The following is a 144,179-nucleotide window of genomic DNA, read 5'->3' on the forward strand; positions in this document are numbered from 1 at the left end:
AGCATCCCCTAAAACCGGCAGACCCCCTAAAACGTCTCAAAGAGAAGATAGGATTATGGTAAGGCAGGCTCTTAGTGACCGATTCAAATCCGCAACATCAATTTCTCGTGATTTTAATGAACAGACTGGGAAAAATATATTGAGAAAAATTGTTTCTCGACGGTTAGCAGCTGCCGGATTGCATGCCAGGGTGCCAGTATCTAAACCCTTGATCTCCAAGAAGAACAAAAATAGCCGTTTGAAGTTTCCCCATGAGCATGTCGTCTGGACTGATGAACAATGGGCTAAGGTTCACTTCAGGGATGAATCCAAGTTCAATTTGTTTGGATCTGATGGAAAGAAGCATGTACGGCGTAAAGCAGGTGAACGATTATCCTCCAAATGTGTTAAAAAAACACTTAAATTCGGAGGGGGAAGTGTAATGGTGTGGGGTATGATATCCTCGGAAGGAGTTGGCCCTCTAGTTCGAATCTATGGTAGGGTTAATGCGGAGACTTATAAGCAGCTCCTTCAACAACATGTCATTGAGAGCTTACGCCTTTCACCTAATCAGCCAAGCATTTTTATGCAAGATAACGCCCCTTGCCATAAAGCTAAAAAAGTGATAAGTTACCTCAAGGAAGAAGAAATAAGAGTAATGGACTGGCCAGCGCAGAGTCCGGATCTGAATCTGATAGAAAATGTTTGGAAAATGATTGGAGAAAGAGCACAGACGAGGAATCCCCAAAATCAAAATCATTTGTGGGATTTATTGAAGGAAGAGTGGGAAAAGATAAATCCTGAATTTTGCAAGAAACTAATCCATTCTTGTGGTCAAAGATGCTGTGAGGTCATAAAGAATAAGGGGATGTTCACTAAATATTGAATGAATTTATTTTTTAAAACATTTGCATTAAAAAAACAAAGTTTCTATTTTGTTCCTTAACTTTTGGCCAGGATAAATCCACAGATATAATTTTAAACTAAAATATTTCTTAATATTGAATCGTAATTTTATTTATTTATTTTTTTTTTTTTTTGGTACTAGTTTATACACATTGGTTCTATTTGTTTATTCTGAGTATTTCAGAAAAATCCATGCTCTAATTTTTGAAATATACATGAATAATTGTAATTTTTTTTCCGTTTCTTATATTATGACCGATACTGTATATTTAATTTACATATTCACCATTATTATTATTATTATTATTATTATTATTATTATTATTATTATAATAGAATAAACCCAACCTTACGCTTTTATAGTCCATAAATCTTCTAACCACCCCAACTCAATTATAAAATCTATAGTACCATCCATCTCTAGAGAATTTTGGCTCTTTCTGTTGATAAAAAAAAGTTTTAATCAAAATGCTACTTTCTTCAAATTTCTTATTGGCGAACAAGGAGCTTTCACACAGGTTATCAAGGATCTCTTCTTGAAAACAGCCTGTGGTGTTCCCTGGGGGCTGAGTGACAACAAGTCTCTCCAGATTTCCATTAGTCCCCACCTCTTTCAGTAGTATTTGCAAATAAATTTGCATTATTGCAACAGCTGCTTGCGATTGATTTCTCGTTGGCAGCGGCTATTAGTCTTCACAGGAATTTGAATGGCAATAAGCCACCCCAAGGTCCCAGTTCTCTTTACACTTATCCAGCAGAGATCTGGTCAGTGCTCTCTCCTCAGTCTTTCCTTCCTCCTTGACTCTATTTGGCTGTTTGGTCTCACTTTTTTTTTTTAGGTGAGGGGGGTAATAGGGGGGGGGGTTAGAGAACTTAAAGATATGTAGCTTCAATATACTTGGTTCCATGTGATGTTTCATGTTTTTGCCTCTGCAGCAGTTTGTCTGGTCCACGCTTGTTGCTCATGTATGTTAATCTCCACATTCTAGGGCTTTCCTAAATATTTCAGCTGTTTTCATTATTGTTGTCCGTTGCAGTTTTTTAATTATAATTATTATTATTATTATTATTATTATTATTATGATAATTATAATTGTTATAATAATTATAATTATTATAATCATAATTATTATAATTATAATTGTTATTATAATTATTATTATGATAATTATTATAAACTGTAAATTGTTTTTCTCTTTAGATTAAAACAAATCAATCTACTATATTACTGTTAAATTGAGAGTTCCAATCCAGAATGCTCCTTATTCAGGATCCTTGTGTCTAACTTTGCTTTCGTGGAGAAGCAAGTAAATAAAAAGATAAACATTTTTTGATGGCAGGAACGTACAGAACAGTTAACAATGCATTTATGCTCTGTTCTTCTCATGTTAAGAATGTTTTTTACACACTCATTCTTAACGTGGGGTGGGTGCTTTGTTAAGAATGTTTTTTACACACTCATTCTTAACGTGGGGTGGGTGCTTTGTTAAGTATTCTCTTTCTGAATCGTTTTATTTTGCATACCAATCATCAACTATTTGCAATTGTTTACTAAAACGTTCAAATAGCATTTTGTCAATTAATGAGAAACTAATGCAAATCGGCTTTTAAAAGAGAAATAAATCTTTAGTTGATTCTCTATTTTTAATAAATTACAAGGACAACATCTGACGAAAACATATTCAGAAAGATCCACTCATGTAATATACAGCCTACTCTAAGTGTATTCTTTGTTTGTGAGAATATATACAAATATTACAGCAATTCAAAAATAAAAACAAACAGCAAATAGCTAATTAAATAATCAGAAAGTTAAAAATAATTGGAATCGGTAATTGTATCGGAAGCCGGAATTAAAAACAGAATCAGTAATTGTATCAGAATCGAGCAAAATTTGTTTTTTTCTGGCAATGTAGATTACCAATTTAACTGCCCATTAGGAGAGTGTATCTCTAATACTACTAACTAATTAGGCTATACTACAAACACGTTATCGCAAAAACTAACTCTCCACCTCTCCGACTCTAGTTCAATATCGCAGCATTTGGGAAAACATGGCTGCCATCATTCTGAATTCCGCAGAATCATGGTTGAGATCAATAAGGTTTTGCAAAGCGAAAATAATATTAATAGATTAAAAATACTTGAAGAATTATATATGAAGACAAAAAAGCCTCAGATACATAGTGTAAAATCCCGAGTACAGTCGAAATATTTTGAAATGCCTAGGGTAGTAGATTTAAATTTTAAATATGTATATATGTATATGAAAAAAAATTTGTCCACCCACCTTACTCGTAATAAGCCACGATGTAACCATAACAAAAATATGTATATATATATATATATATATATATATATATATATATATATATATATATATATATATATATGTATATATATATATATAATTCAAAACATAATTTTTACAACACAGTATGCCTGAGGATGATGAAAGTAGTCCTATCCAAAGCGCTTGTGAAAGACACTTATGGATCCAACCTGAACAATTTTGGGAAAGACGCAAAAATAATTATTTGGAGATTGGAGATGAAAAAAAAAATAGTGAAACAAAAATTACGTGCTTTTCAATAACACTTGTCTCAATAAGAATATGCTGTCTAAATATACCCAATATATATATATGTATATATATATATATATATATATATATATATATATATATATATATATATATATATTTACTACAACAGCCAGGCCAAGAGAGTACAATAAAACAATTAAAAAATTACACAACTTCTTTAATAACTTTGGCCTTTCTATAATTATCGAACCAAACAAACAAACTTCAAATTTTATAGATGTTACACTTAATCTTAAAACCGAAACTCATAGCCCCTATCATAAACCCAACCTTACGCTTTTATAGTTCATAAATCTTCTAACCACCCCAACTCAATTATAAAATCTATAGTACCATCCGTCTCTAGAGAATTTCTGCTCTTTCTGTTGATAAAAAAATGTTTAATGAAAATGCTACTTTCTTCAATAATGCCTTAAGGAACACAGAACACAAGGGAAAGATTAAATACAACCATTATGCTCCTCTTGCTGGCCGCCTTAAATCTGTAATCACACACAATATGACTCGCAAGAAACCATATCAAATAACAAGATCTGCCGTTATCAATAACAATGAACCAGTCTATATATATAATCCAAACCAAAATACTAATCGTAATACTTCTAACCCACCCAGTCGCATCAGGAGAAAGAAAAATATTTGGCTTAATCCTCCATTTAGCGTAAATGTCAAAACTAACATACCTAAGTAATTCTTCAACATTGTACAAAACTCTTTCAAATACCCACACAGATATAGTTCTATTTTCAATAAAAACTCAATCAGGATTTCTTATTCAACAATGCCTAATTTAGCACAAAGAATCTTAACATCTGATAACAAAATAATTAAATCAACCCAAAAAATCCCTTTCCCAATTAAACCCAAAACTAATTGTAATTGTAATAACAAACATTTTGCCCACTCAATAATGATTGCATCCATAAAGATGTTATATATTCATGCACAATTACTGAGCTCCCACGCAATCCTCCCATAACAGACACTAATATTTCGTCTTCAAGTTATCCTTCTTCCCATCCTCCATCTGATATAGTTACTAATCCAGTATACCATTCGAGCAGCCCCTCCATCTACAATCATACAACTAGCAATAATGATAATAATAATAATAATAATATTAATAAGAATAAGAATATTTCTCCTAATAGCCATCCTACCACTAACAACACTCATTATCTCCTCCCAAACAGTTCTCGTATTATCATTGTCCCACCCTTTGTTGAACACAATGAACAAAATTCAAACTATTTAACTAATACAAATCAGCAAATTAATATTAATATCAGACCTCGAGCTTTTAATAAAGTACATACATATATCGGCGCTACTTCAACATTAATTAAGAAAAGAATATCAAACCATATTTCTTCTTTTAACAACCATAATTCTAATAAAAACCAAGGAACTTCTCTAACAACTTTAATTAAAAAACTTAACTTTAATAATACCCCTTCTCAATGAAATAGACTATCATAAAAAAGTTAAGTCTTATACTCCAGCCTGTAAGTCATGTCGCCTCTGCACAACCAAAGCTATAACTATAATTACTTCCCCTCAAAGTAACAATATAATAAATTCTAAAAACGAACTGATCTCTTTCTGTAAACATAAGTCCAAATTTAGTTATGGTAATTTTGAAATTACATAGCTATTACTTTAACCTTTCAGATATATATAAATTTTCTTTAACATTATCGTTTTTTTAGATACTTTCTTAATACTTTATAACTTAATAATCCTTTATTTTAATTCTTTATTTCCTCTTTGCTTGGCCGGTTTTTTAATCTGCAATTTTCGTTTTTGTCTTTAAATATTCCTATCTATCAAATATATCAATCTACCTACATATCCTGCATGTATATTTACTTATATTTTACTATATGCGTTTACTTACATACTTACTTGCTTTATCCGGAATTTGCAGATACCGGCCATTCACTCCCCTTAAAAAAATATTTTATTCTTTTATTTTATATTTTAATTTTTATTTTTTTATTATTTATTTAATTAATTATTAATTTATTCATTTATTTATTTTTTCCATTTAGTGTCTTTTAATAACTCTTGCTGACAATTTCTTAAGTAATAGGCTGTACATTTCAGCTGACCTCTTTTTTTGCCCTATATTTTTCGCGCTTTTTAACGTCATCTTGTCTGGGTCATTTTGACATTTGCTTTTCTATTTTATATTTAATTCTATCACCATTTAATCCTTTTTTCTCTTCTTCTTCACTGATTTTTTGTAATTACACTTCGTCTTGGCAGCCGTGTTAAAGACATATCTTATTTTTCTTTTATTAATATTATTGGAATTTTTTCCCCTTTTCCTTGTACATATTTGTGAATTATTCCACGGATTTCGGCCTTTTGGATTATTACGATGGTAGAGGCAAAATAAATCATGTAGATGACTACACTCTTTTAAATATACATCATTTATATGTATATTTAAAAGAGTGTAGTCATCAACAATTGTAGGTTTTTCAGACTTTCATCATTTTTTAATATTCTTTAATTTTTTTAAACATGCTTTGTTCAGCTCTCTTTAATTGGTGCTGGTAGATATAAAATGCTTTCCAAAAAGAAAATCCGTAAACTTTTAACTAAAAAAACTTTTACATAAAAATATCTGAAGAGAGCTGAACAAGGCTTGAAACACATTATAAAATATTTAAAAATATTAAAAAGTGATAAAAGTATGAACAACCTACAATTATTGATGGCTACACTCTTATATATATATATATATATATATATATATATATATATATATATGTATATATGTATATATATATATATATATATATATATATATGTAAAAGAGATTTAGAAGGCTGTCACAATGTGAGGAATGAGTTATAGTCGCTGTTGGTAAGAGGAGACGAGAATAAGTGGCGATTTACAAATCAATAAGTACATATATATATATGTTTTATTATTATTATTATTTTTTTTTTATTAATATATATATTATTTCGTTGTATGGTAAAATGTCTTACTTGTTTTCATGCGACGTGTTCCATAATAATTTCGGAAAAATTTTCCCTTTTCAAATGGTGTGCGTAACAGGTCGATTCAAAGCATGTTACGCACACCATTTGAAAAGGGAAAATTTTTCCGAAATTATTATGGAACACATCGCATGAAAACAAGTAAGACATTTTACCATACAACGAAATAATATATATATTAATAAAAAAAATAATAATAATAATAAAACATATATATATATATGTACTTATTGATTTGTAAATCGCCACTTATTCTCGTCTCCTCTTACCAACAGCGACTATAATTCATTCCTCGCATTGTGACAGCCTTCTAAATCTCTTTTACATACCTATCCCACACAATGCTTCAAGCAAACTACATATCAACCATATATATATATATATATATATATATATATATATATATATATATATATATATATATACGTTTTATTTTTTATTACCGTATCTTTCTGTTAAGTTACATTATTGTTTCGGCTACATGGCCGGTTTTTTTGGCCGTCTGTAGCGTCCTCAGACTTTTATAGAAAAAAAAACTATATATATATATATATATATATATATATATATATATATATACAGAAAAATATACATATATATATACATACATGATGAGTATTGCAGCTTTCCAGATGATCGCCGTCACAGTGAGTTCTCCCCATCTCATATACATACATACATACATACATACATACATACATACATACATACATACATAAAACACAAAGAAAATATGATACAATACAAACATTAAAAGAAAATAGTAAAAAACAAAATATGTTGAATTAAAAATATATGTTGGTGTAACACCAAAGAGGGTGCCACATCAGATCAGTAGGGTCGATGTGACGTTTTTTTGTGTTGAATGTAATATTCAATCCCGGGCGAACACCGATTACAGAAAAAAAAAAAAAATTTTTTTTTTAGTTAATATTTTTATGTGTCAAAATCTTGTTGTTGAGATACCATACGGTCGGGGGATAAAAATAGAAATCGCATGCTAAACTTCAAAGCGAAAGATTACTTAAAACATTTTTAACCAAAATACGCTCGCGTTTGAACTAAATGAGCCAACACAAAATATTCCGAAACAGAGATTGGAAATGTCGGTCGGCTTGAAATGTGTTGTTTGACAGGTGAAATGTCGGATCGTTTTTGATCTGAGAAACACACACACACACACGAAACAGATCAGGCCTGATAAAAGAATTAATGACGTCAGCTCAAGGTTCGACATGAATTGTTTTTCAATATGAATTATCTAAAAATGTCTTTTGGCAAATTGTTTTGGGCGCTAAGGGGAATTCTGACATGTAAAGAATATTTCTTTTAAAAATCACACGGATGTTTTTACAAAACAAATAATTCAAAGGGGAAAGAAGATCAAACGGATATTTTTAAATAGATGAAAGCTGGTGATCTATTACAAGCTAAAAAATAATATTTCCTCTGATTATCAGTTGATAATATGGAAAAAAACATTATCGAGAAGGCGGGGTCAGGCAAGTTGGGGAGGAGTCAATTTGATTTTGGAAATTGGGGGCGGAAAAATAATACCTGCCACAGGCCAAATTGACCAATGATAAGGAATCAGGTGGATTGCTATCAATCAATTTGATTGGTCGAAGATGAACGTAGGCATCGTCATTATTCAAGGGTTTTACTATATAAGATCTGTAAAACTCGATTTAATCAGATAGAAGGAGATAGAAGGAGATAGAAGAAGAGAGAAGACAGAGATAAAGGTCTCGGCAGAGGAACCCAGCCACCCAACTTCTCTCTCCCCCTCGCTGGTCGCCAGAGAGCTCAATTTGCAACTTAATAGAATTCAAAGGACCTAGGAAGAGACCAGCCAGAACGCCTTAATGATAATTACAACAGTCCGCGACTCCGACCGAGTATTTCAACAACAAGAAGCTCATTCACAAATCTAATTGCTTGCTTCCATTTAATCTTCAATTGTACATACGTCTGTAGATAATCATTTATGAATTTCCTAAATACATTATATATCTACCAACCTCCGGAGTTTGTTTGCTGATGTGCTGTTGTTCCATGTAACTTTATTTCCTTTACTTGCCACTTGTGACCCCGTTCCCGTCAACAAACACCCAGTCGACAGGACGACCAACTAGACGATCAAGAAGAACAGGCCTTGAGGACCGTGCAACCGAGAAGAGTCCTCCAACGCCTTGACGAGGACTCACTGGGTGACGTGACGTACCAACGGTTGGCAGACCTGGTTGCCCAGTCGACATAATTAATTACCCAGTGACTAGGATAGTCATAATTGGGCATTGACCCAGGGTTAAGATTATAACTGGGCCGCGATCAGAGGTTTAAGGTCGTGTAAGGTCACGTACAAGGTCACAAATAATTGTTCCCCCATCTCCATAAACTCATTTTAATTTTAAAAGTCTGATATAAAAACCATATTTTGTTAATACAAAACTGATTGAGGACAATCACTTTGCATTGTTCTTATTTTGTCAATTTATTTATGCTTGTAGTTTGAACACAAATAGAAATAAACTCACATAATAAAACAGCTGTATTTCAGAAAATATTGTTTATAAACATATCAATCATTATTAATAATTGAATATCTAGATCAGTGCTTTTCAACCTTTCCTGTCCTTTGCACCCTGACTCTTCAGAATGTCAATCCCTCACCCATACTATTTCAACGATTGTCTCATTCTAAAGGTAAACTACAAATTATTCAAATATGTAGTGGAATTGATCAACAACATTGGGGAAATTGATTATGTGTTGAAAGTAATGAAGAAAGTGACTTATACAAACGGGTATGCCGCTCTCTTTCCTGCTGGGTGACAGAATAAAGGAAGGAAAGAGAAAGAAAAGATCTCTGTTTGTAGAAGGCTCATTAAGCCATTAAAAAAGCAAATAAGTTATTGTGGTGAAACTGTCTACTTTAAGAGTAGATTATAAACCAGTATGACTCTTGCTACCCCTCTCCACAAATTTGCTATTAAATATCTGTGGTAATGGTGTAGAGAGGTATAGCCATAATTGCTCATGGTTGGCATCTGCCTGCTCTAGGGAAGCAGTGGTCTGTAAATTTGGAACTATTTCGCTGCAAGAATAATTCAATTATGCAAATGTAGGTGCTGTTGGAAATCTTAAGTGGCAACATAAAAAGACAAATTTTTTTGCTTGTGACAGGGGTTGTTTTGTGTTTTAGACACTGCCTCATTAATAGTGTGATTTCATTGTTTATTAAAGAGAAAAATAACAGGACAGCTGCTTAAATAAAAAAGCGAAGGTCTTCATTGTGGAGAAAAACAAAGAACACATAATAATCCAACTCAAGTGGGTGTTTTGTTTTCAACTCCAAAAAATTTACATGACCGAAATAGGAATTAATTTCCTAAACACATCTTTTGATCATGTAAATTATAGATAATCATTCCAGATCTTTCTAACAAATAAATATAATCAAAGCAAATGTGTTTTGTTTACATTTCTGAGAGTCTTTTTTTCTGTCTATCAGTCTGTTATGCTAAGGTCTAGTGCTACAAGCTGTGAAGCCTAAAGAGAAAGTCGCGAACGGTGCCTTCTATTATAAAAAAGCTTAAGATTAATGTAATAGTTATAAGAAATTATCACCCTTTATTAGAACTCTTCAATGACGTTACTCCCGAAATAAGAACTAGACTTCAACCTTTCTACATCACAAAAGGCATTCAGTTCAGACATATAAAAACAATCTAATTAAAACCATGAAATGAACATGGTGTGTTTTATCTAGATTCACAATTTCACTCATGTGCCAATATATTACACTCATTGCCTTGTGCAATACACAAGTCCCAGTCAAAAAGCGTTTGCGGCATGAAAGGGCAGTGTTAGTCACAATCAATTGAAATGAATGGCTCTCGTCTTGGGGAAACTTTTGTTTTGACAAGCATCGAGATCTGACCTTTACTCCTGACCTGAAATGGAACACATACATCAAATCTGTTGCCAAGGTCGCTGGAAAAATGTGGGATCATTCTACCACTCCAGTAGACATCTCACTGCCGATGCAATTCTCTACCTGTATAAGAGCAAAGTCCATCCTAGGATGGAGTACTGTTGCCACATCTGGGCAGAAGCTGCTAGAAGCATCTTATCCTGCCTTGACAGAGTTCAAAATAGACTTCATAACCTAGTGGGGGATGCACTTTTTTCTTTTCTGCAAACTCTTTCTCACAGAAGAGACGTTGTGAGCCTGTCTTTGCTTTATAGTATTTTCATGGCAAGTGCTTGTCTGGCCGTTAATCTATGGTCCCGTCTTGCCAAAATTTCACAAAAAACACTAGTCTAGCTGAAACCACTATCAACAATATCCCCCACTCTTTATCTTTGCCTAAACCTAAACGTAGATTCCATAAACAAAGCTTCTTGTTCTTTGTTCCATTCCCCTGCTTTCCAGCTGACTACAATGTGGTCGTCTTCTAGTCCAACGTGAACAAGTTCTTAAGTAATCCAATTTACCAAATTTCCACTACTAATAATTACTATGATATTGTCCCATTTGTCTCATACACTCAATAACCTTTATCGTCGAGTGGCCTTTGGGCCTTAATAAATGGTGACAATTTAAAACCATACAAAGGTTACATAAGATAAAGTACTGTTGCCACATTAGAGGAGCTGCCGCTCAGAGTATTCTTTCTTACGTTGGCAGAGTACAAAATCGACTTCACAATCTAATGAGAGGGTGATTTCTTCATTTCTCACAGAAGAGGCATTTCTAGTCTTTCTCAGCTCTATTGATATTTTCATTGAAGGCATTTGACTGAGCTTCAATTACTGATTCCTCCATGTAAGACATTCATAGTAAGAACTCGTCTTACCTTTACTGCAGCAAAGTTACTTTCATTTCTTCTTGAAGTCAAACAGAATTTCCATGAACAAAGTTTCTTTTAAAAATTTTTCCACCTGCGGAACACATTACCACAAGACTACTTCCCTGCAGATTACAACATGGTCGTCTTCAAACCCAGTATCAATAACTACTTATCTTAAATTGTTCACATAAATAACCAAATTTGTTTATTCCATGAATTATTTTCAATCCTCTCATAATATTCTTCATCATTCAATTATCAATCTATCAATATCAGTACTCATTGTCCATGAGTGGCTTTTAGCCTTGATCATTAATATAGAAAAATGATATTGTTTTTCTTTTATTTAGGGACACATATTGTTTGGCCATGCCTGTAATAATGTATGAAAGTGAAAACTGGTCGGTGATAGTTGAGGACATGTGTTAGACGGAGTAGATGTAGAACAGTTGAGATAGTAGGGTCAGTTGGTAAAGAAAAGATCAAAGGAAAGATCGGGGAAGTTATGAGGATGGATTTGAGAGTTTACACTGTTTACACTGATTGTACCTAGACAAGTGCTTGTTGTAAATGTTTTATAGGGAGTATAGATTGAAGCTCAGTCGCGCACCTGGTATGAAAATAACGATAGAACAGAGATAGATTCGCAACGTCTCTTCTGTGAGAAAGAGATTGTAAGAAGAAGAAAAAAACACTGCCAGTTATGAATCCTGTCAGGACGAAAAATGGTGTTGTATTGTCTGTATCTCTGTAACGATTTACCTGTATATCGCTCACGCATGTATAATCATGTTTGTTTAGCTGTAAATCACTTACGTATGTATAATCATATTTGTTATACTTCTACAAAGATGCGTGCTGCTAAATATATTTGTATATATATATATATATATATATATATATATATATATATATATATGTATATATATATATATATATATATATATATATATATATATATATATATATATATATATATATATATATATACACACACACTCTAGCTTGTTCCAGTCGGTGATAATCAAACACAGAGACAGTTTCATAACAAAACTGTTTTTTATTTAATTATTATTTTGCCTGCAGTGTTTATCGAACGTATCGAACAAAGGTGAGGTTGTGTTTGACGAGCTAATGACGTAATGATCATGCGTGTCTCACTCTCTGTCTTATTGTTCGTCAAACTCCAATCTCTGGTCCCCCCTCGCCAATCTTTAACGAAAAACACCGTCTAGCTGAATCCACTGTGAAAAATTTCCCCACTCTATATCTGTGCCTAAATCAAAACGCGGATTCCATGAACAAAGCTTCTTTCTTAGAACTGCACGCCTGTGGAACTCTGTTCCGTCTGCCTGCTTCCCACCGGACTACAACTTGGATGTCTTCAAGTTCAACGTTAACAAATTCCTAATGAACCACCCCCTTAAGTAAACACTTCATCAAATCTCCATACTAACGTAATGTACTTGTAATAACCCTTATCCCTGAGTGGCTTCCGGGCCTTGATAAGTGGTGATCACTGTGTAAAAAAAAAAAAAAAAAACTTTTGCTTTTATTAAAAAATTCTTTCTTTGTTCCATCAGAGGTCAATATGTGTATCAAAGTTTGACATGGTATTTTCTTTGTTCTTTGCTAACCTGGAATTTGTGTGTGTGTGTGTGTGTGTGTGTGTGTGTGTGTGTGTGTGTGTGTGTGTGTGTGTATGTGCACGCAATCACCAGGTTCCTTTATCCAAAGATCTGGCTGGAAACAGGCTAGTTTGGAAGTCGTTTTCTAAAAGCTGTCCAACACATGCCATGTATAAAATAGATGTTAAAGTGAATATGATGCTTCTGCTGCTTTTTTTATTAATAGATCCATTAATTCATTACAATGTTTCCCACTCAAGCACACATGCAGAACCCCCTCCTCCTTCAAGGTGTGCAGTCCAATTTGAATAAATCTAATTGGTTTAAAACTTAAATAAGGAGACTCGATTCGTTTGTGTTTTTTGCTTTTGCTTTTTCTTATATATATATATATATATATATATATATATATATATATATATATATATATATATATATATATATAAAACAAGAACTTACAACATCTGACAGGACTTTCTAGCTTAACCAAGCGATTACTAAATTGCTTTGTTCATGTCGTCTACTTTATTTCGTAAACCTTCTTTTCTATCCTTAATATTTATAGGAGTATTTATCTAATGTCAGACAGTAAGGAAATATGAACAATAATGTCATATAATCTATATATAAAGGGAATAGTGTTGTCTGTTTTTCCTGTAAAAAAAGACTAATGAGATCTCACATGATTTGTGAGCTCAACCAAGCGATTGCTAAATTACTTTGTTCACGTTGTAATTTTTTGTTTATTAAACCTTCTTTTCTATCTTTAATGCCTGTTGAACTTGATTATTTTCTTCTTAAACCACGTTGGAAATTTAATCTCTCTCTCTCTATCTCTCTCTCTCTCTCTCTCTCTCTCTCTCTCTATATATATATATATATATATATATAGAGAGAGAGAGAGAGAGAGAGAGATTAAATAATATATATATGTATATATTATTTTTTAAAACAACAATCTACAGACATGCATGTTTCAGGGTTCTAACCCTCTTCAGCGTAGATTGTTACTAGGAATCGAACCCTAGACCTTATATAGTACAGTCCGGCGTCCAATCCATTACGCTATGAAGCTATAGACAGTTTTTATCGCTTATATATTTTACATATGTTGATTTCTCTTAAAACGATAATAAAGTTAACCGTATTATTATCGTTTGAATGGAATCAACAACAAATCTAGGTAATATATATATGTGGAGAAAGAAGTCGCTTACCGTTAAAGCGGCTGTGCGTTTGTGCATGCAAAGCACAAATTGAGAATCAAGATGGCGCCCGCATACGTTTATGTGGAAAAAAATCTCGTGGAATCTTGGGGAATCTCGGAGAATCTCGTACCCTGACTCCATAAATAACGAGGAAAGGAAAGCAGGACAGACGATTTTTAGTCACTAAAGCAAACGGAGTGTATAAAAGAAGAGGTAGAAGAAAAGAATGTGGTGAACAAAACAAACAACGACTTGATTGAAAGTAGAGTTGTAACGAACACAAGCTATTTCGGCATGACGTCAGGATTTGACTCCAAGCTAATTCCCCTGTTTGATGGCAGTAGCACTGGTCACTCAGTGCAGGAATGGGTGGAAAAAGCAGAATTAATATGTCAGCTCAGTGGGGTGAAGCGTACGGAATGCGTGGTCCCAATGCGCCTCACTGGGGGAGCATATGCAGTATACCAGCACTTGGCTGATGAGAAGAAAACAGATTTTGCCTGCATCAAGCGCGCCCTTTTTACAGCATTTGCGTTAGATCCAGTTACTGCATGGAAGGAATTCATGGCCCGAAAATTACATCCCAGGGAAACCGTGGATGTGTATCTGGCTGAGCTAAAAAAGCTATCAGTCCTTTTTGGAGCGATGTCAGACAAAGGTTTGGTGTGCGCCTTTGTTGCAGGATTACCTAAGAGTGTGGAAGATCTGCTCCGTGCCTCATCCCAAGTGGACGAGATGGACATATCGGAAGTATTGGTGCAGGCACGAGCAATACTAAAGAAAAGCCCTAACACTATAGACCAAGCGGCAGCTGTACAACCATCACAGGTTGGATTGCAGGACCTGGGCGCAGCTACAACCATTTGGCCATTGATTGTCTTTTGTTACGTCAATCAACTCGGAAACTTGACGGGCCGCAGTGCTACAAGTGCAAAAAATGCGGACACCTGGCCCGCACCTGTCCGGGAAATGGGCAAGGGGAAGAAGCTACAGTGCCAGTCTTCTCCCCAGATCGTCATTGAGCAGGGCGCTACCCACTGTAAGCATACACATTAATGGAAGCGAGCGCCTCGCGCTTGTGGACACTAGGGGCACCCAGACTCTCGTAAGCAAGATATGCTGTGCCACTTGGAAAGCAGAGAGAATTTCGGTACTAACTGTAGGCGGAGGTTCACTAGCCTCTTGTGGGATGAGCATTATCCACGCAAGCATCAACGACAGGCCTGCAGTAGCCGTGCGAGCCTTGGTTGTGGAGGGAGAGCTTCTCGGGTATGACCTACTCCTAGGCATAGACTTGATTACACAACTGGGTGGAATTACCGTGGACAGAACCGGCAAGGTACAGTTCTCCCGATGTGAGGAACATGTTTGTGCTGCCATAACTCTCGACGAGCCTGACTTTCATGCAGCGTATGATAGAAACACCAATGCATGGACGGCGTCTTGGAAGTGGTCAAACGATCAGCCACCAATATCCTTGCGGAACCGGTTATCGGAATATCCCCCACCTATGTGGCTAAGGGAACAGTATGAAGAAGAACTGCAAACGTGGATCGACAATGGCTGGCTTCTTCCATACCCAGAGGATGAGCTTGGCCCCCCGCGAGGGCTGATTCCCTTGATGGCTGTCGAACAAGAGACCAAACAAAAGGTCCGCCCTGTCCTAGACTACTGTGAGCTCAATGAGCATGTCGACCCATATGCGGCAAGGGCTGATGTGTGTGCACTCAAATTAAGGGAGTGGCGACAGCAGGGATCGAACGCGGAAACTCTGGACCTACGCAGGGCTTATCTGCAAATACGCATTGAGAAGAAATTGTGGCCATTTCAGACTGTGGAAATTGGAGGAACCCGATATTGTCTAACCAGGCTAGGGTTCGGTCTAAATGTGGCACCAGGCATTATGACAGCAATCATGCATGCTATCCAGCAGCAAGATGAGGCAGTGCAACAGGCAACATCCTCATACATCGATGATATATTCGTCAATGAGAGCCTCATGTCAGCGCAATCGGTTAGAATGCACTTTGAGAGCTTTGGACTGACATGTAAGGAACCAGAGCGTCTGTGCGATGGAGCAAAAGTTCTCGGCCTGCACATGCGCAATAGCAAGGAGGGACTTTGCTGGAGAAGAGACAGTCGCGTCCCCAAGGTCCCATCAAACATCACTCGACGAACAGTGTTTTCGCTTTGTGGAAAGATGGTAGGCCATTTCCCTATGTGCGGTTGGCTCAGGGTGGCCGTGGCGGCCATAAAAAGACGTGCAACAGCCGTGTCGTCGGGATGGGATGATGCAGTACTAAGGAGTATGCTGACAGAGACTGTGTCCAGGGTGACCAGTGATGAACCCGTTCAGGGAAAGTGGTGCGTCAGCGGGAATGAGTTCACGGTCTGGGTGGATGCTAGTTCACTGGCCCTTGGAATTGCGTTGGCAGTTAATGATTCCATTATTGAAGATGCCTGTTGGCTTCGCCCAGAGAATGATCCGAGGCACATAAACCTGGCCGAACTTGATGCCACATTGAAGGGCGTTAACTTGGCGCTTCAATGGCAAGCCAAGGTTCTACATATCATGGCTGACTCGGCATGCACTCATAGGTGGATAACCGATGCATTAAGTGGAAGAGCACGGCTGACGACACGAGCATCGAGTGAGATGTTAATTCGAAGATGGCTTGCCACCTTGGTCGACACTATCACAGAGTACGACCTGACTGTGAACGTAGTGTTGATCAGGTCTGCGCTCAACAGAGCAGATGCTTTGACAACGATGGCTTCTGGCTGGTGCTCGGAGAGATTCTGATAATCTGCAAAACACATGTGCAGCAGTTGTGTGTAATGTGGATACAGCGTGCATCATGGACATTCATCGACAGTGTGGACATCCTGGCATCAAGCGGACACTGTACTTTGTCAAGATGATTGATCCAGGAGTAGAAAAAAAAGATATCCGAAGAGTGGTGGAAAGTTGCGAGGCCTGCCAATCCAGCTCCAGCATGATGGAAGAAAGGGGAGTTGGGAGTGAGTGGTAAGTGGCAGAGAGTGGGCATGGACATCACACACTACGGTGGCAACCACTTCCTTACCCTCATCGATTGTGGGCCTACACGTTTCACAGTCTGGAGACTCCTCGGGCACCAGGACTCTTGCAACATTATTCGCCAGCTGTCATCCGTGTTCTGTGAAAGAGGTGCGCCCGATGAAGTGCTGACTGACAACGACCCAGCCTTTTGCAGCCATCAGATGAGGCAGTTCTTACAAGAATGGGGTGTGCGGCTGCGGCTTAGATGTGCTTATGTGCCTTCTGGCAATGATATAGCTGAGAGAAGCCATCGCAGGATCAAAACAATTGCAGCCAGGAAGCAGTGCACCATCGCAGAAGCTGTGTACTGGTATAATCTCATGCCAAAGGATGGCATCTCTCCAGGAACAGCGCCTGCAAACGCAATCTATCAGTACTATGTCCGAGAAAAGGGAATCCACCCCGATACAACTGTGGCCACTGAGATAGAACGGAATCGATATGCCAAAGGGGATCCTGTCTGGGTGAAGCCGCCAGGAAACCGATGTACTGACAAGTATAAACGGGGCACAGTGACCGATGTGGTGAGTCAGCAGTGTGTCCAGGTTGATAGCGTACCCCGTCACGTTAGGGACCTACGGCCGGCGACACATGTGCCACCTCCAGTGGACGATTAGAGTTATTCTGACTCTGAGACGAGTGGGCCATTGCTTTGGTTTGCACCATCCCTATCAAGCAGTGACTCTGATATCAGTAGCCTCCACGGAGATGAAGCCTTCCCCGACATCAGGCGGTGGATGAGAGCGCACGCGAAGACGAGAGCAGCACTGTCCCCCTTCGCAGAAGCACCCGATGGTGGCGATCGCCACCCCCCTGCCGTCTCTGTGATCATGAGATCAGGGGGGAGTGTGGAGAAAGAAGTGGCTTACCGTTAAAGCGGCTGCGCGTTTGTGCATGCAAAGCACAAATTGAGAATCAAGATGGCACCCGCATGCGTTTATGTGGAAAAAAGTCTCGGGGAATCTCGGAGAATCTCGTACCCTGACTCCATAAATAACGAGGAAAGGAAAGCGGGAGGACAGACGATTTTTAGTCACTAAAGCGAACGGACGTGTGTAAAAGAAGAGGTAGAAGAAAAGAGTGTGGTGAACGAAACAAACGGCTCGGTTGAAAGTAGAGTTGTAACGAACACAATATATATATATATATATATATATATATATATATATATATATATATATTAGAATTTTCAGAATGTTAGAGATCATATAATTATTTTTACAGCTCACACAAGCCATGAAAGCCAACAAACCGGAAGTCTAAGACTCGAGTTTCACCGTCATTTGAGCTCATCAGTTGAACACATCCAAATTGTGGAAATAATTATCTATCTATCTATCTAGCGGTAGTATCATTAGGAGCGAAACAGATTATTAAGGCTGTTTGGTGGAGCAACAAGTGGTTTCTGTGATATAGGAGGAGTGTAGTTTGCGTTATGTAATGGATGTATGTATATAGCATACTTGTCATAGTAGGTTTAATGTATGTGGATAGTGTGTGAGCTTAAATTTTCAGGAGTGATATGGGTAGTTTGGTTGAAAGAAGTTGCTCAATTAAGCCTATGTGTATATGTGTTGTAGATGACATAAATAGGGGGGCGTATGTTATATTTGTATATTTTTTGGCATTGTCACCCTCATACTCCCCTTCGGTTTATCTCCAGCTTACACTACTAAAACCCTAGTACTATCACCCCCTAGAATTTAATCCATCACATTAATACTCCCACTACCACTCATAATAACATACATCTTGTTTTAGCATTGTTATTATCTAAGACAGCAAATCTAAAAAATATAAAAATTCATTAGAGTACTTGTAAAACAGACTCAGAAATGCAACATTACAGGATTGTTATATTAAGGGGAGGAGGCTAAGTTATATTAAGGGGAGGAGGCTAAGTTATATTAAGGAGAGGAGGCTAAGTTATATTAAGGAGAGGAGGCTAAGTTATATTAAGGGGAGAAGGCTAAGTTATATTAAGGGGAGGAGGCTAAGTTATATTAAGGAGAGAAGGCTAAGTTATATTAAGGTGAGGAGGCTAAGTTATATTAAGGAGAGGAGGCTAAGTTATAAAGGAGAGGAGGCTAAGTTATATTAAGGAGAGGAAGCTAAGTTATATTAAGGGGAGCAGGCTAAGTTATATTAAGGAGAGGAGGCTAAGTTATAAAGGGGAGGAGGTTAAGTTATATTAAGGAGAGGAGGCTAAGTTATATTAAGGAGAGGAGGCTAAGTTATATTAAGGAGAGGAGGCTAAGTTATATTAAGGAGAGGAGGCTAAGTTATATTAAGGAGAGGAGCCTAAGTTATATTAAGGAGAGGAGGCTAAGTTCTAAAAAAAAATTGATAATATTATTGATGATGGATATCACATTTTAGCATTAAATAACCCTGAAAAGGTTAATATGCCATAAAATATTAAAAGATTGCAATTATTGCATCAATCTTAAAAACTCAAAAAACTTTATTTCAATTTACAACCTCATTATTGATATGCTTGATTTGTTTATTTTTTTTAGAGACAACCCCGGGGTTGTTAAATGTCAAAACAAATCCAAAGTTCTTGATGTCCGTGTCATGACTGGGGCAGCCACTGACAAATGCCAGAAAGTTCCCGTGATGAGGCATCAAAAGTTTAAAGGTAAAAGTTATATTGCACATTCTTGTTTTGTGGATCCCTTGCCAAGTTCGAAATGGTTCCAACCTTTAACAGCAGACACACTTGTTGGCCACTGACATCCATAATATCAACAAACAAGAAATTCGTTTGTTTTATTGGATTCTGATGGACGTATTGATATCTGCATGTACATTTATTTTAATATATTTACTTACTATTTATTTGAGTAGATTTATTTTTGGTTGGTTTATTTATCTTTATCTTTCTTCTTCTTTTAGTATATATATATATATATATATATATATATATATATATATATATATATATATATATATATATAAATTTAAAGGAGATTAGAATAATAGTCTAAAGAGCTAAGTGTATTTTAATGTAATAGTGAAATTACTAGTTTAATTAAAATACAGGAAATGCTCGTTGTAATTTAGATATATAATAAGCTCGATAGTTAAATGTCCTAGAGCTAATTCAATATTAAGTAATGTGATTTATAATTTAAAAATTTTAAAAATTTTTTAAATTTAAAAATCAAAATTTAATTAAATTAAAAATCAGTTTCATAAGAAGGAACAACAACAAAGTCAATTATCTGTACGATCGTTTCGGAAATCCGTGCTTTTTATTTGTGGTATACATGAAGTAACGTAGAACAATTATACATAGTTTTTTTGGTAAGCACGGTCTCCTCATCAGCAAATTTAGGAGGATTTCTATTGAATTGAAAAGACACCAAAAATAAACCTAGCATTAAAAGTAAGGCAGATGAATCTTTTAGATTTTCTTTTTTTGAAATCAGGAACTGTATTTAAAGTAGTCATTTAGATGTTTGCTATAGCTTTTTATTTTATTGAATGATCATTCAATAAAATAAAAAGCTATAGCAAACATCTAAATGACTACTTTAAATACAGTTCCTGATTTCAAAAAAAGAAAATCTAAAAGATTCATCTGCCTTACTTTTAATGCTAGGTTTATTTTTGGTGTCTTTTCAATTCAATAGAAATCCTCCTAAATTTGCTGATGAGGAGACCGTGCTTACCAAAAAAACTATGTATAATTGTTCTACGTTACTTCATGTATACCACAAATAAAAAGCACGGATTTCCGAAACGATCGTACAGATAATTGACTTTGTTGTTGTTCCTTCTTATGAAACTGATTTTTAATTTAATTAAATTTTGATTTTTAAATTTAAAAAATTTTTAAAATTTTTAAATTATAAATCACATTACTTAATATATATATATATATATATATATACATATATATATATATATATATATATATATATATATATATATATATATATATATATATATATATGTTTATGGGAAAATACGCTTATTCAAATATATTTCACCTTTTATTTATATATCTGACAGATGTTTAGCAATTGTAAGGTGATGGACTAGAGCTTGATTAATTATTATGGACTCAAATATTTTGGCGAAAAGAGGGAGGATACACATGAATCTCTCTCTCTCTCTCTCTCTCTCTCTCTCTCTCTCTCTCTCTCTCTCTCCCTCCCTCCCTCCCTCTCTCTCTCTCTCTCTCTATATATATATATATATATATACATATATATACAAATCTATTTATCTATCTATCTATCTATCTATCTATCTATCTATCTATATATCTGTGCGCGCGCGCGCGCGTGTGTGTGTGTGTGTGTGTGTGCGCGCGCGTGTGCATTTGAGAAGGGGGTTAAAATTCTCCAAAGAGATTAAATGATCTGATGAATTCTTTCTGCCAGCATAAAGAAGATTTAATATTAAAATGACCTTTGGAATTCACTCTATGCAAGACCTCAAAACATTTTTTTTATACTTTTTTTTTTTTTTTGGTACAGCAATGATTTTTAATTAAGTGCTGCCCAATAGGGAAGTCTGAGGTCGAGGGAAAAGGTGACATAAGATTCCTGTTGAATTTTGAATTGAACATGCTGTTTTTTTGCAGGATGTAGGTTTCAAATGCAAGGAATTATATATATATATATATATATATATATATATATATATATATATATATATACATATATATGATAATATAATTATGTTATGAAAGAGTAAATCTTTAACGAAGCAAAACTTATCAAGATGAGAAAAGCTCAACACTATTAAGACGAGCAAAGCTTATCAAGATAAAGCAAAACTTTAACAAAGCAATTAAACAATTTCTATAGCTCAGCGTGGTAAATACAGCGCTTATCTTTTCCAAATAGTCACCCATCTGGTACTGGCCAAGCATATCATTGCTTACCTTTGGTGATCTGGCGAGAACCGGTGTTTCAACTTTATTATGCTATATATATATATATAGCATAATCACGTTATATCCCTAATCTTTTATTTAATATATATCCCTGAGAAAGAAAATTAAAACTGTAAGTTGAACTTTACAATCAAAATTTATTGTCTGACTGAATACACAAAAAAAAAAACAATTTACAAAGTCCTTATTCCGTGGAGTTTCAAAGAATGGTATTCTTATAATTCTTCTCATCAGAGGACATAAAGAAATCAGCAAATTATATTTCCAGCAATGTTAGAATTTGCTATTTAAGGCATTAAGTGAAACCGCAATTCATTTTAGTTATAAATTGCCAAATAAAAAAATATATATGTATTTGTATGTTTATGGGTATACTTATGTATGTATAAATGTGAATAAGTATGTGCATGTACGTTATGTGTATATGTATAAGTATATATGTGTGTATGAGTGTGTGTATGTGTATGTATATATGTGTATATATGTATGTATATGTACATGTATGTGTATATTTACTGGGTTTTTTTTTAATTACATTTTCACCCCAAACAAAGCACATTGCCACTTTGGTGTAGGGGGCTACTATCAAGGGCAACAACTACTGGGGTAACTATGTAGGGATTTGGGCAGCAAGATGTCGGTTCACATTGCACTTGAACTTCTGCACGTCAGTACAGTTGGGGAAGCAGGGACCCGGAATGGAATTCCAAAGTCTAGCGGTTCTGGGGAAGAAACTACTGGAGTAGAAAGATGTTTTACATCTAGGGATCTCTACAGTGTGGGAGTGTGATTTAGCAGCCTGTCGGGTTTGCAGTTCATCAGAGCATTCACTATTAAAATACTTGTAGAACAGGCAGAGGGATGCAACATTTCATCGATGGGACAGAGGCTGAAGCTTAGATGCCAGTTCAGGGCCTATCAGATTTGCGACTCTCTTTTGAACCTTGTCAAAGAGCAAGAGACTAGTAGCAGATGCACCAGCCCAAATATGACAGCAACACTCCATACATGGGCGAATGGTGGCCTTATAGAGGTACAGGATACTTTCAGGTGTTAGTAGTTTTCTAGCATGGTAGAGAGAGCCCACCTTCCTTGCAGCGGCCCTGGCAATGCCTTCAATGTAATTGCTCCAACTCATGTTTCCTGTGAACGTTAGGCCCAGCAGTTTGAAAGATGTACTCTCAGATAGAGTCGTTGGCCATTGCTATAGGTGGTAGAGAAGGTTTCTTGTAATTATTGAATGAAGCTAGTTTAGTCTTGGCGGCATTGAACGTGACCATCCATTTTTGTCCCCATTCCACTACAAATTGGAGGTCATTCTCTAGTGTTTCTGCCATTTCTTTAGATATGTGTTCATTTGTTTTCCTGTCGTGCCTGTTATAGAGTGTGGTGTCATCAGCATATATACCCATCTCAGAGGCAATTTTGTCGGGGAGGTCATTTATGAATATCAGAGACAGTAGAGGTCCAAGGATAGACCCCTGGGGCACTCCTGCATTTATATCATATTGTTTCGATGTACAACCATCGAGGACAACCTGGATTTTTCTCTTATCTAAGAAGGATTTAATTATGTTAAGTATTTTACCAGTGATACCGTATGATCTAATTTTCCTGAGGAGATCCTCATGCCATACCCTGTCAAAAGCCTTAGATATATCTAGAGCTACCGCTCTGCCCTCCCCCGCTTCGTCCAGTGAATGGTATATACGTTCAAAGATTACGGTTAGGATGTCTGCTGTGGAACGGGTTTGTCTAAATCCATATTGTTGGTCAATCAGAAGTTTAGCATCTGTAAGGTGATGGACTAGAGCATGGTTAATTAAGGTCTCAAATATTTTGGCAAAAAGTGGGAGAAGGTTAATGGGGCAATAATTTACTGGGTCAGTTCTTTCACCAGAATTCTTGAATACTGGTACAACAGAAGCAGTTTTCCAACATCCTGGAAAGCAAGATTCATTAAGGCATTTGTTGTAGAGTTTGGAGAGAACTGGAGCTACTTCGGCTGAGCACTTTTTTAATAGCACAGCTGGGATGAGATCGGATCCACATGCTTTTGAAGTGTCAAGGTTTTTTATGATAGCATGCACCTGAGCAGGGGTGATTTTCAGATTGTTTAGCGTGGCGTCTGTCTGCATAGGAAATTCAGGTAAGGGGTGGTTGGAAGGGTCCAGTGTGGAGTTTGAGGCAAATCGACTGGCAAGCATGTTAGCCTTTTCGGTTGCTGAGCAAACAACCTCATTGTTGGTTAGTGGGGGAATTGTTGATTGCCCATTATTTACTACACTGTTGTAGATTTTCCATAAGTCACGAGTTCCTAGTTTTTGTGCTTTGATGCATTTTTTAGTGGTTTCCGTAAATTCTCTATATGCTGTCGCTATTTCTTTCTTAATGTTACTTCTAGCTTCTATGTACTTCTGTCTGTTTAAACTGGACTTATGTCGGTTAAATCGGTTATTGTTTTTATCAATATCGCTATATGATTGACATAATCATTTGTGTCACTATCCTTGTTGCTGCTATTATAAACATTATTATTATCGACATCTTTATTAGTTGTTTTTTATACTTATGACTAAATTTTGTTACTATAATTACTAAATTATTATTATTATTACTATTATTATTATTATTATTATTAGGCTATCAGAAATGCAGCAGATGAAGAACATTGAGATAACCATTGATGACGTTAAAGCTGGCATATGAAGGATGACAAACTGGAAGGCACCTAGTCCAGATGGAGTGATGGGCTTCTGGTTTAAACAGTTCCCATGCCTTTATCCACCTATAGCTGCTGCTTTGCAAAGGGTTGTACAGTCGGGAGATGTCCGTGATTGGCTTGTGAAGGGAAGAACAACACTGATTAGGAAAGATCCTGCAAAAGGAACATATGCCAATAATTATAGACCAATTACATGTCTGCCATTGATGTGGAAACTGTTGACTGGAATATTTGCGGAGAAAATTTATGAACATCTAGAAAATAATGGTGTTTTTCCTGATGAACAAAAGGGGTGCCGGAAAGGCTCGAGAGGTACTAAAGAGCAGCTACTAATTGATAAAGCAATAATGCAGGATGCAAAGAAGAAGAGAAATCTGAGCGTAGCATGGATCGATTACAGAAAGGCTTATGACATGGTTCCTCGTTCATGGATACATGAAATACTATTGATGATAAAGGTTGCTGAGAATGTGGTAGAGCTTTTGGAAACAAGTAAGGCTCAATGGAAAACGGTGCTGACAGCAAACAGAGAGGAGATGGGGCAGGTTGGCATTAAACGTGGGATATTTCAAGGAGATTCGTTATCGCCACTTCTTTTTGTAATGATAATGATGCCAGTGAGCATCCTCTTGAAGAGAGAAAAACTGGGGTATAACTTTGGATCTGGTTACAGATGCCTCAACCATCTACTGTTTATGGATGATTTAAAAATATTCGGTAGAAATGAAAAGGAAATGGAGAGACTGGTAGAACTTGTGGGGACATACTCAGGAGATATTGGGAGGGAGTTTGGGATTAGTAAATGTGCTGTGCTGATGATGAAAAGAGGAGTAAAGGTTCATTCAAATGGAATAGTTCTGCCAAATGGAGAAATCATGAAAGAAATAGAAGATACAGGATATAAGTATTTAGGAGTGCTAGAGGGTGTAGGCATCATGAACAGAAAAATGAAAGAAAAAGTCAGGAAGGAGTATCTTAGAAGAGTGAAACTAATTGCAAAGTCGAAACTGTATGGAGGAAATTTAATGAAAGCAGTAAATGCATGGGCAGTCAGTGTTTTGAGATGCACTGCGGGAATTTTAGAATGGTCTGACAAGGATTTGCATGCCATGGATATCAAAACAAGAAAAGTTTTAGCAATGTTTGGTATATTTCACATTCGAAGTAACATAGCAAGGCTGTATCAAAAGCGGAAAGATGGTGGAAGAGGATTGAAAAGTGTAAAAAATTGTGTTAGAACCAAGGAGATGTCATTGAAGGAGCATGTGGTTAGAAGTGGGGAGTGGATGCTTAAGGTTGTGGCCAATGAAGTGGAGGTATGTGAGACCAAGGCTGATTATGTGAAACGTATGGATAGAGAAAGGGCAGAGGAACTGGCTAGGAAGAAAATGCATGGAAGGTTCTTCCAGGATATAGCAGAAGTGGCTGATGAAAGATCATGGCAATGGCTTAGAGCTAGGTATCTGGCTAAGAGTACTGAAGCTTTTGTTTGTGCAGCACAAGAGCAGGCATTAGGAACACGATTGTTAAAAAAAGTGGTTCTAGGAGAGGAAATTGCTGCAGAATGCCGGATTTGTGGTAAGACCTCAGAGTCAATTACGCACCTTGTAGCAGGGTGTAGTGGACTGGCCCAGAGAGAGTACCGCAAAAGACATGATTGCATGGGACTCCGGATATATTGGGAGGTGTGTAAGAGCGTTGGGGTGAAGTGTGCTGGAAAATCGTTTGAGGAGGTGCCTGATGAAGTGAGAACAAGTGAGGATGGCAAAGTAGAGGTATGGTGGGACAAAAGTGTCATAATGACCAAGCAATTGGAACATAATTGTCCAGATTTGGTCGTCATTAACAAGGTTTAAAAAAACTGGCAGATTGTAGACTTCTCAGTACCCTGGGGCAGGAATGTGAGAGAGAAGGAGAATGAGAAGTGGAGCAATTATGCTCCATTGGCCTTGGAGATAAGGCGTATACATGGGGTTAAAACACAAATAATCCCGGTTGTAGTTGGTACACTAGGAGTAGTATCAAGTCTTCTGGAAGGACAATTGAAAAACTACAAATCCCCGATGTTTTAGATGGCCTTCAAACCTCTGCAATTATAGGTACCACCAACATCCTTAGGAAAACCCTTGATCTTTGAAGCTCCTGGTTTGAAGCCGGGATTAAGGGAAATCCTCTGGAAATGAATCCCATCCCTTTCCAGAGAGATGTTCATAAACGAAATCAGAATTATTATTATTACCCATGATTAGTGACTATACTATTATTAGAATTATTTTGGAATTATTATTATTATTATTATTATTATTATTATTATTATTATTATTATTTTGTTACCTTTATCATCATCATGACATTTTGACAGCCTTAATAAACTATGATTCTGCAACACTTAAAAAATTATAATCATCAATCCTACACTTTTGCTTTTAATAATTGCATCGAATTTCTTTATAGAAAGATCTGTTTCATTCTGCCTAGACAATTTCCGGTCACAGTAATTACGAGCTTTCACCCCCCCCCCCCCCCCCCCGAGGATGAAAGTTTTCATTTGGGATTTCTCTCGACTTACTATTAGATCCCATTTGACTAGGGACAGACTTCTCTTTTGGACTACTGCACTGCCCGGAAAAAAACAATTTGCATTATTTCAGCTGTTTTGTAAACTTTCCAATCGGATTTTTGAAAACTTTCCAATCGGATTTTTGAAAACTTTCCAATCGGATTATATGCATCGTCATTCTGGATTTATCTTGGAATACATACTATCTAAAGAACTATTTTGCATTTTGAATCAACTCTAGAGGAGTTTCATTCAAGCTGAAATATTATACACGGTTTGTTTTTATATTAGTTTTTTACATATCCCATATTTTTTCATTTTTTTATTTGGCAATTTATAACTAAAATAAATTGCAGTTTCACTTAATGCCTTAAATAGCAAATTCTAGCATTGCTACAAATATAATTAGCTGATTTCTTTATGTTCTCTGATGAGAAGAATAATAAGAATAGCATTCTTTGAAACTCCACGGAATAATGACTTTGTAAATTGTTTTTTTGAGTATTCAGTCGAACAATAAATTTTGATTGTAAAGTTCAACTTACAGTTTTAATTTTCTTTCCCTTATAAGCTCTACTCTCTATTGCATATTGAGCTTTTTTAATTCGGTTGGGATTACATTTTCTATATAGAAATACTGTTATTTATATTAGTTTGAAGTTTACCATTGTGTGTATCAGGTAAACACTACATCCTTTTGTTTTCATTAATATATATATATTTGACTCTCTCATCAATTTCGACGTACGAGCTCCACCACAATAACTTAAATTGCTTAGAAATCCACACAAATGATTTGTTTACAGTGGTGAGGGCTTTGTGCACAATCAACTGTTAATCTTTGTCGGTAAAATTGCTGTCACAAGACAAAACAGACAGTAGAGCTCAGGTTTTGCATCAGTTTTCATTCTCTTAAATGCATATCTGTATGAAGACTGGGGGTGCATCTCTCCTAGTGAATTAAATATGCGCCTCCAGATACCAATCCAGAAATTTCTACATCTCGGCACGGTACATACAGTGTCTAGTCTTCTCAAATGGTCACCCATCTGGTATTGGTCAGGCTATTGTTGCTTAACTTAAGTGAGAACCAGTGTATCAACATGATTATGCCTTATATATATATATATATATATATATATATATATATATATATATATATATATATATATATGGGCCAGAGGTTAGAACTGCCGACTATCAACTCGATGGTTGTAGATGTAAAACCTAGCTAGGTATGGGTGCTAGTCTAGCCATACTGATGAGTTGTGATACAGTGAAACAGTACTGTATGTTGATGACTATATTTTAAGCCCCTCCTCTCCTTGGACAGAGCACTTTTGTAAAATGATTTCAACCGCTGCTTAATTAGCGTTAATGCGAAGCTCTCTGTTTGTAAATAAACAAGCAGGTCAAGCACTGTAAAAGTGGTGAACAGGTGTCTATATAAATGGACATTCGATGAGGTCGTTTACAGGCATCGATCCCAGGGGTTGGAGGTTAGAACTGCTATCATCTAGATAATTGTAGGCTTAATCCCTGGCTAAGAATGGGGGCTAATGTAGTTGCACTGATGAGCTGTGACACAGAAAAACAGTACTGTATGTGGATGACGTATATATATATATATGAATATATACGTTTTTTTCTTTTGGGGTGCGAGAAGAGCGGAAAAAAGAGGAAGGGAATAAGGGGAAAGGTGGGAGGGGGTGCTTGGTACGTCGGTAATGTTTTAGTTTCGGAGTTTAAGGAACTTGTGGGGGAAGGTCTGGGAAGTTCATTTCTGGTGTGGCTGAGGGCATAGGGATACATGGAGGAGGAAGGGGTATATGTGGGGGTAGGAGGAGGGGGGTTACTTTAAAATTCGAGTGTTAATGTTAATGTTTTGGCATCTCTTTGGTGAGATGATTTCTTGATGAGTATGTCTTGACCTGTTGGGTGTTCGCTTATGTTCGGAGATGGGGGGGGGGCTATGATTCGGTTTATTTATTTAGTTTTTATTTTGTTGTTAATTGTTTGGGGAGGGTTAGCTAGCGGCCACGGGCGAGAGCACACATATGCACACGTACACACATATATACTTAAAGAAACGTTCATATGTACACATACATCCCCGCCCTGGCGTGAAAATATATGCACATATGTGCGCCTGCATGTATAGACACCCGCATTTCTCCTGCTTATGTCAAATTTTCCTCAAGGTGCTAAAATTGGGTAAGTACGCGCAAGCATGGATGCGCTCATACACAGGTACATACACACATCACCGCCCCCACCCCCAAGGAGGCGTATACACGGGCCCATATGCGCATATTGATTCAGGCATACCTGCACCCCCACGCATACATGCAAGCGCATGTGCACATACAGATACCAATACTCATGAACACATACATCGACATATATACACAGCTGCACGCTCTCACACACGTATATGGACAGCAGGCAAATCCCACCTCCTTAGCAACTATACACCTCTCTAAAACATCCCTTAGACAACACCATCTTAAATCCCCCAAATTATATATCCAATACAACCACCCACCACAACTACCATGACATACACTCAACCAAACCCCCTCAACCAATTCCCCCCACACCCCACACCATCTTACCCCGTCCCCCTAAGAATCCCCCTAAATCCAACAAAATAACACATACCCCCAATCACCACCAACTCTAAACACCACATAACCTCATCCCACATAACCACCCAATAATCGGCATCAATTCCCCTTCCCCTAGCCAACCTCCTGCCCAACCTCAACACACCCTACATGCAACCTCCACAACTTAACACGGAAATTGTTTACATATAACTATGTGGATTTACACCTGCACAGGTAAGTGCACATGGAAATGTACAACTAACCGATGCCTCATGTGCATAGACGCATACCTTAGAGTATGACATCCCAATATAGCCTTCCACAAACCGATCGATAATACCCTAAAAAAACCAAATACTCCAACTTAGAACAATAACTACAGCACTCAATCCTCATATAAACCACTTCAAACTCCTCCCCAAAATCTATAAACATGGCTACATAGGACCACTATCCCGGATACGTGGGCGCTTATTAATGCGTATGTAAGTATATGTGGATGAAACTTGTGCCCATATTTACGGCATGTCACACTATATACCCGTATGTATATGTGTGCGCACGTATCGGTGCTTGAGGGAGTGTGGGTATGTATCTTTGCAGATGTATATAACGAGAGCATATGTGTGTGCATATGTGTATGTGTGTATGCATGTATATCTGTGTACATGCATGCGTGCGGGGGCGTGCATCTGTGGGTATGTATATGTATGCGGAGGAGTACGCCGGCACTCCCGTGTGCACCCGCATCTAACCAAAAAAACAAAACAAAAAAACTAATGAGAATGAAAATATTATGTATATAACCCTGGGAATGAGTTTATACTCATATCTATGTAGAACATTGTCTACATCAAATGAAAGTATTGCGCCTCTGTACCCACACATGAACTTAGATTTAAATCTATGTAGACGAATATGTCTATAACAAAAAACTGTCTGTATAACTGGGTGTGTATGTGTGTGTATGCATGCACGTGTACATCCACGTGTGCGTCCGTGTGTACATGGGGTACTGATGTATGTGTGCACATACCTATGTATGTGTGTGTGGATGTGAGAGTATATGTGCCCGCTGCTGGCTGTCCACATACGTGTGTGAGAGCATGCAGCTGTGTATATATGTCGATGTATGTGTTCACAAGTATTGGTATCTGTATGTGCACATGCGCTTGCATGTATGCGTGGGGGTGCAGGTATGCCTGAATCAATATGCGCATATGGGCCCGTGTATACACCTCCTTGGGAGTGGGGGCGGTAATGTGTATATGTACCTGTGTATGATCGCATCCATGCTTGCGCACACGTACCCAATTTTAGCACCTTAAGGAAAATTTGACATAAGCAGGAGAAATGCGGGTGTCTATACATGCAGGCGCACATATGTGCATATATTTTCACGCCAGGGCGGGGATGTATGTGTACATATGAACGTTTCTTTAAGTATATATGTGTGTACGTGTGCATATGTGTGCTCTCGCCCGTGGCCGCTAGCTAACCCTCCCCAAACAATTAACAACAAAATAAAAACTAAATAAATAAACCGAATCATACCCCCCTCCCCGCCTCCGAACATAAGCGAACACCCAACAGGTCAAGACATACTCATCAAGAAATCATCTCACCAAAGAGATGCCAAAACATTAACATTAACACTCGAATTTTAAAGTAACCCCCTCCTCCTACCCCCACATATTCCCCTTCCTCCTCCATGTATCCTTATGCCCTCAGCCACACCAGAAATGAACTTCCCAGACCTTCCCCCACAAGTTCCTTAAACTCCGAAACTAAAACATTACCGACGTACCAAGCACCCCCTCCCACCTTTCCCCCTTGTTCCCTTCGTCTTTTTTCCGCTCTTCTCGCACCCCTCCCCTAGCCTCATTCACTCTTTCACTCTTTCATCCCATAATAACGAACATTTCTGTAAAAGTCTGAGGAAGCTACAGACGGCCAAAAAACGGCCGGGTAGCTGAAATAATAATGCAACTAAACAGAAAGATACGGTAATAAAAAATGAAATGTATATTTGCTCTACAACAGTATTGAGCACTTTCTTCAGTTTTTATTAATTACCATTTCCACTATATATATATATATATATATATATATATATATATATATATATATATATATATATATATATATATATATATATATATATATATAAGAGCAAACAGTTTATAAAACATGTTAAAAACCACTTTGAAAAAGAGTTAAAAACATATTTAATCTGAAAAGGAAACACTTGATAAGTGGATAGTCCTTAATCTGGGAAGTTTCAAAGAAATACTTTCCTTGTCATCAGAGGGTAGGAATTAGCAAAATGCGGGATCGGATTTTGCTTACAATTACATTACAACGAGCACTGTTTTTCTTTTAATAGTATTAGTATTAATAAAAAAAAAAAATGTAAATTAAATATTTTACACATCTGAACGTAACTTTATTCTATAAATAGATAGGCACTTGTCCAAGTTATCCGGAAATAGAAATCTTCTTACGCTCTAGAAAGACACGACGACATGCCAGCTACCAGTTGGCAAAAAGACGGCGGATGGAACATTATGGCAAACACATTAAGTATTTTTTAAAACTCATCCTAAATGTTTTTTATGTTACCTTGTTGAAACTTGTTTTTCTTGTTTTATTTATGTATTTGTCTCTATTTTCCTGTCTTATTTGTCACCCCCCCCCATGCTACAAAGTAAACCAACGATAAAAACAAACAAAATGCCGGAAATTAACGATAAAAAAAAATGCCGGAAACTAACGATAAAAGAAATGCCGGAAACTAACGATAAAAAAAACAAAATGCCGGAAATTATTCTCTATTAGAATAGATAAACTTAGGACTTTATTTAAGTAATATACTTAATATATACTATTACTGCAAGCTTGCCTATATTGAAAATGCTTGCTTCCTGGCTAGCCAATCAAAGCATCTAATATAGTTTGCCTTATTTTCAATTACATTCGAAATATAATACAGTGCCATTAGCAAAGAAAAAGTTACCTATGAAAACGAACCTCCTACAGTAAAACCTTGAATAATTATCTAAACTCGAATGTAAATTAATATTAAGCCGACTTTACAAATTGATAAAAGTTAATTATTGGATTTTAATTAATTATAAGGTGAAACTCCAATGATTCAAACTCAATTGATAACGACAAACTTCCACCCATTAATATGGGAGGGGAGATTATCATCAAAAGTGTCCTGAATTGTTAACTTAGCACCGGACTTACTACTTAGATATAAATAAGTCACTTGTACCCATTCCCCTCCTCCCCCTTTTTTTTTTTTTCTTAATGGAGAGTAGATAATACAGTGGATGTGTTATCGGCAGCTCCAGTAACTCTCGCTTCTCCTCTTTTGTCCCTCAGTCCTCACTCAATGAGTGATTTTTCTGACAAAGGGTGAAGAAAAAGCTGCTTAAAGGTCGGTAGTACTTGGTGACCAGTAGTCTGAGATGTCGGAAATTTTTCCGTCTCTGTCTGTCCTTGTGGCCATGTCACTAGTAAGGGTGCTGAAGGTAAACGTTTTGTCTGGGCTGACGTTATCCGCCTGATAGTCAGGGACCCGAACCTTGGATTAACCACTAAGGAGGCTGTCCTATCAGCAGGCACAAAGTACTGGGACTGCTGTATTGCCATTTGGTGAGTGGATCTGGACCATGCTGTAGTCTCAGGTGGGGCCTCTCGATGCCATACTAGTGGGTAATTGTTACGGCTTTACCCTTTCGTGTGCTACAAAAAAAAAATTTTCCTGTCTTTTTCTCTCTTACTTTCCCTCTCTGTACCGCTCTAACCAAGTATGCCGACTTATTCCACAAATCCCAAAACCTCAACATGAAATATCTCCAGAATAAAAACTCAAATAAACCTAGAACCCCATCTTCCAATGTAGACCCCTACTACAAGGTCTCCTTCTCCAACATCAGGGGTCTACGTTCCAACCTTCCAGAGGTTGAAACCCAATTACAGGAGATGAAACCGAACGCATTATTTCTAAGTGAAACTGGAATAGGGCCGACCACTTCTCTAGATGAGTTCATAATTAACAGATACTCTAACTTAACAACTAAATCTGACCCCCAAGATCGGCATGGGCATGGAATATGTGCCTACATAAAGGATGGCTTCCTGTGTGGCAGGGATATCTCTAGAGAAGATCCTAATTTACCCTATATGTGCTTCAAGGTTGCACTTGCTAACACCACTGCATTTATATTTGCCCTCTATCGGCCCCACAACAGCAGAGTTACATATCTGAGAAAATAGACCACATACTGTCTGCACATCCCTCGGCTAACATCCACATTTGTGGTGACTTCAACGTCCATAACGTGGAATGGCTGACCCATTCAAATAAGACAGACGATGAGGGGAGGTTTTGTCATGATTTTGCTATTGCTTATGACCTCACTCAGATTGTTTGCGAACCCACCCGTGTGCCCGATACACCCGGTCAATATGCAAGCCTCCTAGACCTTTTTCTCTCAACTTCCCCTGAGCTATGTTCATGTTCTATTCATTCTCCTCTAGGATCATCCGATCACTCCGTCGTATCAGTTAAGATAAAAACGAAATGTAATAAGTCCCCAGACGTACCCCTCCACCGTACTGTATACTGATACTCTATGGCTGACTGGGATAGCTTCCATACATTCATATCTGATTTACCTCTGCACTCCATGTTTAAAAAGGAAGTGTCCTCTATAGTATCAGATCTGACCGAATGGTTAATTGTAGGCATAGACCAATTCATACCATCTAAAAAATTCCAACAAAAACCTAACAGCCAGCCATGGTTCTCCCCAGAATGTGCTGCTGCTATCGCGCACAGAAATCACTTTTTCCATAGCTACCAACGTAATAGATGCACTGAGACTAAAGCTGCTTTCAGGACTGCCAGCAACCACTGTAAAAGAGTAATAAAAAATGCAAGAGAGCTATATGCCCAGTCTGTTAAATCCAAGGTAGCTGATCAGCGGCTTGGATCCCACCAGTTTTGGCAAATAACAAATAGGATCCTGAACAGATGTGTGCGTTCTATCCCAACCATTATCAATGGACCAGAGGTCATCTCGTCAGCGTCAGACAAGGCCAAACTATTTGCAAAGAACTTTGCAGCTAATTCTACCCTATGCAACGAAGGCCATCAACTCCCCATATTTCCTCCTATAACACAGAACACGCTAGGTAACATACAAATATCCATACATGGTCGCCAAGCTAATCAAGAACCTAGATTCCAGTAAAGCAACTGGCCCTGACGGCATCCCAATTATAATGATAACCAGAACTTGCTCCCATACTTACGAAACTGTTTAAGCGCTGCCTTAAGGAGAAGTGCTTTCCGACTCCCTGGAAGACCTCATCAGTTTGCCCTGTATTTAAGAATTCAGGGGATAAGTCATCTCCCTCTCAGTACAGACCAATAAGTCTCCTGTGTGTTATGAGTAAGTTGCTGGAATCCATATTAAATAGAGAAATAGTAAACCACCTCAGCAGAAACAACCTTCTTAGTGACACACAATATGGTTTCCGCTCTGCAAGATCTACCGCAGATGTGCTGACGGTTATATCTCAAAGGATTAGTGAATCTCTTGACAAAGGCTTCCTTTCTTGGGCAATTGCTCTTGACATATCAAAGGCCTTCGACAAGGTATGGCAGAAGGGTCTACTTCACAAGATTTCCAGCTACGGTATAACTGGAAATGTTTTCTCAATCATAAAATCATTTCTCTCCGATAGGCTCATAAGAGTAGTGGTAGATGGACAAAAATCGGAGGTCTGCAATATAAATGCTGGAGTCCCTCAGGGGTCAATCCTTGGCCCAACTACCTGATCTACATCAAGGACCTCCCTAAACACATACTTAAATCATTTGTTGACATCTATGCTGATGACACGACCATCTACGGCAGCACATCAAAAGCTGTAAATGACAAAGTTCTCTCTGATTCTCTCTCCTCTGATCTCGAGCATGTGGTTCAGTGGGGGAAGACGTGGCTGGTTACCTTTAATGCATCCAAAACCAAACTCCTACCCTTACATCATCAACGCTCTGATCCCCATCTGGCATCAATTAGGATGGATGGCTCTCGTCTAGGTGAGGCCCCGTGTGTTGACAAGCTTCTGGGTTTGACCTTTACTCCTGATCTGAAATGGAACACATACATCAAGTCTGTTGCCAAGGTCGCTGGAAAGATGGTGGGATCCTTCTACCGCTCCAGAAGATATCTCACTACTGATGCAATTCTCTATCTATATAAAAGCCAAGTACGTCCAAGGATGGAATACTGTTTCCATATCTGGGCAGGAGCTGCTGAAAACAGCCTATCCTGCCTTGACAGAGTACAAAATAGACTTCGTGGCTTAGTGGAGGATGCCCTTTTCTCTACCCTGCAACCTTTCTCCCACAGAAGAGACGTTGCGAGCCTATCCTTGTTTTATCGTTATTTCCATGGCAGGTGCTCGTCTGAACTCCAATCTCTGGTCCCCCCTTGCCAATCTTTCATGAAAAACACCCATCTAGCTGAATCCACTCTGAAAAATTACCCCCACTCTTTATCTGTGCCTAAATCAAAACATAGATTCCATGAACAAAGTTTCTTTCTTAGAACTGCACGCCTGTGGAACTCTGTTCCGTCTGCCTGCTTCCCACCAGACTACAACTTGGATGTCTTCAAGTCCAACGTTAACAAATTCCTAATGAACTGCCCCCTTAAGTAAACACTTCATCAAATCTCCACACTAACGTAATGTACTTTCAATAACCCTTATCCCTGAGTGGCTTCCGGGCCTTGATAAGTGGCGACCACTGTGTAAAAAAAAAAAAAAATGCACGTAGACAACTACCCTTCATTTAATAGATGACTAGCAAGGAGATTCCCAACGTTGCCCGAGATTGAATGAGGATTAATGAATGTTCCACACTTCCAATACTTCTTTGTCATCGAAAATGGTGAAATCGTCCGTTTTTCAATCAAATTTATAGAATAAGAAACAACGAAATGGAGTTTCATTCTATATTAATAGTAGCATTAGTAGAAGAGAGAAACGTGTTAGTAGGTTGAAGTGTTTTTGTGTAAAGATAGTTTTAATATCATGCTGGCTTGTTGAAGGAGAGAATAGTTCAGTGTTCATGCACGCTTGTATTTATAGTAGTCGTGAAAAGAGTTCCTGATGTGGATACAAAGATTAGACATTACTCAGGCTTGTTGAAACAGAAAGAAAGAGAAAGATGTTCAGTGTATATGTCGTGGGAGCGTGCATCCGATAGTAGAGACAGGGCAAAGGGCTAGTGTCTCATGGTAAGAAAGAGTATGTGTGTGGAGTGCACGAGGAAGCAAGTAGGAGTTTGAAAGATCACCGTGTTGTCTTGCTGTACTCACGTTCAGCCTGGGGCCCAAGTCCCAGGCTAATGTCTGCTGCCAGCTGAAGCCAAGGAGTGAGAGAAAGAAATGTTTGTGATTTCGCCTTTTATGTACTCAGTCACATGATTGAGAGCTGGCTTCTGATTGGACAAGCCAGGGAGAAAATGGATTTCACATCTCGGGCTGCGAGAATTAGCTTCTGCCTGTAATTGTAGCGAGTTTTGACTGCTACAAATTAATTGATTGCCTGCTCTATTCGGGGAGCCACATGTCTCCCTGCAGTGACTTAGTCCACAATACATTCTAGTCTACATGGGACTATGGAGAACTTTTAAAGTTGAAAATACAAAAGTCAGTTATCATGGTTCAATTGTGCTGTAAATAATAACATTCACTTCAAACTTGTAATGTTTGATTGTATAAGGTTGTTAATTTGTGTCAAAACCGGACTGTTCCTTCTTTAATCAGACTTTTTGATTATCAATTTTCAATACTCATCAGAGGAATTCTGATACAAAACCTATCTGAGAACACTTTCAGACACAAAGTATTAATACATTAATGTTAAATTTAAAAAAAATTGGCCAAGCTGTTTCAGATTCCATAGGAAACGAATGTTCACACACATAGACAAACTTCCATTTATGTATAGATAGATAGATAGATAGATAGATAGATAGATAGATAGATAGATAGGGATGAACAACTTGCCTTTTTGTTCAAAGGAGATCTGTTTATAAATCGAATAATGGAAGAAAACACACATTTAACAATTCAAATACTGTATCGATAAACATTGAAATTAAATATTTGTCTAAAGGATTTGCTTTGTATGTTCCCTCTGCTAAGATTAATTTGATTCCTTGAAGGGTCTCTTTTCTTGAATTAGACATTAACATACTCCAATTTTCCCTAGTGCTGTGCTCGCATAAGAGATTATTTCTGATTGGTTATATCCAAATCAAAGTTAAATGTTTGCTCCAATCAGCATTAAGCTTATAGCACATATTTTAGACATCGTTATGGCAGGCTGCTGCTGCTGCTACTAATGTACTAAATACTATTGCTACAAATCTGTCCAGAAATATAAACAAACTAAAAGTATTAATCATGTTCCTCTGTTTTTTTAATCACTGTTAAAGTTTAGTTTTGTTCTTCTAAACTTCTTCAGTTGCACATCATGGTCAAATAAATTGATTAGTCATTCTGATGGTAAAATAAATCAAAGGAGAAACTTATCAGCTGTTTATTTTTGTTGCTTCAATTAACTCAGCAAATATAAACAAGTCCGGATAGAATAACACAAAGAAGCAATGTGAAATACTGTCAATAACAAAGAAATAAACATAGCAAAGATTTAAAGGTTTTTCTTTATTTGCAGGACAGAGCAAGAAACCAATGGCATTTTTTAATATTATTTATTAGCATGGCTACCCAGGGAAGAGTGGTCAACAATAAAATGGATACATTAAAAATTAAAAAGTGTTTCTGAATTTTTTAGATGAGGGTTGATAATTTATATTATTTGGATTATTCAGATTATTGTTCTCCTGTTGGACATTCTTTCACACAACATTTCAGCCAATGTAATCTCCACAACCTTCTTCAGGTGTATCTTGTTGGACCCGGAAATTTTTCTTTCGAACTCGGGAATCTGCATGAATTTAAAACAGAACTCTTTATTTACAGGATAGCATGCTTTCATTCTGTTAACCATGACCAGATAAAAGTCCTAAGTAATTTGTAATTATATTTTGAGTGCCACACAGACTGAGGATTGAACCTTCAACCTCTAGAAGAGTAACATTTACAACTGAATTTTACCAAGTACTTTATCCAATACATGACAGGTTCTCGAGGACAATTCTAGTACAACATAAATATAGTGTAGCATGTTTTTTAAAAACTTTTCTCTTCTCTCTCTCTCTCTCTCTCTCTCTCTCTCTCTCTCTCTCTCTCTCTCTCTCTCCCTCTCTCTCCATCCCCCTTCTTCTTAATCAAGAAAGATTTTCCATCCTTTCATCAAAGAGATAACGGATGCAACACTTTGAAATATATATTTGCTCAAAATATAAAAGTACATAAAGAACAAATTAGGCACACGGCCATTCAAAAGTGTAAGGATAATGGGTGTCAAAGGTTGGTCATCCTTGATCTCAAATACTTAAAATTGTCTATCCTACTCTTAACTAGAAATATCTCAGTAACCACTATACCACACTTTGATCTTAGTTGAAAATCGAGAAAGTGTATTTTAGTTTGGGGTTTCACACCAAAGATCGATGGAAAAAATCATTTTAAATGCCGACCCCCTCCCTTCCCATAACTAATTTTATTATTGTGATCCCTTAAAAAAGTAAATACAAGTAAGAAAAGCATTTCTCGCAAAACATAAAAATGGTTAAACATGTAAAAATTTAATTTAAATTGCATCTAAAAATTACCTTTGATTTATTTTGTGTTATGTACATTTGGTTGCACTTTCAAAAAATTAAATTTATCTGTTACTGGAGGTGGGGGAGCTTTGCCCGTGTGTAAAATACACTTATATATGATATTTTAATTTGCCCAGATTTCGTATATATTATTATAGTCGTGATTTCAAAAGTAAAAAAAAAAAATATTTAGGTGCCATCAGCTAGAATCGAAACCAAAACTGTAGCATTCAAAGCTGGTGACGTTACCACTGTATCAATGTAAGACACATATAAACCGATTAAAAATTAAAAATAAACTAAGATGAATGTACAAAATGTCTAACGATTTTTTTTCACTCATCAGATTCTATTGATTATTATAGAATATTGGCTTTATAATAATAAATACAAAGTCTGCATAAATTAAAATATCATATTTAAGCGTATTTTATAACAGGTAATGCCAGGGAACCTACAAGAAATAATTGATGACAATTTAAAGTTAAATAAACTTCATTTGATTATCAAATTAATTGAGAAAAACATGTGAACTATAAAGAAAATTCTTTAGACCATCATATTTCGAATCTTCATGCTTCTCATTAGAAGAGAAGTCCAACTATATATATATATATATATATATATATATATATATATATATATATATATAAGAGCAAATAGTTAATAAAAAATGTTAAAAAACACTCCACGGAGTTTCGAAGAAATACTTTCCTTCTCATCAGTCGGTAGGAATTAGCAAAATACGGGATCGGATTTTGCATACAAAAGTATTTGATTAAACTGCAAGTAAGTCAAAGATCTTACTTGATAACAAAAAGTGAAGCAGAGGGAATATGGTGAAGAAAAAGGTGATTTCACGTGAATGGATCACCTGAAATCACCTTCTTCACGTGAAATCACCTTTTTCTTCACCATATTCCCTCTGCTTCACTTTTTGTTATCAAGTAAGATCTTTGACTTACTTGCAGTTTCATCAAATACTTTTGTATGCAAAATCCGATCCTGCATTTTGCTAATTCCTAGAAGGAAAGTATTTCTTCGAAACTCCGCGGATTAAGAACTATCCACTTATTAAGTGTTTCCTTTTCAGATTAAATATGTTTTTGACTCTGTTTTAAAGTGTTTTTTAAGATGTTTTATTAACTATTTTATCTTATTATAAGCTCTATCTCCTATTTGGTTTTATCAAGCTTTTACACCTGGCTGAGATAATTTTATAAATATTAATTCTTTAATATTTATAATATACTTTAGTTTTATCATCTCAGATCGTTTTGGTAAATTTAATTGTAATTTTTATTTTTATTTCATTTTATACATATATATATATATATATATATATATATATATATATATATATATATATATATATATATATTAGCAAAAGTACCCGCCGTTTACTGGGTTCAAAAACAGCCTACAGAAAATGGACTCTTATTTATGAAAGTATGATAAGTTATGAAAAGGAAGAGTTGTAAAGAGATAGCTTCGAATTTAGGGTTATCAAAACCAAAGCAAAATATGATGAAAGTAAAAATAAAATAGATAAACCCCATAATGTATTATACCATATCTGTTCACACTGAAACACTTATCATACGATTCTGCGGATCTATATTTAAAAAACCTTGTTAAACTTTGTGACATATTTCCATTCTATGGAGGTCAGGCGTGAACGAACACCCCATAATTTTATTATACCATATTTCTTCAAATTGAAACATAATTATCAAAGTATACTTACGCAGATAGATATGAAAAGTCTATTTCCATTCCATGGAGTTTGTGCCTATTTTCATTCTATGGAGGCCAGGTGCGAACGCAAAGCCCACAATTTTATTATACCATCCCTATTTAAGTTAAAACATTCTTATCAAAGTATTATTATGTACATCTATATCAAAAACACTTGTAAACGTTTTTTTCTTAATTTTTAAATTTTTTATTTCTATACTTTGTGGACCAGGCGCGAACGCAGACCCCCACAATTTTAATGAACCACCGTTCTGCAGGATCAAACATACCCATTCCTGTGTCTCGATACATCTTCTATCATTATATGTAATCAGTTTTTTAAAATAGTCAACCATATAAGAGCCTATTCGTGACCAGACACACACACACACACACACACACACACACACACACACACACACACACACACACACACACACACACATTCAGCTTTATATTATAGAAGATATATATAATTTTTTCAGAATATGATAGATTATATAATTATTTCCACAACCAAACAACGTTGCAGCTCACAACAAGTGCATTGCAGCCGGAGGAGATTACTTCAAAAGGGGTTAGAGTTTCATGTGTGTATGATCAATAAAAGGTCCCATACGAAAAAAGTCTGGAAACTATTTAAGGCCCCTCGTATATTAAAACATACGCAATACATCGCAAAGAAAGTAGGAAACTGCTCTGAGGTGAAATCTATAAAAGTTTGCTGCTTATTTTGGGTATGATGGATGTGGTATGAGAGTGCAGTCGTTTCTAGCAAGATGTAAACGTTCTGACTATAATAGGGCGTACATGTGATCGTGGCATGTAAGTGTGAAAAGCTTAATGGTAGTTTTGGCGGGGCATTAAATTCAACACACTGAAACAATAGCACTTAAAGGGACGGTTAGAATCTTAAAAAGATCTCTCGGTTGGCATCCGGTAGAATGCTTCATCCCCAGGAAAAACAAAGTGATAAGAAAACTAAAATAAAAGAAGACTGAAAAAGAATCATCTCCATTGATGAGGTGAGTAGATGAATGTGGGTGGTGTTATCCTCGAAATGAGGTTTTTAAAGTGAGGCACTGGAATTCCAGAAGAAACTCTGAAGCATATATTTAATCCACAGAGATATAGTGTTCTTATTCCATCAGCAATAACCAGATAGAAGTGTTAATTATCTTTTTAGTTATTATTTCGTATAGTAAGGATTGAAGCTTTAATCTCCATAAGACTGCCACTTAGAACTGATTGTTAAACAATACCTGAATCCATTGTGCCACTCAAAGGAGAAATCATTCTAAACTGAGCTAATTGTAATTTTTGACTCAATGCAGAATGCCCGTTTTTATGGAACGATTTTCTCCACATTAAAATTTGGCATTGTATCTAACCTTGTCTTCATGGGAGAGGAAGACAAGCAAATAGATACACTGTCCAACCTTTCGGCTAGGATCAACGTGTAAACTTTGTTTTGTCCTCCAAGTAAAAAATTCTTCTAAACTGCAACAATTCTTGCTTTTGTCTTGATGTAGAGCCTATTTACAATGCACCCCCCCCACCCCACGGGACAGAGTTAGACACCAGAGTGTCCTTTTATGAACTGGATATTTTTCACATTAAAAGCCAACGTTGTATCTAATGTTGTTCACATGTGAAGACAAGTAAATAGCGACACTTTGTCTAGCCTAAGATCAAAGCATAGACCCTGTTCTATCTTTTGTTATAAGAAAAAATCCTTAGATAATATTTTATCCTGATCCAGAGCGGGATTTTTCCACATTAAAACCAACCTTGTGTCAAATTTTGTCCCCGTAAGAAGGCAACTAAATCCAGATACACTTTGGGCTATGACAAAAACAGGACAAACCAATTATCCAAACTCCATCTCCCTTTTTCCTTTTCTTCCATTTAGATCCCACTCCTATTTAGAGATTCATCTGCTTGTTTTCAGTTCTAAACAAACGGGAAAACAGTAGATGGTCTCTAATTAAAAAGGATTGGTAGGGTCCTACTAACTGATTTTTTTATTTTTGTTTTTCTCGCCACACCCCATTTTATTCTAATGAAATCCGTGTAGAATGCTCCATCCCGAGGAAAAACAAGATATTTATGAAAAATAAAGTTCCCAATTAATTTAGAGATATCTTAACAGGAACGTGCAGAGGGTGGGTGGGTGCTAGGGGTGCCCAAGCACCTACCTCTTTTACTCCTGTTTTAAAAGTGCCCTTTTCAGAGGAATGTATTTTAGGCTTGCTACCCCGTGTGACAAGGAACTTGAGCACCTACTCTGAAAAAGTTATCTGTTTATTTTAAATATCTATTTATTTTAAATAGGATAGCCTCTTAAAGCAAATGTGGTATTGTGGTGACTGAAATGATTCTAGTTAAGAGTAGGATAGACATTTTTATCATTATTGACCAAAGATGACCAAAGCATTCCAATCACCCACTTTTGATTATTTAAAGTCTAGTTTCTGTTTTGTCGTTGGTTAAGGGAGAAATCCTTCCAGACTGAGGCAATTTTAATTTTAGTCTTAATCTGGAATGCTTCTTTGTAGAGAGCTGGATAATCCGTTCATTAAAATGGGTCCTGTGTTTAACGTTGCCTTCGTGAGGAGGCACATAATTAGGGGTAATGTTAGATCTTTGAGGTAGAATCAAAGTGATTTTTATTCTGTCCTCGTTCAGAGAAATCCTTCTAGACTGAAGAATTTTAAAAAATCTCATCTCAATACAGAGGAGCAGGATTTTTCTCATATTAAGAAAACAACCTTGTTTCTAACATTGCCCTCGTGGGGAGTCAAGTAAATAGGTACAAAATAGGCTTCATGATACGATTTTAGTTCCTATTTGTTTGCCTCCCCACGACGGCAGAGTCAGACACAATGTTGGTTTTTACTGCAGGGAACATCCAGTCCCCCCCCCCAAAAAAAAGGGGAGCGCTTTAGATAGGAACAAAAATAAAAAATTTCCTCAGTCTAAAAGGATTTCTCCTTTACTGACCGATGACAGAAAAGGTAAAGTGTAGTATCAGACAGATACTACACTTCGCTCTTAGTAAAAAGGACTTTCGGTGACTTGATTTTTTGAACTAACTATGTTTATTATTTTCACGTCTAATTTATTTATTTTTACCGCCTAGAAGTTTTTAGTAAGCGGGAGTTTTGGAGAGAGAGAGAGAGAGGGAGAGAAAAAGTTTAACACTGTGCCCTGTTGTGTGGCCTGCCGGGAAGACAACGTTTTTTTTTTTTTTCTGTTTTCCGCAAGTTTTTGTCCAATCAAAATCACTTTACGGTTGAAAAAAAAAGGAGAGGTGGTAAAGACAGAGGAAGGGGGTGGAAAAAAAGAAAAGAAAGAAAATTCTCAACGGAAAAAAGAAAGGAAGAGAAACAAACTATTTTTCTCTCCTTTCGCAAAAGCTTTTTTTTTCTCTACTTTTTTCGGAAAAAAGGATAACAAATTATACTCGTTTATCGGAGTGTAAAGACATGTAAAGGCATGTTTGCTGTCATCCAGTATTTTTTTTTAATTCAATTTTAAAAGAAATAATATAAATAATATACTTAAAAAGGATATTGATATTAATCAGTGATTAATATTCACGAAAATGAAAGGTAAGTATTTTTTATACTCAAGTTTCAACATTTTTTTCTTGGAGGATTGAATGACTATTTTTGTTTTTAGGTTAATTTAAAAAAAAAACATTTTTTTAATTTAAAAATCATTAAATAGTTATTTTAAATCACGAATAAAATTAAAACAAAATAAACTATAATTTTTCTGTTTTTATCTTTCTTCATAAACAAATCCATTTCAACTTTCCTAATTTTCTTTTTTTAATCCCACGAAAAATGTTTTTACGGTTTTTCTAATTTTACTCCAATATATCAGTTTCGTTAAATTTAATTTTAAATTGAAAATATTTGCATTTACAATTTTGGCAAATAGCAAGTATTTAAGCACTAGAAAAAAAAAACGTGGTTTGCCTCCTTCGGATTTAACCGTTGAGAGCAACGGGTCCCCTCCAAAATGATGTCCCTTTAAAATCTTGAATATTTACGAAAACCTTTATATATGTATATTTTATATCTATTCTATAATTTACGATTAAATATCATGCACCAATAATTCTACTTTTTATCTTATTTCTCAAACTGACCGCTGGTCACTTTTATTTGCCCGATGACCGATAACCCAAACTTATCAGTTTTTACTAAAAAATATTCGTGAATTTCGTGACTATGACCCTTAGATCATTTTTAGTATATCTACCCCTTTATAAAGGGGGTCGCTTTGGATGGCTGAAAAACTTGATCGAATCGGGACTCGTTATCATTCTCTGGCCTCAGGCAACCGGCAATAAACCAATACCACTCCCGTCTATTCCAAAGGAGGTAATCCCTGGGAGAATAACTTTGATGCAGAACTATACTCCACTCTGATCTCAGCCAAAGTGACTCTAGCGTTATCTTGTAAAATAGTTATCACAAATTGTTATTAAAGAAAAAAAAAATCGCTTTTGGTCAAGTTTCGTATTGAATGATATGAACAGGGCATTTTTTTTTTTTTTACCAAAATTATAAGTAATTAAAAAAATTACTTTCAATAAATTCTTAAATTAAATTTTTTTATTAAATAATGAATATATTTATTTGTTACTTTTAACTGTCTATTAAAAATGTTCATTTCACGCGAGCACTTGTTTAAGCGCTAAATGAATTATGAATATTTCACTAGTTTTAAAAAGATTTTTTCTTTAAAATTTTAGGATTAAAATATTTTGATGTTAGTGCATTATATTTTACACTAATTGGTTTATTTTTGTTTTGTGTGATTAAAAACATTGTAATTGAATGGATGTTTAAACCGTTATTATTTAGAACTTCAAAAAGAAAAATAAATAACTAGTTCGGAATGGGATTAAATGAATTTTTTTTTCTAAGTATGACAATTTCCAAGTTTACTTATTTAATAACCTGACATTCATTGTAATAAATATGGAAGAATAATCCTATAGTAATACATTTCTTGTAATATTTTAGAAATATTTTATTTATTGAAATTGTGAGTTCGGTTCTGGTCACATGTTTGATATTTCCGTTACAAAGTTCTTTTCCCGGTCACTTGTCATTTTTTTTTTTTTTTTTTCAATCTTTTCCCTCCAGTCTGTCTCCAAACACAAAATTAACAATTATTATTTATAATACAGTTAATCAAATGTACTAACAAATTCATTATTGCACTATTTTTCTTTTTTATAATGCTTATTTTTATTTTCATGCTGTTTACATAATTTTATTCCAGCATCCAGCGGTGTTTGAAGCTTTAAACTTCAATTAATTAGTAACTAAATTATAAATACTCAAAATTCACGATGTATATATATATATATATATATATATATATATATATATATATATATATATATATTATTATTAATATAAAAAAAAAATGGATGACTGCATTTTTTCGTTTCATTCAATCTTTAATGAATGGTGACATTCGATTTTCTAAAATAAAAATAAAAATAGCCAAAATGAAAATGTAGGGGGTGCTTATGCACTTTTGTTACTGTGGTAGATATAAGAAATACTTTCAAATTTTTATATCTTTTAAATTGTTAGGTGAAAGTACATAATTACAAAACTCTTCCCTCCACATGTTAAGAGTGGCTTTCTAAATATCGGTGCATAACTAAGTACCAAATGTAGATAAATTTCTTCATAACTTTTATTTTCTTTAAAATTCTACAATATCTATTTTTTATATTTCTAATGAATTTGAATCGATTTTATTTATTCAAATTTCAATCCATTCCGCCATCTCTGAAAACTTTCAGAATTTACTCTGAACCCCCCCCCCCCCAAAAAAAAAACTTCAGTTTTCTGAACTGTCAATTTAATAGAAACGATTGTTTTAGTCATCTTCAACCCCAAACAAGGCATATTGCCACTTAAACGTAAGGGACTATTTGGGACCATGTTTAGGGGAGATGAGCGAGATGCCGGTTTAGTTCACATTACATTTAAGCTTCTGTATGTTGCTTAAGTCAGGGAGGGAATTCCAAAGTCTAGCAGTCCAAAGGGAGAACTTTTTCTCTTCACATTTAGTTTTTTTTTAATTTAATTGTGTGATAATTTGTTGTACTCTTTCGACGTAAATACCCCCCCCCCGACAAACTTGACAAGCAGCAAAATCCCACCTCTACACAGATCCCCAGATGCCAGAAAGCCTCTGTTCTAATAGCTTCTTTCCCCAGAACTGCTAGACTTTCGAATTCCCTTTTGGGTTCCTGCTTCCCTGACTGTATTGACATGAAGTATAATGTGAACAGACACCCACCCATCTTGCTACTCAACTCCCTTCATATTGTCCTTGCAATTATGTCCCAGATAGTAACTCCTTACATTAAAGTGGTACCGTACCTTGTTTGGGGTGAAAAAGCAATTAAAGAAAATAAGTTTAGATTTGTAATTAGGTATATGGGGAAGTTTTAATATTTCTCTTAATCTGTGATCCAGAAATGTTGAAATTTAGGGATTCAAAATGGAAGTTTAGTAATAACCCCCCTCCTGCAAACATTTTATCTTTTAATTGCCAAACAGCTTATATTGATTGTATTGAACATCGGGTTATTTTTTAACTCTCTTGTTCAATTTTTAGAGGAGTTATTGGCAAATGTTTATAAACGAAATTGTGTTTTGGGAGGGGGAGGGGCTAAAATGCCGCTATAAGAATCAAGAATTTTTTTTCCCTCCGTTCGTTCTGTAATTGAAATAATTTAAAATAATTATCGAAAAATTTGGTAAAGACCCTCCTAATAATTTAGAATAAAAATCAGTTAAAAAAAAAAATGTTGGCGAGGAAGGTCTATCCGTCAGCTGAAAGTTCACCTGTTTGGAGGGAATTTCTTAAATTCCCACTTTTTTTAAAAACCTAAAATAGTACCTACAAAGAACGATTGTACATTCTAGGATTGAATTCTAAATCAAAAATTAATATTAATCATGGATTATTTAAATTATTTTATTAATTGTAAGGTATGGTCACTCAAATGATGGCAGTATCTACGAAGTTAGTTCAGAGAATCCCGAGTTGGTCCCGGAAATGGCCGAAGCAGTTAAAGTACGAAATCAGACGACACTAGGCATACAAAAATAAAGTTGAATATCAGTTATCTTTAACTTTAAAGCTTTCAGGCTGCGATTGATTGACTAATTTTAATCAAATTAGTTCTAGTTTTGGCACTTGTTTAGTTTAATAATCAGACATTAAAAATATGAAAATATTGGGGGGGGGGAGTTGTACGTACTCGCTATGGAATTAAGTTCTCGGCGGACGTTGTCGGGAATGCCCCCCCCCCCCTTCTCTAAATTCCACGATTTTCACTTTTTTAAAACTTTTTTCCTGTTAATATCATCGATTACAGACTTTAGTTTCAGATTATAAAAAAAAAATTTCATAATTTTTCACGTGGGGGGGGGGTCAGTTTTCAATTATCTTTCTGATCACGATGAAAAAAAATGGCAACTCTTACTGATGTGACCGGAAAGTACGGGTTAGAACAGGGGTTAAAAAAGGAAGATTTCTTTACCCTCAACCCCCCCCCACACACACACTCTCATCTATGTATGTATCCATCTCATCTATGTATCTATCTATTCCTTGTGGTCAAAAAGTTCGTGTTCAATTTAGTACAACGTTATAATTGAAAACTGAACCCCCGCGTGTAAAGTTATAAAAATTTATTTTTTCAATTTTTTTTTTTTTTATATATAATCTGAAACTTAAGTCTGTAATCGATATTAACAGGAAAAAAGGTTTAAAAAAAGTGAAAACTGGAATTTAAAGGGCGGGCGGGAGACTCTTGACAACGTCCGCCAAGTTCTCAAAAAAAAAATTCACTTAATTTTGATCAAGTAGTTTCTTTTTATTAGAGGAAAATCAAATTTTAATGATTGATTGTATCGTCGCCATCGTGCCTATTTCGCGGACGAGAAGGGGTTGCGTTTATAAACGAAAAAGGGATTAACAAATGACAGTGAAAAAGGAATTAAAAGGGACAGAGAAACTATGAAAATCAGTAAAAAAAAAAAAAACATTTATGTACTTTTCCTGCCCAGGTTTCAAAATCTTGTCAAATTTTGACACTTTAAGCGGTGATGAAAGTTATCTCCCTTGGCGCTGTGTTAAAAAGAAAAGGCAGTTTTCAAATCGTAAACTGCTTGAGTCATTTCTGGGACTGATTTTTTTTTTTTTTTTTCCCTCCGTCAATACTTGAAACTAAATTCTCTTCGCTTAAACAAAGACACCTGCATTTTAGTTCTCGTTTTTTCCAGGTTCTACTCTGGACAGAACGAGAACGACAATCAACTCGTCGTCGTCGACTCGACGGATTGATTTTTTTTTTTTTTTTTTTTTAATGTGTGGTTTTAAGCAACAGTACTGAATTGTCATGTCGAAAATTCATAGAGTAGAAAATTATTTATAGTGAAAAGTAATTTTTACGGAAAATAGGGGAAATTACATTTTTCTCCTAGATGTGAACACCTTGAAGATTGCGAATACAGGGAACATACTTGTCTCCTTTTTCGGCACTTTAATTCCTACACTTGTTGTATATAACGATACTTTTTTTTTTTTTTTTTTTTTTTTTTTTTTTTTTCACTAAAACGCAATAGCAGCTCCTCTACTTGATGAATTTTCGTAATTTTTGGATATATTCATATTTTCAACACGACAATCAGTGTTTTTGCTGAAAACAACATATTTCCAATTTTTTTTTTTTTTTTTTTTTTTTTTCTGAAAACAACGTATTTAAAAAATCGATCTGTCTACTCTATCTTAACAAGCAGCCAATCGATTTTTGCAAAACTTTTTGGTAAACCAAAGGAAATACCTTAAAATAAAAATAAAAAAAACTATTAAAGTTCTAAATTTTTTTAGATGAGGGCTCTCATCTTGAATGTTATTTGTGCAACATTTCGGTCGGATTTGCCTTTGACCTTCATCAGGTGTTGGTTGTTTATAAAAGAAAACGGAGCCAATAGCTTTTCTCTTTTCTTTTCCAAACAACAATCAACATGCCTGAGGACGGTCGAAGGCCAATTCAATTCAACTGAAACATTGCACAAATAACACTTGAAGATGAGAACAATAGTCCAAGCTGATAGGTCCTGAACATGTACTTCCACGAAATGTGTTCCAACGAACTTGCTACACCAGTACTCCAGCATAAATGAGAAGTTGTAACCATTAACATCCAAAATGAATTATTTTAACGATAATAGAGAAAGGTAATTTTCATGGAACATTATATTCCTCCATATCTAAATTATTTTAAATGAAGTTTTAAGCCAATCTATTTTGTCGTAAATAGTCGTAGTCAATCCATGGTAGCCATTTGGATTCTGGACAAGAACTAAATGCATAACCAGAGTAGAAGCGAGTCAGGTCCGAAAATGGAGAAGTCAGGTATTCGGCCTTTATTCGCTTCTATTCTGTTTATATATTAATACTTGGTTCCTGTCCAGAATCAAAATGGCTGTCGCAGATTATTTTGCACAATTTTTATTTACAACTAGCAGAGAGACCCGACGTTGCCCGGGGTTGAATGATGATAAACGAATATTTCACACTCCTATATTTTTATTGTCATCAAAATCCGTGAAATCACCCAGGAGGAAGCTTAGCTTCACATGTCTCCATGCAATACTTAGTTCAAAAAATGTTATTCTACATTGCACTCTAGAGAACCTACTGCTTCTTTTATGAATGTATTTTATATAAACTTCTTTAACGAAAAAAAACAAAACATTAAGACATTTACGTGCGGTGTTTGAAACCTACAGACCACGTAATGCAAAAAAAAAAAAAAAAAAAAAACACTATCAACTTACCCACAGAATTTTCACAGCCTGTTCTATCACTGTTGCTAAGTAACATGGAAAAAATGGCTTTACCGATGATAAATAAATTAAAATAACGGTTTGGATGATCAGTAATTATCGGGGGTATTCTGAGACAAAACTTAAGATCACTCCCAGACTTATACACTAAAGCACTGTAAATTTTAATAATAAAATAAAAAAAAAAAAAAAAAAAAAAACTGTTTAGCCGTTTCGGAGTTTATAAGGAAAGAACTCGCACACAAACACAAAACTTGCATTTATATAATTGTAAAGATAAAGAAAATTGGGTAAAATGATCACCCATTTCTTGACTATCATCCATTTCCAGATTGGACCTAGTAATTCAGTGAATTACTAATTCACCCCCGTTCGTTTGTTCACCCTTTCTCGATAACCACATCCTGGATGTTTTTAAATTTTGCTCAAACATTAGTCATGATGAAAGTAAATTTTTGCCAGAAAAGATTTTACAAGGATAAAATTGCCCCCAAATTGTTCATTTGTTCGCACTTTTCTCAATAACCATACCTTGGATTTTTTTTTTTTTTTTTTTAAGTAGTATTTTCAAGTTAAATTTAATGTTTACGATATATTTGTTTTTTAAATTGTTAGGAGAAAATACAGGATAGTTACAAAGCACTCTCTTCATGTTAAGATTAGCTTTCTAAATTTTATTTCAGCGGTGGTAACATAGATGCACAAATACCAAAAAACGTAGAGTCTCTTTATTAACCAGCGTATAGAAAGTGGTGTGTGAGTCTGTTTCATAGTGTTGTCGGGTAACCGTTGCTCAGTTTCAGATTTCCCATGGTAAGGACACCGATGTGAAATATGAAACTGGGCAAAGATGATTCGACCGGCGACAATAAGTAACTGAAACTTTAAAAAACCAAAATTATAGATGTTGAACTCCTCTACGCATTTTTCATCTGTTTGGATGCTGTTGCCATGGTGATACCCTGCGAGTGTAGCTGATGAAGATCCGTTATACAGTAACAACTGGTATTGAATTGCCACCCCGTGTCCCCGGGTTTATAAAACCGTTGTTTTAACGGATTTTGAGGGAAATTAGTTTGCGTGGCGGGCGATAATTTTGGACCATACAACTGAAAATTGAATTCTTGCAAATTTTATTTCCGTTTATGTTATCATATCGGTAGTTAATAGAACTTGTTAATTATTTTTATATATTTTTGGGCAATCGTAAGCTATATTTCTCGCTTCAATTATTTACTTGTAATAATTGGTTTCGGCATTATCCACAGACAATGTATTTTTATTTAAACCATATTTTAATAAAAAGAAATAAAAACGCATTAAAATTACAGCATGTTTTTATTGCACACGTGGAACTTAAATTTGGTTATAAAACAGCGACTATATTTTCCAGTCGACTTTTTATTTCGGAATTTGATGTGTACGATAAAACTTACTATAATTAATTTTGTTTTAGTAGGGAGTCATCACTTGTCAAGGCCCGAAGGCCACTCGAGGATAAGGGTTAATGAATGTGCAATGTTCACAGGGACAACAGTGTAATAATCGCTAATGGTGGAAATTGGGTATAATTTGATTATTTAAAGGAACGACTCAACAAGAATTTTTTAAGATTGGACTTCAAGACAACCATATTGTAGTCAGTTGGAAAGCAGGCCAACGGAACAGTTCCACAGGCAGGTAGTTTTAGGAAATAAGCTTTGTTCGTGGAATTTGTATTTGGATTTAGGCTCAGATAGAAAGTAGAGGAAATTGTTGATAGTGGTTGTACCTATTTACAATGCCTCCCCACGGGACAGAGTTAGACACCAGGGTCGTTTTTTAACGTGGAGAAAAAGTGGTTGTAGCTAGATGAGTTTTTGTGTGTGAAAGTTTGGCGGTTGGGGGGGGCATAGGTTGAAGCTCAGACGAGAGCACTTACCATGAAAATAACGATAGTACAGTGACAGGCTCGTAATGTCTCTTCTGTGGGAAAGAGGTTGCGGGGAACAGAAAAGGGTATTATTTATTAGGTTTCAAAGCCGGTTTTGGACCTTGTCAAGACAGTATAGGGTGCTCTGAGAAGCACCTGCCCACATGTGGCAACAGTACTCCATCTGAGAACGTACTTGAGAGAATGTCAGACCCAGAAGCTTGTAAAAACAGGAAGCTTCTTTAAGATGAGACATTCATTTAAGTTGTGGCCAAGTGGGAATCAAAGTATTATAGTGAAATGATAAAAGTTTGGTTTTGGATGCGTTAAAATTAACCAGCCACCTTTTTCCCCATTGTACGGTGTACTTAAGGTCGGAGGAGAAAGACTCGGAGAGATCTTGGTCGTTGCTGTCCTTTGAAGTGTTATCCTAGGTGGTAATGTCGTTCGCATATATGCCAACGAATGAACTTGGAATGTGATTTGGGAGATCATTGAAGATAAGAGAGTTGAATTGAGAATGGATCCTTGAGGCACAGCAGTCAGTGTTGATATTTAAAGTTTCGGACTTCTGCCCGTTGCTGACAACTTATAAAAATCTATCGGAGAGAGAAAATTCAATGACAAAACATTTCTAGATATTCCATAGTTGGAAATCGTACGTAGTAGACCTTTAAGCCAAACTCTGTCAAATGTTTTTGATATTTCGAGTGGTATTGCTCCTGGGAGGAAACCATCATCGATAAATTCACTGATGCTATGTTAAATTACAGTCGGCAGGTCAGCTATAGATCTCGCAGGACGGAAACCATATTGCTTGTTACTGGATAGGTTGTTTTTTGCCGAGCTGTTAGACAATTTTTCTATTTAACATGGATTCAAACAACTCGTGACATGTAGAAAACTAATTGGTCTGTATTGATCTCCCGTATTTTTTTAATACGGGTCAAATTAATGAGTTTTTTTCCAAGGTATTGGGAAGCATTACTCCTTCAGGCATCGATTGAACAGCTTTACAAGACTGTATGCTTGTTTCAATTGCAGCTTTTTGAGTACTATAATTGGAATATTGTAAGGACCAGTTGCTTTACTGGCATCAAGGTTTATGTAAAAGTAAGCGTAGGAATCGGAACGAAACTAAATTAATTACGTGACTGAAATAGGAATTAAACTTGCGCCCTCACTATCGAATGAGAAATTGATAAAATAGAAAATATCCAATTCATATCCGTATCCAAAATTGGAAATTATGAACTGGTGTTAATCTAAATCTTTTAAATCTATGACTTTTAAGCGGAATGCTTCATGTATGGGTGCTTCTACAGAATTTTCATCGAAATTGCTCTTAAGGGGTGGGGGATGTCTCATATTAAAAACCGACTTTATGTCTATCCTCGTTAAGAGACGAAGAACGACATAACGGTCGGTTAAGTAACGTTATATTCTCACTGAATGAAACTAGTTTTAATTTGAACTTCAGTTTCTATTTATAGCTTGTATAAAACATGAAAGCTTGGGGAACCCGTTGAACAACAGGAAAGCAAACTTTTTCGGACAAGGTGTTCAAAGTTTCTTGAATTAAGGCAGTTTGAATTTTTGTTGACCGAAGTGCCCCCCCCTCTTTTAAGAGGGGGGCCTTTGTGAAAGGGTGGTTTTATTGCTTGTTGTTTGAGGGACCAATATTTATGACGGATAATCGACGAGACATTTTTTTTTTATTTTCTTTTTCTTCACATCAAAATCTATTACATGCCTAACTTTGTCATCCTTATCTGAATAAATAGGCCATGTTACTTTTTCCCCCCACACGATAAAAATTGCTTTTCCAAAATATTTTGGTTCATATATAAATTTACTTTAAGCATTCTAGCCTGAACATGTTTTGTATACCCCACCCCACATCTCACAAACGCGTTCTTACATGTTTGAATTAGATTACCGTTTGTTTTTTGTTTTTTCCCCTCTCTTCGGTAGATGGATTTGGTGCGGTGCGGTGCGCTCTGTCATTTTTTTTTTTTTAATTTATTTATTTTTTTTTAAAGAAAATTAAATTTTATGACTAAACGAGTAGTGGGATTTTGATCGGACATGTTGAATAAGAGGGAGACAACTTAATTCGAACTATCGATCAAAAATGGCTGCATTTAATATGGAAGTCATAAATGTTTATTTTCTTAGCTAATAATAATAATAATAATAATAATAATAATAAAAACTACTTAATCAATTTACATAATTTTTGGAACATGACATTTTCGTTCCGTGACGAATACGTTTATCAAAGATTTTTTTTATATATAATTCTAAATAAGCAACCCCCTCCCCTTTTTTTCATCAAACAATACATATTTTGAGATAATCTTTTATATTAATAAAATTGTGATATTACTCTCGTCAGGACATTGGATTTTTTCCTATTTATTGTTAATGGAATATTGTGAAATAAATACATGCAACCGTGTAAAATTAAATCGAAATTTAAGAATCCTATTAAAATAGAATCCTCCAGAAAGCATGTCAGTTTCTTTTGTAAACAAGTCAGCCATTTTAATAATTGCAAAACGAATAACTTCGTAATACTTCGAAATTTAGAAGGAATTTCGAAGCAATTTAACTGTTAGAAAGTAATTTCTGGTTTTAAAATACACAACAATTTCTGATGAATCTGGGGACTTTTTAAACATAAAAACAAACTTGCGGAAGTCACAATTTTCGATTGTTCTGAAATCTGCACGATTACATAATTTTATAACAATTCAATTCGAATAATTTAATGACGAAATGATAGCGTAATAAATTTAACTTTGAAAATCTCCCCCCCCCCAAAAAAAACTTACTTTTGTGTGATTAAGTTGATTAACTCTAAACATTTCTCTGAGATGTTAACTTTAGCATTGATCACCCACTCCCAAAGCAGTGAGCGTTTTGAAAGACATGTAACCATACTTAAAAAATAATAATAATAATAATCTTGATCGTTATCTTAATTTCTAAGATCAATTTGGAGTCGGGGAGTAAAAAATTTTTTTATGATGAAATACGTAAAACAATGCTTTTCTTGCGAACCCATATTTTGACTAACAGTGATCATGCCTCTATCCCCATCGCTCCGCCAGAATTACTGCCTGGTGCCCATTTAGCCCCAAATTGCATGGGTTGGTTTATCGGTTATCTATTTCGGATAACTCCCACCTTGCGGTGTTAGCTTCTACTGATAAATACCCACCCCCGCAACCTCTTAGTCGCTCTTTGATTCAGTATTTGACAATGTTCATACATGCAAGCATACATATAGACACTAGTCTGAGAAGTGAAGTATAGCTTTGTGGACTGGGTTCGAATTTCCCAACCAGCAGTAATTATCACTTCCCACGCCGATTACATAAGCATGAAACGGTGAACTGAAACAGTGAAACAAGGTATGAAAATTGTTAATATTTATTTTTAAAATATTAGTCATATATCTCAATTGATTAAAAAAAAAAAAAAAAAATTCGTTTGAGGTCTATCGACGCTTAATGTCTGGTGTTTCTGCTGCTACAGACCACCGCCCCCCCCCCCTCCAGATTGATGCTGTTACCTGTCATCATCACCATCGAGTGACGATGATACTTGTCAATTTCTCGCCGTTGCTGATTATTGCCACTTCGTTTTTATTTCACCTGACCACGCCCCCTCTTCTCCCTCTTTATTATTGCAATTACCGTTGCGTTGCTGCTTTTGGTTGTGGCGGTGTGTTGTATCTATAGAGACGACCACATCAAACCTAGAGAGAGAGAGAGAAAGAGATTCTCACCAGCTGGACAACAACGAACAAGTGCGCCTCAAACCGTATAACAACAACCGCAAACGTGCGCAAACACTTCACACGGCCGCGCTGATCTGAAGATGTTAAAATTGATCTATTCGAAATTCATGTTCTTCAACAATTTAGCATCCACAGGTAGGAAGCAAACATATCCGAAAAGTGTGTGTGGTGGGGATGGGGGGGGGGCTTTCCTTTTTTTTTTATTTAATTATTTCGCTTATTCGGACTACTATTCTCATCACAATGTTTTGGCTGATGTAACCTCAGACCGTACGTATTCAGATGCATCTTTTGCAAAGTTGGGGATCAGAACGAAGTCTTGTGAACTGAATCCTTTAATTGCTCGAATGATTATTATCATTTCGTGCACCTGGTGAAGATCGGAGGTTACAGCGACCGAAACATCGTGAAGTATCACCTAATTTGAATAATACAAATTATCTTCATCTCAAATTCTGAAAACTGGTAACGTTTTTTTTTTTGTTTTGTTTTTTTTATCAACTTGCTATTTATTTTTAAGTGTTTTGAAACAAAAAGCGAACGAAACATTCAACTAATTGAATTCTTTTACAACTTGAATAAAATCCTAGTTTTGTTCAGATCACTTATTGTGGTGATCCTTAGGATCACTGATCCTAGTGTTTGGTTAGGGTTAATTCCCCAGAAGAATGAAACCTAGGGAAACACTTAGCACTTAATTTTCACGTTTTTTGTATACTTATTGTGATCGATCTATATTTTTGAACTGTAGTTTTTCGATCTGATGGATTAATTCCAAAGATCAGTTTTATATTTTATTTCGCTTATGGCTTGGAACGTTTTATTTCTTTTCCGCCTACGATTGGAAGCTTTCGTTTGCGCACACTTTTGGATTAAAGAATTTTTTCTTTTTTTTTTTTTCGTAAACTAGAATGTTGTTGCTTTTTAATATTTCTAATTTCATCTCCTTTCAAGTAAATCCCTAATTTATACCCTCCCCCAATTTTCTTTCTGTTGGGATTTCCTCACAATGACGTCATTCATTATTAAACTTTTTTTACCCCCCCCCCCCCCATCGTTAAAAATGTTAAATTTCTATATTGAAAACACCTTTTCATCTCTAAAAATTTGTATCGATTTAACATTGTTTAAAACTTTAAAATACTTTGACCAGTTAGTCGTATGATAAAATATGCGTTTTTCCAAGGGGTTTTAACGATCGCATTTAATCAGGAGTTAGCTTGCTAATATTCTTTTTCCGGAAAATATACAAACAAAAAGTTGCAATTAACTTCCATGATCAGTAGTAGTGATTTACCTTTTTAGAGAAGGGTTAATTTTGGAGCAGTATTACAAGTTTCTTTTTCTTCTTCCAATTAAGAAATTTAATTGAAATTTGTCTAATATCGAATTGAAATCTATTTCTTGTCGCCTCACATGGCTGTAAATAACTATAAATGTTGCAATCCTCCAGACTGGCTACTTTATACCCAAATCCGACAAGTTTTGGGCAGGTTCTGGTTATAATTTTGTTTGTAACCCATCTAAAGTATGGTCCTGTGCGGTTCTAGGAGGTTTACCCTCTTATGCTGTCTTTTATCTCTTTGAAAAGGGGTTTATTGTTAATCGCCTGGAGCGCCTCTACTGTTGAATTTCGATGGGACTGTCCTAACATTTTTTTTTTTTTTTTTAGCTAGATTGCTCTTCCACTATTTATGCTGGAGTACTGGTGTAGCAAGTTCGTTGGAACACATTTCGTGGAAGTACATGTAAAACAAGCACAGATGCAGCATTATGGTGATGGGACAGGGGTTAAAGCTTTGTTCATAGTGCGGGACCTATTAGGCTGACGACTTTTTTTTTTTTTTTTTTTTTTTTTTTAATCTTGTCAGAGAGAGAGAGACTAGGGTTTGGTGCACCTGTCCAGATTTTTTCTTCTTTTATTAAACCATGGTCATGAAACTGTTAGCAATAGACAGGTTACCTAGTCAATTAAGCAATACATAAAACTTAGGATCATCATGATAGACAATACAGAACTCTGAAAATGTTACAGTGATACATGTTCATTCAGTTTTGAGGCAGCACGTTCAGGACTGCAGAGCATAATGCAAAAGGAGATTGCCGGTATATCTCTGAGCAAACACCAGTGTGATCATGCAGTGTCTAATGTGATCGTGTATCATCGCAGGTTTGGTCTATTCAGTCACAGCACAGGACGATATTTAAGCATTGCGGTGGGGTAAGAACCATGAAATAATTTCTAAGTAACAGAAGCAACTTTTACGTTTTCATTTTGTTGAGAAATCCAAACAGATCATATACTCCAGAGGGAACAGGCTCACGGCAGGGAATATGTAGTATATATCAGATGGCATGACACTGTAGACACATAGAACACTTTGTCAATTCTGAATACTAGGGGCCCATATTCAAAGTGTAGACGAATCATTGCCTTGTAAAGCCTAGTCAGCAAATGCCATTCATGAAGAATTTGGTAGGATATGCAACGTTTAAAGCTCTCTATTAACCCTGTTAGATACATAAGACAAGTGGTCTTCAAACCTAAAATTGCTAGATATTATTACTTTCAATAGTTATGACATTGGGTGTGACAACAATACTCCAAATATGGTGTGAGAAGTTTTTTAGCACAGTAGAGGGAGACCTCTCTCTCTCTCTCTCTTGCACATAAATTCTGAACTATTCTTTAAAGACTTAACAAAACAGTTTAAGACCCTGCCAAATCTTTTGCATACCTTACAAGAATGCACAAATTAACTTTTCACCCACTTTTTTATATAGTAAGTAATCCTATTAGCTTTCTATTGTATTTAAATATGTAAGCGGTTGAATTAAGCATTCTAAATTCCCAATAATCCCTTCAAACAATAGTTCCTTTTTTTTTTTTTTTTTTTTTCTAACCTAACCTCACCCCCCCCCCCTTTTTTAACTATTGAATTAAATCTTGTACTTTTAGATAATATACTGCTATAAGCTTTAAAGCAACAAAAAATTAATTCTGTACAAATTGTACTTAAGAGGAGTAGTTCGGCATATATGCAAGCAAAACAACTGTATTCAATTTTTTTAATGAATTATGAAAGCGTGAAGAAATTTGTTTTTGCTTCATAAAAAGATGGTTACGTGCAAGAGTAAATTTTTGTATTTAAATGTTTAAGTTGTACTTGGAAATGTTTGGGTGCTACTTTAGTTTGATATCTACTAGGAAAATCATTTCTTTAAATGTTGGGGTTCCAGGTTCATTCTTTTGAAACAAATTTAAAGTGTTTTACTTGCTCTTGTACTGTGTTGCCTGCAATATCAGATTAGATCATCATACGTAAATAGATACATATGTAAATTAAGCTAAAATTTATCAATGTGTGTATTTTCCAGCAGCAGCTAGTTTAAAGTATTAGTATTATTTAACAATTTTTCTCGGTAACTTCTAATATATTAAAGTGAAGTGTGTGTGTGTGTGTGTGTTTTATGTCTGCCCAAAACTTTTGACAGATGCATCGGACCGTGACAAAATTGGTATCATTAGAAAAATCAATCTCTCGGATGAAAATATGTCAAAATTGGCTAAAATGATTAATTCTGTGCTGGTCAACTGGGCCGTTTTTTGCAAGGAGGGGTCACCTTTTGCATCAACATTTTTGTAAGTCAAACGCCTAACAATCTGAATGCATGTTTAAAAAAACGTTATTTTGAAGGCTCATGACGTCATAAGTCGTTGTGGTTGTGACAGCTAGCGTGTTAGCTTTTTTCACCTCCTTTTCTTCTTTTGCGTTACTGCAGCCTTTTTTTTTTTTTTTTTACGGTTGCATGAGCACTTGTTTGATTAAAACAATAGTTCATTTATTTTATTTTTTTCTGGGGGTTGCTGAATATCCTTAGTATACCACCTCTCAGCACCCAAGCAATGCAGGGTACCCCCGCTAGTTAATTATAAAAGTTTAGAAGCCCACCCCCCTTAAAGTAATTTTTTTCTGTATGACACTATTGTAAATTAGTAAAGAGAAACAAATATATTATTGTACCTATTTACAATGCCTCCCCACGAGACAGAGTTAGACACCAGGATCTTTTTTTAATGTGGAGAAAAGGTACAAAAATAAAAAATTGTCTCAGTCGGGAAGGACTGCTCCTCCACCAAAAGAGAACAAGAAATGGAAGTGCAGCATCTGAAGAACAGATACTACACTTTGATGGCCTTTTGGCCAAGAAGATTCAGTTTAATGTTTTATCTATTGAATTCTTTGTTTAATTATTTATGCGAGTTGATTTTTATTTTTAGGTGATTATTTAAAAATGTTTAGTGGACAAAGTAAATTTAAAAATAAATTTTAGCAAAGTACATTATTGTATTGCCAATACCAAATCAAAACTTGATTTATCAGCTTAAATGCTATTTAGGTCTAACTTTTAAAACCTGATTGTAAAGCTTCATGTATACCCATGTACATGCATACCATTTAAGGAATGTAATTTCATAACGAAGCCAGCTGATTCGGAGTAACAATGAGAATTGAGATTGCTTAATGTAAACGACAATTGGAATAGAACCATTCTTATGTTATAGAGATGGTTATGGTTATAGCTAGTTTCCACATATTTATTGACAACGGATAGTCACTCGACATTCTCTCACAAAGCATACGATAGACCAGGGGTGAACACACATTTTCAGCATGAAAGTTATGACATGACTAAGTCTAAATGATCTACCACCTACTAAAAATGCAAAACACATTATAAATATATTGTAAATTATTTTTATATGTACATTATATGCATTTGTACGTTGCATTACTGCATCAACCCATATTGCATTGTACACCTGTGTACATATTTTGTCATTTCTCTGATGACTTGCATTAGATGGAGTCAGTCAGGGGTACATAATCTGAACAGAGCTGCCAGCGTCAAGCAGATTTATAGATGCTCATCAATCATGGTGGAGCAGTATTTGGACTTAATGATCTTCATGTGGGAAAGGCTGACTCACACAAATAAGTGAAACCATATAATGCAGTCAAGAACGTAGCACATTTACTGATGTTGGGGTCCTATTTGAATAAATTTCATAATTGTTCATGAGCCTTCAGCTGAATGTAGGCTTATAGTACCAGAATATCTCATCCCTCACTCCAGAAGAGTTTAAGTGAGACGATGTTGCAATTTTTGATGCAACTAAAAAAAAAACAAAAAAAAAAAACTCATCTTCCTGGAAAGGGTAGCACATAAATGTAGCGATTGGTTCAAGTAAAAAGAAAGCATTTATTGAACTCTGAAAAACAATTGCCGATTTGCTTTATATTATAGCATGCACTTTGCACACATGAATGCTCTTGTATTTTCATCTCTTCCACGAGGTTGTGAAAGTTTGCCAGCATTGACGGTTTTTTTTTTTTTTCTTTTCTTTTTCCTTCCCAATACCATACAATCTACTCGCATGCGACCAGTTGATCGCGATCTATGTAATGGACTCCTCTACAATAGAAAATAGCTATATGCATAGAAAGGATGCAGGCATCAGATGGGGGAGTCTGGAATCAACTGATTTTAAAATCTAATCAGTGTTTTTTTCTAAGGTTAGAATTCGGATGCTTTTCCATTCTCACAGTCAAAATTAAAACTTCATCGCTTGGAAATAAACGTGAATTATATTTATCATCAGAAATTGTCTTTTTTTTTTAATCTTGAAAATATTGTGAGGGAGTTGAGCTTAAAAATCTTTGCTTCAAGCAAACCTATTAAAACGTTTTTTTTTTTTTTTTTTTTTTTCCCTTTTGTATCTTGGTTTATAAGGAATAATCTAACAAATATGTGTGAGATTAAATTCCTTTTGTTGTGAAGGTGCAACCCATTTAATTTAGCTTTTGCAAGCGCCTGGGGGGTGCATATAATCTGTGGGAAACATAAAGGGTGCTTGTTCACTTCTGAACTTGTTTAAAATCTCTTCACATGTTACTGTTATCATTCTTGTGGGTGAATGGTAGACCAGCTGGCTCTTCTTGGTTTAGTTGTGGGCGAGTGCCGGGGTAACATCTAAGTTTTTCCTTGTCCAATCAAAGACCTTGTCGGCTCACTTCTATCACTGTCTACCTAGTTTTCTTTTCCTCTGGGCTGTTCCTTGCAGGATGTTTTTTTTTTTACTATAATCGAGGACACTAGTTCAGTGACTTTTCTGCGGATTTTATTGTTGGTGACATGGTCCTCATATGACATACCAAGGAGTCTTCTGAAGCATCTCATTTCTACTGCTTGGATCCTCCTCTGTAATCTGCGTTCAGTGTCCATGCTTTGCATGTATAAGACATGATTGAGATAATTAGCTCGTTGAGTAGCTTCCCCTTCGTTAGTAAGATTCATTAAAACAAAGTTTATCACATTTTTTAATCTGATATGATGAGCTTGTATCTTGTACATTGTTTCGTGTTAAATCAAAAAATGCTTTATGGCCATGTGGTACTACTTTTATTTATATATTTTTTAAGAAAATGTATGTTTAAACCGTTTTGTATTGATCTTTGTGTTGCTGTTATATATTTATATTGATATAATTAGTGGCTTGTATATGATCTAATCTCTTAATTTGTTTAAAAACTAGGTGTATAGTTAGGTTTTATTAATATATAATGGAATATTGTTTCATTTTCTATGAGGCTTGTATGTTGCCGTTTGAATTAAAAAACATCTAAAAATTAACTTTTAAATCCTTTTTTATTTTACTATGGTAAAACCTAAGTTTTGAAAAATTTGTACTTTAAATTTCTGCTTGATATGTTATGAAATATGAAACCATCATTCAAATATATATAGTCAGTTGTGTTTTCTGTGATAGAAGCATTGTTTATATATTAAAATCAAATGTGTATAAAATAAATCTATAAGCCAAATTACAATGCAATATTATAAAAATAAACATATGTATTTGTTTAAAATTAATAGTTCAGAGATAACCTCCATCCTCAGGATTTTATACTCTTTTTTTCTTTTCTTGATAAAAAAGGAAAAAAAATGTATAAAATTCTAAGGATGGCATTTTTTGAAATATTAATTTTAAACAAATAAATATTTATTTATTTCCATAATATTGCATTGTAAATTGACGTTTATATGTATTTTCTTTTATACAGTGTGTCCAAAAAGTCACTGAAGGGTTTTAAACTAATAGATTCCTTATTTTTGATATCTTTCTGTAATTTTAACACAATCTAAGTCATTGGGAAATTTTTAAAAAATGCAAAATTCAAACCATCTTTATGAAAAATGTCTGTTAAATGTTGCCCATTTTCAGCTTCACATATTTGTGCTCTTTCCAAAACATGACAGATTGCAGAATCTCTGGATGATGATTTAATTCCCTTATTTCGTTCTGCAAGCTAGCAGATCTCGAAACGTTAAACCCCAAACTCTGCACTATTCTGGCACCCCCATTACATCCAATTTTTTCATCCACCTTATTGCTATGTAATTGTGAGGATTTTCTCCAATGTTTTATTTTATGTCATCAACAAAAGTTTTTGAATTCCAATGCGTTGTATACATTTTTTGATAGAACAGTTAAGTCTTTTCTATCAAGTGTGTAACGATACAATTTCATTTCGTTGAATCATTTTATCAAATCTTTATTTTCCATCAAGTTCAATATGCTTAATTTTATTTTTGTTTTTGTAGTTTATTTGTAAGACTATATTTGTGGTCTTTTTGCATAATAAATACTTCAGACTTTACATTTTATCTAATTTGAATTTTTAGATGGTATTAATTTTTCGTTTTTTTTTTTTTTTAAGTTTTTAATATTTTTTTTTTATAGCTGCTGTATTTATAATCAGCCACAGTTACCCAGTGTTGTCTGGATAGAGGGCTTACAAAAAGTCAAATCAAAATAGTCGTGTTTACATTTTTAATATAAAAAAAAATAAGATGAAAAATGTTAAAAGAAATTCAATGTATGTTTATAAAAGTTACTTATGGATGAGAAACAGATTTTGTATCATTTTTAATAGTTTGAAAACAAAAATGTTACCTCTATATTTATGTGCTTGGATATTATTTAAAAAGCAAAGTTTTTAATGTAATCCTATTTTAGATTATTTGTGAATGCTTTTGATATTTTTGCAAAGGATGTTCATTCTGAAATGTTATTTTCTCACATTTCCTTTACGTTTTCTGTTCACAAACCAACAATTTAAATTTACATTTCTATATTTCAAAAAATAAGTTTAAATTTTTCGTACTGTTTTATTCAAGTGTTGAAAAGGGAGGGGTGATTTATGGGTGTTTTTAAGCCCTGAACTTGAACAGAAATCCATTCTTGTTTCAACTTGTTTTTAAATAAAGGTCTTCTTGGCAACTTCTTTCTCGCCGTGATTATTTTTAGATTTACAGTATTCATTTTCTTTTTCTTTTTTTTTTTCTTTTTTCTAGAACATTTTATATAAAAACTTATGGATCGGAATTAAAGTTATAAATTGGGGTGATACTAACAAAAACTTTTGCACCAACCTATGTTGCAGGGTATTATTCATTTTTATTTTACATATATACAGTGATATTACACATATGTATTATATCATATTGTGCATAAGATATTACATTCTTATTGCACTTAAGGGAACAAGCAAGGATACTAAAAAGAGCTCTCGGTTGGTTTCAATAAAAAGCAGGGCAATGTTGGCAGCTGGTTTGGCTGCCCCATACCCAGCATTACAATCTTCAAAGGAAGAAAATTTAACTAAAAAAAAAAAGTATTCCTCGTGTGGGAAGGAGTAGAATCTCAAAACATGTATATTCTGTTCCACAGACCCGTTTGGAGGCTAGATTCATTTTTCTTCCCCCCCCCCTCCTCTTTCTCACGCGCATCCACTATCCTTTTTGTCATTACCTGTTTTATGTTTTACATCACTTTGAAGAAAGTTTGCTGAATTTCTGAATGAGTGTTTTTGTTTTTCATAACACATCTCACGTGCCAACTTACTACACGAACCTCATTGTCTCTTGTATTCCGTTCACTCCAATTTCATAATTGTTTTCATTTAAAAAATCATTTGCAGATTACATTGGCATGCACACATTTAACCCAAAAAAAAATTATTTTTTCTTGTTATTATTAGGGCTGTGACAACAGCATATTCTTTTCATTATTTTGACTCTTGAGTATATATCCGTTAATATCTTAGACTGATGTCGTTCTCGGTTGATTGTCTGTGTATTGAATATATACTTGAGAGTCAAAACAATGAAAAGAATATTCTGTTGTCCCAGCCCTAGTTATACAAATATTTTGAATTTCCTGACACCATCAAACATGTTTTGTTGTTGAATAACATTTTGTATTTATCTTGTATTAAAAAAAAAAAAAAATTCTTTGAATCGTTAACATTTTCCTTCAAAATTTCTTTTTCTTTTCTAGTCATTAGAAGCTTGAGTCGTCTTCAACGGCGATCTGAAAGTGCGTTCATCCCCATTCATGTCACGGCAACTGGACCCCGAACACGCAGCCGTGTTACAATATGGAACTTACCAGAAGAAGTTTTGGTCTTACTTTTGAAAGATCTCCATGTCCGTGATCTCTTAACCATGCGTGCTGTAAGTATTAATTTTTTTATTTATTTATTTTTTTTTTTATAAGATTCCCAAGTTTGAACATTAGGTTTCAAAGTACAAAAAAAAATTCACCTGAAGATGAGATGAGGTTACATCTGCCGAAAGATTATGAATTGGCGATTAAAAATACTTTAAATAATAATATAATACAAAACATCTCAAAAATTTAAAAATATTTTTTAAAGTTTATTACCAACTTAAGCATAATTTTTTCTTAAAGTAATCAATGCAGTCGTAATGACTAGTTTAGCAGAAATGATAAAGTGTAGTATCTGTTCTTATGCTGCATTTCATCTTTTCTACCCCTCAATTGGAGAAGGGGGTGGATCCTTCTAAATTGAAACAGAGTGCCTCTTTTTGGGAAGCTGCATTTTTTCCAATATCAAATCCCAACTTTGCCCTCATGGAGAAGCAAGTAAATAGACTACAAGTGAATACTGGGAACATTTATATAATTGTCTGACATGTTGGTTGTGGTAATTCATGTTCAAACGTAACTTTTTTTATGGGCAAAACAAAAATGAAAGTTTAAAAAAAAAAAAAAAAAAAAAAATTCTCGACAATGCTGATTAGATGTAATTGTTTATATAAAGGGCAAATTTCTGGATGTCCAGCTAAAACTTGAAAAATACACAAACCCCTACAAAGTTGTCTTTTTTTTTTTTTTTTTTTTTTTTTTTTTTTTAATTGGCATAGTTCCAGCCAAATGTCTGAAATTTAAAAAATGGATTCAATGGAGGGGGGAGGGTGAATATCTATTTATATCATTTAATGTTAGCATAAAGTAATACAGGCCAGAAAATAAGTCTGCGTTCTTTTTAAAATGGAAATTATTAGATGCAAAATTTAGATTTACAATTTCTTATTGTCATTTCTCTACAAAGGAAGTGGGAAGGAGAAACTTAGTTTTAGTAATAATCTGGAGATTCCTTTAATTTTATTTAGTGTTTTTATTTATTTATTTTTTTTCATTCTTTGCTTTAAAAGGGGGGGGGTTCCTTGCGAGAAACTTCACACTATTAAACATCTATTAATTTTTTTATGGTCCCAGGAAATGCCAGGTAGCCCTGCTATCTTAATAAGAATCAAACCTTTATAGTTATGGATGGTCGAAATTACTTAGAATTTTTCCTCCAACTTTCCTGTTTGTTTTTTTTGTTTGTTTTTTCTAGCAGTGTTCACCCTTAGCCAGGTTGAACCAGTTTCATCCAAAGGAAGAAGTGTCAAAAGAATATTAAATTCACAAACTGTGCCCAGTTGCATGTCTCTTAGATAACATTTTTGCAGTTCTTGCAGGGTAGTGTCCAACTTAATCATACATGCAGCGCCTGGTATTTTTAAATGGTCACCCATCTGATACTGACCAGGCTCATGATGGCTTAACTTTATTGATCTAATGAAAACGGGTGTGTGAACGTAGTTATGCCATAAATAACATAATGTATACATGTATAATGTGATGTTTAGTATTATTAAACTATATTGGTCAGAAGATCTGGAGAAACATTGAGTGGCATGTTACTAGCTGTACCTACCTGGCATTGCCTGGTAATTTTTTTTTTTTTTATCACTCAAAACATGACCGTGAAGTCACCTGATTTAAAAAAAAAAAAAAAAATTCATTGAATCTGGAATAACATCTTGCTTTATTTATTTTATAGCATTGTAAAATATTGTTTTTCTCCTTGTTTCCCAAAGTGGACTCCAGAACTCTGGGGCTCTGGGAGTAAGGCTGAGGGGGCTCCGGAAGCCCTCTCTTAAGGAGCACCAAATGCTTTATATGGAAAAATTAAATAGCTGCAAACATTTGATGTTTTTTTGTTACTGGGAAGATAACTACAGATGTAAAGAGTTTCAAGATGGTTCATGAAAAAGAAAATAAATTAACAAAAAATGCAACAATTTTAAATAAAGAACAAAAAAGTGGTTGTAAACATCATAAGTTAGTGTTAAAATTTGAAATCCATGTTTTTCATATTAGAAAATTATCTTGTTAGTGCTCCATAAAAAACTTTTTCCCTGCTTGGAGGTTCTAAGGTGTCTAGAAGTTTAAGAAACCCTGCTTTAAGGTACCCCACCACACTCACATTAACTGCTATTTATTTTTGACAAAAACTAGATGTGATGTCTTCTTGGACGGACAAGGTAAAAGTGACAAATGAATAAAGATGTCATATTTTCAGAGGCTGTTTTAGAAAACGTCACAACAAATTTCTCATTTTATCAAGATGAATAAATTTGATTATATTTTTCATTTGTCTATTGTTATATAAAAATATGCCTGTCATATTTGTTCTTCATAGGTGTTGATTCATGGAAAGAACAGACATTTTAAACTTGCTAGCGTAGACAAAACATTTCTAAATTATAAACAAAAACTCCAATCTACTTGCTCAACTACCTGTCTGCACCATGTTTTGCAAGCGCAAGTTGGAGGTACATTAAATACAAAAATAATTGCTTCAGTCTAGAACGATTTCTACTTCACTGATTGAGAATAAAACAGATGAAGCATGGCATAAGAACAACTACTACATTTTGATCTTAAAGTCTTGAAATCACATTTGTCAATTAAGTTTTTAAATAAAAAAAATTTCAGACGAATGTTTATTTTATGGAATATATATTGACAATTATGTATTTAAATTATAACTTTATTCATTATAAAATGACACCGTAAATTTATAAATCTAATATGTAAAAGGCAGTGTGTGTGTGTGTGTCTCACGAAATCTTCCGACAGACGCGTCGGAATGTGAAAAAATCTGTATCCTTTTAAAGCTCGATCTCTCGAACGACAAATATTAAAAAATTGGCCCAAAACATTAATTTCTTCACACTTAACTGGTCCGTTTTTTACAAGAAGGGTTTTTTTTTTTTTTTTTCTTTTTTCGGCGATATTTTCCCAAGTCATCGTCCCTTAATTTCAACTCTTGTGACTTCTGATTTTGCGACGGTTTTTTTTTTTTTTTTTTTTTTTTTTTTCCCACCTTTTCCTCCTTCGCATTATACAGGTTCGAACTTGCCTTCCATCACGTTTTTTTTTTTTTTTTTTTTTTTTTTTTTTTTATACACCTCTCTCCCTCCAGGCTGTCTACTGTTGTTTTGGGGGTCCTTACTAGATCACCTCTCCACACCCAGGCAGCGCCGGGTACCCCTGCTAGTTTCAATATAAAAATCACATTAAGTTATAAAATTAAAGTTTGTAGAGTTATCTCCCTTGCATTCTTGTTTTAATTAAAAATTAACCAATTTTGTGGCAATGATCATATTAATCCAAATGTTTTTTTGCCATAAATAATCCTCAGGATATAATGATTAATAATTGGTATAGTTTTATGATTTAAGTCTACATTGGTTAAATAAAAACGAATATAATTTGTCATCTCTTTAATGAGGAATTGTTAGGCGGTCCCTTTTTTTTGTGTGTGCTTCCAGATAAGGCTGTCTGAAGCTTCTTGACAGAAAATGCACCAAACATTACAAGCGACCGGGGATTGTCTGTGAATTTTAATATTTGTTGGACACTTCCTCCTTTGGCCATTACTGCATCTCCAGCCAAAACCATCAGCTACGTTTTTTTTTTTTTTTTTTTTCATTTTTTAAAGGATACACTTCCGTTGGCATTTCATGCATCTCCTCTGTTGCCAGCAGCCAGTTTTCTTGGCAGAATGCAAAGACTATTTCTGGCGACTTCACGATATCTTTTGACCTAGAATTGTTTATTATTCTTGTCTCAAGAATTAACACTTTTTTTTTTTTTTTTTTTTTTTGCAATGAATCTTTTGAAACTCAATAAAACTCTTTGCTTTCTTTTCTTTTTCTCCTTTTCCTTTTTTCTTTTTTCCAATTTGGTGTCATCTGCTCATTTGCATCTCTTTTGGTAACTCGGTTTCTCATTGAATAAGCTCACTGGGCATTTTCCTAGGTGGTTTGAAGTGCCCGCTGGGCATTGTAGGGTGAGACGCATGGAAAAATGGGATTTTAAAATGTAGTAGTACCGAAAGCTGGTTCAACACACCTAAGGTGAATCCTGTCAAACAACAACAATTTGTGGGTATCGATGGAATTGAATAACAAATAGCTTTTATGTCTCATCATTATTTTTTTATTTTTATTTATTTTTTTTTTTTTTTAGTTTTGATTTTTGTGATTTTTTTTTTTATTGAAAGGCAAGTTGTTAACTTGTTCTTCATCTGCTGTTAAGAGGCTCTAGATCAAGTAAGGTGTCAACAAATTAATTGTAGCTTAAGGGCATTGTTCGGATTAGAATGGATTAATGGTGGCATGAAGGGTTTTCTCATCACCTTTTCTGGTGATTTTAAACCAAGAGTACACTGTATGACCCTCTTTTTTCATTTTTTTTTTTTTTTTTTTGTGTGCTGTATCAAATTTTGTGTGCATATAAATAGTATTTTTTTTATTTATTGAATATATTAGCAATAATGTAAGTGGGTTTGTTAATGACGATCAGTTGTGATCTCTTGTTGATATAACCTCGTAATTTAATTTAAATTGAGCCTGGAAAAATAGTTCACACAGATAGGAAAACTCCATTAATAATAATAGATTAATTGATCTATAAAATTTGTTCTGTGATTTTTACAAAATGGATGTTTAAATTTTCTGGATGTTTCTCTCCTCTGTTTACTTTTGTCAGTTATATTCATAGTTTATTATAACTGCTCTACCTTTTGTAGTATTGATGACTTGGAGGCATTATAACTTCAATTGAAAAACTAAGATTAAATTTTCTTGATAGCATTCAATCCTGATATTTGTATTGCCTATAAAAACTAAAGTCAGAAAATTCTTGGCAAATTTAAGGATTTTGACTTTGAACGCTCTGAAAATTGTATTTCACGTGTACATAATTTTTAATTTATAAATTAGGTTTGCTCTAATTTTTAATTTTTATGTAATACTTAAAAATTAAGGTGCAACTACACTCTAAAAGCAAAATTCAGAAAACGAAAAAATCTATTTAATAAAAAACAATGGGCGCTTATACAGTTTAGTCAAGACATTAAAAAAATGAAAATATCGAAAAAAAAGTTTAAATTGTATGTATCTGTTCTAGAACGAAGTTCTCCAAAAAAAAATTTCACTTAATTTCATAAAGTAGTTTTTTTTTTTTTTTTTTTTTTTTTTTTTTTTTTTTTTTTTTTTTTTTTACAGCGGAGAAACACATTTTTATGAGAGTGCGTTGAAGGCGGCCATCTTGGATTTAAAAAAAAATTGTTTGAATTTTAGAAATGCCAAAGGGAGATAACTCCAGTTAAAGCGCTGACACCCCTTCCCATTTCTAATACTAGCTTTTCTTCCTAAAAATCAAACATTTTGCTTGGTATCATAACAAATTGTTTTTTTTTTTTTTGTTTTGCTGTAAAAAAAAAAAACTACTTTATGAAATTGAGTGAAATTTTTTTTTCAGAGAATTTCGTCCCATAACGGATACATATAATTTAAACTTTTTTCGATATTTTCATTTTTTAATGTCTTTACTAAACTGTACAAGTACCAAACAATATCTAACTTTTTGTGTCAATTTCAACTAAAAGCAATGATATCTATTTAATTGGTATGTCAGAAGTATTTGTATATTACATTATTTAAAAAAAAAAAAAAACATGAGTTTTCTATCTTTATCATAAAAAGTCGCCATATTTCTTTGAGAACAAGGGAAGTAACTCAGTTATGCTAAAAAACAAGGCAATTAACTCCTATTCATCATGCACAAGTTATTAAAAAATTGTATATAGTTACATGCTATTTACCCTCCTTGGAGCTCTTGTTTTTTTTTTTTTGTTTTTTTTAAGCCAAACATTTTATTTTCACTAAAAATGTTTTATTTAATAATTTTGTTCTACCTTATTTTTCATAATCTTTGGATATATTCATTATTGTAACATGAATATATAAATTAAGTAAAGTATTGGTTTGCCTTGAAATTCAATATTAAAAATTTTGAATTTCATTATTATAGCATAGTTGTATCAAAATTAACTTTAATGATGACATCCATTGAGTTTGGGTTAAATTTTTGGAGAAAAAAAAGGTGAGTTTGTAAAGACAGTAAATATTTTTTTTTGATGCTTTAAAAAAAAATTTTTTAATCCCAAATTAGTCTTTTTTGCTGATTATGTCTTTCTCTTTTTCTATTTACATAAGGTTCTTGGCCTTTTGGTCAAGATCAAAGTGTAGTATCTGTTCTTCAGATGCTGCACTTCATTTTCTTGTTCTCTTTCGGTGGAGGAGAAATCCTTTACGACTGAGACAATTTTTATTTTTGTACCTTTTCTCCACGTTAAAAAACGACCCTGGTGTCTAACTCTGTCCCGTGGGGAGGCATAGTAAATAGGTACATAAGGTTTAATTGTGATATTCCCTTTTGTTAATGAACTGTTCCTGTCATTTCTTAATTATCTTTGGCTTTTAAGAGAAAGTGATAACGTATAAAGTGAGGCAGGTGGGGGGGGGATCAAGTGGCAGATGTGATTAAATAATAAATTATGTACTTTCATTTAACAATTTTTGTAGTTAGTCATCACTCTGCTGCTAAATTTCGTCATATCACTGTTAAACAGGCTTTTTATTCAAGCCAGCAGCATCTCATTTGTATACAAAGTAATAAGAAATCTTGTTGGTTTACAAGACCCACCAGCATATAATTAAACGCAGTAGCCTTTTATTATTTTTTATTTTTTTTGTAAACTCACCCTACATGCTGCACAAAATTAAAGGTTTGTACAAAGTTTGCTTACGAGCAGCAACTATGCGTTTTACCACAGACACTTAATAAGAGATGATTAACTTGACAAAACAATTGTGATTTACAACAATAAAAATAAATTTAAAACTTTCCAAACATAACTATCCAAAAAGTGAATGTTTTAGCGTATTAAAACTTTTCCAAACGAATAATTTGATCAATTCAAATTTAGCAAAGCAATATGCTATTAATAGTATTAAAAAAAAAGGATCGATACAATCTGACGGGGGGAGGGGCACTATAACACCATCGGAAAATGACCTCATAAATAATCATGTATTACAAACTGTTAAATAATACATGAGGTGAAAGATAGGATGAAAAGTGAATAGAACAGCTACGTTAAAATATAAGAAAAGACGAGGAAATCAAAGGATTGGGACAAAACACAAAGCAAAACAAGGATACGATCAAGGGGAACAACTCATAAAGACAAAGAAAAAAATTGTCTCCCATCGTCAGGATAGATAAACAAAGCTTAGGCATCTTACTATGGAAACAGACGGCTGTCATCAGTGATGGTCCTCTGGAGTTTACTTGAACCGTGTATGATAGGTCTCTAAATAAATAAACTGCCACATATTCCTGTGTCTGCCCTTTATGAAACTGTAAACAGGATTTATTTTAACAAAGGTGAGTGAGGTGTGCCATTTTGATGTGGGTACGTCTGATGCCTCTAAGGATTACACACAAACATTTGCAAGAGTAACTTGAATTCTGAGAAAGAGTTTACTCTAATTGCACTATTAAATGTTTAAAAGTTTGGATAAAAACAGTAAGTGAAGCACTTCTTATTATAGGGATGTGGATTTTTTTTTTTTTTTTTTTTTTTTTTTTTTTTATCCAGAAAAGGTGGATTTTAAATTGTTAGAACCTTTGAATTTGAGTTCTGCTTTTTAGTTTTTTTTTTTTTTTTTTTTTTTTTTTTTTTTTTTTTGTCAAGTTGCTAGAGCGTTACTTCTTTATTTCCTTTCATTTTCCCCTCTCTCACTTTATCTTTTACTATTTTTTTTTTCTCTTTCACCATATATTGTTTTCCTTTTCTCTCTTATATCAGTTCTCTCTAAAAATGTTAATTTTGCTGTGATGGCTAAAACTTCAAACAATTCGTAATGGTGTAGGGCAGTAAGGCAGCTAGATGACTTGTTTTAGCAAAGAACCACTTCCTGTTTCCTTTCCTCAAACACATGCACACTTTTTTTTTTTTTATACTTAGCTGAGAATGATTAGTTGTTAGTTTAAAAATTTTTTTTGCACTGTTTGTTCCACACATGTGCACAGAGGGGACTTATTTTTTTATTTATTTATTTCTCCATTTGCTGCCTATATCCCTGATATTAAGTGCCATCACTGATTTTGTAAAGACACTAACCACAAAAATTTCTTAGCACCACTCAAAAATAACGGAATGACAATGCAAGAATTCTGGAAAAGTCAAAATAGACAGATAGGTATTTATGAAAATCTCTAACCTTCCTTGCACACATGCTTACTTAGAGGACAATAAATCTATCCAAAACTATTTTATTCATCTAAGTCCATAGTTATTAGATTGTAAACCTCCCACCTCCCGACTATGTAAAACAAACCCAGTTTAAGATAAATTTGCCATAATTGCTCTCCATGATAGTGGACAATTCCTCCAGCTATGTCTAGCCTTCCACCACCTGTTGTTCAGATAGTTCAATTTCCAAAGCCAGACAATTCTCTCACAGTCCCATACCATTTCAAAAAGCAAGTGCAACAGGGCCTTTGAAATGATGTGAAAAGCGCTATCGTCGCCAGAGTAGCAACTAGTGTTACTTGCACTTGATTTATTGGGTATATTTGCCAGATAGTTTTTAAAATTCTTTTATAGGAGTCCAGTTACTCCTATAATTACTCGAATGATGGATCTTCCTAAGATTCCAGTTTCTTTTCATGTCAGGGTTCTACATTGCAAGTGAAACAGTCGCAGTTGCGTGTGATTTTTCAAAGTGGCGACTAGAAATAATGAAACGCTTATCTTTTGGCAATTATATTTCTTTCACTGACGATCTTCCAAAGCTCACTACTGAGTGAAAAGTATCCTTTCAACTTTTTTTTAATAAAACGAGCAAAGTCAAATTATTTAAACAATAAAGTTTCATAGAACAATATACTTTTTAATGAGTGGCTGTTTTTTTAAAAAAAAACATCTGAAGATAACAATGTTTATACGTTCAAGTATCAACATAAAATTTGTTGTATATTTAGAATTACACTTATTATAAAAAAAAAAAAAAGCAGAAAAATCTTTGATGTACATACTCCTCACAGAACGAAAATGTCATATTCTAAAAATCATGTGGATTTGGCTAGTAACTTTTCTATTGTACTAGTAAACGAAAATATTTAGTTGTCAAAGGTCAACTAAAGATAAATTTGTCCATAGAGCCCTGCATGTTGTACATAAGATCTTGGAGTTCATCTTTTTCCTCTTGGTTCTGTTTAACCCTGCATCACTGTTGACACTAACTTCTACTAAGGTTGCTTCTTTCTCTTTCTTGTCCCATATCACTATGTAAGTTTGTTCCATTTTCTAGGTACGTAGCTGCAGGAATGGCATAATGGATGGTGCATGACTTATTTCCAACTGTTCTTTCTGGTAAACATGTTCCCAGAACTTGCTGCTGCATTTGATATTCAATCTTTTATGGGTCGTCCAGTGGAGATATTTACACATGCCATTGTGTCATGTTGTATAGTAACCGTTATCAAGCAGAACCTAAAAGCTGGATGTCAGGTGGCTCAAATTCTACTTCTGTGTGGCAGAACCTGCACTTATCATTGCTAAGACCACTCATCTTAAAAGCATTGGTCATCAAGCTTTGATCTTTGGCAGCCATTATGATCCTCTTTTTAGACAGTTTTCCTTCCTTATATAAAGAAATCCTGTGTGAATTCACTCAGAAAATACTTGGCATGCTGTTGATTGGCCAATTCTAGTTTTTTTTTGGGGGGGGGGTATTTTTGCCGACCTTTTTGGGCTATTTCTGTTACAAACTTGTTTCCTGATTTGGTTCCATTTGTAAGATGGTCTTGTCCAAAATGTTTGGTCAGTTTTGTGATGGCGGTTATTCTGCTCGCCCTTGTTTCATGATATTGATAAACCATTTTGATGTTTGGATTTTGGGAGCTCATCAGATAGTATTGCTGACAATAGTGACACAATGCTGATGGTCAATTTCTGAAAGACCCATACCTCCTGTTTCTCTGGTCAAATACAATGTAGACAGATACTGGTTTCTGTATCTAAAGTGTCAACATTTTATGTGTTTTAGTGTCTTTGTTTGTCCCTTTGTGGTCAGTTAACAGTGCCAAAGCTGTATGTTATCACATACATGTGATAACATACACATCACATGCATGTTATCACATGCATGGCTGTTTTTGTTTGTAAGCTGTTTTACAGATTTTCTTAATTGGTGCCAATGTTAAAATTTAAATTCTTTTCAGAGTAAAATGATTTCAAATTAAACCTTTCCCATATTGAAATGCATCGTAAAAAAATTATTTTTTACAGTAAAAAGATTTTACAAGTACAAAAAGAAAAAAACAAACATTAAAGATAGCATCACAAATTATTCATTGTGTACTATTTTAAGTTTAGATCTATTTTTTTTTTTTTTTAATAATTTTTATTTTCTGTTATATTTATTGAATTAAAACTAGACTCCATAGTTAATGTAAGTAAAATACATGGTTGGCTTTATTTCTTTTTCCAGGTTCATCCTCATTTCCGTGATCTCATTGATGAAAGTATATCTATATGGTCAGCTGCCAATTTTCAAGATTCCTGGCCATCTCCACTAAATATCAGGCATTTTGAAAAGTAAGTATAAACATGCATGTCATTTTTCTATTTACTCTTAAGATACACTCGTCTAGCTGAAATCACTATCAATAATTTCCCCCACTCTTTATCTGTGCCTAAACCTAAACGTAGATTCCATGAACGAAGCTCCTTTTTTAGAACTGCACGCCTGTGGAATTGTCTTGTTTTCCTGCTTTCCAACTGACTACAATATGGTAGTTTTCAAGTCCAATGTAAATAAGTTCTTGATGAGCTAACTTCCACTACTAACAATTACTACGATATTGTCCCTTTTACTCTTTTATTCTCATCAAGCTTTATCTTTGAGTGGCCTCTGGGCTTTAAGTGGCAACTCCTTTATTAAAAACAAAAAAAAAAAAAAAAAAAAAAAAACTGGCTATGGTCTCCATATACATGCAAAATATGAACCATAGTCAATTTGATCTTAACCAAAAAAAAGGAAAAAAAAATTTTTGTCCATGTTTCTGCTCCATGGAATAGTCTGCTAAAAGAGGTTGTGACTATGCCTACCAAACCTAAGTTCAAAGTGGTTGCAAACAAAAATTCAAGCAATATATAAACGTGTATGTGTCTGTATGTGTGTGTATATATATTTATATTTTACCCAGGCATCACCACATTATCGAGGCCAAGAAGCCACTCGAGGATAAGGGTTAAAGAGTGTACAGTAGAAATTGGACAATATAGTAATCATTAGTAATGGAAATTCGGTAAATTTGTTAACTTATATGGAACGGCTCATCAAGAACTTGTTTACGTTAGACTTGAAGACAACCATATTGTCGTCAGCAGGAAAACGGAAGACAATTTCACAGGCGTGCAGTTCTAAGAAAGAAGCTTTGTTCATGGAATCTACATTTAGGTTTAGGTATTACATGGCTTGTTGCACTTAACTACTCCTCCATCCATAAATTTGAAAATTTATATTCTTTAAAAAAAAAAAAAAAACTGAAAAATCCACTAAAAATTTAGCATAATTTGATAATTTAGATTTATTTTAGACAAAAGTAGCCTGCATATCATGTTTTTTTTTTGTTTTTTTTTTTCATTTACTCCCAAATTTTTAACATTTCATTGTTTATATTAAAATAATCATTTGTCTTTTATAACTGTTAAAACTTTATTTTCAGAGCTGCAAACCACTGCAATATTGAAGCATTAGTCAAGCTTGCATTGGCTCACCTGTACAACGAAGGGTGTAAGTTGCTTACAATTTATATTAAAAACTTGTATGCATTTATGTGAATTTATTGCATCTGAATGATTCTCTTGTGTTTTCCATTTATGCTCATTATACAACAAACTAAAATAGAAAATTTTCTTTTCTGAAATTAGGTTAAAAAAAACTATACATAAAGATCTACAACACTAATACAAACTTAAAATGGCAAAATTATGCGATATTTGACAGAAGTGGAGATGGGCTTAGAATTCCAAATGTGTTATAGGAATTAAAATACTAATATAAACACTTATAAGCTCTAAAACTAGTAAGAATTTCACCAAATTTGTCATAAAGAGCCCTTCGGATGATAGCATATGGAATAAAATTGAAAATACTAATTATGATGTTGAACTAAAGATGTATTGTGTTTATTGAAATTTTCAAGATTTGCATTTGGATGAAAATGAATAAGTTTTGTTTATCTTCAAAGAAATTTTTTTGTTTAAGATTACAAAGTAGATTATGTTGCAAGTGTTGTGTGTGTGGGCTAGTTTCTACCAAACTGTCAATTTTTGGCCTACAGTTTTGATATATGGGGTATTTAGACCTGTGTAACATTTTTTTTTTTTTTTTTTTTTTTTTAAAGCCAAGGAAAAAAAAATATCTGCTGAGGTATCAAAATTGGAACTTGGCAGACATAAAATGCTCTTCTAAACATGCACAAATATACATTTAACTATGTTAATTTGTCAAGTTTTGATATGCATTTATCATTAGGTCATATGGTAGCAAATATTAGTTAAATGTGTTGGTTTTGATTCTAGCTGATGGCACACAAGTCATATTTTTATTTAATTTTAAAATCATATTTTGGGTTTAATATAATAATCAATAGAGAATTGACTCTATAAAATAATCATTATAATGAAATCAGCATAAATGAAAATATATTTGTATATTTTACAACTGGGCAACCTGATAATGTGTGTGTGTGTGTAAAATATATATATATATATATACAGATTGCATGTCGTACATTAACACACACACAAACACACACACACACACACACTCTTGTGTGTGGTTTTGATACAAAATACACTTATTGTATTAAGATTTATCTCTTTCTTGTTGTATCCCTAATAATTCCTAATCTTCTTAACTGGCCTCTGTTTCCATTCGTTTTACCCTTAAAGCTAAACATGTTTAATCCTTTTTCCCACAGAGAAAGAGTTGGTTATAATCCATTGTCTTGACTTTCTGTCTTTTAAAATTTCCTATTTACTTTAATCCTACAAATATTGCTTTTATTATTTCCCTGCTTCAATCAATCCCTGCCCCTGTGATGGGGAAGGGGGGTACTTGATTACTCCAATAGATAGTCACAGACTATGAGATTGGCAATGTCAGATTCAAATCTACTTATATTCTGGTTATTCACTAATATTGCTGCAGAAATATATTAATCTCCACTAACCCCAATGGTAACAGAAAGCCACTTGTATTCAATTAATTATATAAAAGAATCCATTTTATATATGGGTGTTGTATATGGATATTAAATAACTGCCAAAAGGGCTGCCTTGCTTTTGCACAAATTTGTAAGTTGGGAGATTTAAGAAACCAAAATTCATTATGATGAATTCAAGTCATGGTTAAATTATTTAAAATTGCATTTTTAACAAGTTTTAGTATTTTACATTTTTCATTTTAAATTTAAAAAAAAAAATGTAAGTTACATATAGACAAACACATGCAGATATGAAGTGATGGCAATTTTATTAAAACTTTTTTTTTTTTTTTTTCCAATAAAAAAAAACAAAACAATACAAGTTTTAAATATTCTTTTGTTTTATTTATCCCACTTCCATTTTAAAGGGGCCTTCATTTTAATTTTTTCAGTACCTGGTGACAAAGAAAACAAGCAAATAACCCGTAATGGCTTTGTTGCTGCTGAACTGTTTTGCAAAGTGGAAAAACTCTGTTCGGATTGTAGTCCATTTTGTTGGCTCTTCATCCGTCCTCCCTGGTCAATGAATGGAGCTTGCTGCAAAGAGTGTGTATTCACTTATTTCAGACTCTACCTACGAAAAGTGAGTCAGCAATTTTAGTTTTGAAACTTTTAATAAAATAAACCTATTCAAATGCATGAAATTCGTTCAGGCATCGATCTTTGTTCATATTGTAAATTTAGAAATGCAATCCTTTTGAGATTTTAGATCTCATCGGGCCATTTCCAAATGACGGGACTTATAGGATATATAATTAATATAGAATATAAAAATTGTTTAAAAAAAAAAGTTTTTTTATATTGAATAAAGTTGTATCAATTGCTGGAATCTATAATTGTACTTTGTTAAAATAATAAATTTAGCAAAAACAAAAATGTATTGCTTTCTCTCTCTCTCTCTCTTTCTCTCTCTCTCTCTCTCTCTCTCTCTCTCTCTCCCCCCTCCCCATATATCTCAACGACATTTTAGTATGAAAATTTTTTTTTAAATGCGCAATTCCATTTTGTCATTCAATCTTTTAACAATGAAAAATCTTGACTAAACAAACAATACATCACCTCGTTTTTGGGCATATCTATTTAAAAATAGGGGAAAAAAGGCTTAAAGTAGATTAAAATCTCATCTGGCAACTCCCAATATTGTCCATGCGTTCCTTTCTTTTATATAATCAAAAAATCAAACAATATTGCGATTGTATTGTTAACGATTTTTACTTAAGAGTTCCATTCTGGATATGAAATGTGTTCCCAACAATTGGGATGTTTAAATAAAGTTTATTTCCTTTTCATTTAAAACAAAAAAAATAATTTAGTTAATGTTTTCAAATGTCTTAATGTTTATGGCACATTTTTATTTACTTTATTTTATTTTTTATGTTTATTTATTTTTTGTTTTTAGGTTACTGATCCCAAAATACAGATTTGTGTTGTGAAAACAATGTTATTAATTGACAAAGAAGAAAACAGACAAGAAGCCCGTAAACTTTTAGAGGAAGCAGCCAATCAGGGTTCGACGGCAGCTGCTTTCATGTTGTGGGAAGCAAACTATGAACATAATGTACGCATGATTTAGTTGTTTTTTTGTTTGTTTTTTTACACAAGTGGCTTTTAGTTTTTAGGGACTCATTAAGAAAATAAACTCCCTGCATTATCATCAAGTTTGGCACAAAGCCATTCACTTCATACATTTTCTATATAAGTGTTATATAGTGCAACATAAACAATGCCCTTTTTAAAATTGGAGAACGACAGTAGTTAAGTGATTAACTAAACGGACTGAAAACTTAGGTGTGCCAAGTTCAAATCCAGTTTTTCTACAAATGTGTTCATCAAACTCAAATTTAACACGTTGGACAGAAGATAAATAAAATAGCTATTTTTTATTTTATTAAACATTTTTCTTTTGAACTACTCTATTGGATCATTAATTTCTCAAAATCTACTGTAATACTTTTTTGTTCAGTAAAATAAAAATATATAAAAAATGATTGACGCAAATTATTCCGCATCATATAAAATTAGGCATTAAAAAAAAAAAAATAAACACGACATTATTTATGCCACACCTTGTACAACGTAGATAGAAAATATTTGTGTTTATTTAGAATTACACTAAGTTTAAAAAAAAAAAAAAAAGTCGTTGATGTATTCGTCACCAAATGATGTCATAGTCCAAAAATCACATAAGTCGATCAAGTATATATTTTTTCTTTTTTTTTTTTTTTTTAATTTTTTTTTTTTTTATTTGCAAACCAAATTTTATTAGGCAGAGGCCAAGAGAAGCCATGTTGATGTAAATTTTATCAAAATTCAACTATTGAGATTTTGTTTGAATGCCAAATAATTAAAACTAATTGCTAAAAATTTTACAATTTTTTTTTTTTTTTTTTTTTTTTTTCTTTAAAAAAAAAAAATTGATCAATTTGATTTTTGGAACATGACATTTTCATTCCATGATGAGTAGGTACGTCATAAAATTTTTTCTGTATGTGCTTTTTTCAAAGATTTTTTTTTTTTTTTTTTAAACTAGAATATTTTTTTTTATTTACAAAAATGCTCATAAAACAACTTTTTTTTCTTAAGGTAAACACTGAACGTGCGCAAGAACTTGAAAGTATCCGTGAGCTGAGGGATATTGCTAGTGTAGGTAATCTTGATGTGAAGTTACGGCTTTGTCGATTTTACGCTTCTGGAAAATATGGTGGGATCAGTTACTACCAAGCTGCAGCCTTTTGCAGAGATCTTGTGCAGTCTTCTCGACCAACCTCAATACACAAAGTATTCCAATGTAGTCATGAGCTGACGCCAAATATGAGGTAAGTCACCAAATAAATATTTTTTTTATCTATATAATATTCTGCTTGTTTCTTAGTTAGTCCATATGTTATGCTTTGTAAAAGGCCAAATAAAATTTTTGAAAGACAAACTGTTTCAAAAGGTTTAAATTCACACAATTGGTCTTAAAAGACCAATCTTGCAACGCTTGATAAGAATGAATGACCTCCCTTTGAAACGGAACAAAAAAGAACATTATCTGCCAAGAGGTGCTGGACTGAAGGAGTAAATTAAAGATTGTTTCTTACAATGTGATTTTACTTGTATTGAACTATATCGCACAATATTACTTTCTGAATAATTATTAGGACTTATTAGTTTCTCATTTGGGTAGGTTCTATATTTAAAATACAAACGACGCTATTTTCACAGAAATGTTTATAAACTCATTTGTTACGTGTTATTAGTTTTTCTGTCAAAAAACTAAATTTTTGTGCTATTCAGAAAAATATTGGCTTTATCAAAGCATTTGTTGATTTCTCATACTTTTTGTTACTGAAGTGATTGTGCAAGAACTGAAAAAGATAGTCAGATGGAGCAATATCAAATGAATAAGATGAATGAGGTAAAACTTCCCAATTGAAACTGATGACCTTTTCATGAGTGACTCTTGCTGTGTAAGGTCTTGCGTTATGCTGAAGTACTACACTCTTCCTATTGATTAATGCTGTCCATTTTTTTTATAGAGCAGTTCTTAGATCATTCAGTTTCAAAGAATATTTTACTGCTGTGATTGTTTGGTTATGATCTAGTAACTCATAAACTCAGGTCCCACCATAAAGAGAGCATAATCTTCTTTAGACGTAATTCTTGTTTTGGAGCAGGCTGTGAACTTTGGTTTCGGTCTGACCATTGTCTTTTGTGTTGGATATTCTTTTAATGAACCCATTTTTCATCTCCAGTTAAAATTTTGTGCAAAAATGGTTCTCGACGATTCTTAGAAAGCAAACGTATGCAAACAGTCAATTTTTGATTTTGTTGAGCATTAGTCAAATCATGGCGAACTCAGTGTCCCAAGTTTTGAAACTTTTCCTAACTTGTGAAGGCATGAAATGATTATGGTATGGATTGTATTGAATTGTTGAGATAATTCTTTGCTGGTTAACTTTGAATTGTCCTCTACAGCATCTTTAATGGCATCTTCATCAATTGATTTTGGCCTTCCCGAATGTCACTGATCTGACAAGTTAAAGTCTCCAGAAGAAAATTTTGCAAACTACCGTTAACATTTTCGATCATTCAGAATATTCATCTGATAAACAGTTCCAGTGTTCCTCGTAGCTTCTGCAGCTGAATTTCCTTTTTTGAATTCATAGAGCTGGATCCCTCCCAAGGGATCCAACTACCTTGTGTCTAACTATTCCCTCATATGAGAGCATATAAATAAGGATGTGCTCATTTAGTATTTATTCAAACTTTTATCAAGGTGTGTAATTGATCTAACGTATATTGTCTCAAATTATGAAATCAACTATAACAGGTTCAATTCCTATTTGATCTATTTTGGACATTTACTCAATAAATTGCAACTTGTGTTTAATTACTTGTATACAATTTGCCAGCAAATGTATTTACTGACTTACATGCATGATTTTTAACTTTTCTTGCAATGAGTATTTATTGTTTATTACAGGTATATTTTAGTTGACTGGTTAGTTGAAGTTGCTGAAATGAAGGAATTGTCCAGTCAGACATTACATGCCTCCATAGCACTGATGGATCGGTACCTAAAAATCCACCCAACATCCAGAAGTATTTTGCAGCTTCTTGGCGTTGTATCAATGCTTGTATGCTCAAGGTATATTATCTTTTATTTTTTATTATTTATTGGATAACAACTTTCAGTTCATTGCAAATGTAATAATATAATTTAACCGTTTGAATAGTTTGTGAGGGAAATCTACATCTCATACGATATATAATGTTATTTTAAAATTGACTTCAACTTGAATTGTAAAATCTGTTCAAATTTGAAATAACATTTTCACTGCAAAATGCTCAGATTGAATAAATCCATCACAATGCGTCCATTTTGTGAGCAAAATCAGCTGGTCACATTTTTGTAATCAGAGGAGTGAAGGGGCAGCTAAAGTTTCCAATCGTTTCTCTATTTTCTTAAAAAGTTTTCATAAACATTATTTAAAAAAACAAACAAATTCATTGATTTCACATGAATTAAATGATTTTGTTGTTGGCAGTGATAGTTAATCTTCTTTATAGTAAGACATTGGCTACTTACAAGAGGGGCCACATGAAGGTTGCAAACATCCTAAACAAAAGTGTTTTTGTGGAAGAAACTGGATTTGAACAGCATACCTGGGTTATCAGCCAATGTCGTTAGCCACTGTCACCTCCCAACATCACAGATGCATTTAGACTATAAAAGTTTGTTTTTTTTCTCCAATGTATGTGTATACATACATAAAACAATTATAAAGGAGAAGTAAACTATCCAAGTAAGCTATCCAAACTGTTCTCTATCATTATCAACTGTTCTCTGTTGGTTCAGTTGAGAAAGATCCCTCTGCTCATTTTCTACATTAAACTAGCCACCTCTCATTGCCATACTTAAATTCTAATCGAAAATTTTCCACTCTGAATTTTTTTTTTTTTTACCTTGTGTGAAAATTTACTCTACTGAGCATTTTTTTTAGCCCACCTAATGCGAGATACAAAAGAAAAACCTACGTAATATCTAAATTCATCATTTGAAGCCATTTTTACAAGAGATGAGTTGATGAACATTTGATCTTTGTTTGACAAAGTGAATAACCTTTCATGTTTTGTATAAGAATTCTAGATTTGATTTCAGCTTTTTGCTTTTCGACATTGTCTACTTGGTATATTTTTGCTTTTCGACATTGTCTACTTGGTATATTTTTGCTTTTCGACATTGTCTACTTGGTATATTTTTGCTTTTCGACATTGTCTACTTGGTATATTTTTGCTTTTCGACATTGGCTATTCAAATTCCTGATTAAATAATCTAACAATATTTTATCGATTTAACTTTTTTAACATAAATTTATTTTAAACTTTTAATTTCCATTTTTTTTTTTTTTTTTTTTTTTTTTTTTTTTTTAGATATTTAGGTAAAGATATTATCACAATTAGGGAAGCTGCTTGGTTAACGGACAATACTTACAAATACGAAGATGTTGTCAAAATGATGGGAGAGATTGTAGCCACGCTCAAAGGAAACATTAGGGTAAGTTTTTGCTTTAAATCAGGAATTTAAATTTAAAATTAAAAAAAAAATCCTTATAGATTTGTCACCATTCCCAATAGAATATAGTTTTATTTAATCTGAAAATAATACAGTTGATGTGTAATGAGTCTTGAAGACTGACTTCATTTTGATAACCTCGGAGGAAGGTTAAATGTGGACAGTATAAAGAAATGTGTGTAGGAGAGTCTAATTCCATGATATGGTCACTTTGAAACAATCAATGAACGTACTTGGGAACAATTATGGTAGCAGGTTCAGTTCACAAGAGAAGGCCAAGGAAAACCTGGGAGGAAGTGATACGAATAGACTTGAGAGCTTAAAAAAGACCTGGTCAGATATTGCTTATTTTAGAAAGCAAATAAGCTTCTTAAAGCTGTCCAAGGCATGTGGAGATGTAAAACGTGTTAAACCGAATGTGATCTAATATAGAAGATTTAAATTGAATCCAACTGCTACAAAAATAGCCTAGCTGCACATGATGTGAGGTTTTTTAAATTTTAAATCCCATTAATTTAAGACTTCCCCTCCCTACTTCTATTTTAGTGCATGCATTTTTTTTTTTACTTGAGTCACCACATGAAGGCCTAAAGGGCACTTGAGGATAAGGGTTAATGAATGTAAGGTGGTAATATAGTAACCATTAATGGTGTAAATTGTGTAGAATTTGGGGACAGCTAAACAAGAACTTGTTTACATTTGAAGGTTTACCACGTTGTATTCAACTGGGAAACAAGCTAGTAGAACAGTGTTTCACAGGCGGGTAGTTCTGGGAAAGAGGCGTTGTTCATGGAATCTGCCTTTAGATTTAGGCACAGATAAAGTTGGGGAAATTATAGTAGTTGTAGCTAGTTGATTTTTTTTTTTTTTTTGTGAAAGATTGACAGGGTGGGGCATAGATTGGAGTTCAGTCAAGCACTTGCCATGAAAATAATGATAGAGCAGAGACAGGCTCACAATATTTCTTCTGTGGAGAAAGAGCTTGTAGGCAAGATCAATTTGTTCTTATACTGTAAAATTGCTTCTAATAGCAATTAGGCTGTGTTTTTTTTTTAAATAATTTGCGTTGTTATTCCAGGTGCTGACCAGTCTTGATTTTGCTAGTATTTTCTGCTTAATGGATGAAATGGATATTGTCACTGAAAATTTGATAAACTACATTTGTGAACTCTGTCTTCTCCATTCCGAACTTGGCCATTATTCCCCCGTGGAAACGGCTGCCAGTGCTTTTATTTTGGCTCGTCTTATTCAAAGATTGGGTAAGTTTCTAGAAATTTGCTGATTCATTTATTTCTCCATTCCACCTGCAGCATTTAACTTTTTTGTTTTTATCCTTCCGATAAAAGTATTTTTTATTTAAAAAAAAAAAAAAAAAATTATTTTTTAAAGTTCCTGTGTACATCACTTTTTGAGAATAAGCTAAAATGAAATTATGAACAGATTTATCATCAAAATTATCCTCCTTACAAAAATAATTTTCAGGAAACATTTTCATATAAAAACAATTAATAGTAACAAGCTTTGAAAAATATTCAATTAAAAAAGAGTAAAAAAAATTTTTTCGTATTATACTGTTCTCATCTTGAGATTATCTAATCTTTCACAATTAAATGAGCACGGTAGTCTGAAGAATCCAAATAATCCGAATTAATTCTGATCTCAAAAATTCAGATTTTTTTTTTTTTTAATACATCTGCAATCTGTAAATATAATCAAGTAAAACTATCAAATTCATTCAGAGATTGGTTTCATTTTTTTCTTTTAGATCCATTGTGGCCTGAGAAAATGTCATTATTCACAGGATATTGCTTGAGAGATGTCAGGAACTGTGTCATACACATTCATAGAAAATGGTAAGTTTTAATTAAATATTCTTTATTTTTTTCATTTTAAATAAGCCTGTCAAAACTGACAATTGTTTTTATGGATTAATACTTCTGTCAAGAATCAGAATGTCTCTATCAGTATTGTTCTATGAATAAAATGTACAATTATATTGAATATTTATTTACATAAAATGTAAGTTAGCCTGATAGACTTCAAATGAAACGCTAACATTTCTGGGTAGCTTGCAATGTTTTAATAATAGTAGTTGTAATATTAAGCTCTACTTAAGTATTGAACATTGGAATAAATGTTGAAATAAAAGTATGCACACAATATATTTGTTAATTATATGAAATATGTAATTACAACATGAATTTATTCCTTAGATTTTAGGAAATCTGTAAGAATTCTCATTTTAGCCGTATCTATTGATGGGGGGGGGTTACAGATATTCAAAATGGACACTCACTGGTTTCCTTTGAAATGGCACCATTGTGAATAAGGTTAAAATTTTGTGCTTTTAAAGGGAGGTAATGACATCTGGTAATGGTGGTTCCGTTTGTTGCCATAATGAAATCGAACAAACAGCACCTAATAAGAATGCTGGTTATCTCTTTTCTCTGGATTTTGTTCACAATGAAGGAATGTCATTGGGGTGTATGTACCTTAGTCATATTAAAGTGTTTATTTTGCACATGTTCCTGCTTTGAAGCAGGGCTGTTATCGCCCCCGCCCCTTCTCATCACTAAATGGTTTGCAAGGTTTGAAATGATGCTAAAAATCTTACAGTATTATTAAACGTAAACTGAATACTGGATATGTCCACAGCGTTGTGTAAAAAATCAGCTTTGTACACATTAACAGCAACGTCATTTTGTGTTTTGTCCATTTCTGTGGATGGGCATTGGCACTATAATAGTTAATGGAAGTAAGTTTTTTTCTTTTTGCTATGGATAAAAACAATGACTTATCTTTTGTAAAACAAATAGATTTTTATTAAACTACAGACGAGAGATAATAAAATTAATTTTAACGTCTTCTGTTGACACTTATGTATCTAAAGATAATGTTGCTTACAGGCCTCCGTACTTTTTATACATATATATAACTATTTTTTAATTATTTGATCTTTTCAATGTTGAAATTTTTATCGGCCTACATTTTGTTTAGTTTTCGTAACATAGAATATGGGTGGCAGAACACTAAAAAAAACAAAAAAAAATGTCCTCTAATATATTTAATGAAACTTTTATTATGTAAGTTTATTTAATAATGAATTAATATTGAAAATTTCAGGAAAATGTGACTATTTGATTTTTGTTACATTTTTAAAATCTGGATATGTTTACGGCTTCAAAAATGTTACTACATAGGAACGTTGTTTATAAGCTTTGATAATGTAAACACGATTTTTGTCTTACATTTTCATTATTTTTGTATGCTGTAAAAAAATTTTTTTTAATATTTATGTGAAGCTTCTTTTTAAATGATAAAAAAAGTTATATTAAATTAGTTACATCATGTTATATATGGGGGGAGGGTTAAACTGTGACACGCTTTGGAGGTACCTACTGAATACATGTTAAATTGTCAAGTTTTTTTTTGTTTTTTTTTTCTAGCTTTTCAGAAGGAGTTGTCATCGACCACAGGGATGTTGTCTTACAAGCTGTAAAACTCCGTTATGGATCTGAGCGATTCCACAGTGTCAGCGAAATTCCGGTAAGTGTTCACTTATAGGATTAAAATTTTTACTTATCATGAATGAAATTAAATTATTTTTATATTTTCAACCTATGGGTTTCCATGGGTCTCCATCAGAAAAACAAACAAATTACTTTTTTTAGTACAAATGTAATCTTTTAGATTAAAAAAAAAACTTGTAAACTCATTTTATGATTCTAAAACCATCCTGATGGTGTTTACATTTTGATGTTTTACACGTTCAACACAGTCAGTTAAAGCGTTCTTTAAACTTGAGTAATCATCTGGAGATAGTGTCTTCGTAAAAACGTGGTTTCCATCACCTCATGTTAATGTCGGAAAGGCATTTTGCCTATAAAAATTTTGCCTGAATTAAGGAAATAACTTCCAAAGAAATCAGTTTAGAGGTTAGTTTCTTAAAAAAAAAAAAATAGTCCAACACATGTATGCAAACAGGATGTTGGACCAAATGATACTATAAATAGAATTTAGTATAATTTTGGTTTATTCTTCGTTCAATATTGGGGCCATAAAAAAAAAAAAAAAAGAAAAAGCTATTATTTAAACCTCTATAATAATTTCATTTATTTTTAGAAAAATTATTTTAGTTAGTTTTGTAAAAGTAATTTTCATTGTGAATATTTATTTTCAGGTGCCCAATTTTGAGAATGTTTGCTCACGGCTGGGTATGGCTAGCGAACACCAAATAGATCCAACCTATCGTCGGAAATGTAGGAATACAAAAGATCTGATTATGTCACCTTCTCGAAAAGAAGCAGTCAGAAGGTACCTTTTTTTTTTTTTTTTTTTTTTTTAATACACGCAACAAAATTTTTGTTTCTGCATGAATTTGAAGATCGTTAATGCATGTCAACCATAATAATTGTTTAGAAAATTTGTTGGTTTGTGTGTAAGATATTAGAGTAAAATGGCCTCCAGCATTTTAGGGACATCCAGAGTGAATCGATGGAATTTAGCTGATTTTCGTTTGTTGGTTGTGTCTACTTTGCAAGTTTATCAGCACATTCCATTCAAGTATTTGTGAAACCGGCATATATGCATAACATTTCAATGATGGGACATGGACTGGATGGAGCTTGGCAGATATTGTGGAATCCATTGGATTATACTTTTTATATAATGCTCCCTATCTTGGGTTGAGCATATTGGGAAGTGATATACAAATTACCATTAGCGTATTAAGCGATGCTCTTTGTGTAAACAAATTGAGCTTAGGTATTTGGAAAATGTTGAAACATTTTTAATTCACTGCCCGCATAGTAGCAGTCAAATAGCACAGTGGTTAGAACCTCCGACTGTCATTTAGGCGGTCAGGTTTCTATCCTGGCTTGAGGTAGTTGCTTGTCCAGCCGCACTGATGAGCTGTGAAACAGTACTGTATATGGAGGACTACACACACACACTGTCTAGAGGGGAAAGATTAGTTAAGAAGTTTTCTAATATGGTAGGAGCCCACTTTGCAGCAGCTGTGGCATTATCTTCCATGTTTTTGTTTCAATTCATGTTATCTCTGAATGTTAAGCCATGTAGTTTAAATGTTGGATTCTTGGGTAGAGTTCAATTTTCTAATACAATCAGTAATTGAAAAGGTTTCTTATTGTTAAAAGAAAAGAGTTTTGTCTTAGTAGCATTAAATGTTACCATCCATTTATATCCCTATTCAACTACAGATTGGAAGTCATTTTCTAAGGAGTCAGCCGTTGCCTTGGATATGTGCACATTTGACTTACCTACATGGCAAGAGTAGAGCATGGTGTCATCAGCAAAACCCATTTCTGACGCAAATTCATCAGGGATGTCGTTTATGAAAATGAAGTACAATTGACCCCCACAGAACAGTAAACCTGCATTAATGTTGTTATTTGGATGTACGACCAATCTGGATCTTTCTTTTGTCTAATTAGTGTTGGGGGCGATTAATCAGAATTTTTGTAGTATTGGAATCAGAAAAATTTAATTTGATTCCAAAAAGCAGTTTCTTAAACATGTTGAACTTAAATTTAGATTGTTGGTAATAAAAATGTGAATATTTGTTGTCAATTTAAGATCTATACATCATAACATAAAAAATTGTAAATTTATTTCACTTGTGCACCCCCCCTTAAAAATTGACACCTATGCATTAATGTCATGATATTTGCATACATGCCCGATCTATTTATACTAAATATTCATCTATTAATACTGTATGAATTAATTTTCATAAGACCTTCATGCTAGACCACATCAATCAGCACTATTGCCTTAATTTCACCTGCCTTGTCCGATGTCTTATATGCGTTTAAAGATAACCATTAGGATATCTGCAATAGAACAAGCTTACTTAAATCCATACTGATGGCCAGAAAGACTATGCTTGAGTGGCTCGTGACTCAAAGATTTTAGCAAAAAGCAGGAGACTGGTAGGGTGATAATTTGAGAGATCGTTTTTTTCATCAGTATTCTTGAACACTGGTAGCACAGAGGTAATTTTACAGCTATCAGGGAAGTAAGATTTAGCTAAACATTTGTTAGAGAAAGCAACGGCCAGCTCAGCAGGACATTTTTTGTTATAACTAAGATAATATCCACGTGCTTTTGCAGTGTTAAGATTTTGTGATATTGTAAACTTTGGTAAGGGTATTAATCAGGTTAAGTGTTGTTTCAGTCTGAAAAAAGGAAATTTGGGAGGGAGTGATTTGTGGAGCCCAAAGTGGAGTTCAATTTTTTTTTTTTTTTTTTTTTTTTTTCCCCCCCTTTAAAACACAAGGAACTGTTTTTGTTGCTGAAAGTAGTTCGGCTTCATCAATAGTCATGCAAACGATATTGTTGGATGGTGATGGGATTGTTGATTTCCCACTGTTCACCACACTATTATAACTATTCTAGAAATTCTAGAAATTCTGAGTTCCTAGTGTCTGTAACTTTGATATGTGTTTTAGTCATCTCGATATAACTTCTCTTAGCTGCGGATTTGTAGTTGACTTATGGCAAATGAAGTGCGGGAACGTTTTTTTGCTTCTGAGCTACATCGGCTACAGTTTGAAGGGAACCATCGGAGAAAATGAGATGATAGTTTTCATGTAGACATGTTTTACCCATTCAGTTAAGCGCTGATGAGCAGGGAGGAAAAATTTCATTACACAAAGCGTCTCTGATGTAATTGTGATGAAATTGCAATCGGCCCATTCGCTGTGTCTTGTCATTTTCAGTAACGCCTGTTTGAATTAAGGTTGAGATTTTAAGGTGATATCAAGCGTCATCACAATGTGATCAGTTATCAAATGGGCTATGAGTATTTGTTACATGTGTCTCTGGCATTGAGGTTAAGAATAGGTCAAAAAGTGAGTGTTGCTGATCTTCATGACCTGGTAGGTGGACCAAGAAAGTGATTGTGTGCAATGGAAAAACTATACATTCTGTTACCAGCTGCATCTGTATAGCTTGAGAATCCAAGCTAGTTACAGTAGCGTACATAAAAATCCTGAAATATGTGTATTTTGGTGCTCTGATCAAATAAGTGCTGCATCTATGCTATCAGACAAAATTGAGTTAAAAGAATAGATAAAATATAACACTATTACATATAGATGTGGCCATCTTATTCTAGTGTGTTCTCTGTCGTTATGGAAAGTATCCAGTCATATCAAAGCAGGATATACTGAAGAGTTGATTAGAAAAAAGTTTTGTCATCAATATTGGATCTAAGCCTTCGGATATTGTGAATGCAAGCTTCAGGGAAATAGCAAATGTGTTGTTTTTGGTGCCTGGTTTAATCTTGTTACTTTTTTCTTTCTAAAGTCATGTTTCGTTATATATTTAACCGCAAATGTCAAGAGAGGAGGAAAATGTTTTCATATCAGAGATAAGATTACAGATATGAGTACAGTTGACCCCTTCTTGTAGGTCATCCATTTCGCTTATCTATACTGCCTTTTTTCTCTTTTCTTTTCTGTCAATTATCTTCAGTCATTTGCAATGTTTCATCCAATGTGAAAACCTTTTTATTCTCTCAGCTTTTGTATATCTAAATTTGGTATATAATATACCAAATTCATATGGAATGAATAAGTTTTTTTGCTGGTCATAAATATATATATATATGTATATATATGTATATATATATATATATATATATATATATATGTATATATATGTGTTTATATTTACTTTTCTTTTAGGGGTAGGGGGATTTTTTTTTTTTTTCTAATATGAATTAGGCTTTTTTTTCCTTACCTGGTCAACTCGGTTTATGAAAATTGAATTCGATATGTAAATCTTAGCAAGCATTTAGGAGTGAATTATCTCCCTTGATTTCATAGTTCTATGACAATATATGTTGGACTTTTGAATCCAATTTAAAAGAGAAAAAAAAACGTTTCTGGGTTTTGTTGGTTATTTTTGCTTTATATATTTACGGCATAATTATGCTGACACCCCGGTTCTCATTTGATCACTGAAGTTAAGCAAGATTTAGCCTAGTCAATACTAAAATGGGTGACTATTTGAGAATTCCAATTGTTGTATGTGCTCTCTGCTTATCTCTGCATTGTTTTCAGTCGTCCTGAACTTAACCTTGCCACTGGACTCAAACAGTGCCGATTCAGGAGAGGTGTGGTTGGAGGATTGCGCAACCCTTGCCTCACAATTACACATGCAACTATGCTTACAGGGGGTATCCATTGTCTTTCGAGAATGAATGGAGGCATGTGTTTGTGATCATTTAACAATTCCATTGTTTTGTTTGTAATGAATTTAAAAAAATTATGTTGAATACGATTATGGACAATAAAAAAAATTTCTGGGTCGTATGTCTGCTATATGTTAATGTTGACTTTTTTGAACATGATTACAAAACTTTGTCAGATTTTGTATTCCACTGAGTTGGTGTGAGCAGGTGTGTGTGTATGTATATATATATATATATATATATATATATATATATATATGCACAAACATTTTGCCTAATTCTCTTCAGATTATCTGCATGAAAAGATTCTTTCTCATATGAATAATCCAATAAAGTGTCTTAGAAACATTATTGGATAATTCTAAATGCATTTTTATTTATATTTTTTTTTTTACTAAAATGTGGAATTCATACTTTTACATTTTTACAAATGTATGATGCAATACATTTTAAATTTAAAAAAAAAAAATGGAGTTTATTCTGGTTTAATAAGCTTATATTTTTAACTGACTATAACGTTAAAATGTATATTTTTGGCTATTTATAATGTCCTGACTAGATCTATTTATATGTATATTAATTTTTGTTTTTTTTTTCCTGCTAGATTGGTTGGTGAGAAGGAATCGTCAAATCCCGCTGGTGCCTCTGCAAGTTGTCCCAATTCTGTTCCTCCTTTGTTGCTACCTCCCCTTCCATTATTGAATGATTCCGTTTATTCTGATTGTGGAGCTGACAAAGAGGATGAAGATGACTCTGTCATAGATAATGACAGTAAGTGCCTTTCTTTTTCTTTTTTTTTTTTTTTTTTAAATTTACCTATTCCAGTCACATATACTTGTCGATCGCTGTCCAAACAGCATTTCATACTGGTCATCTTCTGTTATTCAAAAATTAATATTTCGATTTAAAAAAAAAAAAAAAAAAGTGCTTAAACTTGTTAAAATCTTTTTTTCATATCATCTTAATCTCTTGATACTATTTGTTTTGCCTCTCTCACTTTCACATTTGTTTTAGCATTATGTAACATGTCATTTAAATGTTTTAAACCGTTCTCACAATGCTTCGGCCGATATAACCTTCTTTGAATGCTACTTGTTGAATTCCCAAATCTGTACAAAATTTTAAATGAAACCCCTTAATTTATCCGCAAGGGTAGCTTGCTCTCATTCCGTCAGCCATGACTGAGTAAGTCTTAAATTATTTATAATTATATAACTACAAGGTGATCATTAGAAAAGCAAACATTTTTTTAAATTTTATTGACTGGCTTATTTACTGTGATTTGCATGGACAACATTTTGAGCCTTGGTGTCCAGTTGTATTATTAGTCTTAGAAAATCTTAAAATGTTTTTCTTTGCAAAAATAAATTAACAAATTTCATGCTTTTCTAATAAGCACCCTGTACTGAGGCTTGAAACTTCGATCTTGAAGACGGTCATTTAGAACTGTAAGTTAGCACTTTTATCTGTTGGATTGCACTTCTAAAAAAAAAAAAAGGTTTAAGACTATCAAAATTCATATTAGAATCGTCCATGAAGTACAAAATAAAATTCGGTTTGAAGTGACACTTTATTTCTTGTTTTATTGAAAACCATTGAAGTTTAATGTTTTAATGCACTTAATTTCAGGTTGTGAACACAGAGCCATGGACATTCCCTCCCGTTGCTCATGCAATCCCAAAGACTGTGATGTAGGCGGCATGACTGCAGCCCCAATTCGTTACCATGGTAAATCATACATTGTCTTCACACGGTCATCGTCAACATCGTCATCTTCATCATCGTCATCCTCATCATCTTCAACATTAGGTGCAACATCGTCGGGCAACACTGCCTGTCTTGATGCAGAAGATCTAAAAGGTTGTGATACGAGCAGCGTACACCAGCGTTCACCCTGTGCAAATGCGGAGTCTTGTAACCTTTGTCATCTACTTAATATTCGCTCACAGCCGCAGGCACGAAACTTCTGTGATTCCGAGAGTGAAGATTCCGATACAGACTACGAAAGTTCTCAGAGGAACCACCTCATTAAGACCCGGTCGCGCGCACAACCCCAGTGTCTTGTGGGTAGCAGTTTCAAAAGGAAATGTAAAACGCAGATCGGCAGTGCATGCAAAACCTTTGTCATACCATGATGAACAAACAAAAAAATATACAAAGAATTCGTGTCAGTATTGGTGAATAAAACTCAGGAATTTTTTTACTAATTTAAAAAATAAAAAATGGCTTTAACAATTCAAGACTACAAGCAGAAATAAAACCCAGTTTTAATTTATAATGGTTTGTCAGGTTTTTTTGTATATCAAACATTATTTAAAACTATTAAATTAAGATAAGAAACTCTAATTTAAATTGTTCAAAGCTAAATAAAAGCAGGTTGATTTTACCCCAAAAATGGTGTAATACAAAACTGCTTTTAAGCATTGCATATGAATGCCATTTTGATAACTGTCGAACATACAAAATCAAAAAGATAATTCCTAACTTAGAAATAATACTGCCATAATTTATTGATAATATTAGGCAGTTATTCATTCTTTTCTTTCATTTTAAAATTTAATTCTAGAAGGAATGGCTGAATTGCTGGAATTTATTTTCCATTTTCCCAGTAAAAAATGATGGGGCTTGCCAGTTTTCCTTTTTTTTTTTTTTTTTTAAGTATTAGTGTCATCATCAATGTTCACTAACCATGTCATTTGTTCATTTAAAAAAAAAGAAGAAAAAAGCTAGACTACTTCTGTCACTCCATATTGAAGCCATCATTTTATTCACTCTATTTTCATGGGCAAATTCCAATTAAAACAAAACTATCCTTAAGTCTGTTTTCTGTAAAAGAAAATTTGCTTAATTCATTAATAAATTCCTATTAATTTTTTTAATTTTCTTTAAAACACAAAGAATTGTTTTTTTGTTGCTGAAAGTTTTCTCAAAAGCATTTTTTATGTCTTACATCAAAAAGATGTCCTTTTTTTTACTTTTATTTTTTTATAAAACTTGTTAAGTATTTTGTACAGTTTTTGGGAGAAGTGATTTTTTTTTTTTTTTTTTTTTTTTTTTTTTTTTTTTTTTAAGGCAATTTTAGAAGGGGTGTTTTTTTTATGAATTGGTTGTCAACATTACTGTAATGTTTGTTACTACTACTGAAAATGTTTTGTCTCCTTCCATACACCCACCCTACCCCCATCCCTGACCTCTTTTGTAACTTCTGTTTGAAATTTATTTGTACACTGTGTACGTGTCTTTGTTTTAAGGGTTAAAAAAAAAAAACTACAAATCTGATTTAATGAAAAAGATTTATTTTTTTATTATTTTGGTTTTTAACTGTTGCCATATAAAAATTTTGCTCTTTCTATTGAGAGAGTATTTTATTGCCGGAATAATTGGGAATGTCATAAATTAAGCCATAATGATGAAAAATAACAAATTACTTTTAATTTTAAATTTTCTTTAAAAAGAAAGTGGAAGCTATTCTCCCTTATTAAAAAAAAAAAAGAAAGAAAAAAATGGCGGCTATTGGTAAAAATGAGCTTAAAGGTAGCCAATTTTTTTTCATTTTTTGTTTTCTTTGCTTTGCTCAAACTTGAATCAGTTTGTCTTCATGATTTCTGTTGGTTTCACTCAATGAACCCACCTTTAACTTAGTAATATTTTTGAAACGACCCCAGTATCTGCTTCAGGCTTAGGCCTTCCTCATAACCATAAGTTCTGATGATCCTGGCCTTTAAGTAGTCTTTTGTATTGCTGCTAGATTTATTGATGTTGCAGTCAGGTGAGCTACAAAGAGTTGGGGGAGGGGGCAGGTGAAGTACAATCAGTTTTGCTAACCAACTAGTATAGCACTGAATCTTGTCACTTGTATGGACTACCTGCAGCTACCTAGTCGATCAGGTATTTCATTACATAACTAAAAACATGGACGTGGCTGTCAATGTTCAGAGGTTGTGCAATAACAAGTGAGATGGCATGACATCATCTTTACAGCTGACAATATTGAAGTGACCCTGAAATTTTCTAGCTCAGCTAGCAAATTTATTAAATTGTTACTGAAAACTTTGTATAACTCTGGACAGATATGTCTTTGGATGAAACCGTGAGCCATTTGTTGATTTGGTTTTGACAAGTTTTTCTAGTCAAAGAGAAGGACCATAGCCTTTTCCTTGTCTTCGGTGTGTTTTAACTTCTTTGCATACCTCAGTTGCTTTTCTTGCATCACCTCTGACAAAAGTTCTTTCTTCATCTTCTATGAAGTTTAATGGTTGTTTTTATACAACCGCCAGATTTGAGTTTTTTTATTTATTTTTATAGATGCCATTTTCCCTTGCAATAGCTTTCTAGTTTCATTTTTAGTAATGTGAACTTTATCTACAAACTCCAGTATCAGATTGTTTGAGCATTTTTCTTTGTTTCCTCATAGTCAAATCCTGAATATTTTAATTCCTTTCTAACTTTTTTTTTTTTTTTTAACCCTCTTTCTGCTAATTCTGAAGGAGTCTCTTTTCTTTTAAATATTTAAAAAAATAAATAAATAAAATTAAAAAAAAAAAAATGCATGAAATTAACAATTGAAAATTGCTAACAAATCTCGTGCACACCCTGTATTTTTGTATCTGTGATTTTGACATTTTTATGATGAGATAATTCTGAAAAGAATTGACTCTTAAATGTGATCCAACAAAAGTTGGGTTTTATTTTTTAAAATTGTAAAAATAAAAAAAAAAATCTTTTATGGAGCTAAATTTCAAAAATGAATCAAACGAATGAAACAATTTTCAAGTTTACTTTTTTTTTTTTTTTTAAATTTAAAGGATTTCATTCATAGGATTTTATTGATATTCATGAAATATTGTTTAAATAACTTTTTTCTATTTTAGAGGTGGGTAAAAACAAAACAGCTAAATTTCTCAACTAAAAAAAAAAACCCTCTCTGTCCATGCCCACTTCAAAAATATTTTAATGTTTTGTTTTATAATTGAATCTGAAATTTTCTAGCATTCACGTTTAAGTGAACATTAGTTAACTTTTTTCTTTTTTTTTTTTTGGTACTTGTACAGTTTAGTCAAGACATTAAAAAATGAAAATATCGAAAAAAAAAAAAAAAAAAAGTTATTTCACATATCCGTTATGAAATGAAGTTATTTCACATATCCGTTATGAAATGAAGTTATTTCACATATCCGTTATGAAATGAAGTTATTTCACATATCCGTTATGAAATGAAGTTATTTCACATATCCGTTATGAAATGAAGTTATTTCACATATCCGTTATGAAATGAAGTTATTTCACATATCCGTTATGAAATGAAGTTATTTCACATATCCGTTATGAAATGAAGTTATTTCACATATCCGTTATGAAATGAAGTTATTTCACATATCCGTTATGAAATGAAGTTATTTCACATATCCGTTATGAAATGAAGTTATTTCACATATCCGTTATGAAATGAAGTTATTTCACATATCCGTTATGAAATGAAGTTATTTCACATATCCGTTATGAAATGAAGTTCTCCGAAATTTCCGCTTAATTTCATCAAGTAGGTTTTTTTTTTTTTTTTTTTACAGCAAAAAAAATGATTTGTTATGATACCGAGCAAAAGGTTCAATTTTTAGGAAGAAAAGCTAGTAATAAAGATGGGGAGGGAGTGTCGGCACCTTGCATTGAGTTATCTCCCCGTGGCGTGTTGTTCAGCTTCAAAAAAAAAAAAAAAAAAACTACTCCATCAAATTAAATGAAATTTTTTTTTTTTTTTTGGAGATCTTCAGTCCAAAACGGATACGTACAATATAACCTTTTTTCGATATTTTCATTTTTTAATGTCTTGACTAAACTGTACAAGTGCCTCTTTTTTAAGAACAAGACTAATTTTCTTGAAGTGTTGTCAAAAAAACCCACAAATATCCAATTTCATTTTTCATGCACAAGAAAATGGAGCCTGTTTCATTTTACCACTTAAAGATTTTCCATTTTTAATCTCCCCCTCCTTTCATACTTACAGAGGAGAAATTGCATAATTCCGATTATTTCTGTGCCCTCAATTTAGACACTAAAAAAAAAAAAAATGAATCTAACTTTTTTGCCATGTTTTTGTGTATGGAGTGAGAACTCGTACATCTATGAAAGTTATCAGTTCGCCTATTGTCCTTAGGATACTATGTATCACTTGTAAATATAATGACGGAAACATAACACTAGCAACCAAAATTAAATGATCTAAACCTGGCAATATTGAAAATATAATTATCCTATAATTTGCTCGTACCCTATTTGGATAGTTTCATTTTTTATCAATTATGTGTGCGCGCACACACACATATATATATATATATATATGAGTGTTAAGCAATGTTTAACCTGGTCAGTTCTACAGTGGGTGACCATTTGAAAACACCGAGTGCTGTATGTGCTCTCTACTTATCTTCGCATTGTTTCCAGTTATCCTGAACTTTCCTTGCCACTGGACTCTAACAATGCCGATTCAAGAGAAGTGTGGTTAGAGATTGTGCAACCCTTGCCTCACAATTTAACGCGTAGCTATCTTTACAGAGAGTATCCATTGTCTTTCGAGACTGAACGGAGGCTACCACTGTTCCACTGGAGTTTGAATATAAAATAGAAGTGCACTTTTCCACGTACCACTACTAGTGTTACATTTCATCACTAACACGTTCCAAATCATTTGTTAAAGTGATATTTGCCAAATGAGGAACAATTTTGTATAAAAATTAAAAATGGTTTTGTTTTTCTCTTGTATAATAAAGTGATCGTTTTGATTTAAAATCCATTTAGTATTATGCATGTAAACTTGAAATGTGTGAACATTATATGAATAAGTGAAAGCAAAGCAAAATGGCGGCCGAATTTGACCTGATGTCGTGTGATTTACATTGTTTATATAATACTCACACATTTCAAGTGCGTTTTTCTCGCTTTTACATGCGTAGTACTAAATGGATTTTAAATCAAAACAATTCCTTGTTTAATCAACGCAAAACCATTTTCAATGCCTATACAAAATTTTTTCCTGCATTCTGATTTGGTCACAATCATAATGTTCGCCTTTCTTGCCTTTTAAATAAAATAGGTTTTTTGGGGGTTTTTTCTTTTCTTTTTTTTTTTTCTTCATCAAATTTTAGATTTGAAATATTCACCTTTGGTAAAGTCAAATTTCTCAAAAAAAAAAAAAAAAAAAAAAATATTGCATTTCCCATCAAGACTCTTCAAGTATGTGAATAATATTTAAGAAATGCAATGCTATTGAGGGAAAGTGGGGAGGAGGAACATAAAGTTTGGAAAGTTCCTACTTTTTATATTAATGCTGATACCAAAGAATATATATTCAAATTTACGTAGACCAAATTTTGTTGGACATAAAAATAAAACCATTTGGCCAGAACTAAAACTAATTTTCATGTATTCAAATTGACAAACAACCATTTTGAAGTAGATCGTAATGTTTCTGTGTACATTGCAGCATTTGATGTCTCGTGTCAAATATGGCAAGTATTATTGCTTTGGAAGACAATTGTTTTAAAGCTTCCTGAAAAAAAAAAAAAAGAAACCCTTGACAGTAGATGTAAATAGTGCTTGAAATTGATTACGATGAATAATAACAAAGGTGCTTGAATTTACATTTGACTATAAATGAAACACAATATGTACCGCATTTTGCAATGGGGATTTTCGGTACTCATGAAATTGCTGGTCCAAAAAAATTCTAGGTCACATGCTATTTTTGCTGTACTTGCTAAAAAAAAAAAAAAGCATGTTTTCTTGTGAAACTGTCCGTGCAGCAGAATTTTTTTTTTTTTTTTTTTGTATTGCAGCCAGGACTTAGGCTTAGTGTTAGCATTAAAGAAAGTTACTTTTTATAACTTTTAATAGACATTATGGCATGAATATTCATGTGAATCACTTTACTATTAACATAAACAAGGAAGAAATTTAACTTTAGCTGAAGTTATAAAATTTTTTTGCACTGTTCATGAAACCGCAAAAAAAAAAAAAAAATCCCATATCCTACCTAGCATTTTTTGTCAGTGGTACCATGATTTTATGATTTTTACCCAAATACCAATTTTTCCATGAGGCCAGCAACTAAAACATTCCTGATGTTTTTTTATGTTATTTATCTGACTTGAAATATGAAGTTGCACTTTAATTATAGATCTGACATAATACTATATATATAAATGTTTATAAAATCCAAATTAGTTCATACTTTAACAAATATTGCTCCACCATTCAAGTTCATTTTCTATCTGGACATAACGCACACTATAGTCAGTTCAATTTTGTACTCATGAAATTCATATCAACAATGTCTGTTTGAGTGCCCTGTCTCGCCATTCAGTATTTTGTTGCGGGGGTGTTGTAGTACTTGGTGCTTCTGTTGGGTAAAAGAAAATTTTTTTTAATTGTCAATGCCCATTGGAGGAGATGGGTCTGAAAACCCCTTTCTCCCCTCACTTTATCCCCATCTCCTCCATTTATGTATTATCTCCCTGCTCAAAAGTGCAAATTTTATTAAGAGATGGCTTTTTTGGTTGTGGAAAACTTCATATCTTTAATATTTCATTTGCAGCATACTCTCGTTTCTATTCTTGGATATTCACATTACTGTTTTTTATTTTTTTTATTTTCAAATTGTTTCCACAGAACGACATAAATATTGTAGATTGCACTAATAAACAGTAGTTCAAGGTGACTAAACTAAGTTGAAATTATATATAAAAGTATAGCTACATTCCAAGTTTGAAATTTTTTTTTTTTTTTTTTTTTTTTTTACCAAACTCTTTCAGCATAAGATCTTTTCATGCACATACTCTTCAGTAAAAAATAGAATTTTTGCTTAGAAAGAATTATGCATAACCTAATGTTGGAAAACGTAATTCCATAGAAGATTCAGCATTGCGTGTTTACCTTGGCTGCCATATTGGAATATATATATATATATATATATATATATATATATATATATATATATTATAATTACATCATATGCTCCCTTGCATGATGTCATGATTGATTCATGTTGCTTCAATCATTATCAACAGATTTATTTAGAGTAATAATTTATTTTGTCAATTATAACGCCATTGATGGTTAGAAGATTAGTAAAAAATCCCTACTTTGTGTCGTAGGTGTTTTTGAACTTTAAAAAGAAATTTGTGCACAAGAAAGGCTTGTATTAACCATTTATTCCTATAAATGTTGTACATTATCCTTGAGTTCTTGTAAGGAAAAAAAAAAATGGAACCCATGTTCTAGGAAGCGTTGTTCTTTATCTAATCTTTCAGTTTAGTCTTGTCATTTGGATAAACTTGTATCATTTCCCTATTTTGTTTTAAAACTTGGGGAGTGATGTTTGAATCTTAGCTGGGTAGTGTAATAACCTGCTTTTTATTTGCTTTAATGTTTTATTATATTTATTTTCTATTCTCGTAAATATCTAGTGCATAAAATAAACATTCCGACTTTTCAAATGTCTGCCAATCGAACAATTTGGTGTGTCCTGACTAAATCTGAGATTACTGCACTACTTATTGCCACGAAAATCATAATGGATTTTTCTGTGGATTCTGATTCAAGAGAAACTTTCTTGCATTACTTTGCTTTGGAAAATTTTTATTTTTGTCTTTTTTAAATAATAGTTTTACAAAAACAAAAGTGATAAAACTAAGAAAGAACTGTTAAACACTTGTATGTTTGTGTGTATATTAGGTTAGCAACTAAGTTCTTGTCGTTTTTTAAATCTGTATTTTTAAAAGTAAAATAAGAAATAACTATTTAATCAATGATGTATTCTCCATTTGTGTTTACAACTTTTTCTCAACGTTCAACAAGATTCTCAATACTTTTTCGGTTGATTTTGACTCAAAAAAATATAAATAAATTTTCAAAACTCAATTTAAAAAAAAACAGCAAGAACCTAGTTGCCAAGTCATATATATATATATACACGTACATATACACACACACACACATGCACACATACAATTATTTAACAGTTCTTCCTTAACTCTATCATGTGTTTTTAACATAAATAGCAGAAAGTCTTTAGCAACTTGAGTTTTTATTAACTTGATTAGATAAACAAACAAAAAAGCTGATCTTTTAAATGAAACACTTAAACCTGATAATAAGGGACCAATGTTAATGTGGAAACAATTAATTTTATGAATAACAGAAAATTTATTTGTACATTTTTTTTTTATATACTCAAACCTTGTCACGACTGCTGCTGTGAATATATTCTTTTAATGTTGGTTGTCAACTCAAATTTACATTTCTCAATGCAAAACATTTTTTTTTTTTTTTTAAATTTATTAAACCCCTTCCTCCACTACTCGAAGCTTTTTTGTTAAAGCTTCATTTGTATATTCTATCCAGCTACATTGGCTGGTAAACAAATATTAAATAATAAAATAATTTGTAAAAAAAAAAAATTGTCTTGTCTTTTCTTTCACACACATCCGAAATGCCTTCAATAAGTTTAACTTTTTTTTTTTTTATGAGCACTTTTATTGATGGTATAGGCATAAAACTTTAGTTCCCTTCAAAGTAATCTCCTTCGATTGCAATGCACTTGTACCGTTCCAAAAACTTTAGGGAGGCCCCTATGAAAGTCTTGTCAGTGACGCTCATCATAGCCTTTTTCATCTCCTAAATTGTCTCATAACTACAGTCTAAGGTTTTTCTTGAGCTTAGGAAATAACCAAAAGTCAGTGTTACAGGGAAAGGCTGTCCCCTTTCCATGTAAATAAGAACATTGGATAAGTGAAAATGAGATTAGGATAATCCGAGATTCGAACCTTGTAAGCAAGGTTAAGAAATGGGATGTTAGAATTTAACAATAGACTAAATTCTATTAAAATAGATATTGTTTATATCGTAAAAAGAATTGATTGTTCATTCTTTTAGAAAACTAAATATTAAAAATGTCAGCTAAAGAATGAACAATACAAATTAAAAATATATTGTTAAAAATAGGTTAGAATTATATGTTGAGAATTCTTTTAAGTGTGTTTGGAAAAGCATGCATAGCTATGTGAATTAATCACGTTTGGGAAACACTTCTGACGTCATAGACGAAGGGGGATTCTCAATATAGGAGCTAGAGTTAATCAGATCAGAGAGTTAGCAGAAGAGTAGAGTCGAGAGCAGTTGGGTTGAGTTGGAGTCAGTCCTTTGGAAGCGAAAGGAAAACTATGTAGATCCTAAATTTGAATTATTGACGTCATCAGCATTCGACCGGTCCAATGAATAAAGAATCATCTTTGTGTTTTTGTAAAACTGTTGTCATGAGTCATCTTTCAACACTCAAAAGGTAACGCATTAATCATCTTGTAATGAACATTATGTAACCCTTAAAAGATTATGTATCTCTCTTCCTTTGTGTTAAGAACTTGTATACATCTCCAGTCAGTATCTATGCAAAGTCCCAAGCATCCCGTAAAATGTATGTCTCTCTCCCCCTCATCATTGTTATATATGTCCCCACCGTCTCTCTTTAATATGAGTCCCCTACTACACAACAGGGAGCAAGGTCTAAACTAGGAAGACTGAGGTACTGTCTTGGTCAAATAGTCTGTGACAAGGATGGAGCTTCCTTAGGACAAATTTTGCGCAAATCTTCTGCATCTTCAATTCCTCGCATATAATTGTGTGTACAGTTCCCACACTGACATCAAACTGTGCACTTAGTCTCTATAAACACACGACGATCCTTGCCCATGAAATTCTTTATTTGGCCAATCAACTCCGGTGTTCTCACTTCCTTACTCCTCCCACACCTCATCATCCCTCACAGACTCCCTGCCTTCTTTCAATCTGTTATGCCACTCAAAAACTGAAGCACAATTTATGCAAGATGGTCCAAAAGCAGTCTGAAGCATTCCATATGTTTCTGTGGCATTTTTTTCTAAGTTTAAAACAATTTTATTGCATATCGTTCTAAAGTGTCCTCATGCCCAGATTGCATTTTTTAAATTCACCAGTTGTGACAATAGGGCTTTAGTAGGATGTATTCCAAATCCTCTTGTAGCTGTTCATTTCAACCTGAAATTATAAAAATTGCTTGGTCATCTCATAAGATGTATCTCAATGGCATATTGAATTTTCAAGAGTTTTACAACAATTTTAAATGCCTGTATAAAAATCTTGGAAACTTATTGAAAGCACCTAATCCCTATATAATTATAAAACTCTGAAAATGTGTGTTTGTATGGGCATGGCTCAGAGATTAAGGAATGGGGGTGACGTTTTTGTTTTGATTATAACTGATGGCACCCAAGTCATCCATATATTGTTTTTAGCTTTGAATTCACTACTATATTATATTAAGTTCTATATAATTATTGATAGAGAATTGTCTCTGTAATAATAAATATGTAATTTGCATGAATTTTTTAAGCATATCTTACAACCAGGCAATGCCAGGTGCCCTGCTTGTGTGTGTTTGTATATATATATTTACATACTAGCAGAAGTACCCGTTGTTGACTGGGTTCAAAAACAGCCTACAGAAAATGGACTCTGGTTGGTTGTTTTTGTTTTACGGCATATCAACCTTTTTCAGGCTATTTAAAGCCGAATCTAGTTATTTTGAGGAACGATTTTTAATGGAGTATATTTGTTTTTTAAGTTGGATTCTATTTAACCCATAGTTGGGACCCTAACAGATACTACCACTCCGGGTCAGAGTGGACCTGGGAGCAATGGCAATTAAAGGGTGGCTCCACACTCCCCAAGGCCCGCAAGGTGGGGCCTCACCATCGGATATAGTTTTAGGTCATATCCAGGACTGAAAAAAATGGACTCTGATTTATGAAAGTATAAGTTATGAAAAGGAAAGGTTGTAAATTTGGGTTGAATTTGGGGGTATCAAAACCAAAGCAAAATATGATGAAAGTAAAAATAAAATAGATAAACCCCATAATTTATTATACCTTACCTGTTCACACTTATCACAATATTCTGTGGATCTATATTAAAAAATCTTGCTAAACTTTGTGACATATTTCCATTCTATGGAGGTCAGGTGCGAACGAACACCCCATAATTTTATTATACCATATTTCTTCAAACTGAAACAATTATCAAAGTATACTTGCGCAGATAGATATGAAAACTCTTTATTAAAGTTTGTGCCTATTTCCATTTTATGGAGGCCAGGCGTGAATGCAAACCCTACAATTTTATTATACCATTCCTATTTAAGTTAAAACATACTTATCAAAGTATCATTATGTACATCTATATCAAAAACACTTGTAAACTTTTTTTTTTTTTTTTTTTTTTTAATTTATTTCCATACTTTGTGGACCAGGCGCGAACACAGACCCCACAATTTTAATGAACCACCGTTCTGCCAGATCAAACATACCCATTTCTGTGTCTCGATACATCTTCTATCATATGTAATCAGTTTTTTAAAATAGTCAACCATATAGGAGCCTATTCGTGACCAGACACACACACACACACACAGACATTCAGCTTTATATTATAGATATATATATATATATATATATATATATATTAGTGATGGGACGATGTCAAAATTTTTCCCGATTCCGATTCCGTTCAAAATTTCCGATTCCGATCCGATTCCGATTCTTGTAAAATTTATACATATTTAATTAGAGATTTTTTTTGTTTGTTTTTTCGTAAATTTTCAAATTATTACATAAACCCCTGGTTAATGTCCGCGTATATTTTATCTCAAATGTTTGCCTTGTAATTGATTAAAAATTGTAACACAACGAAACATTTATTTTGATTTTAAAACAAAGCTATATTGTACCAGTTCGTATTTACTGTATAATATGCTACTTACATGAATAGTGGAAAATATTCGAAGATTGATAGGCAAAATAAGAAAACGATGTAAGAACAATATATTTAACAACGCCACTTAGCAAAGCCACATCTCATTGTTACGAACGAATTTCTAAATAATATTACTATTATAAAAACCATTTTTAACGTGAGATTGCGTGAGCTTTCTGTGCTTTCTCTCGCAGCTAAATCCCTATTCCAAAATGAAATATTACTTTTATAGATTACGTGTTAGAACATTTTTTTAATTGGCGGAAAGAAAAGCGATCATTTAGAATTTAGAGTGTAAGATCAGTTTCGAATATAAATTTAACGTAAAATGATCATCATTTCTGGCCATCCTAATTCTTTATGGATATTAACTAAAGTGTTTCCCACTAAATTAAGTTCGGTTTGCAACGTTGTAAAACCATGTGTAATCGCTTAAAAAGTAGACACCCTATCCCCAATAAGCGCACATAATTTAAAATTGGTAACACACTACAGCTCATGTTACGTTATATTTATTTGTGAAACTGACCGTCTATTTTAAATTCCTAATCGTTTTATATATATATATATATTTTATAATCATGAGTGTTTATAGGCAATCTTTTTATTTCATTTTTAAATAGTTACGTGTAAAACGGTACGTAGATGTAAATAATGTATTCTCGTGAAATTATCGGTGTTTTTATTCCGTTTTCATTTTTCGCCCATCGCAATTATAACTTTTTGTTGCGAAAAGAAAAGTTTGATTCTCCATTTTATAAAAGACACGGACCCTTCCTACTACTAACCTTCAGTCCGTGATAATACAAAAAAAAAGCGATTATTTGTGCTTTTATGATTTTGCCGATTGGGTTGTGAGTCAATGGTAAAAAAATTAGTTAACTGCTTTAAAACGATTCGAATGGCTGGGAAACGGGGGATCATTTTATATTAAATTTAGAAATTTAGGAAAAAGGGCCATTTTCGCCAGCTAGGAAAAAAGGGCAAATATCGATTGAAAATTAATTTGAGCCCGGTTCTTGTTCCGATCAAAAGTGCCCCTTTTGGGAGCTGGATATTCCCCACATTTAAAAACGACTTTGTGTCTAACTTTACTTTCGGGGGGGGGGGGGGGCAAGTAAATAGGAGCACTCAATATGAGAACAGTAGTACGAAGCATAAATTATAAAAATCGATTTTATTTCGTTTTAAAGAACCCTTAAAATTAAAAAAGAATTTGGTTAATTACAATGATTACAAGATAATAATTTAGTTATGTAATACACTTAAGTATCTCGTTGTTACTCATATTTAAGTCCTAAAATTCTTAAATTATAATGTAAAAACATTAACATTTCTCCAGTTTCGCCTTTCAGACGATTTCTACTTGGTGAATAAATGTTACCTCCAATACTAAATAATCGTTCACTTTCAACAGAAGATGGGGGTGCTGATAAATATTTCCTGGTTAAGGATGCCAGGATGGGAAATTCATATTTATTTGAATTCCACCATTGAAAAACATAATCATTGCATTTGATATTTTTTAATTTTTGATATTTTTCCATTTCTATCTTTAATGAATATATTTGCTTGTTTATTACACTGTCTAATTCATTCTTTACTGGTTCGACCTTTTCTTTGTCTTTTTTCTTTAATTCAGTGAGGCACTTTTCAAAACTAAAATTAAAGTCCTTATCATCATCACTTTTCTCCACAGATACGTCAGACACATCAGACTCCATAACTTTTGATACATTGGGTGACGTGTCTATTTTTTCTTTGGTTATAGCATAGATATCTTGTGTTAACCATTCTGTAATAGCCTTCTCGTGGGGCAGGCCAATGTAGTTATTTTCAAGGAAACCAGACTTGAATCTGGGATCGAGGTATGTTGCTAGAATAAGATTTTTATCCTGTAAATAATTATTAAACCTAGCATTAAAAGACGTTTTCCATGCTGAAAGTGTTGAATCTAACCCATGAAACAGTCCTCTATCTTCTCCCCTTTTAAAAAAATGATAAATAACTTTAATTTGTGGTATAATATAAGACGCAGTTGCTTCTCTGCTAGATAGAACATTTGTGCATTCATTAAATTGTTTTAGTATTTTTAATATTTTTTCTAACATCTTCCATTGGTTGGATTCCAAAGAATGTGGTTTTGCATTTTCACTGCAATATGCAATAAGAGCATTCTTTTGTTCGAATACTCTCGACAGCATAGCATACTGACTGTTCCATCTTGTATGAACTAATTTTCTAATTTGCTCAGTGGGGGAGCAAATAAATACCATCTTGTATTAACATCCTGAATGAATCGATGGTTGGGCAAATTAAAATTTTTCTGGTATTCCTGGTACTTTGCAAAAGCTGTTGGTGAATGGTTAAAGTGCCCAACTATTTGTTTACAAACAGATATGATGATCTTCACAAATCTCTGTGTAAAAATGGCATCATTAAGTGTCAACTGTAACGTGTGTAAAAAACATGGTAAAGCTGCATAATTCGTTTGAACAGTTGCTGCTGCCATATTAGCTGCATTGTCTCGTATAATAATATGGATTTTGCAAGAAATATCAAATTCTTCTACTGTGTTTTTAATAATTTCACTAATATTGACTGCAGTGTGTGATGCTGTAAATGGAGTTATTCTTAAAACTGCACTTTTTTGCTCAAAGTTTTCAGTGATCCAATGAGATGTCACACTTAGAAAAGATAAGTTCGCTATACCAACAGACCAACCATCACTGGTAAGAGATACATAACTAGCAGTGTTTATTTCCTCCTGTATTTTATTTCTGACCTTCCTATATATATCATGCACAATATTTTCTTTGATATACTTTCTAGAAGGTATTATATAATTTGGACAAATGTGCTTCAATAGTCTTTTGAAACCAAGGTCTTCTACAACAGAAAAAGGTTGTAAGTCAATTGCAACCATTTCGCCAATATATTTATGAATTCTTTGAGCTCTGCTATCATTTATATCCCAAGTTTTATTTTCAGCGACAATATCATGCAAGGTTTGTTGCTTAAAGGAATCTCTGACAATTTTGGCGCGTTTCATAGTTAAATCATCTCTTCTTTTCATCTCTTCTTTCCTTTTCTCGTCTTTTTCTTTTTGAAGTTCTTTGCGATGCTGTGTATGTAAGTGTTTCAACATGTTTGTTGTGGTAAAAGAAGAAGCGTGTGTTCCTCTAGTTATTTGCGTATTGCACAATTGGCATATTGATTTATTTTTATTATCATCAGAAATCTTAAAAAATTTCCAAACTATACTTTGCTGCTTAGCACTGGGTCTGCTTGCCATAATGTTTGTCTGAAAATAATAAACACCAGTTAATAATATTTTGATTTTATTTATGTGTAGATTTTATAAAGATTTAAACAATGTTTTATGAATTGTATAATAAACAAAAGTTATATTTTCGTCACTTATTTTAAGCTGACATGAGCAATTTCTCATACCATGCAAACGGTAAATTTGCGACGGAAACGGTTTTCATATTCGTTTTCAGCACACCGAAATCTACAAAAAAAAAATATATTTTTTTCTATACGAACGTGAGACGGGCCCTTAAGTAAAATAATGCCAAATTCTATTCGTTCAATTTTTAAGATATTCTCAGGTTTAATGTGAAATGTTATGCTCTTTCCAATAAGCCGAATACAATATTCTAGACAAACATTTTTTATCTATATTTTTGAATTTTGGTTTAAGTTAAAATTCGTCGAATTTCTTCAAAGAAAACCGATTTAAAAAAAAATATTGCATATTTTTCCATTAAACCTTGTATTATTTTAAATTTTGGTATTTGCTCGTTTTATTGAAGAAAATTAGGGTTTAAATTACATTTTTCAAGTAGTTATATGCTTTCAAAGTTAGAGAGTCTAATTTTTATCACTAATGTTTAATGACGATTTCTCAGAATTTTGACACTGCTAGAAGTTTGTCAAATTTAAAAAACAACGACGTTGATACATCTTTAATCTTACTGTAAAAAAAGAAAATTCTAAAAACAATTTATTTTTTAACTTTTCTGAATCATTTGTTTTTGTTTTGTTTTTGCGCCGGTGCCCCCCCCCTACTTTGTCTGTACAGTCGTTTTTTTTGCAGTGATCGGAACTTTTTTCAAACTCCAATTTTACTAACAACAAATATTACTAACAAAATTAAATTTGGCATTTTTTTTTTTTTTTTTTGGAAAATATCCGGAGGGTGGGTGTGGTGGGTGGGGCGGCCTCAAGCAGGAAAATGCGCGTTAAAAATGGCCGCCAAAATGGCCGCCAAACAATACAGTGAATAATGCATTTTTTTATAACTTGATAACTACTCATCTCTGCAACATTTCAATGCGATTTTCGTATTCAGCATAGTCGAAAACCTATATATGTCGTCATTTTAAAGGAAATTGTGGAGGTGGTCCTAAACGAAAAAAATACCTTTTTTTTTTATTTAAAATGATGGTAGTGTAAAAGCCTATTGAGTTAAAACGAAATCACAATGGTGGTCATATTCGAGTCTCGATAATAGCTCAGAAATCAAAGTACTGATAGAAACGCACCCAAGAAACGTTGCTATGTTTATCTGATGTCATGTGAGAACAAGAAAAAAAGGTCGACATACGACATTTAACTCTCGATAATGACTCAAAAATTAAAAATTAAACAATATACTAGTAGAAACCCACCCAATAAATGTTACCAAAGGCAAGATAAGTTATATGTCTACCTAGCAAAAGAATATATTTGACTTTTACAAAAAAAAAAAAAAAACAATTAGAACTTTCGCATTACATTAAAATAAATATTAAACAAAAATAAAGTAAAAATATGCTGGTAATTAATTTTCAAATCATGAAACACATTTTGAATATCTTTAAAAATACACTTACATTTTATGTTGCCAAATTGTCGAAGCCAAACGATATCGAAGATGCTCTTTCTGCTAGTGGTCTAGGAGGTGCCCGGAAAACTCGTCCCGGGAAAACTCGTCTCGGGAAAACTCGTCTCCGGAAAACTCGTCTCAGGAAAACTCGTCCCCTTTCGCTAGGTAGGAAAACTGGTCCCTTATTGAATAAATATCGATTGAAAACACATTTTATGATCGTTCTTGAAGGAGAAATTGTTTTTTTAAAATAGACTATAGCCCCCCCCCCCCATAATATTTAAAAAAAAAAAATTTTTTTACTTGCTTGATGTTTTTTTTTTTTTTTAAATAAAATCGATTTTCTAAGTGTCCGTTTTCTACCTAACTGGCTAAGTTCTTAGTGGTTTCACTTATTTTAAAGCGTTTATTATGTTCATAAACGAGACCGCATATTTTTTTATATTAATATAGAAAGAATTTACTTATTTACTGTTGTTATAAAAGGGTAAAATCGATTTGGGTTTGTATTACTGTACACATAGATTCGAAAAAATTGTTAAAAAACAAATATATAACAAATAAATGTTATCAAAGGCAAGATAAGTTACTTTCCTACCAAACTGGATATATTTTTCGTGTTTTTATTCAATGTAACATGTTTATTCAGCTCGAAAAACATACAGTGTTTACCGATGTATTGGACAATTCAAAATAGCGGCCGACTCTCTCTTAAACACAGTAAGTTCGGGAAAAGGTGTTATAAATAATAAACTAGACAAAATACTATTAAAAAAACACCGAATATATGTCAACCTATGTCACGGTAATATATATTGAGCGAATTTCTAACAGTATTTTGTCTAGTTTATTATTTTTCGAATCTATGTGTACAGTAATACAAACCAAAATTTTAATATTTTTTTAAATATAATTTAGAGAGGGGGGGGTTATATCTCCCTCGGAAAAACAACCAACAAAAAATGAAATTAAAAAGATTCTTGATAAACGATAATTGATTAATAAATTTATTTAGTGATTACTTTTTCTCTGAATGATTGATTTTAGAATTTTGAAGTAAAAATTAAAAAAATTAAAAATGAGTTAACGAGAGATTGTTAGCACATGGCATCTCTCGCGCCAAAAAAATATTTCGCTTTTGATTTATTAGTTAATTTTTGCAAAATTTGACAGGACGACAATAAATGTTGATAATTGATAGAATTATAATTTTAAATAACGCATGAGTGCATTGCATTTGGTATGAGAGAAAACGAAAACATAACAACAAAAAACTATCATAATTAAAAAACCAAAACAAAAAAGTAACGCTCCCAGTTTTTAATTTTTTTGTTTTGTTTTTTTATTATTGTTTTTATGACTCCAAAAAACATCGTTAAAATAAGAACCAAAAATTTTTTTAATTAACTTTGTATGAACATAATAAACGCTTCAAAATAAGTGAAACCACTAAGAACTTAGCCAGTTAGGTAGAAAAAAAAAACAAAAAAAACATTAAACAAATAAAAATATTTTTTTTAAATATTATGGGGGGGGCTATAGTCTATTTTAAAAAGCAATATCTCCTTCAAGAACGGTCATAAAATGTGTTTTCAATCGATATTTATTCAATACGGGACCAGTTTTCCTACCTAGCGAAAGGGGACGAGTTTTCCCGAGACGAGTTTTCCGGAGACGAGTTTTCCCGAGACGAGTTTTCCGGAGACGAGTTTTCCCGGGACGAGTTTTCCTAAATTCGGTCTAGGAGGTGCCGGGAAAACTCGTCCCGGGAAAACTCGTCTCGGGAAAACTCGTCCCCTTTCGCTAGGTAGGAAAACTGGTCCCTTATTGAATAAATATCGATTGAAAACACATTTTATGATCGTTCTTAAAGGAGATATTGTTTTTTAAAATAAACTATAGCCCCCCCCTAATATTTAAAAAAAGATATTTTTACTTGTTTAATGTTTTTTTGTGTTTTTAATAAAAGCGTTTATTATGTTCATAAACGAAACCGCATATTTTTTTTTATATTAATATAAAAAGAATTTACTTATATACTGTTGTTTATAAAAGGGTAAAATCGATTTTTCTACCTCGCCGCGCCGACTATGTTGTTTATTTAATTCATTTGGAATCGTTAATTTGGCAAAGAAAAAAAAAACCAGAAAACAAACAAAAAACATGTCGGTCGAGTGTTACGGGAGAACGAGAAATAATGCCCGGTATCTTAGGGGGTCTTGATAATCGTTAAAAAATAGAAAATTAAAGAAATTACTGAGGGAGATTTGGTTTTAAAAAGAAAATAATAAATTTTAATATTTTTTTTAATATAATTTAGAGAGAGAGGGGGGGGATAAAACCTATATCTCCCTTCGAAAAGCAACCAACAAAAAATGAAATTAAAAAGATTCTTGATAAATGATAGCGGAGTTTTCAATAAAATTGATTAATAAATTCATTTAGTGATTACTTTGATTACTTTCTCTCTTAATGATTGATTTTAGAATTTTGAAGTAAAAATTAAAAAAATTAAAAATGAGTTAACGAGAGATTGTTAGCACATGGCATCTCTCGCACCAAAAAATTATTTCGCTTTTAATTTATTAGTTAATTTTTGCAAAATTTGACAGGAGGACAATAACTGTTGATAATTGATAAAATCATAATTTTAAATAACGCATGAGTGCATTTGGTATGACAGAAAACAAAAACATAACAACAAAAAGCTATCATAATTAAAAAAACAAAACCAAAAGCGTAACGAAGAATCGAATCGCTCCGACGCTCCCTGTTTTTTAATTTTTGGGTTTTGTTTTTTTTTATTGTTTTTATGACTCCAAAAAATATCGTTAAAATAAGAACAAAAAAAATTTTGTAATTAACTTTGTATGAACATAATAAACGCTTTAAAATAAGTTAAATAATTAAGAACTTAGAAAATCACTTTTATTTAAAAAAAAAAAAAAAAAAAAACATTAAACAAGTAAAAATATTTTTTAAAAAAATATTATGGGGGGGGCTATAGTTTATCTCCTTCAAGAACGATCATAAAATGTGTTTTCAATCGATATTTATTCAATAAGGGACCAGTTTTCCTACCTAGAGAAAGGGGACGAGTTTTCCCGAGACGAGTTTTCCCGGGACGAGTTTTCCTAAATTCGGTCTAGGACCTAGGTTTTTGAGCTTGGTGGGATGTAGACGGCACTGGCGCCTCCCTAAGTATATGATACCGGCAGAATGAAAGAAAGTCACACGTAAACATGACATTCAATTCAAGGCTAAGCTTTTTCACACCTTTCGTCTATTTCTTGTCAGGCAGGATTGCTAACCTCCGCTACAGAAATTAAAATTGTCTCAGTTTTGTTTATCTAAAGGTTCCTATTTACTTACACCCCGCTAGAGCAAAGTTAGACATAGGTCGGTTTTTAATCTGGGGAATATCCAGCTCCCCAAAAAGGGGCACTTTTGATAGGAACAAAAACTTACAATTGCCTCAGTTTAGAAAGATTGTAATCTAAAGGTTCCTATTTACTTGCACCCCTCTAGGGCAAAGTTAGACGCAAGGTCGTTTTTTTTTTAATCTGGAGAATATCCAGCTCCCCCAAAAGGGGCACTTTTGATAAGAACAAAAAATTACAATTGCCTGAGTTTAGTAGGATTTCTCCTTCATTGAACAGGGAGAAAATAGATGAAATGTAGCATCAGCACAGATACTACACTTTCTTCCTAAGTGATAGTACGTAATACGACTTCCCTCGTGTACTCCGACTCCTATAAGTTTTTTTATTGCACATCAAAGAAAACTGTTTTTTTTTTAAGTTGAATGATAAATCTGTGGTGAAAGATGGAGGTCCCTAATGAAATTTCGAGAATATATCACGGAGGCCTCGCTGAAGCCCGCCAATCTCACTCAAAAGTTGAGTTGAAAGTATTATGGGGTAATTAACACCTTCGATGCCGTTGGTTTCGACAACAATACTTTTTCACACCCACTTGCCAAATTTCTCAAGGAGTTTAATATGAAAAGATTTCAAACGAATAGAGTTTTATTTTATTTTCCTGGAGCCACATTGTCTGACACCGTCGCATTTTTCTCGGGTTTCGGAAAAGTTAAAAATATACATGAATATCTCACAATGAATTTATCAAAGTCTGGATAAAATAGATAAAGAGAAAACATTTAGAAATTTTTCAGATTGAAAAAGAAATTATATTTACATTTAAAAATCCCCCCTCATTGAAATTCTACTTTTGGACGATATTTGTAAACCCACTAAAAACCAAATTATTTTTAGATCTAGGATGAAGCTCTAAACTGTCTTCACGTATTAAAAAAGGGTGCTTGTGCAGTTTACACTATGTTAAAAAACGAAAAATAAAAAAATATATATATTCTACGTACTCGTTATGGAATGAAGTTCTCATAAAAAAATCACGTAATTTCATCAAATAGTTTTTATTTTATGCCGTAAAAACGATTTGAGAAATTCGGAATCTTCCTAAAAAAACTGCGATAATTAGTCAAGGGAGCGTAAAACAAAAACTATTTAATGAAATTATGTGATTTTGTTATGAGAACATCATTCTATAACGAGTACGTAGATCTATAGAGTTTAGTTTTACTAATAGTTTAAAAGAAATAAATATTTATAATCGGTACAAGCAATTGAAAATTAACTTTTGAAAAATATTCAAAGAATCGATTTTGGAATCGGAAATTATACATAAATTTTTCCGATTCCGATTCCGATTCCCCGAAAATTACCGATTTAACCGATTCCGATTCCGATTCATCGGCACAACACTAATATATATATATATATATATATATATATATATATATATATATATATATATATATATATATATATATATATATATATATAATTTTTTTAAGATGCCCAAGCATCTTTGTAGGGAAGTCTCAAATTGGGAATATTTTCATTGCTAAATACGGAGATTGAATGAATACATTTTTTATTTTTTATATGGGATTATTATATAAATATTAATATTTATATCAGTTTTAAGTTTACACTTTCCTTTTATTGAGTAAACTTTTCATTCCTATTGCCTGAATTGATATTTATAATTATTGCTGCATTTACGATTCAGATACATTTATTTTTCTTATGTGTGTGTGTCTCTTTCTCTCTCTCTCTAATATATATTACAATTAGGATTCTCTAAAAATTAAAGAGTCGTTTTTTATATTTTCAGATTACCATAAAAACTCGTGGATTATGTACATATATTTCGCAAGTGTAAGAGTGCATCTGTGGGAACGATGGTCTATTGATTTTAATTTTACTGTTTGTTTTAAAATCAATAAATATTTATTTTTTTCATTAATTTCAATAATAGAAAATTAAGTTTAAAAAGAATTGAAAGAATCGTTTTTGGAGTATTGGGAAAATGGGTACACATTTTCCCAATGCTCCAAAAAGATCTGATTTTTTTCCGATTTCGATTAATCATCATAACACTATGAGGTGATAGGATTTATGAAAAAATCATTTACGTAGGTTCTAAGAATTCAAAATCAATAACCAATGTGTGTACGATCGTATTTCAGCATCAAATAAAAAAAATGTAAACACATGATTAATACTAAAGTGAGAATAGCTAACGTTTGTACAGCAAATCATAAAATTTATGGGCTAAATTGAGATAATTACAATATAACATAGCAAAATTTGCATAATGGCCATATCAAGGCAAGTAAACATTAAATAAGGGAAAAAAATTCTAGGATGTTTACATTTCATGCAGTCATAATAAAATAAAAAGCATTATGATGTTTTGTTGATTTGCAGATTATTTGTAGGGTAAAAATTCAAAGAATTTAAATTCCTCAATAATCAACACGAAGATGCTCACAGTTTATTGCTAAAGTATTATCTCTACTCCTATATAAAAGTCACTTTGTGTGTGTTCCTTCCTCATAGTTTCCAAAACGGCAGAGCCTATCTTTTGCAAATTTCACACAAAGCTAATTTATGTGTCTGGCAGTGTTCTTAGATATGTTTCATACAAAAAGTTATCCGATAATTATCGAAAATCGAAAAAATCCGATTTTAAAAGTAGCTTTTCTTTATTTTCTGATACCTACAAGATCTGACTATTCTAATTATTTATCTATGATAAAAGAGAATAATTTCTGCAGGGGGGAATATTTTATGTTACACCGGTCAAGGAAGATAAAATCTAAACAAATTATTTATTAAAAGAAAATAAAAAAGCAAATTTATTATAATCTGGAGATATGGCTTAGTGGTAAAGCATTACAGATCGAATGATCCCCTTCAAGCCCAATTATGGCTTACCATTTTATTTATTTATTTTTTATTTTATTAATGACTTCAATTTATGATAAAAGAAGTGGTACCATTTAAAATTGCTGTAAATCATTTCTTTGTTTGCATATTGTAAAACTAAAAATTAATCAGAAGTGACATTTCCAGGGCATTCATCACCAAAACCAAATATCAGCTGTTGTGATATTGTAAACAAACACAAACGGAATTTGATGAACGACATTATCATTTTTTTTTTTTTTTTTTTTAATATTTTATTTTATTTTATTTCAGTTATTTATTTATTTTTATGAATTAGTCCATCAGGCAAATTAATATATAATTACTAGGGCTATAACAACAGCATATTCTTGTCCTTGTTTTGATTCTCAGGTATATATCCATTGATATCTTATATATAGAATGATGTGGTTCTCGGTTGATTGTGTCTGTGTCGGATATATACTTGAGAGTCAAAACAATGAAAAGAATATGCTGTTGTCATAACCCCAATAATTACTAATAGAAGATTGATTCTATAATAATACATATGCAATCTGCATAAATTATCATGTTTAAGTGCATTGTACAACCAGGCAATGCCGGCTAATCTATAAATATAAAAGCGAAAATGTGTGTATGTATGTTCGCACTTTTTGTGTAGGCTTTTTTCGTGTGTATGTATGTTCGCATTTTTTGTATGTCTTTTTTCGTGTGTATGTATGTTCGCATTTTTTGTATCTCTTTTTTCGTGTGTATGTATATTCGCATTTTTTGTATGTCTTTTTTCATGTGTATGTATGTTCACTTTTTGTGTAGGCTTTTTTTGCTAGACTTCTTGGTGGACTCATTCCTTAAAACTTTTTATATGCTGTCTAAATGATAATATCTAAGAGTTACGAACAAGGGTCGCATGTGTATTTAATTAGCCCGACTTTCACGCGCTATTTTTTCCAGAATTTTAGATCGTCACGTGTATCTTTCGCTTTTCAGTATAAAAAAAAGCGAAACTACATTCGAATCAGCACTTCCCGGTGGTCTCCGGAAAGCGATGTAAACGTTTGGTCAATGTCGGCTTTTTTTTAGCGTTATATCAAACAATTGCTTTCATCTGGACTCTCCCCTAATAAACAGGGAGCTGGTTTTCCCCAAAGTTGGATAAAAACAAACAAACCGAGTTATTGACCTCGTTAAAAACTGTCCCGCAGAAAATGTTAACTGCTGAATAGCTATTGCTTACGTCGTTGTAACGCTCGCACAAAATGTTAACTCTACGACTTCCACTTGATGTCATTTAGTGTGGGCACTTGTCAATTCTCTTAATTAAATAAATTCAAACTTCTTTCAGTAACTCATTCTTACTGGCCGAGCGATTAATGTGTCATGTTTTTTTCAAATTTTATTTTCCAACTTCACCTCAGGGCTTCGGGTTCGATTCTACCTAATTACCAAAACATTTCCTCCCACGTTTCTTTTTGATTTAAGAGCACATACACCTCGAAACACCCGGGCAATGCTGAGTACCTCTGCTAGTATTATATAAAGTCGATAAAATTAGAAATTTGCTTAAACAGAACTGTTTTGCACCACTTTTCTGTTCCTTTACAAAGATTAAAATTAAAGTATACTAAATTCTATGTCAAGAATTCTTATTCTAATTTTGTTCAAAACCTATTACATCATCTAAAATTTAAAACTTAACATTGAAATTTGGGAAATCTTTCTTAATTGTCTAATGATTATGGATCAAATTTAATAGAAATATAAAATACTAGTAGGCCGCTCGGTCGTAAAATATGCATAAATATTATATTTTACTTAACACAGATTTCTTATTTATTATGAACAGAAATACCGTAGGTATTAAACGTAACATCAAATGTCTTAAAAAACCAAAAAAACCCCAGAAAGTATTGTTTTTTCTAAACAGTCCACTTCTTGTAAGTAAAAAAAAAAAAAAAAAAATACTTCAGCTGAGACCAAAACCTAAAGACAGTGAGTCAAGTACGATAACTATTAAGCCAGCTTGACACTATCTTTAAAATGTGTTTTCAAACCTATATTTTTAACATAAGGAATCTGTTTTGAACGATTCATGCATGCACATTTATGAAACAGATAAAAATCCAATGACTCTCACGTACCAAATTTTCAGTTTTAACCCCTTAGCAACCTTTTTTTTTCTGGATAGAAAACCAATTATAAAGTTTTCCGCATGTCTGAATATGCTATATACTACATTTTAAGTCTGTAGATCAAAAATTTGTTGAGTATATAGGTTGAGAAGTGTCTTCACACACATATTCTTACTTTTATAGATATATAGATAGATTTTAATTTTCAAATTGGAGGTTTTATTCCTTAAAAATACTCTGAAACTGACATTTGGGGAATATTTATTAATTGATATCAAATAGCTATTGCTAAAATTTAAAAAAAAAAAAAAAATCAGAGGAATTTGAATTTTCCACAAAATTGTCCCCTTTGCATTAAACTAAATATAGTTTACATTACAACCCCTTACACCTAACAGCTATGCATATAAATTCATAATTATCTGTCAATTAGTTTAGGTTTGTACATGCAAATATATAAACATAATTTTACATAAATAGATTAGACTGCTTCATTGAGATCTTGTGTAATACGAGAGTATTTTGAAATGAATACTTTAAATCACATCTACATATCATCTGAATTCTTGCTTGCAAATTAAGTCAAGGTCTTCTAATGCCGGCTGGCCTAAAAATGGAAAACGGACATTTATAATACAGACTCCTTTTGCTAGTAATGTTGTATCTATTCATATTAGACTGAAGGAATTTTAATTTTTGCCCCATTCCAGGGTGTTCCTTTTTTGGGAGTTGGCTTCTCCCTCCCCCTCTCATTAAAATCCAACCTTGTATCTAACTCTGTTCTCGTGGAGGAAGTAAATAGTGACATGTAGTTTGATAGTTAGTTCAGCTTGTATGTCACCATTCTTACTATTTATCTCCAATACTAAAAACAACCTGGATGAGAAACAAATAATCCAAATGTATTTGTTGGCTTTTAATTGCTCATCAACCTTTTTTTTATTTTTAGTTTATTTTTCTTATCTTCTTATTTTTCCTTTTTCTTTTCTTTTTCTTTTCTTTTTCTTTGTTTATTTTTCATTTTTTTCTTTTTCTTTTTCTTTTTTTCTATTCCTTTTATTTTTTTCCTTTCTTTTCTTTCAAGTTATTTTATTATTTTACTTCTTTTCGAGTTATGTTAGTAAGGTTTTATACTTAAAGTTCTTAATATTTTAAAATAATTATGCATGCTGTTTGGTTTAACTAGTTATTCACGGTGTATGTCTATGGCACTGGTTGCAAGGTAGTGGTGAAGTGGATAACTATGCAGACTGGTGACCTAGGTGTGCTAAGTTCGAATCCAGTCAATCCCATAGCACCACTTTCACTTATAGATATTGACAACCTTCATGTGGTCGATCTTAATTCCAGAATGAAACAAATGCCAATAACAGTATCAAGCCATGTCTGTAAAAAAAAAATTGTACTGTGCCAATTTATATAAATCTACTTTTAAACCATTTGACCCATAGACTGAACCTAGACTCGTACTACTGTTCCAAGTCAAGACATGACTTTGGAGTAATGGGCAATCTCATGTCCTCAAAACAAAAATATTAAATGAGGTTCAGACTTAGGAGGGATGATTGGCCTTCATGAGAGATGGAGTGTCAAAAATGGATGAAACCAACTAATTTTTTTTTGTATATATATATATGGAAATCGCTCCAGACATGGTGTGAAGCCACTTGATTTAAGGAGCTATTAAGAATGAAAGGTGATTATCACAACAACAGATACCTATTGACTAGTCTTGAAAAGACCAGGGCTACAGTTAGGACGAAAACAGTCAGCAGGAAGAGAGTTCCACAAGTCTGCAGTTCTTGGAAAGAAGCTACTGAAATAGGAAGCTGTACAGCAACCGAGTCTTGCTTTCTTGATAGTTGGAAAATTGTCTTCATGGTACCAGTATTCAAGAATTCTGGCGAAAAAACTGACCCACTCAATTATCGTTTCATCAGTCTCTTCCTCCATCTTTGCTAATGACATGTCCTAAGGTGGCCTATTATTCGGACAATCAAAGATAAAGTATTCCATGAAAGGAATAAATAAATTTACACTGTGGTTTGAATACTGAAACAGAAGTTTATTTACGTATTTATATAGAGACAAATAAAGCATGTTAATGTTCAGGGAGGAAGTCTCTGTTTTTTTTTTTACTAAGAGTCTAGTAACTCGGTTCCTTATGTAGAATGTTCCGGGTTGGTTACCTATCTCCACTTAACAGCTAAAATCTTTGAGGTTTTAATCAAGCAAGCGCTAGTCCACCATCTTGTAAATGCTAAGCTTCTTTCTGATCAACAGTATGGATTTAGGCAATACTATTCTAATGCAGATATTTTAACTGTTAACTGAACGCATATACCATGCATTGAATAAGGCTGTAGCTCTTGATATATCCAAAGCTTTTGACAAGCTCTGGCATGAAAGGTTCTGCATGAAAATTAAATCCGTTGCTATTTCTGGACAAATACTTAACATAGTCAGATGTTGTTTCTAGACACGAAAAAAAATCCAAGTTGTCCTCGATGGTCGTACATCTAAACAACATGATATTAATGCAGGTATGCTCTGTGGGTGGATCTTTAGGCCTTTATTATTCCTGATATTCATAAATGACCTCCTTTATAAAATTATGTCTGAGATAGGTATATTTGCTTATAACACTGTACTCTATAATACACATAAGAGGAATACAAATCAACACATATTCAAGGCAATGACAGAAAACCTAGAAAATGGCCTTCAATCGGTAGTGGAATGTAATATTTAATGCTACTAAGACTAGGCTCCTTTCCTTTAACAACTACAAAAAAAAAAAAAACTCAACCACTGATTACAATGACAATTAAGATGTTACCTGAGAGCACATCTTTCAAACTCCTTGGCTTAAGATTCACAGGCAACATGAACTGGAACAAATATTTAAATGTAAACTGCAGTCAAAAAGATATGAAAACTTGGAAATAGAAAATCTATTGTAATGTATTTTTCCCATCATTCATGCATACATAATTAATTACTTTATTTTTAGCCGCAAGAAACAAGAATATTGACATTCTTCTATACTGCTAACTTATGATGCAATTTCCTAACATTAGATCAAGTGTGGATTCCAGTTGTGTTGAGATCACGTTTAGCATGACACCAGAAACAAAACATGGCTTTTCAAATTGATTTGTTTGCAAAATGATTTTTTTTTCTATCAAGAAAACGGAAAACAATTTTTGTTTGGAGTGTGTTGGGTTAGAGTTAATGGATCCTCATTGTTGCGAAATTGATTAGCGGAGTTGTTGAATAATTTAGTAGTGCATACGTGTGTGTGAAACAGCATTAACCCTATTTGGGTTTAACCTGCTTCCTCCAAAGTAGTATGAAATTCGCAAGCGATCCACAGTCACATGTATATCCCCGTTATGGGAGATGCCGATGTTAGGTTTTTGCAACTCTTGCAGGGAGGTGTTGACGTCCTCCTACATACGGCACTTGGAGTTTCCAACTTAGTCACCCATTTTAGTAATGACCAGGCTCAACATTGCTTAACTTCAGTGATCTAATGGGAACCGGTGTGTGAACGTGATTATGCTGCATGTGTAGTTATACTTATTTTAAACTGGTGCAACTTCTTCCATACTAATCATACTTTAACATGTTATCCTGTTCCTAAACTAACACATAAACTATATCTAACCATACATTAACTCCTCCCCCTCTCTCTCTCTCTCTCTCTCTCTCTCTCTCCAAACCAATCATGCAAATTTAGTTTTTTTCCACTGCAGGAATTCTCACTTATCCCCTCTTCCATTAACAATGAAAATGAAATGCATAGTAATCTCCTTTTAATTACTTTGAGGAGTGTAACATTTCAGTAGATATATAACCTAAATAACCAATTAGCATTAACTACCCATGCAGGTCGCAGAAATACCTGGTTTAGGACCCAGGTGTGGGGCGAACCCTCTCGGTTCTGATGGACCTGTAGATCTTCCCAGGTCATCCGTTTAGGAGAAGGAAAACTCTGAAGCTAAATCTAGAAGAGGTAGGCCTCTTCAGTCCCGGACGACAACCTTCCTAGAACTAGTGACTTAAACAAATTACCGGTTGGCAAACCTAAACTGCTTAAGGAGAAGATAGGCTCTGTCTATCGCCCGGATTTCATACTCCTTCTTTGCCTATTAGCCAGATGTAGAGGTGCTATCACAGGGACTCAACAGAATCACCTAGTTGTCGACCTTGTTTCTTGACTAGGGCAATGAACGCAGTTTTCCCCACTCCCGCCACGTCCCATCCCCTAAACTGAACACTGGAGAGGTGCTTCAGTACAATATATGACTGTACGGTTGGATTGGGCTGACTTTTGTCTAATGCGTTGAGGGTACCGGATTGAGAGTTCCTGGCTGCTGTTTCCGACTGATAGTACAGGGAACCTAACTCTTTGGTAACGCTTAGAGCGGCTGCTCCATTAACAGTTGTATAATATCGGAATGTTTGTAGTGCCATGTTGTGCATGGAAAGGGACCCTGCACTCATTCCCGGTGGGCTTTCCTGAGGCCACAATCCTGTGGGTGAGGAGACAGCTTATGGTCTACTTGTATTGCATGTCTGATATTCTGCACAACCACTTGTTCAGCACCCCTAACTCACCCCAACTGAAACTTTTAAATTAAATGAAATGAAATGACATGACAGTTCAAGAAAAAATTATGTTTAAACCAGGACTAAACTCAAAGAAAACCAACCTGCCTCCTCCCTTGAGGCTTGCATTTACGAATATCCGTAGGCTTAGAACTAACTTAGATGATGTTGAATCATTTCTCCTAGTAAACACCCCGGATATCTTAGCATTAAGTGAAACTAACCTACACTCCTCCATTCCCTCTAACCACTTTAACATGCCTGGTTATCTCCCACTCTGCTGTAAAGACTCAGACAGACACATGCATGGGCTTGGAGTCTATATTCGTAACACCCTCCCCCTGACTAGAGAAACAAAGTTTGAATCAGACGACCAAGCCTTTATGTGCTTCAGACTAAACATGCATCATAATATTAACTACTTGTATTTTCTCTACCGCTCACCCTCAACCCAGGACTGTACCCTAATAAACAAAGTCTCTGACAGCATAGATATAGCACTCTCCCTCGATACTAGCACACGAGTGCATGTATTTGGTGGCTTCAATGTCCACCACAGTAACTGGCTTGGATTCTCTAATTACAGTAGCTGGTAGCACAACACATAGCTTTACTATATCTCATTTTCTATCACAGACGGTTACATTTCCGACACGTTTCCAAGACCAGCAAGATCAACATGTTTCACTTCGAGATTAATTTCTGACCACTGTTCCCGATGATTGTATAACAAATGCCCACAGCCCACTCAGGAATGCTGATCACGCTGTGATAATGGTAGAAATCGCCCTTAATTCTCGACCCAGAACTGAAGACCCACTGCTCAAAACAATGAGGTATTACAAAAAGGCTGACTGGGAAACCATCAGGGATCTCATTAGAGATGCCCCCTGGGGAAATATCTTTTCTCTTCCAGCTGAACAGTACGCAAATGTGACCAGTGAATGGTTCCAAACTGAAATTGAAGCACATGTTCCCACACAGAAATTCTATAGCAAGCCCCACTCTCCCCAATGGTTTACTTCTATTTCTGCAGTTGCCATTGCTCAAAGGCAGCATGCATACCGCAGATTCAATCGACATAAGTCCACTTCAAACAGACAGAAGGATATAGAAGCTAGAAGTAATTGTAAGAGAGAAATAGCGACAGCTAAGACTGAATACACTAAAACCATCAGAAAACGCATCGAAGCATAGAAATTAGGAACTTGTGATTTTTGGAAAATCTACAACAGTGTATTAAATAATGGGCAGTCAACGATTCCCCCACTATCAAACAATTGTGAGATTGTTTGCACAGCAACCGAGAAGGCTAACTTACTTGCCAGTTGGTTTTCCTCAAACTCCACATTGGACCCGGTACACCACTCCCTCCCTGCCTTTCTTTTACAGGCAGACGCCACACTAGATGATTTGAAAATCACGCCTTCTCAGGTGCATGGTATCATAAAAACCCTAGCCACCTCAAGAGCGTGTGGACCCAATCTCATCCCGGCTGTGCTATTAAAAAAATGATCCACTGAGGTTGCTCCAGTTCTCTCCAAACTTTTCAATAAATGTCTAAACGAATCTTGTTTTCCTGACTGCTGGAAAACCGCTTCTGTGGTACCAATTTTCCAGAATTCTGGCAAAAGAACTGACTCCTTAAATTATCGCCCCATTAGCCTTCTCCTGCTTTTCGCCAAAGTATTTGAGTCCTTAATTAATTATGCTCTAGTCCATCACCTTACAGTTGCTAAACTTCTGACCGACAATCAATATGGATTTAGGCAAGCCCATTCCACAGCAGATATCCTAACTGTAATCTCTGAATGTATATACCGTTCACTGGATAAAGCAGGGGAGGGTAGAGCAGTAGCCCTCAATATATCTGACTTTTGATAGGGTATGGCACGATGGTCTTCTAAGGAAAATTAGATCATATAGTATCACTGGAAGAATACATAATGTAATTAAATGCTTCTTAAGAAAAGAATCCAGGTTGTCCTCAACGGTCGTACATCTAAACAATATGATATGAATGTGGGAGTACCTCAGGGTTCTATCCTTAGACCTTTATTATTCCTGATATTCATAAATGACCTGCCTGATAAAATTGTTTCAAAGATGGGTATATTTGCTGATGACACCACTCTCTATAACAGGCACGACGGGAAAACAAATGAACACATATCCAAGGAAATGGCAGAAACACTAGAGGATGACCTCAAATCTGTAGTGGAATGGGGACAAAAATGGATGGTCACATTCAATGCTGCCAAGACTAAGCTTATCTCCTTCAATAATTACAAGAAACCTTCTCTACCACCAATAGCAATGGCCAAGAACACATTACCCGAAAGTACTTCCTTTAAACTCCTTGGCCTAACGTTTACGAGGAACATGAACTGGAATAGATACATTGAGAACATTGCCAAGGCTGCTGCAAGGAAGGTGGGCTCTCTCTACCGTGCAAGAAAACTACTACTACTAGAAAGTATCTAGTACGTCTATAAGGCCACCATTCGCCCATGTATGGAGTACTGTTGTCACATTTGGGTTGGTGTATCTGCTGCTTGTCTCTCACTCCTGGACAGGGTTCAGAAGAGAGTCGCCAACCTGATCGGTCCTGAACTGTCATCTAGGCTTCAGCCTCTGTCCCATCGATGAAATGTTGCATCACTCTGCCTGTTCTACAAGTACTTTAATGGTGAATGCTCTGATGGACTACAAGCACTTGTACCCCCTCGACGTGAATACCCCCGACAAGCAGCCAAATCCCACCCCTTCACAGTAGAGGTCCCTAGGTGTAAGAAGGCCTTCTACTCCAATAGTTTCTTCCTCAGAACTGCTAGACTTTGGAACTCCCTTCCGGGATTCTGCTTTCCCAACTGTACTGACATGCAGAAGTTCAAGTGTAATGTGAACAGACATCTTGCTACTCATCTCTCTTTATAATACCCCTGCAACTTATGTCCCCGATAGTAGCCCCCTACTTCAAAGAAGTGTAAGCCATGTTTAGTTTCAGAACAGTTTTCAATAGTTCGTTGTTCTAAACAAGTCCCGAGAGGTGACTGGTTTGCAGTAGACAGTTCTCGAGTTGTAATCCACACAGAGCAAAATATTCTTCCCGTTTTGAGACAGAAAAAGCATATACGAAATTGCTACAGAAAGGTTTAATGGAGCAATTCTGGTTTCTGATTGGTTGGTAGCAGAACGGGAATTAATTCGATTCATCAGTTCCCAGCAGCATCATTTATAAATAGAATCTCCCGACTATGCGGGATCATACCCGCATTATATTCCAAAATATTGTAATATCCCCCATATTTTTATAATGGGGGAAGTCCCTTGTGTTCATTCCGCTCAAAAATAAATATATATTTTTATATTCAATTATACATAACAAAATTAGAGATCATTTGGATCTTAAAATTTTAGCATGTAAAAAGGCGCCATTTTCAATTGTGTCCAAATGTCAGACATATATATGTATACAGAGAAGAGAAATAAAAAAGTGGAACATATTTTTACCTTAAAAAGGGATGGGTATGTCAAAAAGAAACCATTTCTTAAATTTGAGTATGCAGTTTTGTTCAAAAAACGCATGCATATATACATATAAATAAATATTGCAATTAGGAAGGGAAGACTTTTATGATTCATGATTAAAAGTAAATTTGTATATATATAAATATATATATATATTCCTTTAATCTTCTCTTCAAAAAGGGGGGAAAGAAGGGGAAACAGGAGAGGAAAGAAAAAGAAATGGGGAGCCAGCTGACCGGTTTTGAACCTCGCTTCTCAAAGCTGTATCGAGGGAATTTTTAAAACAAAGAATGAAAAATAAAATTGCGTTTTATTCAATTTACGGGGAGAAAAAAAAAGTGGGAAAACGATTAAAATAAAACAGCGTCATGGTCGAATAGCCTAGAGATTAATTACGTTCAAACCCAGGAGGCATTCCCTTTGCTTGCAAAGGGAAGGTTTTCTAAGTCGAACATGAATAGTCTCCAAGATCTTAAGGTGATATAATGAATGAGCACGACTAAGAATAGAAAAAGAGTCCGTGCTAAAGTTCGCTGCACAAGACGAGTTTATAAGTAAATGATCAGTAATTGAGGACCCGTTCGCTGCACAAGACGAGTTTATAAGCAAATGATCAGTAATTGAGGATGCGTATGTGTTAGTAACAAAGTTGTTGTCCAATCAGCCAAAGAAAAATGCTTCCCTTATTTAAGAGACCCCCTCCCCCCAAAAAAACCGAACACTTTATCTTGTGCTGAATCTTTGAACGTTGTTATTTTTTCCTAATCATAGACAGAAATGACTGATTACCTAATATAAAGAAAATCAAATTTCTTATTTTTTATTTTTGTTTTAAAAAAAAATTACATTGACGGTTTAAATACTTCAAAATCTACTTCAAAAAAGTTTTCTATTTTCATTTTTTTATGTACGTTAATTATTATGCGCCCCAAATTATACCTTGCAAAATGAACCTACAGAATAGTAAAAAAAAATAAAATAAAATAAAAATAAATTAAACTTTAATCATTGACGGTTTAAATACTTCAAAATCTCCTTCAAAAAGTTTTAATCATCCTGACGCTGACTGATTACCTAAAATAAAGAAAAACAAATTTCTTTTTTTGTGTAATAATTTTTTTGTTTTTTTTGTTTAACATTCTTTCATTGTTCTACTGATTATTTCAGCGTCCTAAATTATATCTTGCAAAATATGCTTATTTTTGCTTTGTTTATGCTGGTTATCTCCGTTAGATTTGATGATCCGTTGACATAAGCGCCCACTTTACTTCACCGTAGGGAGCCATGTCGGCTAAATATTTTTTAGTTGCTAGGAGGGTATCAGATTTGTTCTGTAAAATGTAAACCATTATTAAACCTGAATGATCATCTACGAAATCAACACATACCTAGAATGTTTTCTGGCCATCGGTTCCACGGGACCGTTCAAGTCACAATGCACCATTGATAGGAATTTTTTGGCCTTCTTGTCTGGTATCTTACTTTGATAGTTTGTCATTTTCCCCTGCGTATAGACGTCGCAGTTGAAGTTTTTTGATGTTTGCATTTTCATTCCATCAACTACAATCGGCAACTTTTTGATATCAGGAATATTGCAGTGTCCAAGAATTTTATGCCATCTGTAGATCATGGCAGACGGTTTTTGATGGGACTACACTATTTAAATAATATAGTCTTCCATTTTCTTTAATGTCGAATATAGTTCCATTCGGGTACACCAGTTTTGATTTATTGGGGCTAAAGTTTATATTTGCACCTTGTTTAGTGGCAGCTTGTACAGAAAATATATTTTGTTTAAATTTTGGGATTAGAAAAGTGTTTTCTAGAATACAGAAACATAATTCACCTTTATTGTTCTTTAGCGAGATTTTAGCATTGCCTCTTTTCAAAACGATATTATTTACTCAACTCCCGTCAGCCAGTTCTACAAAATGATTTTTTGGCTTAAAGTTGGGATCAAAATTGATAAAATCAGATTCCTTTGTAATCACATGTGTTATTGCACCACTATCGACAAGAAAATTATTGTTTGTTGACGCATTAAACGTACATGAAAATAAGAATGTATGTTCGCTAACGGAGCTCTCCACATTTTTAATGGAGTCGCCATTTTGAGTCCTGTATCTACATTGAAAACTCTTGTGATTAGGTCGTCCACAATTATAGCAAATAATTTTTGTACTTTTCTTAGGAGAAAAATTGTTTTTGGCAAAGTTGTGATTTTTATTCTCGGCATGGGTATAATTTAACTTTGGTGTTTTTATGTGTGCATTTTTAAATTTCATGATATTTGTAGATTCGTTTTTTTCTGTGATCATTTTTTCAGTTTCCTCGTAACTTCTGAGTGCTACCTTGAAATGGCTAAAAGTCATGGGTTTTTCTTTCTGGGTTATGACGGTAGTAAATGGCTTGAAATCACTCGGTAATCCCTTAAGGACCATGGAAATTAACAGACTTATAACTTCACCAGACATTTTTAAAGAATTTGCAGTCGTTTCAGCTCTTATAATATAGTCAGTAATGGTTTTGGCTTCCATTCGTTTTAGAGAGGTCAGTTCAGTATATAAAGAAATAATTTTGGGTTTTCCTGTCGATAAATAATGCTCTCTCAATATGTTCAATGCTTTGCAGCCATCATCCAGGGCTTCTCTCATTACCAATGATAGACTTTGGTCATCTAAGCACTGTATTAATTTCGCAAAGACACTTGGTTCTTTTCAATGAAGTCGGGGTCGTTTCTGTTTTCAGGTTGTGTTTGAAGTACTTTGTGTAGTTTTTGAATTCGTAGATATCCTAGAAATTTTACTTGCCACAATTCGAATTTTGATTATCAAAATAAAAATGCATGCTGGGCCCATAACCTCTAGAAGTGTAAGCCATGTTTAGTTTCAGAACAGTTTCCGATGGTTCTTTGTTCTACACAAGTCCTGAGAGGTGACTGGTTTGCAGTAGACAGAGCGTAGTTTCCGATGATTCGTTTTTCTACAAGTCCTGGGAGTTGACTGGTTTGCAGTAGACAGTTCTCAAGTTGTAATCCACAGAGCAAAAGATTCTTCCCGATGGAAAAATACAAAATTCCTACAGAAAGGTTTAATATTTATGGAGCAATTCTGGTTTCTGATTGGTTGGTAGCAAAATGGGAATTAATTCGATTCTTCAGTTCCCAGCAGCATCGTTTATAAATAGAATCTCCCGACTATGTGGGATCATACCCCCATTATATTCCAAAATATTGTAACAGCCCCTTACTTCAAAGTGGCACTGTGCCTTGTTTGAGGTGAAAATTGAATTAAAAATAAAGAAATACTGTTTTCAGTTATGATTTTGTTTGTTTTTATACTCGACAAACGGAAAGTTTGGTTGTTATACCCTGATGGAGATTGTGGTTTTTGAAGGATGATATTGATGTTTGCTTAACCTGACTTTTAAGCAAAAGTATTAAATCAAAAACTGTAGGCACCTCCGAATTAAATAAATAATTGTTAAACACGAAGCACTGAATAAAGAAACAAAACCTCTTTTATAAACGAAACAGCGGAACGATTTATTCAGATTCCTTTGAATATTTTAACCTGTAGTATTAGGTTAAAATATTCAAAAGAATAGAATGTTCAGCTGTGTGGAGTCAAGCAGATTCCCTCGAGGTTGGTATTTGGCAGTTATTTCTGGTGAAATTGTTGATGCAAGAAGATGAGGGAAGAGAGAGAGAGAGAGAGTGTGTTCGTCTTGATGGTTGAGATCTGTTGAGTCTCAAGAGAGAAGTTGGATACAGGTCCATTCCACATGGAGTTGTTGTCAGTCCAAGATCTAGGAAAAGAGAGAGACTGTTGCTGGTTTAATCTTTTATAAACTAGGTCATGTGACTGAGAGCTGACTTCTGATTGGACAAGTGTATTTAAAATCTCCAGCCGTAAGAATTCGTTCTGGCTTGGTAATTTCATCTGCTACAGGGTCAGGCAGTCCCCAATTGGATCCCTGTAGCATCCTTAACTGGTCTCCATGCACCCAGTAATATGCGATTTTGTTTAACAGTTGCAATTTGCGACAGTCTCACCATTGTGAATGACTGTCTGTGCATGGCAAAGAGTCACGCCCTTGAAAGGGTAACCCTATTGATATGCATGAGAATAAACAGAATATGGCGGATCATAAACTATCTTGCTATCCCTATAGGTAGCAGTAGTTCTTGAGGCATCCAACAGAAGTGTACTAGCAGCTTAGAGAGCAATATGATTGTGCAGATGACCATCTTCTTGACTATGGACAAATACATTGCTCCAATTAGCAAAGAACTATAATGAGACGGTTTCAACAAAATACGTTCTTCGAGGGGTTGTTATTAGAAAGGGCATCCAGCTGTAAAAATTTGCTTCAATATGTCACATGTGGCAGAACATCCACCTCTCAGACATGGGGAAGAAAGGGAATTTAATCCAAGTAAGAAAAAGAATTGTCACTCGTTTTGGCTGTGATGGAAGTTTCTTTATTTGGGGTTTGAAAAGCTTTCAGCATAGACTTGAGCACAGTCATTTCAACCTTTGACTCTTGTAAATTATTGCAATTTGTTGAGGGTTCAAATATGATGTCAGCCATAATAATAGCTTGGGAAGGTGAGAGAAAAATAAAAAGATAATTTTTTTTCTCTATTATTTATTTTTTTAATCCTTTGTGATGAGGCTTCATAATTTGTGTATTCATATTTTGTCGATTGTTATCCTCATCTCACCATGTTTCGGCCAACTCATCCTCTGGCCTTCTTCAGGTGATTAACAATGAGGGGATAGGAATGCTGAGTCTTGTAACGGTATCCTCAGTAATTACTGCCTTCCATAGTTGCCTCACCACGTTTTGACCAACTTAGATGCAGTGGATAGAGGCGTTGAGTCGCTACGATTCCAGGTGAGCATTGTCTGAAGATAGCGGTTTCAATCCTACCCGTCGGCCAGAAGATTAGTTGTCCAAATGCTGGTGAAACAAGTATGGAATGCAGTAATTACTGAAGATACAGTTACAAGACTCAGCACTCCTATCTCATCGAAATTAACTACCTGAAAAAGGTCAGAGGAATAGTTGGTCGAAATGCCGTGAAACAATAACATAAAGATGGGGATAACAGTCAGCAAAATATGAATACACATAATTTTTTTCATTTTTTTCTTAAGTCATTATTTGTATTTGTTGTTTTTTTTTTTTGCTTTGCTTTTTTTCTTAATATCTTGATTCTACAAACCATTTGGTTACAAAAAAAAATTAGATAACTGAATGTTTATTTTTCTTTTTAACAATCTAATTTAGCAAGCCGAATGGAAACATGACACCATGTTTAAAATTCGGTAACTGTTCATTTATGTGTCGGAGAATCGAATAACAGAATAGTAAATTTCTAGATCTCAGCCAATCAGAATGGGTGGACTTCACTAAGAGAGATATTATTATTTATGAATAGGAAAATATAAAGTATATCTTATGTCTATCTATTATTCAGTTAATAGCAGTGCAATCACAGTATCATAGGAAAATTGAGAATTGGTCTCGGTGTCAACTGGTAGTGGTAGGAGCACTAAGTAATGAGAGAGACAAATAGGAATTACTTCCTCTGTAGATGTTGCGATTGTGATGATGTTGCTTACCAGATGCAATCTAGCAATTTAATATAATGCCTGAATGTGTCTGCAATGGTGTTCGAAAGATACATAAGATAGTGACTAATAGCCTAGATGTATTTAATTTGTATGTGGCATCTGTTGTTGCAAACTTACAATACTTTAGTCTAGAGGGGAATTTCTGAAGTCATTTTATTATATAGGAGAAGGATATATATATATATATATATATATATATATATATATATATATCGATTCACAATATAAACATGTACTAATGAAAGCAAAGTAACAAGTTGAAGAAAATATAATTCTAGTAAATTTCTAGATCTCAGCCAATCAGAATGGGCGGACTTCAGTAAGAGAGACATTATTATTTATGAATAGGAAAATGTAAAGATTATGCTATGGTCCCCCCTCACCAAACTTTCACAAGAAACATCCGTCTAGCAGAAAACACTATCACTAATTTCCCCCACTCTTTATCTGTGCCTAAACCTAAATGTAAATTCCATGAGCAAAGCTTCATTCTTAGAACTGTATGCCTATGGAATTGTCTTCCGTTTTTCTGCTTTCCAGCTGACTACAATATGGTTGTCTTCAAGTCTAAATGTAAACAAGTTTTTGATGAGCTGTTCCATATAAGTTAACAAATTTACCGAATTTCTATTACTAACGATTACTATATTGTCCAATTTCTACTGTACACTGTTTAACTGTTATCCTCGAGTGGCTCCTTGGCCTTGATAAGTAGTGATGCCTATGTAAAAAAAAAAATTCAATAAAACATTTATTGTATGTAGAACTGACTATGAAATAGTGTTCATTAAAATATATGCAAAGTAAATGCAGGTGGAATGATGCATGTTTTAACCACCTGACAAAGACAAGAAAAAAAACAACATTATTTTAGAATGCCGATTGGGGCCTTTAACATCAGAGCAGCAGTCAAGGAGAACAATGGCCACATACTCTATCCAATATTGATGATCAGAGGTTAAATGTAATGATGCATTTAACTGTCAATAAAAGTGCTAGATCATTCCATAAAAAGCTGGGTAATAACTAGTAGTTCTAGCAAGTTTAATACCTTGTATTTTGGATAGTTCTTGGAAGAAGCAGGATTCGAACTGCCTACTGTGATCAGTGGTAATTGTTGCTGGGACACCATAATGTAAAACCCAACATGATATAAGGCCACATGCATCAGTTTCAGCAGAAATATTATTTAGTAGGTTGGCTTCAGGCCATCATGAAAAACGATCAATACAGGTCAGTAAATAGGAATAGCGTCAGGTTGATCAATCAATCAATGTCGATGTGGTTGAATAAGTATCATTTGTTATTAAAATTCTTTTCTGGATGCAATAAATTTGAATTTTAAAATAAACAAAACCGCTCATTCTACTGGAACATTGAAACTGCTGCCGTCCCTTTTCACACCGTTGTCGTCTCTCTCCAGAGAAGTTAATAGCAGCTGGACATGAATTTAATCATATGCTCGAGCTAAGTATTATTTGTCCTTCATCTAGTCCTTGTGTATCTCCTTTACATATGGTTCTGAAGCATTCTGTAGATTGATGTACTAGCGCATATGTGAGACTTTCAGCAAATATCCATTTCTGCCCACCTCGTTGGCAGGAAGAGACAAAATCACTTCCTGTTAGACACGTGTGATAAGAAGTGAAGAAAATGGCAAGGTGAGTGCGAGCTCCAGAACTCAATATTTTGTCTTTAGCCAAAGTCTGCCATTTTTTTAAAAATTTGTGTTCACCCAAAATAAGGTATATTATAACTTGGACGTGAGTGGCTACTATTTGGGACCATGTCTACAGGAACTATGTAAGGAGATGAGCAAGATATTGATTGTTTGTTTACATTACATTTAAACTTCTGCGTGTCAGTACAGTCAGAGAAGCAGAAATTAGGAAGGGCATTCCAAAATTTAGCAGTCAAATTGAAGAAACTATAAGTAGAAAGCTTTCTGGCATCTACGGACCTCTACAGTAAAGGGGTGGGATTTTGCTGCTAAACGGATTTGTTGGGAGTATGTACATCAAGGGGTACAAGTTTAGTGAGTTCACCAGAGCACATTTCATTAAATACTTGTAAAACAGGCATAGGGGGGGCACATTAATGGGACAGAAGTTGGAGTTTGGTTGATAGAGCGGGACCTATTAGATTGGAGACTCTTTTTTGGATCCTGTTTAAGATGGAAAGTCTAATGGTGGTGCATTCTGCAGAGAACCACGACTGGCTGTAAGATTTTTGCTGGAAATTTTGGAGGGTATGAAGCGATCTATACCTACAATCAACCATTCTATTAAGTCTGATACTATAGAGGACACATTCTTTTTGAACATGGAACTACATCGGGTATAAATGTATGGAAGTTATCCCAGTCAGCCATTTTTTTTTATTATAAGGTAGTCACCACTTATCAAGGCCCGGAAGCCACTCGGGGATAAGGGTTATGGTGTGTACAGTACGTTAGTGTTTGTAGAGGACTAGGATATATAAATCCTAATCCCATTACAAAAGAAAATAATGAAACAAATGGAATGAAGGAAACAAAAACTCAATTGCTGGAATAGATAAACGTGTCATTTATTTACTGTTGAGAGAATGAATGTTTTAGATATAACACGTGTTCATGTCTGCGCAGGTGTAACCATCATTTGTTGCGGAACTGGTAGCATAGAAGGATAAAATATGTATATCTGTTTTGACTCTTCAATAAATGCTATTTTTGAAAAAGTTGTGGAAATGAAACGAAATATCGAAATGAAATCTGTATGCTTTTGTGTTAATCCTTTTGTTCTATATAGTTCGTTCTTTGCTTATTTATTTTTTGTTTAAATATCTTGTCAGATATTTATCCATTAAACATACTTTTCAAGCCCATGTATCCCACCTAAACAAACGTACTGATTTTTTTTTTTTTCATCTCACGATCAGGTCACTATCGTTTGTTCGCGCGTGGAAAGAGAAGTGAGTAATGTAGTGAAAAATGGGAATGATAGTCCAGCGTGTAGACAAAGAAAAGGATAGAGGGTTGACATCAGTTAAACTGCACGCCATGTTAGCAGTCAGCTACGCGAAGGTATTCTCAGGGACATGTTGTATATATAGAGAGAGAAAGAGTGAGAATGTCAATCCAGTTCACGGAGAGAAAAAGCGTATAAAGAGTATGTACGGTCTGTTCTTTTTGTCCCACATAGTAGCAAGTGGCGTGAGGCATGCCTGTCGAAAAGGCAGTGGCTGGTGCGCCGACCACTCACCTCGGAAGCTGGTCCGAAACGGAAGATGCTGCTTATTGCTCTTGCTTTTATACTTGTTTCCGGTGGTCTTTTGCGCATGTGTGGGCTTCCTTTGAAAGGGGAAGTGACGTTGTCCATGTGTGCGTTCATGTATGTACATGTGAGTACATGTGTGCACGTTAGCTTGTGTGTGTATACACGTGAATGTGAGTGTATGCACGCGAACGTGAATATATGTACGTGTGTGGACGTGCACACGTATGTTTGTGTGCGCGTATGTATATGACAAGTAATATGGCTTCAAATGTGAACGCGTGTTTTTGTGTGAAACTAGAAAAAGCTTGCGCATGTTGGAGATTCGATAAAGCATCTTAATTAAGGGGACGGTTCATCAGGAAATTGTTTACATTGGACTTGAAGACATTCAGGTTGTAATCAGGTGGGAAACAGGCAACCGGAACAGAGTTCCACAGGTGTGCACTTCTAAGAAAGAAGCCTTGTTCATGGAATCTACATTTTGATTTTGGGACAGATAAGGAGTGGGGAAAATTTTTGACAGTGGTTTCAGCTAGACGGGTGTTTATCGTGAAAGATTGGTGAGGGGGGGGGACCAGAGATTGGAGTTCAGACGAGCACCTGCCGTGGTAGCAACAATAAAACAAAGACAGACTCGCAACGTCTCTCCTGTGGGAGAGAGGTTGCAGGGAAGAGAAAAAGGCATCACCCACTAGGCCACAAAGCCTATTTTGTACTCTGTCAAGGGAGGATAGGCTGTTTTTAGCAGCTCCTGCCCAGATGTGGCAGCAGTACTCCATCCTTGGACGTACTTGCCTTTTATACAGATGGAGAATTGCATCAGGGGTGAGATATCTTCTGGAGCGGTAGAAGGATCCTACCATTTTTCAAGCTACCTTGGCAACTGACTTGATGTACGTGTTCCATTTCAGGTCAGGAGTAAAGGTCAAGCCCAGAAGCTTATCAGAACATGGAGCTTCCCCTAGACGAGAACCACCCATTTCAATTGATGCCAGATGGGGATCAGAGCGTTGATGATGTAAAGATAGAGGCTTGGTTTTGGATGCATTAAAAGTAACCAGCCACCTTCTCCCCCACTGTACCATGCACTCAAGATCAGAGGAGAGAGAATCTGAGAGAACTTTGTCATTTGTGGCCTCTGATGCGTTGCCATAGATGGTCGTGTCATCAGCATAGATGTCAACGAATGATTTAAGTGTGTGTTTTGGGAGATCATTGATGTATATCAGGAAAAGAGTTGGGCTTAGGATGGACCCTTGAGGGACTCCAGCATTAATATTGAGGGCCTCTGATTTCTGCCCATCAACCACTACTCTTATGAGACTATTGGAGAGAAATGATTTAATTATTGAGAAAACATTTCCAGTTATACCGTAGCTGGAAATCTTGTGAAGTAGGCCTTTATGCCCTACCTTATCGAAGGCCTTTGATATGTCAAGAGCAATTGCCCTAGAAAGGAAACCTTTGTCAAGAGATTCACTAATCCTATGAGATATAACAGCTAGCACATCTGCTCTAGATCTGGCAGAATGGAAACCATATTGCATGTCACTAAGAAGGTTGTTTTTGCTGAGGTGGTTGACTACTTATTGGTCTGTACTGAGAGGGAGATGACTTATCACCTGAATTCTGATGAGGTTTTCCAGGGTGTTGGGAAGCACTTCTCTTTAAGGCAACGCTTAAAGAGTTTTGTAAGTATGGGGGCAAGTTCTGGTTGAATCTTTTTCAGCACAATGATTGGAATGCCGTCAGGGCCAGTTGCTTTACTGGAATCAAGGTTCTTGATTAGCTTGGCAACCTCACGCACAGTTATTTGTATGTTGCATAGCGTGTTGTCTGTTATAGGAGGAAATATGGGGAGTTGATGGCGTTCGTCGCATAGGGTAGAATTAGCTGAAAAATTCTTGGCAAATAGTCTGGCCTTATCTGATGCTGACGAGATGACCTCAGGTCCATTGATGATGGTTGGGATAGAACGAACGCACGTTCAGGATCCTGTTTGCTATTTGCCAGAACTGGTGGGAACCAAGCCGCTGCTCAGCTACTTTGGATTTAATGAACTGAGCATATAGCTCTCTTGCATTTATTATTACTCTTTTACAGTGGTTGCTGGCAGTGCTGAAAGCAGCTTTAGTCTCAGTACATCTATTACGTTGGTAGCTATGGAAAAAGTGATTTCTGTGCGCGATGGCAGCAGCACATTCTGGGGAGAACCATGGCTGGCTGTTAGGATTTTGTTGGAATTTTTTAGAGGGTATGAATCGGTCTATGCCTACAATTAACCATTCGGTCAGGTCTGATACTATAGAGGACACTTCCTTTTTAAACATGGAATGCAGAGGTAGATCAAATATAAATGTGCGGAAGCTATCCCAGTCAGCCGTAGAGTATCGATATACAGTACGGCGGAGAGGTACGTATGAAGACTTATTACATTTTGTTTTTATCTTAACTGATACAACCGAGTGGTCGGAGGATCCCAGAGGAGATAGAACGGAACATGAACATAGCTCAGGGGAAATTGTGAGGAAAAGATCTAGAAGGCTTGCATACTGACCGGAAATATCGAGCACTCGGGTGGGTTTGTGAATAATCTGGGTGAGGTCATAGGCAGTGGCAAAATCATGACAGAACCTCCCATCGTCATCGGTTTTATTTGAGTGGGTCAGCCATTCCACATTATGGACATTGAAGTCACCACAAATATGAATGTTAGCCGAAGGATGAGCAGACAGGATATGGTCAATTTTATCAGATATGCTCTTAAAGATAGTAACCCCACTGTTGTGGGGGCGATAGAGGGCAAATATAAATGCAGTGGTGTAAGCTAGTGCAACCCGGAAGCACATATGAGGTAAATTAGAGTCTTCTCTGGAGATATCCCTACCACATGGAAAGCCATCTTTAATGTAGGCACATATTCCATGGCCATGGCGATCTTGGGGGTCAGATTTAGATGTTAAGTTAGAATATCCTTTAATTATGAATTCGTCTAGGGAAGTGGTTGGCCCTATGCCAGTTTCACTTTGAAAGAGTATGTCCGGTTTCGTCTCCTGTAATTGTGTTTCAACCTCTGGAAGTTGGAACGTAGACCCCTGATGTTGGAGAAGGAGACGTGGTAGTAGGGGTTTATGGAGGATGGGGTTCTAGGTTTATTCGGTTTTTTTTTTGAGATTTGTCATGTTGAGGTTTTTGGGATTTGTGGAGCAGGTCAATAGATTTGGTTGGAGCAGGACAGAGAGGGAAAGTAAGATAGACAAAGACAAGAAATTTTTTTTTTTTTGTAGCACATGATAAGGTAAAACCGTACCAATTACCCACTAGTATGGCATCGAGAGGCCCTACCAGAAACTACTGTATGGTGTAGAATCCATTCACCAAATGGAAATACAGCACAGCAGCCCCGGTACTTTGCACCTGCTGATAGGACAGCCTCCTTAGTGGTTAATCTAAGGTTCGGGTCCCTGACTATCAGGCGGATAACGTCAGCCCAGATGAAACGTTTACCTCCAGCACCCTTACTAGTGACATGACCACAACGATAGACATAGAGACAGAAATTTTCCGACATCTCAGGCTACTGTTCACAAAGTACTACCGAAAGCAGCTTTTTCTTCACCCTTTGTCAGAAAAATCACTCATTGGAAATGAGGACTGAAGGACAAAAAAAGGAGAAGCGAGAGTTACTGGAGCTGCCGATAACACATCCACATGCATTATCTACTCTCCATTAAAAAAAAAAGGTGAAAGGGGCTTATTAACATCTACTTCGTATAAGTCCATTGCCCCATTCCCAGCTTAGGATAGTACTTGAAGATAGTCTCGCCTCCCATGTTAATGCATGGATACTTTTTGCCTTTATCTACCTCCAGCTAGAATGTTCGACCATTCCAGCTCCACCCCATAATAAATATGCTATAATGGAACTTTTATCAAATTGGAAGTCTGGTTATTTTAACTTGTTTAAAAAACTGGTTAAGAAGTAATACCTTTAGGGTTACGTATTAAGTTTAGACTAGAAGTAATGCATACTTTAGAGAGAAAAAAAAAGCCGCATGTTTTTGAGTTCAGATAATATGCAGGTATAATTTGGGAAATGTTCAATTTCGTGGGAGACTTTTTTTTTCTCTCGTTTTAAATATAAAAAAAAAGGTATTGGTTAATAATAGTATATTTGACAAAAAAGATTAAGGGAAAAAAGATAAATAAAAAGAAAACAAGACAAAAATATTCAGGATTAAAGTCAAAGCTGGAATAAGGAAAAAATAAAACAAAAGTTTGCAATACACAGATGTTAGTGTTTTTAGATTAGTAGACTTCAAAAGTTACGGATAGAAAAGTTTCTTAGCTTTGGGTCTGCGGAGTTTGACTTAGCTTTCGTGAGTTCACAGCGTAAAAAGAGGAAATGCTAGCCAATCAGTCTGGTTTTATGCCGATATTTAAAGGGTATGTATCTATAGACTGTTTTTATCTTTGAATATCCTGGGCTGACACATATTCTTCCAATGTTCCTGTTTTCCACATGCATAACATTTAGATCACTTCGCTAGACACTTTGGTTTTCGAGGGTGATTACCTCCACAGATCAGACACACTGTTTTGATAGTGCTAGTCTTGACTGTGGTGTTTTCAGTGCTTATGTTAATGGAGTTTTTCTGTGGAGTTTGGAAAATTATGGACCACTGCACTAAAACTCTGTGCAAAGGGAACATTTTTTTCTTGATTACAATTTTGTTGCATATGCATGCGCATCTCTTGCTGATGGAGGTTTACTCATCAAGCGTGAGCGAAAAACTGACTTCATTTCCTTAGAGTTTGGCTATTTATGTTTTGCAACTCTCGCCATTTCTCTTTTCTCACCCCCTCCATAAAGCATTCCACACCTCTTACATCTTCTTCCACTGATTTTCCTGCGCTGGTAGCAAAGAAAGCATTCCTTTTGCTTTTTTGAGGTGAGGCTGTTTGTAATGTTACTACTATAGGATTTAAATTGTTGTAGGCCTTTTTTTGTTGCCTCGTAGCTGCAACCCGACTTTAAAGTGTTTTCGACTGTGTATCCTTTAGCTTTGTTCAAAAGTTCTTTCTGGAAGCCTAAGATGGGCTGTGGTGTAGCCGTTGTGAACACTGGTAGTTTTTCATCAGCCAGAAACAACTCGCAACACAAAATTCATTTGTTATAAAAATATGAAAATATTTTATTTCTAGCCTCAAGTGCGCATGTCCAAGCTGTAGATGGAAAGGGAAAAGTAGGAACGGGTGGATTCAACAGCGAGCTCGTCTAATGTTGCTTTCTGATTGTTTGCTTTTCTTCCCTTCTTGCATATACATGACCTGTTCTCTAACAGGTGTTCCAACCCTGGCAGTTGTGTGTAGGTCAATTAGTTGACTTATTCACCTCCAGTGACATCAGTTTTGACAGCTTCCCTTCATCGTTCAACACATTTTTGACTACCGACTGTCATGCGTGTGTGTACAGTTTCAACATGAGACAGACATAGATGCAATAATTTGCTCAAGAATTCTTTTGTTCATTTCGTCAGCACTAAAATAAGATTTCTG

At 34.1% G+C, this 144,179-nt stretch overlaps 1 protein-coding gene and 1 pseudogene across 2 annotated transcripts; both read left to right on the plus strand.

Moving 5' to 3' along the window:
- Positions 1-45,122: 45,122 nt before the first annotated feature.
- LOC145295847 (cyclin-F-like) lies at positions 45,123-96,926 on the plus strand. 2 transcript variants are annotated; one of them, XM_080141562.1, is made up of 15 exons: positions 45,123-45,258; positions 66,679-66,854; positions 77,391-77,497; positions 78,631-78,698; positions 80,568-80,758; positions 81,575-81,733; positions 82,759-82,991; positions 84,644-84,808; positions 86,095-86,218; positions 87,315-87,495; positions 88,002-88,089; positions 89,683-89,782; positions 90,417-90,550; positions 95,059-95,225; positions 96,084-96,926. In XM_080141562.1, the coding sequence occupies exons 1-15, from the start codon at positions 45,252-45,254 to the stop codon at positions 96,587-96,589; spliced, it is 2,406 nt and encodes an 801-aa protein (XP_079997688.1). In that variant the 5' UTR covers positions 45,123-45,251; the 3' UTR covers positions 96,590-96,926. The 2 variants fall into 2 exon arrangements, with proteins under 2 accessions (XP_079997688.1, XP_079997687.1); XM_080141561.1 differs by lacking the exon at positions 45,123-45,258 and adding an exon at positions 57,187-57,407.
- Positions 73,040-73,264, plus strand: LOC145296534 (U2 spliceosomal RNA; annotated as a pseudogene).
- Positions 96,927-144,179: the final 47,253 nt, after the last annotated feature.

The sequence above is a fragment of the Euprymna scolopes genome, chromosome 16, assembly GCF_053919585.1.
Source record: "Euprymna scolopes isolate OS-2025 chromosome 16, ASM5391958v1, whole genome shotgun sequence".
Lineage (NCBI taxonomy): Eukaryota > Metazoa > Mollusca > Cephalopoda > Sepiida > Sepiolidae > Euprymna > Euprymna scolopes.

Bases quoted from the DNA above. Each gene is read 5' to 3' on its own strand.
- LOC145295847 (XM_080141561.1), top strand. From the start codon at position 57,353: ATGTTAAAATTGATCTATTCGAAATTCATGTTCTTCAACAATTTAGCA. The intron at 84,809-86,094 runs GTATATTATCTT...TTTTTTTTTTAG, and splicing joins TCAATGCTTGTATGCTCAAG to ATATTTAGGTAAAGATATTA. The intron at 95,226-96,083 runs GTAAGTGCCTTT...ACTTAATTTCAG, and splicing joins CTCTGTCATAGATAATGACA to GTTGTGAACACAGAGCCATG.